Source organism: Gadus morhua, chromosome 13, assembly GCF_902167405.1.
Source record: "Gadus morhua chromosome 13, gadMor3.0, whole genome shotgun sequence".
In the NCBI taxonomy this organism is placed as follows: domain Eukaryota; kingdom Metazoa; phylum Chordata; class Actinopteri; order Gadiformes; family Gadidae; genus Gadus; species Gadus morhua.
The window spans coordinates 27,617,551-27,757,814 of NC_044060.1; the positions used below are offsets into that span (position 1 = coordinate 27,617,551).

Consider the following 140,264-nt stretch of genomic DNA (forward strand, 5'->3'; position numbering starts at 1 on the left):
AAAGATGAGAAAACATCACACAAAAAACAAACCGCTGCAGCTGCAGGAAAGAAGACAACGTTCAGTGTCGAACGAAAGCCCACTTCTAATTCTGTGCAGCACTCCAAGCGCAGCAGGAATGATAGTGTGTCATCCCAAAAAACGCAAGCAAACAAAAATTCCTCCAGCCCCAAGCCCCTGAACCACGAGGATTTTCTCAAGCACCTGGCGCAGATGAAGGCAGACCTGACAAAGTAGGTCAACAAGGATCTGTCCTCCCTGATCCAGACGTCATTCCAGACAATGATGGGGCTCCACCATCAGCAACCATTCAACCTGAACAGGCAGATGTATCACCCGTCTCCAATGCAGTACTACCCAGAGGTTCATCAATCCCTCTATCATCATCCTCCTCCTCCTCCTCCTCTACAGGGTTACGCAGCATAACATCCCCTCCCCTGCCAGACCCCAAAGGGATTGTAGGACGGCCATCTCCTCTCCCAATATCCACCACCTTCCTGCTAAACGTCCAGGGAATGGACCCGGGGATCAAAAACCAACGCTGGAAGATCAAGTCTCTTCAGGAGAACGTTGCATCGAGCACGCTGCATACCCCCTTCTTCATCCTCACAGAGACCCATCTGAAGCCCTACCATCTCGAAGCCGAGACCGGAATCCCTGGTTATACCACGTTCCGGGCTGATCGGGACAAACCTGCCCGAGGTGGAGTAACCATCTATCTTCACAACACCATACCTGCTGACATGGTGAAAGTTTACTCCAACTCCTACTGTGAAATCGCACTGATCTACAACGCGAACTCCAACTTCTTGCTTGTCGGAGTGTACCGTCCCCCACTAGCACCGTTGGACATGTTCGACGACTGCTTGTGCGTTATACAAGACTTCATCAACGGTATAACAGGTGTACCCGAGCTGTACATCGCTGGAGACTTCAATCTCCCATTCATCGACTGGTCGACTAGGTCTATCAAGCCTACCTCCAGTATCCTAGCCTCTGACAGGAACTCTGGTTTAGTAATACTAGAGTTTATGTCCTCCAACTTCCTTGAGCAGCTAGTAGATGAGCCGACCCGGAAGGACCTGAACATCCTTGACCTCATCTTCTCCAACAACACTGACATGATTCATAGCATGTCAGTCTCAAAGACCGAGAAGTCAGATCACGACATCGTGAGCTGTACTCTCCTCCATCCGCAGTTCCTGCTGAAGCAACCAGCCAAACTGCAGTATGCTCCTACTTCAGCTTTTGACGATATCAACTCCAACTCTGCTGACTGGGCCTCCATCAACAATGCACTTCTTGCTGTAGACTGGTCTACAGTCGTAAATCCAACGACACCACAAGATGTTGCTTGGGACATGTTTGAAGGTATCATCGTCCAAGTTTGCAAGAAGCATGCTCCTTCACACAACCACAACCGCCAAGCCGCCGCATCCTCATCCTCTTCAAAGATCCCCAAGTCCCAAAGAGCTCTCCTCCGTAAAAAGAAGCGCCTCAACGCCAGGATCAACTCTATCAAGTACAGATTCGCAGGCCCTGCTCCTCCACGAAACGTCACCAAGCTTCAAAAACTTAATGACGAGAGAGCTGCCATTGAGCTGCTTCTGAAAGCAGACATCAAGCAGCAACGCCTGGGAGACGAATTAGCTGCCATCAGCAAAATAAAGACCAACCCCAAGGCCTTTTACTCCTTTGCAAAGAAGTCAAAGTCTCCTGGCCCCCTACTGGACAGTGACGACCAGCTCCAGTCAGATCCCGTTAGAATGGGCAGTATATTGCAGGAGCAATATGCAAAGGCATTAGGTCGCATTTGATACAGTTGATGGTCAGGACTAGTACGCCTTGCCGGTGAGTGATTATAAACTAGCATGCTAGTAACTGAAATCAAGAATTAATGTCACGGGAATGTTTGTATAATTTCATTGGTTAATTCTGGATTTTGTGTTTGTGTTTTCGTTGCAGGTTTACAACCTATTTATCTGTCTAACTAACAGTTATTTTCAACTTGAGAGGCTAGCGTAACTTGGTAGTCAGGCTACGTAGTGCGTGGGTGCTTATTGTTTGTGTGAGTGCAATAAAAGTCCATAAAGTTACTCGAGTTGTATCCGCCGTACTTATCCTGAAACCCTTCCAGTGGGGAGTTTATTGAGCTATAGTAGGTAGCTTAGTGAAAACTGGACAGTTGTAAACCGTCGTCGGAGCCGTGCCGGAGATTGCACGGGCCCCGAGTGGAGGAGCCATCGTTGATGACCGGCGCCGGGAGCGGAGACCCGGAGTCAGTAACGCCATTATAACGGAGGAGCCGAAGCCAAGAGCTAACGGGGCCGTTAAAGGGCTGAAGAACTTCCACAACCGTGAGTAAGGCTGTGTGGATGATATTAAAGCCGCAGAAGGAATAAAGTGACTTTGTTAACAAGGCCGCTACCAGCCATAGCAACCGGGGAAAGACGCCTGTCGTTCGCGGGAAGACGTCTGTGTCGTTCGCGGACGAGTCGTTCGTTTTGAACGAATCTTTTGGACGAGTCGTTCGTTTCGAACAAATCTTTTGGACGAGTCGTTCGTTTCGAACAAATCTTTTGGACGAGTCGTTCGTTTCGAACTAATCTTCTGGACGAGTCCTTTAAATGAGTCCTTTTGCTAAAAGGTGATTTTAGTGATTCCGTTCACCTAGAGAAGACGAAATGGCGGATGACAAGCCAGATCTAGAGAGCTTAAAGCGGAGGCGCTCACATGCGCAAAGAAACTTTACAACAAGAATAAACCGCCTTGATGTTAGTGCTGGTCGTTTACGTGAAGTTGAGTTGTCAGAAGAGTTGGCGAGATTGAAGGATGATTATGACAAACTCCTCGATGTCGGTAATGAATATATCGACGCACAGAGCCAGATAGACCCTACAGGTGACGACAGTGAGTCGCGGGACGCCCTGGAGAAGAGAGATGCCAGTGAGCAAAGGTTCCTTGAAACTGAGGGCAAGATCATGGAAATGATGTGGTCCAAGTATGCAGCGCCGGACATAGATGCTCTCGTAGCACAGTTCAAGTCTGCCTTTGATCAGGCTGAGGCGCTCGGGAAAAGTATAGTAGTGCCATGGACGCAGCGAGGGGTCTACAATGGTAAATTGGATAGGAAACTCGATGAACTCAGAGAGGCTGTGTACGCTTGGAGAGACTATCGGCCGCATGGAAAGGACAAATGGATGCTCCTTTCATCATTGAGAGAGGACAAGGAGCAACTGATGGATGAGTGGACCTGCCAACGTGACAATGAGGTTATGAAGAGGAACGGTACAGAACAAAATTACGGTGGCGACGGTGACGGAGGTGAGGAGGAAGAGGATGAAGATGTGGCAGGTGATGGTGCGGTCGGTGGGCATGTCGCAACAGCTAGCGACAGCCTTACAGCTGCAGGTAACATCACTTTTACCCAGCAGACATTACAGCCCACTCTGCAGTCGCGACGGTCTGATGGTGGACTTGGTGTCAGTTCCGCCCTACCTCCAACCCTTGCCAGCACGCCACAACTGTTGAGTGTTTGTGCCTCTCCAGCAGTCGATATCAGCATGGGGCAAGATAGTAGCATGCCATATAGTGGCCCTGGTGCGTACGTCGTTGGGAATATCAGCTCTCAATGGGCCCGACCAAACATAAGGCTCACACCCATAAGTTTGCCTAAGTTCTCCAGGGACAGGAGGGACTATTGGCGCTAGAAGGCTGAATGGGAAAGTATCCAGGCGCAAGCGGAGCCTACGGGGTCAAGGGAATGCAAGAAACTTCACTTGCTAGACAGCATAGGTGAGACTGTGAAAAGTGATCTCAGACTATCGCGTTGCAGAGATGCAATCGATATCTTTAGGGAATTAGAGAACCGTTATGGTGATAAAGCACAAACGGCAGAGGAGATAGTTTTGGAGCTACATTCACGTCCTGCTGTAAAGAACCACCAGCCACGAGAGACGTTAGAATTGATCCTAGCAGTGGAGAGGGCAGCATTGGACCTCACAGACCTGGGGTGCGAAGACGCTATACAGAATCAGCTGGTGATTCGGTCTTTAGAGAGCAAACTCCCTGATGTCATGAAAAGAGAGTGGCTCATGTGTGTGAGAAACCCTGTTAACAACGTCCTACCAAGAAACCGTTTCGACAGGCTCTTGATGTTCCTGGAAGACCAAAAGTCGTTGCTCGTGAGGTTGGAACAGTTGCTTCCCAGTAAGCCATGGCCTGCTAATGCTCCTGAGAGACCAAGCTACCGGGAGAAATCAGGTGACAGGTGGAGAGAAAAGAAGTCGTTCACTAAGACTACAGCGAGTGAAGTCAAAAGAGACTCCAAGCAGATACCATGTGCCGTGTGTGGCGATGAAGAACATGGAGGTAAACTGTTTCGTTGTAAAGCTTTCAGGAAGGCCAGTCTGTTGGAGAAGAAAGCTCAGGTGAAGAAGGCAAAAGCGTGTACAAAGTGCCTGGATGTTCACGGGATCGATGGTGACTGCACTCCAAGGTTCCTCTGTCGTAAGGAGGAGTGTAAGATAGGCGACATTCCGGTAGACCACCACTATTTCCTCTGCCCTAAGGCACCAACAATGAAGGATGCTGCTAAGAAGGAAAACAAAGCAGAGGAAAAGAGGGGACCTCGTGGTCCGACAGAGGAGCAAGAGGCTGTGTTCGCCGAGTTGAGACTGACTCCCCGCCAGTTGGAGGCGGTCCGCAGGGCCTGTACTAATAAGGCAACGTCGAGAGCGTGTTCTGGCAAGAATCCGATAGAACAGAGTGGCTTGAAAGAACATCCAGTCCTCATGATGCTTTTACCTGTCACGGCAAAGAGAGGAGACAGCCTCGGAGCCTTGATTGATCTCGCTTCTGACACTAATTACATTACGCACCAAGCTGCTGAAAGACTCGGACTGACCGGTGAACCAATCTCCCTTGTCGTGTATGGTGTTGGCACGATGAAGGTGAGAGTTGATACAAAAAGGTATCTCGTAACAATAAAGGTGTGGACCTCACAAGGAACTTTGAGGTTCCACGAGATGATCTGCTACGGGATGGAAGACATCGCCAAAATGGATCGAGTGGTGAGTTCGGAGCGGCTGGAGCAGTTTTTCCCTGAAGCTGAACCGGGAGAACTGGCCCGCCCAGGGAAGATCGATCTTTTGATCAGTCCTCGAGAAGGCCGATTAGCTCCACAAAGACTGCAACGGGTCGGCGACCTTGTGTTGTGGGACGGTCCTCTAGGCAAGACAGTGAGTGGTGTGCATCCTAACCTCTTCGAAGAAGTGGAGGTGACCACATGGCAGTCGGAGACGCACTTTGCACACTCCATGAGGATGGTAGCTGTCAAAGTTGAAGAACACTTCGTTGGAAGGCCAGGAAGCCATTTGGAACGAGGGTGCAGTATGGAAGTTCGAATGACAGCAGCATGCAATAAAGAGGTCCTTGAGTGGCTAAAATGGGACAGCATCGGTGCTGCCTGTGACCCTACCTGTGGAGGGTGTCGCTGTGGAAAGTGCCCACCGGGAGGAAAGGAGATGACCCTGGTTGACGAGAAAGAGCTGGAGATAATAAGGGCAGGTCTAACCTTCAGAGAGAGTGACATCCACAGCGACCAGCCACACTGGGATGCGAAGTACCCCTGGGAGGAAAACCCAGCCTCTCTTCCCAACAACCGAAGGGCTGTGGAAGCAACGTTCCTGAGGGCTGAGAAGCGGCTGATGAAAGACCCCGTGTGGAAAGAAGCTTACATGAGGCAAGTGCACGAGATGGTAGACAGGGAGCTGCTGTTAAGCTCACTAAGGACGTGATGGACAGCTGGGATGGTGCAGTGTGGTGGGTGAGCCACCTAACCGCACCAAACCCCCACTCAGTGACTACACCGGTACGCCTCGTCTGGAATAGTAGCCAGGAGTTCAGAGGGATGAGCATGAATGGCATTTTGCTCAAAGGCCCAGACGTCCTAAACCCTATCAGAGGGGTGCTCCTCAGATTCCGGGAAGGAGAAGATGCAGCCATCGGAGACATCACCAAGATGTATAATTCGGTATGGCTAGAGGAGCGAGAGGTCCATGTGCATCGGTTCCTATGGAGAGACTCACCGGAAGATGAGATTGAGGATTCTGCTGTCGTGAGGGTGAACATGGGAGATAAACCAGCGGGGTGCATTGCGCAGGTTGCCATGCGAGAGACCACGAAGTTACCCCAGTTTTCTGATATGAAGGAGGAAAAAAGAGTCATTGAGGAAGACTCCTACGTTGATGACCTCCTTACGTCCCACAATGACCCTGACTGTCTAGACAAGATCCTAAAGGGAGTGGAGAAGATACTGAAAGCAGGAGGCTTCTACCTCAAGCCCTGGGTCCGGTCTGGTCAGAGTGGGAGGCGGGACGGGACAGGGTCCAAGCCAGTGACTCTGGTGTTGCCCAACCAGCTAAGGGAGGAAGATAACAAAGCCCTGGGGGTTGGTTACCTAGTGCAAGAGGACAAACTCTTTGTGATGGTCTCCATCAACTTCTCCAGAAGGAAGAAGAAGATGAGAACTGAGGTTGACCTCACTGAAGAAGAAGTGGAAGCAAAGACACCAAACCCACTGACTCGTCGTGTTCTACTGAGCCAGATCGCCGAACTGTATGACCCGATCGGTCTAGCAACACCTGTGAAACAGAAAGGAGTGATTCTTGTGAGAAGAGCCTTCCAGGAAGCTGGCAAGCTTACCAAAGATACCTGGGATGAACCTCTGTCTGAAGAGCTCAGAGGAAAAGCAATTGAACTGTTTAAGGAGTACGCTCGACTGAGTAGCATCAAGTTCCACAGAAGCCTCACGCCCTCCGTCTGGAGGGGTAAACCCTGGGGTATCACGTTTTCTGACGGGAGCTGTGAGTCCTATGGTGCTGTACTGTACTTGCGATGGGAGACGTCCCATGGTGTGGTCACCCGGCTGGTGGAGTCAAAAGCCAAGTTAACCCCCCTCGACCAGAAAGGTGACGCGGTCGAGGCTGAGGTCTGTGGGGCTGTCTATGCCTCACGTCTAAAAACATACGTATCGAAGCATGGACGATTGGATGTGGAGAAGTGGTACCACCTCATTGACAGTCAAACGGTGCTGGGAGCCATCCAGAGAGAGAGCTACGGATTCCAGACGTTCTTCGCGAACCGAGTCGGAGAGATTCAGAAGGCTGGGCCTGTAACTGACTGGTGGTGGATACCAGGTGAGGTTAACATCGCTGATCTAGTCACGAGGGGGTGCTCTCCTGAATTGCTGGATGAGGACTCTGTGTGGCAGAAAGGACCCATGTTCCTGTCTGGCCCAGTGGAGGATTGGCCCATGAAGTCCGCTTCAGAAGTGGCAGCTGATGCTAGGGAGATGGTGAGCAAACTCCAGAGAAAGGCCTTTTCGGCAGTCCTCACCAGAGCTCAAGCCAAGAAGTTGTTGAACCCTGCAAGTCCTGTTGGTGAAGGTCCAATAGTCACAGATGGAGTGAGCGGTGCTCCAGCATCCTCAGAAAATGGGATGAAATTGACCTCAATTGAGACCAAGGAAACGGAGATGCTGTGGGGAGCCAGGCTCATAGACCAAGTGGATCCAAGAAGGTGCAGTTCTCTGACTAAGCTCTGTGGAGTAGTCGGTTATGTCCGCAGAGCTGTGAAGAAGTGGTTGGCCCGTGTAGGCAGGGCCCCTATGCCAGCAAAGTGGGAGGGGGTACTGACAGTAAAGGAACGCAAAGCTGCATTCCAAGACCTGTGCCTAGCCGCCCAGGAGGGAGTTACGTTTCCTGTGACAACGCTAAACAGGCTCGTTGTCAGCAGGGAGGAAGTCTCAGGACTCCTGAAATGCCATGGTAGAGTCCAGGCCATTACCCAGGGAGAGACCGGTGTGCCTCTGGTCCCCTACAATGCGTGGATCAGCACCCTTCTCACACGAGAGGCCCATGAAGCTAACCACGAAGGTGTTGCTGCCACACTCCTCCGGGTGAGGTCTAAAGCATGGGTTGTGCTGGGACCAAGGATTGCCAGAAATGTCATTGACTCCTGTATGCACTGTCGGAAGGCCAAAGCGAGAATGTGCAAACAGGTGATGAGTGAGCTCCCCCTCGAACGAACTGAACCAGCTGCACCCTTCGAATTTACAACGTTGGACCTTTTTGGCCCCTGTGTCATTAAAGATACCATAAGGCGAAGAACAAAGATGAAAGTCTGGGGTGTGGTGTTCAGCTGTATGGCTTCGAGAGCAGTACATGCTGACATTGTGGAAGATCTGTCGACGGAAGGATTCCTGAAAGCATACCAGCGCTTCACGGCTCTCAGGGGTCACCCAAGAAAGCGCTGGTCAGATCAAGGGACCAACTTTGTGGGCGCCAGGCCAGTATTACAGGAGTTGTATGAGTTCCTAAGTAGCATCGACAAAGATCAAGTCCAGAAGAAGGCGGCAGCTGTAGGAACTGACTGGATGTGGGTGCTTCACCCGGCGGACTCTCCCCACCGGAATGGGGCAGCTGAGGCAGCTGTCCGTGTACTCAAGAGAGGGTTAAGCAGTGTTGGCGAGGAAGGTAACCTGACAGCGCTGGAGTTCCAGACCCTCCTGTACCTGGCTGCTAACCTGTTAAATGAGAGACCAATTGGTGCCAGAGCCCAGGTACAAGATGAGGCCGTCAAAGTCATCACTCCCAACTCTCTTCTCCTCGGTCGCGCAGGACCCAGTGGGGACTCCCGAGGCTTTGAGTATCCTACTTACCCCGTCGTGCGTCTGAGAGCAATCCAGATCGAGGTCGACAAGTTGTGGAAGAGGTGGAGCCAGCTGGCAGGTCCGGGCCTCTACATCTGTCAGAATGGCACGCACCTGCTAGAAACGTTGCAGCGGGAGACCTGGTGTGGTTGGCTGACCAGAACGCGCTAAGGGGCCAGTTCAGGCTGGGTCGGGTCGTGGAGGTGTGTCCCGACGTGAAGGGCGTAGTACGAGATGTGAGGGTGAGAACATGTCAAAGCTGTCCAGTTTTCGGTGGACAGCCCAAGAAAAGCCAAGGTGTGCAGAACTATCCCTCCACCATCCTCCACAGGGACGTTAGGAGGTTGGTGGTTCTGCTTCCAGTGGAGGATCAAGACCCCCCCACTACCATCCTCCCGGAGGCTGGTTGTGTGTTTCGGTGAAGGATCAAGACCCCCCCACTACCATCCTCCCGGAGGCTGGTGGTGTGTTTCGGTGAAGGAGGTCATAATGTAATCGAGGACAATGTGATGTTTATGGGCATTGAGACTACCTTGAACCTATGGTTATTCATGTTGTGACATTCGTTCATGGGGAGAACTTAGAAGTTTAACTGTTTTGGTTATGGTGGCCTACTTGAATTCTAGAATCAGTAGGCCAAGTGGGAGGTGTAGAACTTCCCAGTAAGTGTTACTGTTACTTTATTATACATTGGAAGTGATAGATGTCAGGGGTTTTTCTAGAAAAAATTCACAAGGGGGAAAACATCAATGGCGACGGAGCAAAGCGACCGAGCGGGGGTGCGGAGCTCCGCGGTGCGGAGCTTTTGAAAATTTGAGGTAGAAATGGATCATTCTGAGGCTTGTGAAGGACCAGTATGTTGACTCGTATAGTAAGGCCAAATTACTCAAAATGGCTAAGTTACCATAGATGCAGAACATTACATACAGTAATGTATATAGAAAAAAAAACACGTACTTCGGGAACCTGCTGGAAGAACACTTTCTTTATTATTTAAATTAGTATTTTTCTATTCCTCAGCCCCCCCCAACGCTCCACTCTCAGATTCACTGAACTGATAAATTTGGTTCGGGAGAAGAGATAAAAGCCCGCCTACACTGTAAACTGATTGGTTGACTTACCGATCCAGGCCAATCAGGAGGCGCCTGAGTAATTCCCAAGTTTTGAAAAGAAAAAGTATTTGAAGCGAATAACGACTGTTTTTGATTTGTTTATTTGGTTTTTAACAGAAAGTTTTGGATGCATGCATCGGCTTTGAGTTTGTTTGTTTGTTACTTTAAAATTACATTCGCTCGCAACACACACACACATACGTTCATTCACGTTCACCCACTACAACCTGCCGATCTTCAATCAAAACAACATCAAGTAAGCGATGCCGCAGCGCGTTGACAAGTCCGTCTCGAGTCTCGAGGAGCCCATATGCTTTATGGTTTATATGTTTGAAAAAAGCCGTGACACACTCTTTTACCAGTTGGCCTGAAATACCACGCCTCGCAGTCATGGACCTATAAAGAAAGTCGTAGTCGTACCATGCGTGTTTAGCGCAACATTGAAAAGGGTCCCGTCTGAAACAGTGTCGCGCAGCGCTGCGTTCCGAACGTTGTGTAATCAAATACACCGGTATGGCGGTATATAACAAAAGCATTTCCTAACGAAAATACACACCGTTATTCAGTGTGAACCGGTATAGCGCCCAGCACTAACGCAAGTTGACGCCCCAACACCATGGGGGCGGGGCAGGGGGCGTTAAAAAACGCCAGGCACCGTTATGAGGAACCGAAATGTGCGTTCTTATTCGATCTCGTTACAACCGTTTACGTCGGAACCGGTTCCCTACTGGAACCGAGTTTCGGTGCTCAACCCTAGCTGCGCGCTCGCTACACAGATGCGAACGCGGTTAGGAGCACGTCTGTCTCCTGTGCGCGGTCTTGCTCGCTCGCTCTCCATTCCGGGAGATTTTAAGTAATTTAAAATTTTCGACAAGGAGGCGCTGGGTTGAAACAAGGAGGCGCAGCGCCCCTCTTTCCCGGTTTAGATTAACCCCTGGATGTTATAATTACGTTCTAGGGTATTTGAGGAAATAAGTACCAACATTTACCACCTTATTCCAAATGCAGGCATATTTTATGTTGTATTTTATATATGTTATAATTATACCAGGTTACAGGTTTGTTTATTGTCCTTCCTGAGCCCTGTTTTAGGTAGCTGGTTTTGAGGCAACACCGAGTTTATTCGCTCTGAGTTAGTGGAAACTCTGGGTTTTCCGTTTCAGGTAGCAGGTTCAGCGCAACCGAGAGTTAGTTGCTGCGGCAACATACGCCGTGGGTCTAACCTGCTCGGGAGGTGGTTAGACCTACTCTGAGTTTGTTGTCTATAAGGCTGAAGGCAGCTCTCTGACAGAAGGAAGTGTTAGAAATGGCATGTCCTTTTCTACGAGAGCCTGTGGACGTAGAGGCTGCGATCCTCAGAAGGAATCTCCGTGAGGAACGATTATTAAGACCCCGGTTGGATATACTTTAATTTCCTGATAATTTTCTTCACGAGCGCTATCGTTTTTCAGCGCAATCTATCATTTATTTAAACCACCTTCTCAGCCCCCATGTTAACTGTCAAACGCACCGGGGGCATGCTTTAAGTTTAATTTTTTATCGCAATTAACGCATGTGCAGAATGATCCGCCCCGTGCATCCCACCCGCTCTGTACTACAGTCACTTCAACGTTGTGGCTTTCCCATGATCAGAGTAGCTGACTAACCACGGACCTATAACTGCGGCAAGTCAAGAAACTCATTTTAAGAATGCAAGGCAGAAAAGACCCTGGTAGGCCTACTGCTTTTAACGAGATGCTGTTCTTCTCTACATGCACATGCTCAGCATAATCGTCTGCATTGTTCACTGAAGTAAAACCCTTTGAGTAAACTGTTCAACAAAGTAACTTGTCCCACCACAGCCCGTGTTCTAATAAAGACAATCTACTTATTATGAGGATTTTTTTATTTCCTGAAAGCACAAAAAAAAAAAGTAATTTATATTGGGTATGTTTTTAGAGCAGGGAACAGTATCCCAGTTTGCACCTCACCCACCTTTAACTTATGTTCCAAAATGTGGATCAAAGCATCCTTTTGCATCTTTTGAATCGTTACAATTGCATGGAGGTTGGTGAGGGCATCTGGTTCAAGTAGGGCGATGACGCCATCAGTAACTGGAAGATGATTAGACAGTGCAATTATTACTTGAGCCAGAATATTGCCCCATATAATTTGCAACGCGCTGGGTTGCGTGTACATATTTAATTATTTTGAATAACCAACCTCTTATACTGTAAAGGCACTTCTATCCTGGGGGGTGGGGGGGATCAGAGGAGTTCCCCCCAGGGATGCCCTCAGCCACAGGACGCATACTCTGTTGGCTGAGGGCCATCTCCTCAGCCTCTGTGAGGGCTGCAGGTGGTGGACCCCCTCCAGTCTGCCGGGCCTCTGCATTTTTTCGATTTGCTAACATGGAGGAAAATGTTACCCTAATATTCAGTAAGCGCTATTTTGAAGACACAGATATATTTATAATGCATTTTGCCTAGGTGTAGCCTTCTAATATATCTAAATCCTATTAAATATTGGCAGTGTTGGGGTGGCTGGGAAATGTAGGCCGACTACTTACATTTACTGCTTAAATATAGTATACAAATATATAATACATGTTGAACATAGCTGTTAAATTAGGTAGAGCAGGCAAAAGAGCACAATTGATTTGATTTCAATTAAACATTAGTTTACCTGTTTAAACTATATTTTTGTACTTCATTTGCTGCCAAGTCCTCGTGGGGCAACTCAGGGTTGCGTAAATTTACACAAACACACACACACAAACACACACACACACACACACACACACACACACACACACACTTTACATATTGAATAAGTGGAAGATATTAAACTTTCCTCTTATTTTATTTTATTTTACTAATTTATTTGACTCACGCATTGACTTGTTCAGCTATTTCCTGCCAAGCTCTCTCTCGCGCTCTCGCTGCCGCGGCGGTATTGCTTTTTTTTGTTAAATGGGTAACTGCTCGGCATACACGTTCATTAGAATTTCCAATTCCGTGGGGGAAAAGTAAGTGGATCTACGCTTTTGGTCCATGTTTGATCATGTTATCAGAGATCCATTGATGATGGCTCTTCATAGTCAACAGGCACGCCCTCAACCCAGAGTGAACATACTCAGAGTTGATTAACCCAACGCTGATCACCTGAGGGGTATTCCACAAAGCCGGTTTTATCACATAACCGGGTAAGTTAACCCAGGGTTTGCGGTAACCCTAGGTTTTCCGTTCCAAAAGGCTCACGGTATGTTAGTTGCTATAGAAACATATGCTCTGAATCAAACCTGGTCGGAGCAGGTTTTGCGCAGGTTAAGTTTGAAACATAACCCGGTTTTGGGTATTTCAACCGGCGTTCACCGCAGATTTCATGTGTTCACAATGGCCTTTTGATGAGAGAACTGCTGATATCGGAACGCTAATTATACAATCCACCGGGAGCGATTGATAAGACCACGGCTCGACATCTTGGCATATCGGATGACTTTTTGCTGGAGTGGAAGAGATATAGATTCTCGCGAAAATCTTTAATATATTTAAATAGCCTTGCACAGCCAACACTACCAATCGAGGACCTGGCCTCAGTTCACTCCAGACTATTTGCGTAGCCCTCCGTTTTTTTCAAATGGTAGTTTTATCTAGGCTATAATGTTGGAGATGCTGAGCACATCGCAGTCGTTTCAGATGACCCATCCAAGATTTGTATCGGCCTCCTATCATACAAAGAGCAATATTGTCTGAGTACTATGCCGAGAGGCATTTACAACATAAAGTATAAAATAGTCCTAACGGACTTGCATCCACTGGAGAATGTTCGATCGTAGCCGACTGTTTCATTACAAGCACTAATCCATCTTGATCTGTGAAGTTGATGAATTGTCACTTTTAGGTTTTCTACCCAGTTACCAAAAAAAGAAACATTTGGAATAGTATGCGCTGTGGCAAGCACACAGTTTACATGTGTTACTTCGAAGGCATAAAAAAATCTAAAATACAAGAAAACACAAAAACCTACATTCAACCAGTGGGGTATGGCCCCTGACTCTCTGAGGTGGTAGGTACCTCCAGGTGTCATTGTCAAGACAATTTGAGGGCCAGATCCAGTCTGCCGACTGTCGGCCTTTTCACGATTGGCTTAAAAAAATAGCTTATTTAAATTTATACCAATACGATGGTGGGAAAAGCTTACCAGTTTGTATGTACATTTTTATACTTGATCCGCTGACCGCTTGGAAGCAATCGGAGTACATATTTCTTTAGAAGAAAGGGGTTATGTGGTAGGATCTTTAAGAATGCTTAACTGGGATATTTATATATTCATGGCTCAAATATTAAGGATCTTGCTTTTGACGTGTAACTAACGCATTTACGCGGCCAGAGATCCGCTGCAAGGCTTTTGTTCTCCGGGTTGCTGAGGCTTTAGCGTTCCCTTTTCTTGTGATAATGTCCTTCTACTCGTCATAGCTCTCCAGGAGAAGCTGGAGTTCCATTTCATTGAAATAAGCGGCCCGTTTCGCCATATTGATCAGGGTTTCTATGATCCATACATCACGTCTTTTTAGGTTTGGCGTGGACGCGCACAACCCTGTGTTAACCAACCCCAAGTTGATTGAACTAATGCATAACCGCTGCTGTGGAACCGAAAACTCTGGGTTGGTCGGCACAGGGTCAATCAACCTAGAGTTCAGCGTTAACTCAGTGTTTGTTAAACCTCCGTTCGTGGAACACCCCTCTGTTCTGAAACCGAAAACCCAGAGTTGCTTTTCAACCCTGAACTCTGAGTCAACCAACTCAGAGCGCAGAATTAAACTCAGAGTATGTTAAACCAGCTACCTGAAACAGGCCTCAGCTGTTTTTAAACTTTTTCTCTCCGTCTCTCTCTCTCTCTCTCTTAAACTCTGTAGCACGGGGGAGGTGTGAATGGCATCTTCACTGTTTTTAAACATGTTTTAAAAGATTCACGTGCTCCTGTCTGGCTGGTTAGCCGTGATATTCCGCAGCTGTGGCTCATAGGCTAATTGAGCCACACCCATTCTGGTGCTCTTTAAGAGGGCCAGAGTTTTAAACTGGAGGGGCTGGAGTGGTGCAAGTGACTCGACAGTTGTGCTGTGTTTTAAGTAAAGAGATGCTTTTTAACAACAACAACAACAATGTGCGTGAAGAAAGCTCTTTTTCACATTTGGTGGCAGTGGTGGGATATTCCTCTAGCCGAGTGGAGGGGACCCACATTTCGAAAAACATTGTTCGAGGAGCTTCGTGGTTGGAGCGCAGTGAAGAAGAGCAGGTAGATGAAGAGTCCTGCTAGGAGAGGAGATCACTGGGGAAGTTGAACTGCTGTCCTGTGGGGTTGGCCAAAGCCTGAAGGAGGAATAGCTCGGGAACTCCTTGTTGCTGATGTGAGCCATGTGGGGAGCTATTGCCAAGCCTTGGCAGAAAAGCAGTGGCGGAGGACTTACTGCAAAGAGTGCAGTGTTTGGCCAAGAAGGAGGGATCTTTGAATGAAGATTGGTGGTCACCAGAGACTTTTTGAACTGTTTATTTAGCACAAATGACTGTCTTGCACAATATTTTACCTTTTTTATCGAATACGCTTGTAACTGTGTTTACAAGCTTAAAAGAGGGGGAAGGTAATGTGAAGATGTGAATGGCATCTTCACTGTTTTTAAACATGTTTTAAAAGATTCACGTGCTCCTGTCTGGCTGGTTAGCCGTGATAGTCTGCAGCTGTGGCTCATAGGCTAATTGAGCCACACCCATTCTGGTGCTCTTTAAGAGGGCCAGAGTTTTAGACTGGAGAGGCTGGAGTTGTGCAAGTGACTCGACAGTTGTACTCAGTGGCGCGGGAAGGGGGGTGCTGAGGGTGCTGCAGCACCCCCTAGCTGCAGAAAAAAAAAAAAAGTTGTTCTTAATTTTTATATATTAAATATATATATATTAAAACGATATAACAAATAATTAGGCTTTGGGGACGAAAATAGACGTGGGAAATATGTTTTTGCTAGTTTTTAGCTATAACAGGCATGCATGGGGATCTTGCTATATGGGGTTCGCGGGTTCACAGGGTTTGCGGAAGTTGTTAAAGAATAAAGAAGAACGTGAACAAACAGAATGGCGCAAAAGAGAATTTTAGATTTTTTAGACGGAAGTCTACATTTGGAGTCTTCAAATAGATAAGACCATGCATTTTTATTCATTTTTTGGTTATTGCTGCCGCCGTGCAGAATCTGTGTACTAGGCATTGTCATGTTTGTGGTATTAGTTTAGTGAGTGTGGACTGTTTGTGCGCGCTCTCTGCCAGGGAATATTAATTGGGGCAATTGGTCTGGATTTAAGCTGCTTGGAACCGACGTAGGACGCTCGGAATCGGGTGGAAATTAGGCGATTTCATGTATTTGTGACTCTTTTTGTGAGTGTGTGTATCCGGGACGCCGGTTCCCACGGACTGAAGTTGCAGTGACGGGATGGTCTCAATGGCTACCAGAAGGAGGGACGTTAGACCATCGTTTGAACGTGTTTTCATTAACTGTGTGTGGGGGGGGATTTGGGGAGAGAACTGATTAGATTGCGTGTTGGAAATCGTGTGTGGGTTTTGGGGGAATGTTTTAGAAGCGGTTCTCTCCCGGTGTCCCGAATACACACACACAAGGTCACAAATACATGCAATCGCCTATTTCCACCCGATTCCAAGCGTCCCACGTCAGTTCCTAGCAGCCTAAATCTAGTCCATTTGCCCCAATTTATATTCCCCTGTCAGGGAATATTAATTGGGGGCAATTTGTCTTGATTTAAGCTGCTTGGAACTGAAATTAAAAAATTAATGTTTAGCACTGCCAAAAGCAGGACTTGTATTATGAAATGCAATTGAACCGGAAACCTGAAGATTGTACCATGCACGGCATGAGGAATAAAGCATTCAAATTAACTCCGACATTGCGTATACCTGGTGATTTATTATAGTCAAGTACAAGTCAGAATACTTAACGTAGACTTATTTAATACTCTGTGTTAATGACATATTCGGCGATCGGATGTCGTGGAAAAAAAAGTGTTTGTTTGCAACCGATATATAGGCCAATTCGATTTTTTTGTGTGTGAGTGAGCGCTAGTGAGCGAGAGACCGAGAGTGTTCAAGTTTATGTCCAAGTTTTTATTTTCCATATGCAACACGTAGCCTATATATTGTGTATATATATAAGCATATTTTCCCCCCATGTAAATACTGTATCTTATATTATAGACAGTACCGCAGCACCCCCACTCAAAAAACCTTCCTGCGCACCTGGTTGTACTGTGTTTTAATTTAAGAGATGCTTATTAACACAAACAATGTGCGTTAAGAAAGCTCTTTTTCACAAGCACTTTGAGATTTTTGAATGCTCTACAAATAAAATGTATTATTTAGATCCAAATTTTCTTTGTTTATAACATACAAACAACAGCAATATTATTAAAAATTTAGGTTTCATATTGCATTATTTTCTTTCATTTTTCGTTGAATTAGGGTGTTTTGGGGTCTTTTGGTGTGGTGGTCACAATCCGAAATCACTGTGGAACCACACATCAGCATGTCTTTTGTGCAACTTCTTTTGCAAAATGGTCTACCCTTACCCTTCCATCCCCTGCAAGGAGCCGTCCAGTGTTAAGCTCTCTCCTTGCCTTACCCACCCAAACCCCAGTTGGCGGACGGAGTATATTTGTGGTAGTGATAATGACAAAGACCTGTTCAGAATCATCGTAATAGTTTTCTCTTGGATTGTGCTTGAATGTGTACCCTGGAAGTTGCGGTTCCTCGGAACCTGCGTTGAGCCACGTCTGTTAAACACATACAATCAGCTTTGGTGAGTGACTTATGGGCTGCAATATCCTGAATGTGAGCATTTAAACTCTGTACGTGATGAAGAGCTATTGTGCACACAGGATTCACAGACAAAACAGACATTCCATAGCTGAACTTTTGCATGTTTTCAAGAGCTGACTACTTTCTCGTCACAAAATATAACTGACTCTCTGAAGTCCTCAATTATCAGTCCACTGAGAGTTCTCACACGACTCAATGCAACATAAGCTTGACCTGACGCAAATATCTTTTTGAGTGATACAACAGCCCTTTCAACAGTTAAGCCATGGCATTTGTGTACATTTTGCGCCCAAGATAAACCCAAAGGTAGCTGAATTCGAAGTCCTCCGGCAGTGGTCACCTGGTCTTCTTGTTTTTCCACTACTGATGAACGCTCAAAAACCTTCTTTGACTTTGATCTCTGAATCTTACCAACATTAGGATCATCAAAGTCAACGTGGATAGCTGCAGGAATGTCATCGTCCTCTTTACCTCTGATTTCCACAACTGTGCCGCACGCTCCGTTTACAAGGCGGTCAGACACGTCTATGTTCTTCAACATCACTCTTGCTCCGATTCCCAACGAAACACATTTTGGCAAGCAGGAATTTAAGATTTTTGTGTGGAAGCCAACTTTCATTCATTTCATTCCGCTCCATTCTTCCGGTTTTGGGGTTCCGTAAAAAGTCGAGGGCCTGAATGCTGACTGCGTCTGGACATGTGTCTTGCAGTCTCTTCACATTATATTTATCGACCTCTGTGTTTGTAGCATATATGTGAATGTCAGTTGGGTCTTCACCAGTTTCACGCTGCTTCAGTGTGAGTATATCACGGCTGCTGAGAGGTTCCTTCTTTTTACGGACTCTGAGGCGGTTTAGCAATCCAGCAAATTCCGCATTTTCTTGTCTAACGCTAAGGTCTGCTGAGCGACTTCAAAATTGCCTTCCCACAGGTTTCCGCCGTCAGCAAAAAGAGGTTTGCCTTTGACAGGTCTCAACTGGTAAGTCACCCACACAGATCACGGAAACATTTGCAAACAGCGAATAATCACCGGTCTGCTTGATTTGACGTAGTCTACCATGAATGTAGACCAAAAGACGGTGGTCGACAATGGACACTTCATCAATGATCAGGATTTGCAAGTTGCCCATTGTGCTTCGTAGAGAATTCACTTTCTCATCGCCGAGAGGTTGATAAGGCATCTTGACATTTGCACCAATGGAGAAAGTGGTGAATGGTCGCGGCACCAATGTCGTACGCAGCCACGCCTGTAGGTGCCGTTAGAAGAACAGTGAGATCCTCTGGATTTTCAGCAATCTGTGACAACAGCCTAGTGGCTTCGTAATGTATTGCTTTGATCAAATGGCTTTTGCCTGTTCCTGCTCCACCGGTGATGAACAATCGCAAGGGCTCAGGATTCTGTCCCAGAAGTTTCTGCAAGCACCATTGACGGACGGCATAGAATACGGCAGATTGCTGTCCGTTCAACGATCGCAATAAATCCAACGCGTCTTGCCTGGGCATCGTCACATGATTCGTTTCCAAAGTGCACGCAGTGTGTGGGTTAGCTGTCAGGTCAGGCATAAGTTCTGTGCCATCAGCGTCTTCATCATCTACAACTCTGTCTTTCATGAGATCCAAACAACGAAGACGCTCTCTTTCTGTTTCAGGACACAGCTGAGCCCATGCATCTTCTAAATCAATGTTGTCTTCCAGCAACTGCTTAGCTTGGTCAATGGCATCGCTCTCTATTTCAAACACAGCTTTGTTGTCAATGGAATGCACTCGTTGAAAATTACCGCCACATTTAACCGCACCGTTCTTGTAGAAATGCTCGTATGTGTCAAACTGGGACGGTTTGAGGTGATATTCTTGGTAGTGAGGCAAGAAAAGTTGAAGCAACGAATGGAAGTACTTTTCTGGGTCTCTTGTGGGAGAAAATCTGGGATACCTCACGACAGCGGGTTGCGTTCGGGTTCGTCGTTTCACAAAACCGCAGTCGTTGTTGAGCTGTATTATGTCACCTGAACTAGGGCTGCAGGATATATCGGCTATGTACGATATATCGATATAATTTCCAAGGGGATATAAGATTTGACAATATCGTTTATATCGATTTGCGTTGAAATGGTCCGTTTCCCCCTCAAGCGTCTACAGCGCTTGCCTTGGAGACTGAGCGCGACCCCTCCCCCTCCCACTCTGTCTTTCCGAACGTGCCGTGTGCAAAGACGCCTCATTCCCGCCCCCGCCGCCCCCTCACAACACAACAAGCATGGATGATACCCGTAAAGAAAACGAAACTGCGGCGGGAGACGAAATTGTTTCAAAGAGGAGAAACAACGGCTCCATAATGTGGAAATAGTTCGGGTTTAAAAACAACAGATGAGCAGCAGCTGCAGGTCATCTCTAGAGAGTGTAGCAAAATCGTTGCGACTAAAAGTGGAAGCACGACAAATCTTTTCCACCATTTACAGCAGCGGCACAAAGTGATGAGGAATGCGTAAAACTCTGTGGCTGTGCTGCTGCATCACCGGCCGCGACAGTTTCTTCTGCCCCGAAACCAGGGCCGGCGCTCGGCAAATGTGCTGGGGGCGCCCTCTGGTGACGCTCTTAATTAATTAATTGTAATATACGAAACAAGCGAAATGAAACCAAACATGTTCCCAAATGGAACGGAGAAGGGAGGGGGCGGGGGATTAAAGTTACGGTGCACTGAAATCCTCACCATAGTACGCAGGACAATGCGACGAAGCCAATGCTCTTAATGGTAGCTAATGTGTGTAACCTACAGCTTTATATTGTTTTGCATAGATGATTATTTTGTGAAGGTGAAAAACGTCCCTTTTTTTTTTTTAACATGTTCATTAAATTCTGTTGACTTACAAAGAAAACATCTAACCCACTCTATAGAAAATATCGAGATATATATCGTACATCGCCATTCAGCCAAAAAATATCGGGATATCATATTTTGCCCATATCGTGCAGCCCTAACCTGAACCTTTTTCTGTCGAAACCTGCGACGCATAAGTAACTCTGTATTCTGAGCAAAAACTGGCCAAGCACATATCTTGAAATTCTGCTGACTCAGGTCTGTTGTGGTATCTCTCAATTATGTTGGTCATCCAAATGCTGCTGTCGTCTTCACACGTTTGGCGCTTAGCTTTAGCTTGGAGCACACTCAAAGGTAAACTCATCCTGACAGGATTGTCGCCAACGGGAATAAACTGTACATTGCTAGAGCATTCTTTCATGTGCATATGCGTTAAGCGGTACACTGCCTCTGGAGCTGAAACTTCTCTGTTGTGTAGGTACACGCTTCCAAGCTGCTTGAACGCTGCCTTTGCATCGAGATCGCCATTCGTGGCCTCATTTTGTGTGCGTTGTAAGAGCAAACCCATTTTGAGATAGGAAGGTCCTACCGCCCTGAAATTGTAATACCTTATTCTAGGGCCTAACTGGGACCTCCGCACCGAAACTTGGCCCGGTCGGACCCAGAGGGCAGGCCCCCCCTTCCTGCCCTCGGCCCCAAATGAAACTCCATTTGGGAAAACTTTTTTTCTCTAAGGGCTAGAACTCCAAATCTCGGATATGTCGTACACGGGGCCCCGGGAAATGTGTGTAAACATTTTAGCATCCCTAGCTATCTCGAAAAGGTCGGCAAAGGGGCGTGACCTCCAACAGTACAGTAAATGTACATAAGACAGAGGTTAGTTTCTAGTCCCCATTTTTTGTGGGATGGAGGTGTACATTTGTGGCTAAAGGTGTGTAGACACAGCTGGCCTGTGGCCACGTTTTTGAAGTCGGGGGTCAAAAGGTCAAAAGGAGCCGGCACCACGCCGCTTATGAGATAACAAAAAGTTAATGTGTGTTTCTCTCATAACTTTTTGTCATTATTAAAGAGAGGCCTGATTCTCAGATATGCATGTTGGATGGCTAGGGTGTAGGTCTGGGAAGAACTTCAGGCCAAAATCTTGCAAGCGAGCCGCTGGGTGCAGGTGCAACGAGATGGAGCACTTGCTGAGCCTGGACTTTCATAATCTTCGCTCTGTGAATGTAAAGGATGTTTGGTCGGATGTTACGACGAAGAATCATAATGTGAATGGGAATATTCTATAAATCTCTTGATATCATCTTTCGTCTCAACACTTCTGCTGCAGCCACTTAAAGTCTCACTCCGAGAACCTTAAAATATGAATCAATCCATTAGAAGTATGAAAATATCTTCCCGGTGGTGCAACAGAGCAAACAAGGTGTCCTTTGACATCTACGTTTTGAGACGATTGCAACAGTGCCACACATGATCATATTTGAATATGTTTCGGGGTAGTAATTAGCTGTCGATTTTGGAGGCCTTTATCAATAATGACCAGCTATAGATTTGCTTCCCGATGGAGATTTTTGACAAATTACATGTTAATTAGCATCTACACGTTAAGCTGAGTCCAATGAGATCAAGCTCGGCCTCTTGCTACACCGAGATCATGTCCTAGACCTAGGTGTACCATGTAAAATACATGTTACCATTAGCTAGAGTGTCGTTCTTGGTGTCATTGGACTCAGCTCAACGTGTAGATGCTAAATAACATGTAATTTGTGACAAATCTTTATCGGGAAGCAAATCAATAGCTGCTCAGTATTGATTAAGGCCTTCAATTTCGACAGCTAATTACTACCATTAAACATGTTCGAATATGCTCATGTGTGGCACCGTTGCAATCTCCTGGAAGCGTAGATGTTGAAGGACACCTTGTTCGTCCTCTTACGCCACCGGGACGATATTTACATGCTTCTGATTGACTAATGAATTGATTCAGCTATTCCCCCAGAAGTCTGGGGTCAAAAGGTCAAAAGGAGACGGCACCACGCCGGGGTGGATCCAGTTCTCGGGCAACAGCGCAGGGTTGCCAGGTCCTGCAAAAAACGTGCCCCCCACATACCGTTCAAAATCCACCCAAAATGTCCTAGAAGCATCCCAAATAAAAAATGATATTATTGGCCATTTTGGCCAACGTTTTGAAAGTAATAATATTTGAGGGAATATTTTTTTGTTGTTGTTTTAGCAGCGAAATGCACCGTGTGCGTGTGTGCGTGCGTGTGTGTGTGTCTGTGTCTGTGTGTCTGTGCGTGCGTGTGTGTGCTTGTGTGTGTGTGTGTCTGTGCGTGTGCGTGCGTGTGTGTGTATAACACGCTATTTTATGTTGAAATGCGACGTAATCCAGTGTTCACGAAAAGTACACTGTCAACGTATGCTTTTGGCGACTGGGTTGGCTCTCAGATATACGTGTTTCTAACAAGATGATATCATTAAAAGTTACATAAAGTAACAGTTTAATAACACAAACGCAGGAAGCACGTGAGCTGCTAGTTTAGCGAAAGCAACCTGACGTCGTTCAAACATGCGAGCGAGCAGATCAAATCCTAATAACTATAAAACTAAAGATCAGACACAATCACTGACTGAAGATTATGCAAGTAAAAAGTATATTTCTCGCTAGAAATGTTATTAGAAACACGTTTAACGGTGAATCGGTCCTAAAATATTGCATTTCCCATTCAGATAATAAAGATTAATAAAGATCATACACATTCACTGACTGAAGATTATGTAAGGAAAATGTACATTTCTCGCTAGAAAAGTCATTAGAAACGCGTTTAATGGTGTATCTGTCCTAAAATATTGCATTTCCCATTCAGATAATAAAGATTAATAAAGATCATACACATTCACTGACTGAAGATTATGTAAGGAAAATGTACATTTCTCGCTAGAAATGTCATTAGAAACGCGTTTAATGGTGCATCTGTCCTAAAATATTGCATTTCCCATTCAGATAATAAAGATTAATATAAGCTACGCCGTGTTCCGGAGCCGCGTGGGATTCTGGGAATTGGGGTTCTCAGTTGACTAATGGGGCTTTTGTTAACTTGTTTTGTTGTTAGGATTAAGTGGGGTTAATGGGTTCGGGATGTTATGTGGTTGTGTGTTGTTCTATTAACATTGTTCGTGTGTTCATTATTGTCGACACCGTCACCGAGAGTGACGTGACCATCGTTTCGTGCAGCTGTTCCTTGTTGAAGTCTCGTTCAATAAAAAACAACTCTCGTTGTCGAGCGTTCAATAAAACCAACTCTCGTTGTCGAGCGTGCCCCCCCCTACAAACGTGTCTCCCCCCCCCTCAACAAACGTGCCCCCCCCCCCCCCCCCCCCTTCAACTAACGTGTCCCCCCCCCCCCCCCTTCATGGGTCTGATTCGCCGATTTCCCATGCTGATATCCCCGAAGATTCTCGGGCATCTTCGACAATTTGGCTATAGATTGTCTCATTACATGCTAAATAATATAATTATAGCCTTGTAGTGACCGTTACATAATTCACCTACAGTATTTCGATATGTGTTGTTCTTTCAATTGTGTTGTTTACTGCATGTCATTTACGTTCTTGGTGGTTCAGGGATCGCGGTCCCTAAGGATTACGTGCGTCTCATGACGTCACAGACCATGCTGGATTTGTTTACCTTCAGCACGCTTTGTTTTCCGGTTTTATTTTTTACAAAATAAACGAGTCACACGGCTGTGTGCTCAACGTGCGAAGTTGTGTTCTTAACTTATTGCAATTTCCACAGCCTAATTATATATATAGGTTTTGGCATAAACATAACTAGGGTGCACTGTACTATCTGCGCACACCCTTTCTGAAGCCTCTCTCTCGCTCTCCCTCTCTCTCTCTGTCCCTCCCGCTCTCTCTTTCTCTCTCTCTCGTACCGTTTTGTGGAGCACGTTAATTGTCTTAGAACACTCCCATTCAGAATGCATTGGTTTACATTTCGTTTTGTGTAACACGCAAAAAGTCGGACTATCGTGCTCGGGAACACGCTTCAATAGATTAACGTTCGTGCGCAGGGGCACGCAATTGCGTGATACCGGGTTGCACACACACACACACACACACACACACACACACACACACACACACACACACACACACACACACACACACACACACACACACACACGATGATCGTTAAGACTCTCTCTTTTTTTCTTTTTGAGAACCATCAAAGACGACGTCGAAGTAGACCGTACAGAAACAACGCTGCCAAGAAATGGGTCCGAAAAAGGCTTTCACGGCCAAAGAAGCCGAGGAAATAAAAAGGTCTCTCGATTTCCTATCCGGCGAAATAGCCGCGATGAGGAAACAGCAGAGAGACATCCCAGACCTGGCCGGGGAGATAAAAGTGTTGCGGATGCAGAGCGAGGAAAAGGATAAACGAATTATCCATCTGGAAAGCAGAGTGTCTGACCTGGAGCAGTACACTAGGATTAACAACGTCATCGTTACCGGGCTCCACGTTAAACCCCGGTCATACGCTCGGGCGGTGAACGATGACAACGGGGGGGAGCCCGGTGAAATGGATGTCAGCTCCACGGAGCAACAGGTGGCTGCATTCCTGCAATCGAAGGGGATTGACCTGGACTGCAATGCTATCGAGGCATGCCACCCGCTGCCCAGGAGGAAAACCAGCGACAATCCGGTGGTCATCATCAGGTTTGTTAACCGCAAACACAAGATCGCGCTGCTGAGACAGGGGAGGAAGCTGAAGGGAAGTAACGTGTTCCTGAACGACCATCTCACTAAAAACAACGCCGACATAGCCAGAATGGCTCGCAATTTGAAAAAGCAGGGGAAAATTCAGAACACTTGGACTGCAAACTGTAAAATATTCATTAAATTAAATGGTTCTCCCGAGGAGGCTAAAGTCTTGGTCGTCAAGCACATTGAGGAACTGGATAAATACCAGTGAATAAAAAACACCGCTCAACAATGACACAAACTCAAAGTGTTCGCTCTAATGCATCCGTAGACAGTGGCCACATAACTCAGGGGATTATGAATAATGACACTTTGGAACTAAACACATTTGAATATACTGATCATAGTGCACTGGATTTGGAGCACGAAATAGACCCGGACAACAATTTTTTTTCAACCATCAATAACAACTGTCACTATTACACTGGGGAGCAGTTCAACCGGAGCATTAAGACCGTTGGCAAATTATCAATTATTCACTTCAACAGCAGAAGCCTGTATGCAAATTTCACTTCTATCAGGGATTACTTGGATACATTTTCACAACCATTCAATATCATCGCAATATCTGAAACCTGGCTCAATAAGGATAGAGAACTGGACTTTGACATGGATGGTTATGAACTTAGTTATATAAATAGACAAAATAAAGGAGGAGGAGGTGTAGCCATATATGTGGACAAGACATTACATTTCAAGGTGCTGGACAGAATGACAACAGTGGTGGACAATGTTTTGGAATGTATATCAATAGAAATCTGCAAAGAAAAGAGAGAATTTGATCATTAGCTGTTTATATAGGGCACCTGGCTCTAATATTGAGGTGTTCAAAGATTGGATGGAAGACATTTTCTCCAACAAGGGTAACAAAACCATTTTCATCTGTGGAGACTTCAATATTGACCTTCTTAATCCAAATAAACATAAAATGACAGAGGAATTTATAAACACAATGTACAGCATGAGCTACTATCCCATCATTACCAGACCTAGCAGAATCACATCACATTGTGCCACTCTCATAGACAATATATTCACCAATGACATTGAAAACATTACACTAAGCGGACTATTGATAAATGATATAAGCGACCATCTACCAGTTTTTACAGTTTATGACAGGAACTATAAGATCAATAAGCCAGTCAATAATAATGATTACAGACGAGTTAGAACTGAAGAATCGATGATAGCTTTTAAAAATTAACTGCAGGCACAGAATTGGAATGAAATATATGAGAAAATAGACATTAACAGTGCATATGAAGAATTTCTCAGGATATTTAAAACATTATACAATAAAAACTGTCCAATAAGGAAATATACAAGAAAAATTAAATACTCTGATTGTCCATGGATCACGAAGGGCCTACAAAATGCCTGTAAAAAGAAAAATACACTGTACCTGAATTTTATAAGGCTGAAAACTGAAGATGCTGAGAACAGATATAAAACATATAAAAATAAGTTAACTAAAATCATAAGAACTAATAAAAAAGATTACTATAGCAATTTATTGGAAAAAAACAAAAACTATATGAGAGGAATATGGAACATACTGAACAGTGTTATAAAAAATGGTTCTGGACTCAGAAATTATCCTAAGTATTTTTTGGTTGATGATAAGGAGGAGTACAATATGGATGTTGTGGCCAACTGCTTTAATAATTATTTTGTGAATATTGGTTCGGACCTAGCGGAAAAAATTCCAGATCAAGGATCATCTGAGCAAAATATGGAAAAATTAATTAGTAGAAATGAGTTCTCTATGTTTCTCACAGCAGTGGACGAAAGGAAAATTGTTGATATTGTTTTGAATTTTATGGGTAAAAAATCAAATGATTGTGATGAGATAGATATGACTGTGGTAAAAAAAGTGATTGAAGGAATAACAAAACCATTCACATACATCTGTAACCTTTCATTCCAAACGGGTACATTTCCAAACAAAATGAAAATAGCTAAAGTCATACCTTTGTACAAATCTGGAAACAAACACCACTTCACAAATTACAGACCGGTCTCGTTACTGCCACAATTCTCCAAAATTCTTGAAAAACTATTCAATAATCGACTGGACAATTTCATAGATAAACACAAACTGCTCAATGATAATCAATACGGATTCAGAGCAAATAGATCTACATCAATGGCCTTATTAGAATCAGTTGAAGAAATCACAAATTCTATGGACAAAAAACAACAATCAATAGGGATATTCCTAGATCTAAAAAAAGCATTTGACACAATCAATCATGACATATTAATAAAAAAACTGGAACGTTACGGCATCAGGGGTATAGTGGGCAACTGGGTGAGGAGTTATTTGAGTCACAGATATCAATTTGTGACACTTGGTGATTGTTCCTCTGTGTGTTTGGACATTGCTTGCGGTGTCCCACAGGGGTCAGTGTTGGGCCCTAAATTGTTTATTCTTTACATAAATGATATATGTAATGTATCGAATGTGTTGAAGCTTGTTCTGTTTACTGACGATACAAATATTTTTTTTTCAGGTGATGATTTATATCAATTAGTAGAGGCGATTAATTTTGAAATTAGTAAATTAAAATTATGGTTAGATAATAATAAATTATCGTTAAACTTGAGTACAACAAAATTTATGTTATTTGGAAACTGCAGAACAAATGAACACATAAAGATACAGATTAATGGCGTAGACATTGAACAAGTTAGTCAAATAAAATTCCTTGGGGTAACAATTGATGAGAAATTAAACTGGAAAACTGGAAATCTCCCGTAAAACATATACACTCTAAGTTGTCAAGAAGTATTGCAGTATTATATAAAGCTAAACAGGTTCTGGATCATAAGTCGTTACAAATCCTCTATTGTTCACTGGTTTCACCTTATTTAAGTTACTGTGTAGAGGTTTGGGGCAATAATTACAAAAGTACATTACATTAACTTTTCATTCTGCAGAAAAGAGCAATACGGACCATTTTCAATGTTGGGTATAGGGATCATTCAAACTCATTATTCATGCAGTCAAGAATACTCAAATTACCAGATCTGGTTGAATTTCAAACAGCACAGTTAATGTTTAAAGCAAAAAATAACAAACTACCGGCAAATATTCAAAAAATGTTCACACAAATAGAAGGGAGTTATTTTTTACGGGGATTGTTTAATTTTAAAATGAAAAAGGTGCGTACAACCAGAAAAAGTTTTTGTATTTCTGTCTGTGGAGTAAAATTGTGGAATGGGTTAAAAGAAGAGCTCAAACAATGTCCTAACTTAAAACTATTCAAAACAAGGTTAAAGGAAGTGATTCTCACAGGGTACAAGGATGAAGGTGTTTGATTTTCATTGGGTGTTAATTGTTTAGTTATTTATTTAGTTTGTTATTTATTCTTTATTTTTTTGTATTTATTTTCTCTCTGAATGAAAAATATTGTTTGGATACAAAAACTTATCAATAGTGAGATAATATCTATATATTTTCATGAATGTTTTTTTTTTTCCATCAATGTTTTTTTTTTTTTTGTTTATTTTGTCAATTTATTTATTATTATTATTTATTTTTTTGACAAATGTGTAAGAAATTATAGTATATATCTGATATGAACATATAAGTTACACATTTTATTTAAAAAAAAAAAAAAGAAGAAGAAAGATAAAGAGGAAAATAAATAAATAAATAATAATAATATATGTTTGGATACGTTCGTAATAATATACATATATATATATATATATAATATATATATATATACACGTATATATTTATTGATAAATGAAAATGTTAATAGTTATTATGACTAAGGAATGTTAATTTCAATGAATGACGGAGAAGGGATGGGATTAAATAAGTGTAAACTTCTTCCCACCCCTTTTCGAACATGTTACAATTATCAAGTATTTATCATTTATGTATCGAATTATGCTTTCTATTTTGTTTAACATCAATAATTTGTGTATGATATATATTTTTTGTTTTCTTTTACATGTTCGAAATAAATTTCAATCAAATCAAATCAAATCTCTCTCTCGCATTTTCTCTTATTTGGAGAAGCTCCAACACATGAGCACTCTTCCGAAATAAGTGTTTTTTGTGAATGATCGTTAAGACTAACAAAAAGATCTCTCACTTACACAGCACTACAAGGCTACTCTCTGTGATACTTTAACTGGAGCTGGACACTAAAAAAACGTTTGGCAAAAACGTTTTTATTCCCATTCTGAGTCTAAGTCCACAAGGATATACTCAAAAAACTGTTACAATGTTTTTTACTTCTGAAAGTGGTGGTGATTGTACTGATGTCAGCTTTTAGCTTTTAGTCCCTGAACTCAGTGAAGTCCAGCTCCAGCGGTGCCAAGCTGTTCCTCAGCTGCCTGTCATGAGAAGGGGAAGGGGGAGGGGGAGGGGCTGCTGCAGGTAGAGTGGGCTGTGTGTGAGAGACACTTAAGATGTCAAGTGTCAGGTGAGGTGTGAGGTGTCAACATAGAGAGAGACACTTGAGGTGAAATTAAACAAGCCTTTAGTTGAAGAAAAAACATTTATCACATGTACAATACAAAACCAAGTTAATTAGAACAAATCCTCAATTTTAAGCTACACAAGCTTTCCCTGAACAAGCCATCAGCACTAACAAACACACATATGAAACATTTCACCAAACAGGGACATGTCATATGTGTCTCTGAAGGCAGATGCCCTGTAAGCTTTAAGAGTCCATCAAAGAGTTCCTTTGAAACCAAGAGGGAGCAACACCTCTTCATCTGGAGAAATAATCTTGGTTGCAAGAAAAAGAGTCACATGCATTTTCTCTCCATTCAATACCAAAGGGCAATGTTTGGGCGTTACGTTTGAGTTCTTTTCGGAGTATTTGATTAATTTGCCTGGCGGCTGCTTGGTGTGGCAATCACATCTGCTGTCCTCCTTGCCATCACTTACTGTGACAACAGCCGCATGGTAGTCACACACCACTTCACCAACACGAAACTTGCGTTTTGCCATGACGCTTGTGCCCTGCCCTTCAGATTGTTGGGTACGAAGTCCTTTCCATCTCTGATTCTTTTCAAGTTTCTGAATTGCTGTGCAGTCCATGATATTTTCACCAGATCCAGAGGGTATCCACCTGCGGAGAAGTTGCATGGTGTTTGTTGTGCCATTCCATCCCTGATTTTTAATAAACTTTTGGAGAGACTTTGTTGATGGTTGACGCCAAGGGAATTTTGCTGTGAAAAAAAGAAGTTTTGTTAGTCATGAATACAATAATTGACAACTTTGAATTTGTATCTGTTTTTTAATATGGAGCAATATAGAAAGGATATACTCACAGCGAACGTATTCTTGTCGTAGTTTCTGCTGCCTATGCAGCCAATATTTATATGCTTTTCGCCAGCTAACGTCATCCACCTCCAAAAGGGACCGGTGTGGTTTAGGCCCAGCAATTGTTACAGGAAACTTTTTTTGTAGGATGTCAAATGCTGATTCTGACTATAACTTGGCAGCAGTACCAGAACGGGTCTTTCTGTTGGGACTACTGCTACTCGCACTCTCCCTGGAAGAGTCACAGTTGTTTCCCTCGCCTAAGGCAGCAGAGCTGCTTTCCTCTGAAGAAGACGTTGCAGCAGCTAAAGCAATCAAAGTTTTGTTGCCCTCTAAAATATTCCCAGTTGTCTTGTAGCGGTAATGCTGCTCTGCTGTTGCATTGGTTTGAGTAAGGTAACTGGCCACCAATGTTTTTGATGAACTGGGCATGTCCTTTGTTGCAGTCTCATGGATTCTGCGGGCCATCTGGCTGGTCACCGCTGGGACAGCGAACTTTTTTTCCAGCCGGCTCAGGTCAGTTGAGGGGCGGTGAATCTGCCTCCCTGCGCTGGAGAGGAAGAAGAAATCTTTTGGATCCGTCTCATCCTCATCCCTCTTTCGTTTCCTGGCGGCCCTCTGGAAGACTGGCCGCAACCGTTTGTAGTACAAATCAAACCACTGTAGGAGAAAATAAATTATATAGAGGGGAGAAAAAGACATTATGAGATTATGCTCAGCTGTAACAGAAAATATCTTTTGTCTTCTAACATGCCCGGGCAAGAATTGTTGTGAACTTACGTGCTCCTCCTCCTTTGACAGCGCAAATGTCGCCACCTGTTGCGTTGATGTCCTGTGTTCCTTTACTCCGACTACCCAAAGTGGCTCACCTGTCTCTTTTGAGATGGCTTTGTCCCTGGATAACCACTCACTCACAGTCATGTTCTGCACGACACTCGGCCTTTGAACGTGTCCTAGAATCACAACAGCTTCAAGGTAGTACAACACAAGCGTTTCATCTGTAGAATCCAATACGTCAGCATCATCTTTAGACAGTTTATCTATACATGCCAAGAATGGGTCCTTGGCCTGGACCAATACAACCTGACAGTCTTCAGTTGTCAACGCATTTTCGTCCATCAGAAAGGCGTGCCTGTGAGAAAAAAAGAAGAGTGAAGAATGTGATGTGAGACACCAGTATCTTAGTAAATGCACCGGTATTAAATGTGCTCAAATTACAACAAGATGAGATAAGAGGACCAGGCAAAAGATGACCATTTATACAGCTACAATAATCAAACCTTTTTTGGAAGATCTCCTTCTTTGCCTGCTTGCTCAGGAGTCTCAGCGTAGATTTGAGGACACGACTATATTCTGTGCACTCTTCATGGAGGTCTGCATCCATACTATGAAGGTTGGTTCTGTCCGTGTGAAAATTCAAGAATCTTTTCAAGGACTTGAGGTAATTTGACTGTGTTCTCTTAGTCAGGCCAGTGATTTCCTTGAGGAAAACATCCAGTTTCTGTCTCTGATAGACAAACTGCAGGGATGCTTCCTCGTTGTTAACAAAATATAGAAACCGGGAAACATTTTCAACCTGGAAATAAAGACACATGTTCAATTACTCATGAATGTGTAGCTTCATCTTTTGTTAATGTGCATATAGCTGTTTTCATAAAGTGTGAAATATTTAATGGTCCTTACCTCCTGTTTGTAGTTTTGAATGTTTTTTTCTTTGTTCAGGTGCATGGCGAAGGCTTGAAGAAGTGGGTGATCCAGAGAATGTCTATTGTAAAGGCCTTTTTCATACATGGATTGCTTCACAGCTGCAGAATACTTTGCTCCTTTAATGTTTTCTTTAGTTTCATCAGGAGCCTCATCAGCCATGTCATCAGGAAACTCCTGATGACACTCAAGAAGGCTCGTGGTTGGCCTAGTGGATGTGGACCGGTGTGGTTTAGGCCCAGCAATTGTTACAGGAAACTTTTTTTGTAGGATGTCAAATGCTGATTCTGACTTTGACTTGGCAGCAGTACCAGAACGGGTCTTTCTGTTGGGACTACTGCTACTCGCACTCTCCCTGGAAGAGTCACAGTTGTTTCCCTCGCCTAAGGCAGCAGAGCTGCTTTCCTCTGAAGAAGACGTTGCAGCAGCTGATGGTCCTACTTCAGCATCATCATCATTGGGCAGTGTCTGAGCAGCTAACGGCTCGGTGTTGGCTTCTGCCGGGGGGCAGGGTTCTCCAGTCACAACCAAATGGTGACGTTTCAGCTCCTCAACCAGTCTGTCAATAAAGAAAGCAAGAAATCAATAAGAGACTATCTGTATATAAAAAATTGTATCGGAAAAAGAACTCTGATTACACAGCACGTAATGTCGAAACCACCAACCTTTTGAGTGTATTTTCATCTGACGTAATTGCAGTGAGATCTGAATATTTGAAAATTCTGCCTTTCTGTAGGAGCTCAGCTGCATCGTGCTTTGCTTTGTCAACAATGGCATTAACATCTGCATCAGAGCCATCCTTCAAGCATACCCTCCGCAAATGGACAGACAGGTTTGCTTGTGTTTTGAGACAGCGTGGACAGAGCAAGTAGTGCCTGTTTGCTGTTTTACTTGAATTAGAAAAAAAAGGCATTACTTAGCAGGGCATTACATACAAGGCATTACAAAGCATGGAATGTAAAAAGGAGAATGGTACTATATCAAATATTACAAAATACTAAAGTAATACCCCTATACAATTTTCAGTATGTGAAGAGAGAAAATAATTCAGATATTACTTTTTTGTAGATCATGAAGAGCTGAGTGTATTCTATATCTACAGATCATATCAACATATTTTCATGAAAAATAAAAGAAAGGCTTACCTTTGATGCATTTTCAAGATGAGACCAGTGGAAATGGCAACAGCCTTCTTGCTTCAGAAAATCCTGAAAGTAAATTCTTCACCATGAAATTCCAGTATTTATAATGCCTGTTGCATAGAGCTCCTCCCCCCACAAGCTATTGTTGCAAGCTGAAAGGGGCGTGTTCTTACCTGTGTTTTTGAAGATGTGTCTCTCATTTTGGTTAAACTTCAGCAAACTTGCAGACTTTTTCCAAGATTGGCTTTTTCTCCACATTTGATTTATCATTTCAATCACACATTCCCCAAGGTCTGGAAAAGATAATAATTGTGTCTGTACATAAATTGATGCATTTCATTCACACACAGAGCAACTGTGGCACTGCAATGCAGTTTTGCATAATTTCTTCGAGTGAAACCAGCGCTAGCCCTTCCCTGAAAGATGTGAAACCAATTTGAATGGCCCATTGACAATTTCTAAAGCAGCACATGAATAAAGGTGGGGCTTCACTGCACTGGGGCTCTGTTAACCAATGAGCAAAGACTCATCATTGCATCATAAATACTGGACTGATTTTGAAAGAATTCACTCTCAGAAATTTCTGAAGCAAGAAGGTTCCTGCTACTTCCCACAGAAATCTACCAGCTGAAATCTACTGAACTTCCGAAGAGCATATTCCTTGGCCATCCATTGAATCAAAAGCAATTCTAATTGCTACCTTCTACTTCTAAAGCGCTGTTATTCCTTGGCAATAGCCTTTAAAAGCAATTTTAATTGCTATTTCTGATCAAGAAGGGTTTTCTCTTCAAAAAGCCTTTTTAATTTGCTATATTTGATTTGACCATTCTGCCTAGAGAACTACTGATTGCATGAAATACCACTACTATGAATAGTAGTGGTATCACCCTCACCCCTTCTGTAATAATTCAATTTCTCCCATTTTCCTTCAAACTGTTCAACCTGCATTCTAAGGGTATGTGTAAATCTCTCCATGTCATAGATCTCCTCCACAATACTCAGCCACTGTTCTTTAGTAGGGGGGTCTACTTTATACCAGGCCCTTGTAATTGCCTTCCTGCTGGCCAATAATAATACTTTCACCAGGTATTTATCCCCTCCTTGTACCTCCTCTTGTGGAATGTTCCCCAAGTATAATACCAGACAAGTTTTTGGTATCTCATATCCCAATATTTCCCTCAGCACACTCCACACTCCCTCCCAGTATCCTTTAATCTTTTGACATTTCCAAAACACATGTGTATGGTCTGCCTCCATTTGACCACACAACCTCCAACATGGTTTCTGGTCTGGTGCGTATCTCCCCTTAATCTTTGGTGTAATGAAATACCTCAATGTTTTTCCATCCAAATTCTCGCCATATCCTAGAGATGGTGGCTGAGTGTTGGCCCTTGCACACAGTATACCAGTCATCTTCTGTTATTTCTATTCCAATTTCTTTTTCCCATTTTTCTTTAATATAAACAGTTGCATTTCCCCCACTGGACCCTAGAGCTTGGTATAGGGCTGAGATCACTCTACATTTTCTCCCTTCCTATGCATTTATCATTATTGTAATAATCATGTTCTGTTCTTTGGGTTCTTTTAACTTTATTTCCTTTAAATAATAATCCCTCACCTGAAAATACCGAAAGAGGTCATTCGCTTCCAAATCAAGTTTCTCCCTTATAGCCTGAAAACTCTGCAATTTACCCTTCTCTAATAGTGTGCATATTGCTGTAATACCCCTATTTGCCCCTCTCTCAAAGCCCAAATCACTTATTCCTGGTTTGAATCTTTTGTCATGGGTTATCCACCTCAGAGGCCTTATTTCATTCTCTATTCCATACTTTCTCACTACCAAGTGCCAAGTGCACAATGTGAATTTAGTTATCGGGTCTAACAATCTCTCTTCCCTTTTAAACAATTCCCTATCGGTCATTGATATTTGTATGGGGCTAGCCTCAACCTTCATTTCTATATCCTTCCATCTAGCTACATATTCTCTATTACACCAGCATGTTACAGCCCTGAGTTGTGCAGCATAGAAGTAGTCTTGTAGTTTCGGTACAGCCATGCCCCCTTTGTCCTTGTGGAGCTGCATGGTGCTAAATCTAATTCTTGGCCTCCTACCCCCCCATATGAACCTGGATATCCATCTATCCCACTCCATGAACTGTTTCGGTGGTATCATTACTGGCAGAGTTTGGAAGAGGTACAATAGCCTCGGTAATACATTAATCTTAATTATTTCTATCCTTGAACTAAGATCAAATTGTAGTGTTGACCATCTTTCTATATCCCGTCTGAGTTCTTGATTAATCTGAATGTAATTGGCAGTATATAACTTCCATGCTCCCTTCGTGATGTTCACTCCCAGATATCTAATTGTTTCTGAATTCCATTTAATTTTATATTTCTTTTTTAACTCTGGTGTAGGGGTATAGTTTATGGCCAAGATCTGTGTTTTGGTAACATTAAGTTTATATCCTGAGTAATACCCATACTCCTCCAACAGGTTCATCAATGCATGGAAGGATTCACTTGGTCGCTCCAAGTAGGCTACCACATCATCCGCAAATAGCCCTATTTTATGTTCAGTACCATTCACCTTCACCCCTCTGATATCCTGGTTCTGCCTAATCGCCTGTGCCAATGGCTCTATGAATATTGCTAAGAGAGTTGGAGAGAGACAACACCCCTGTCTAGTAGATCTTCCCAGACCAAAAGAGTCTGTGAGACTACCATTCACCTTGATCCTAGCAGTCGGCTCTTGATATAATGTTTTAATACACTTGACAGATTCCTTATTGAGACCAAATCTTTCTAACACCTTATATAGGTAAATCCAGTTGACACTATCAAATGCTTTCTCCGCGTCTACACTAACTAAAATTGCACTATTCTTTGTTCGTTGAGTCTCTTCTACAATGTGTATCATCCTCCTAATATTGTCCTGTGTCTGTCTTCCTGAAATAAAGCCGGACTGGTCTTCGTCTATAATGTCAGTCATGAATGTCTCAAATCTTTTGGAAATAATTGATGTAAACATCTTGTAGTCCACGTTCAGTACTGATATTGGTCTATAACTACTACAGTGCTCTTTATCTTTGCCCTCTTTGGGTATGGTTGTGATAATGGCCTCCTTCCATGAAGGAGGGATTTTCCCTTCCTTAATTGTGTACCTAAATGAGGCCAACAACACCGGGGTCAACTCTTTTCTAAATATACGGTAGAACACTGAAGGAAGCCCGTCACTTCCCAGACTGGTATTGTTCTTCAATCTAGAGATGGCCCTTTCCATCTCCTCCTCTGTGATGTCTGCCGTCAATAATGTATTCTGCTCTTCCCCTATTGACGGTAGATCCAACCTGTCTAGGAAGTTTTCCATATCTTGTTCGTCTGCCGCTGCTGGTTGTGTGTATAAGTTTTGATAATATTCTCTGAATACTCTCTCAATTTCGTCCGGTTCGGTAAGCAAATCATTAGTTTGTGGATCTCTAATTTTGTATATGGTATTCAATGCTTGTTGTTTTCTTATGCGTCTAGCCAATAATCTGCTTGCTTTGGAACCTCCCTCATAATAGGTTTGTTTAACAAATCTAGCTTTCTTTTCCACTTCTGTCAGTAGTATATTATCAATTTTATTCTTTGTTTCTTTCACTTGTCTAAGTATCTCTGGGTCACTTGTGGCATTATGTTTTCTCTCCAAGTCCTTTAAACGTCCAATTAGTGTCTGGTAATTTACTAGTCTGGATTTCTTCAGCAGAGTTGTCTGAGCTATCAAGTTCCCCCTAATGACGGCCTTAAGCGCATCCCAAAGAATGTTTGGATCTACCTCCCCATTATCATTTTCCTCTATATACCTATTTATATTTTTTTTTATTCTTTCTACCGGGTCTTTATCAGAATCAGAATCCCCACATTCATCCTCCACACTGTAGTTCTCCTTCTCTTGTTTAAATGTATTGTCATGTAGACTGCGTTATGGTCTGATAAATCTGCTACCCCAATCCTACATTCCTCAACCCTATGCATGTCTCCTTTTGTCATGAAGAAATAGTCCAACCTTGAATACATTTGGTGTGGGACGGAGTGGTGTGTGTAGTCTCTCTCCAAGGGATGTAGTTCTCTCCAAACGTCTGCTATTCCCAAGTCAACCAGTTGTATATTCATATATCTATTAAGCCATGTCCTATTCTTCTTTGTGCTAGTTGTATCTAGATGGTAGTGTCGTGACAATTTCTCTATTAGATATTGCGTCTGAGACAGATGAGATCTTTAGATGCAAAAAAGCACACGATACTTGTAGACAATTAGTGGTCATATATTTGTAATAAAAATACGAACAAAGATACATCACAACATGCATCAACAAACAACATAACAGGCATACATTACAATAATCTGGGGCCCCAGATGGGAGCTTCTCTTTGCGTGTTACTTCATACTCAAGGTACGCTGGCGAGAAGTCCACTGAGTCTTCTGATCAATGAGTTCTTATTCGTTTGGGTTTATTAGGGGGTGGTCCCCCAATACCAAAAGCCTTTGTGTACCAGATGGTTATCTTTACAACTGCAGCTGTGGGGAATGCCATTGGAGGGGGTAGCGGCCGTGTCATCTAAACCCCCTGGCTTGGTTGGCACTAGCCAGGGGGTCGAGAAAACAGGCCCACACATCAAAGGATTGCATGGAGGGTGATTTACATGACAAGAAACATAGGAAAGGGCAGGCAATAAAAATGTATCACTCTACCCTTGACGGTTTACACTTTAAATGACCCAAAAGGAGCCCAGAAGGCAGACACTATATAAAATTACACAGAATAGCAACAAAACTTAAATTCATATAGACCAAAACAATACAACATGTAGATTTTCCATCACAATCCCCCCTTTGATTATTTTATAATCACAAATTCAAAAATCTATCATGTCCGACCATCAGCACTTCTCCGCTTTTATAGGAGGTTGTTCAGACTATTTATACCACCGTTCGCTTTTACAGAAGGTAGCATAAAATCACCTAACATCACAATCAAGTCATCTGTTTCCATATATTCAAAAGTCATAAAAATAAAAACAGAAAAGAAAACCAAAACAAAGAAACAAGGCTACCTTTTAAAAACATTTCTAAACAAAAATATTCTTATTTGATGTGTCCTTAATGCTGCTTCCGTGATACTAACACATGAGTAGTTGGCAAGCACTTAATGTTTACTACTCTAAACATTAATTGTCAATCCAGTCAGCATTAATAACACAGAGTAAAACCCAACATTTAAACGGTATTCCTCTTCTCTTTCCCATTGTCCTTCATGATGTCTCTGAGGGACCTACATGGGGTTTGTTTAATTTTTTTTTTTTAGTAATTATTTCCTTTGGTTTGCTTTGATACCCAAGGTTGTTGTTGTGGGCTCCCCATCCCCCCTCTTGACGCATGATTCTCCCATGTGTCAATTTACCATAAATAAGGGAAAGCCCAGGCCTGTAAGCATGGCTTGTTGTTGCGAGCGCACCAAAAACCTTCTACTTTAATTCTGAAAAACATTGTAGCATACATCATGGTTATGCTTTCTGGGGTTCAATTTTAACGTTTTGTGCCTTAATGAATTCTACCGCTGTCGTACATTTGAACTCTGTCTAACACATTTCTTTAACCTTCAACTTTTCTACTTGTCTATGTTTCTTCAAACCTTTCAGATGTAAGAAATTATGACACAATTTATACACAGTCCTAGTTACACATTAGATCTTTCTCTTGTAATATGTATGCTGTGTCTAGTGCGATACTTTACATCCGCCTGGACACTGCTCTTCTCCCCATCCGCCTGGACACGCCTCCACCTCTCTCTCTCTGCTTTCTGCCTCTCATTTGCATCACGGGCTGTCCTTTGAAGTGCCTGTTCCCACGTCTCTCCCGTCTCTGAGACCCTCCTTTGTCTCTTTGTTCAGGCCACTTCCTTGTGGCTACACAGCATGGAGGCCACCACTCTGGTGCTGTTGGTCCTGCTGGGCTGTCTCCTTGTGTCGTCCAGCAGACCGTTCCGTAGCTCTTCAGGTGGGCCTCCCATGGTCTGTAACTTCATAAAGTCTGATGCAGAGGAGTTGTGACGTGGGGTATTTGCACTGTATTGGGCCACTGGTCGGGCTGAAAGCAGGAGAAGGAGGAGCGTTGTCCAGGTCCGGATCTATTTGAACAAAACTCGATGCAGATGGGTTATCTCTCTCCCCACCCCTTTCCTTATCTTGTCTTGCCTTACGTTCTCATCTATCTCTTCTCCTTCCATAACACATACTTCTTCCAATCTCTCTCATACGTTCATTAATTCACCTTCTTGCCATTTGGCCATAAAACATTTACAAAATATCATAATATAAAAATCTGCATTTTCAATATTAGGCAATACACTTCTGTTGTCAGTGGGGGGTCAGTCGGGGTTAGTCAGGGTCAGTTGGAGTCATGTCATGGTTGTGTGATATGGTTGACCATTAAACTGGTGGTGATAGATTGTAATAATCGAGTATCCACTGTCTACAATAGCCCTTTGTTTAAAATAACCATATATATCATAACTATATATAATATTACATTTAGCTGATCAGGTCGCGTAATGCGGGTGAGAACCATATAACAATCATTTGGTTGGTTGTGTTATGTGTTATGGTGCTCATACCTGCTCCTTGGACCTGGTCTGCTCCCGCGTCCCGTCAATGCGAATGCCCCCTTCCACCTCTGCCTCTTGGATGATTCACAGTCTCTTCACGGGAAGGTGCGAACTGCCAGCCGGCCCTTCCATTGTCTTTGTCGATTCTTTTGGGAGAATCGTTGAACCAAGGATCCATGACGCCACAACGAAAGCAGGCCTGCCTCTGTGCTTCCCCACTTTCCTGTGGTCGTCCTTGCCGTCCGGCGCTTCCACGAACATTATATCAGCTTGGTCTCTCCCGGGAATGTCGCCTTGAATACGACCCCACCGTAGGCCCAGTTTGACATGGCGTGGTTCGCCGATGGGTGATGGGCCATTTCCAGAATGGCTGTAGCGAGGGATTCCCCTCCCACTGCAGATGGGTCCGGGAGACATTCTGCTATGTCTTTAATGTCACTGGGTCTCCATGCACGGAAAACGTATGCCGGACTGCCATAACCCCTGTTGCGCTGTTAGCGGGTGCCTCCTTTGCCGTGAGGTCTGGATAGAGGTTGAATGATGGGGCGGCGGCCTGGGCGTTGTCGTCATACGGTGGAGGTGAAGGGGGATTCGCACGCGGTCCGCCGGTGCAGTCCAGGTCCGGGTCGACATCTCGGGTGAAATTGAGATAAAAATATTCCTACACTCTCTACGCTCTCTGTCCCTGGCTGATTTTTTTTCTCTATCCTGGCTCTCTCTTTCCCTCAAATGAAATGCACACCAACATAATTAAAACTTCAACAACACCAATATTTTAAACCCTCCAGAGCCGCTTCACCATGCTTCTCCAACATCACCTTCGCAGATCCCGTTATCTCAGTTTTTCCAGATTTGTTCCCCATATTTTAGATCCTTTTACACTAGTTATTATTTAACAAATTATCTAATATCGCCGAAACCTCCTTGTTACTACACACATATACATATGTTTATTAATGAATGCCTATTATTATTATTTATTTATATGACCCCAACAGCGCTTAACGGGTTTCCCTTTACCGTTTTGACAGACCCTCCTGCCCTTTCTGTTACATATATATACCATATATACAGGTGCTGGTCATATTATTAGAATATCATGAAAAAGTTGATTTATTTCATTAATTCCATTTAGAAAGTCAAACCTGTAGAATGTATACATTCATTCCAAACAGACTGATACATTATAAGTGTTTTTTGCCAAAAAGAAGATGATTATAGCTGACAACCAATGAAAACCCTAAATTCAACATCTCAGAAAATTAGAATATGGTGAAAAGGTCAGATATTGAAGACACCTGGTGCCACACTCTAATTAGCTAACTAACTCAAAACACCTGGAAAAGCCTTTAAATGGTCTCTCGTTTTGATTCTGTATGACACACAATCATGGGGAAGACTGCTGACTTGACAACTGTCCAAAAGATGACCATTGATACTTTAAAGAAGGAGGGCAAGACACAAAAGGTCATTGCCAAAGAGGTTGGATGTTCCCAGAGCTCTGTGTCCAAGCACATTAATAGAGAGGCGAAGGGAAGAAAAAGATGTGGTGGAAAAGAGTGTACAAGCAAGAGGGATAAACGCGCCCTGGAGAGGATTGTCAAACAAAACCGATTCAAAAATGTGGGGGAGATCCACTAAGAGTGGACTGTAGCTGGAGTCAGTGCTTCCAGAAGCACCACACACCGACGTATGCAAGATATGGGCTTCAGCTGTCGCATTCCTCGTGTAAAGCCACTCTTGAATAAGAGACAACGTCAAAAGCGTCTCGCCTGGGCTCAAGACAAAAAGGACTGGACTGCTGCTGAGTGGTCCAAAGTTATGTTTTCAGATGAAAGTAAATTTTGTATCTCCTTTGGAAATCAAGGTCCCAGAGTCTGGAGGAAGACAGGAGAGGCACAGAATCCACGTTGCCTGAAGTCCAGTGTAAAATTTCCACAGTCAGTAATGGTCTGGGGTGCCATGTCATCTGCTGCTGTTGGTCCACTGTGTTTCCTGAAGACCAGGGTCAATGCAGCAGTCTACCAGGAAGTTTTAGAACACTTTATGCTGCCTGCCGCGGACCAACTTTATGGAGGTGACGATTTCATTTTCCAACATGACTTGGCACCTGCACACAGTGCCAAATCTACCAGTACCTGGTTTAAGGACCATGGTATCCCTCTTCTTGATTGGCCTGCAAACTCACCTGACCTTAACCCCATAGAAAACCTATGGGGCATTGTGAAGCGGAAGATGCGAGATGCCAGACCCAACAATGCTGAAGAGCTGAAGGCCACTATTAAAGCAACCTGGGCTCTCATAACACCTGAGGAGTGCAACAGACTGGTCGACTCCATGCCACGCCGTATTGCTGCAGCAATTCAGGCAAAAGGAGCTGCAACTAAGTATTGATTGCCATACATGCTGAAACTTTCCATGTTCATACTTTTCAGTTGGCCCACATTTCTAAAAAATCATTTTTTGTACTAGTCGTAACTAATATTCTAATTTTCTGAGATACTGAATTTGGGATTTTCAGTAATTGTCAGTACTAATCATCCAAATTAAAAGAAATAAACATTTCAAATATATCACTCTGTGTGTAATGAATTGATATAATATGTAAGTTTCACGTTCTGAATATAATTACTGAAATAAATCAACTTTTTCATGATATTCTAATAATTTGACCAGCACCTGTATATTGACGGAACTTTACCGGAGTTGCTTTACCGTATGTTCCTATAACAAAGTTCGAATCGTGGCCGATTTGTTCGAATATACGTTCCCAAAACAGTATATACCGTTTTCGTAACGGATTTATTGTAGCTTAAACAAGTATTTTGATCTCACCTGCTCTAATTCTTTTTCCTTTTGAATACCGTACTGAAGAACCACTAGTTTATCCCCCACAGGCACTCTCTCCTCGACCCCATTAGTCTGGTTACAGTCACCTGGAGGCGGGGTAGAGCTTTGGGACCGAGTCCGACTCGGACCTGTTTTGGAGCGATATTTCGTAGAATCTTCAGGTTAGATATCCCGGACGAGCCCCCAACTGTCGTGACAATTTCTCTATTAGATATTGCGTCTGAGACAGATGAGATCTTTAGATGCAAAAAAGCACACGATACTTGTAGACAATTAGTGGTCATATATTTGTAATAAAAATACGAACAACGATACATCACAACATGCATCAACAAACAACATAACAGGCATACATTACAATAATCTGGGGCCCCAGATGGGAGCTTCTCTTTGCGTGTTACTTCATACTCAAGGTACGCTGGCGAGAAGTCCACTGAGTCTTCTGATCAATGAGTTCTTATTCGTTTGGGTTTATTAGGGGGTGGTCCCCCAATACCAAAAGCCTTTGTGTACCAGATGGTTATCTTTACAACTGCAGCTGAGGGGAATGCCATTGGAGGGGGTAGCGGCCGTGTCATCTAAACCCCCTGGCTTGGTTGGCACTAGCCAGGGGGTCGAGAAAACGGGCCCACACATCAAAGGATTGCATGGAGGGTGATTTACATGACAAGAAACATAGGAAAGGGCAGGCAATAAAAATGTATCACTCTACCCTTGACGGTTTACACTTTAAATGACCCAAAAGGAGCCCAGAAGGCAGACACTATATAAAATTACACAGAATAGCAACAAAACTTAAATTCATATAGACCAAAACAATACAACATGTAGATTTTCCATCACAGTAGTTCATCACCATATTGAAGTCCCCTCCACATATTAAGATCCCCTCTAGTTCTTCATTAATGATGTCAAATAATGATTTAAAGAAGGTTTTCTTGCTATCTGGGGGTGCATATACATTGATCAATGTCACTCTTTGTCCCTCTAATTTACCCTTTATCATTATATATCTTCCCTCCTTGTCACATATTTCTTTTCCAAGTTCAAATTTGGTACAATTTGTTATTAATATGGCTACCCCTCTCCTATTGTTTTGTTTGTGGAAAGTGCTATAAAACGTATTGTTGTACCCAAACCTCTTTAGTTTCTCATGTTCCTCTGTAGACAAATGTGTCTCTTGTAGAAACACCACTTGTAATTTTTCTTTTTTGAATTTGGCCATAAACTTTGCCCTTTTAATTGGACTACTCAGCCCATTCACATTCACTGATACCACTTTAACACCTTCATGCTGCATTATACATCAGTTCCCCAGTGCACTTTCATTACCCATAAGCTAAACATGGACACATAAAAAACCTCAGCAACAGCTATTCTAACTAAACAGTAAAGAAAAAAGTGATCTCCCATGGTAGACTGGGGTTCATTATCTCTCCCCATTTCCCCTGTTGGTGGAGAGAGGGGAAATCCTCTCGTAAGAGGGCCCCCCTTAGCGAAGAAGAACTCTCCCAGCCGAAATCCTCCGTTCACGCTAAACATGTCCAACATATTCCAACCGTCACTCCTGGCATTGACCTTGCAATTCTTATAAAGCCAACCAAACGCAAGGCATATAGGAAAGTATATGCCTACAGGCTACTTACGTAACTTTGAGAACCAACGAGTAAAAAAAAATAAAAAAAATTAGGAAATGCGAAAGTTCGTGCCTGTTCCATGTTAACGGCTACAAGGATAATTTATTCTCGTCTACTCCTTCCGAGAAAACCGCATCAGCTCCTTCCTTGCTCTCCCAGCGACGTCGGTCTCCTGGTCCCCAACTCTGCGCCATTTATAAGCGGCTTCAAGCTGCTGCTCCAGCGGCGGTTGTTCCTTCTCGACCAGACCTTCCACCTTCATTCCCCTCTCCTCCATCGCCCGTGCAGCTTCTTGTGGACTGCCGTAGGTCTGAACGCCTCCTTGCCAGTGGACTCTCAATGATGTTAGAGGTGACAGGAACTTAATCCCTTTTCCCTTCAGAGCTCTCTTCAGACCCGCATAGCCACGGCGCTTTGCAGCCACCTCCGCTGGGTAATCGTGGTCGAACGTCACCATCTTTTCTCCAATCGCAATTTTTGTCTGCCAGGCCTTTCTGAGGATGTCATCCTTCATTTGGTACTGCAGGAAGTTGACAATGATAGCTCTGGGATTCTTATTCGAGGCAGGTTTCGGTGCCAACGCTCTGTGAGCACGTTGTATTTGTAGGTCGGGATCTTCCCCGAACTTACGTTTCTCGCGTATCAACTTCTCTATAAACTTGGGTACCGAATCCTTCTCTGTGCCCTCTGGTACTCCCCGAACTCGAATATTATTTCTTCTTGATCTCCCTTCTAAGTCTGTTACTTTTTCCTGTAGTCTCCTTTGCTGCTTGAGCGAAGAGGCGAGAATCCCCTTCAGCTCTGCGTTCCATTCCTCGTTCTCCACGACGCGCTCTTGAATGTCTATGATATCTCTGCCCTGCGCTTCACTTCCCCTGTCGAAGGCCTCGAATCTGTTGTTCATCTCCACCTTAAAAGTGGCTAGTTCTAGACTCAGCATACTTCCCAAATTCTGGATACTCTCTCGAATGTCCTTCATTTCTTTGCTGTTTTCCTCGCTATTGGACCCAATCTGCCTAGTCACGTTGTCAAAGCCAGCCTTGTTAGCCAGCATGTCTTCGTTAGCAGCTTCAGACTTATCATCTCCCTTCCTATCTCCCATTTTCTCTCGCTCTTTTTGCTTCTTTTCCGTTTTATTTTTGATGGATTCCCCTTTAGTAGTCATCCCCTCTCTGTTTGCGCATTTGAATTTTGGCTTTTCAATGTTTAAGACTTCATCTGCCGGGAGCTCCTGATTTTACGTCTATCCACTCATTTGCCAAACCGGAAGCCTTGATTAATCATTTCAATCACACATTCCCCAAGGTCTGGAAAAGATAATAATTGTGTCTGTACATAAATGGATGGTGTGTGGATTCACACACAGAGCAACTGTCGAACTGCAATGCATTTTTGCATAATTTCTTCGAGTGAAACCAGCCCTAGCCCTTCCCCAAAGATGAGAAACCAATTTGAATGGTCCATTGACAATTTCTAAAGCAGCTCATGAATAAAGGTGGGGCTTCACTGCGCAGGGAGTGTGAGTGACCTAAGGCCAAGTCAATTTGTAATATAATGGGTGGATATTGGACATGTCTGCAGGTTTGTAAGACATGGCTCTAAATAGTTTACACAACAAAGAAGTCAGTCGATTGGCCTGGTCACAAAACCAGATTTACTGGCTCCAGTGGGAACTTGAATACGAATTAACTTAACCTCTCTCAGTTAAGAGGGGAGGGATTTGTTTTTAAGATACAGGGAGAATGAATACAGTTCCTTCTAATGTAATAATTATATAAACAAGGTTAATATAATTTGTATGATTGTATATTTATCGTTATGATTGATATTTCCACGACAGTGTCCTATTCTCGAATAGATGTACATTGAGAGTGTGTGTGTGTGTGTGTGTGTGTGTGTGTGTGTGTGTGTGTGTGTGTGTGTGTGTGTGTGTGTGTGTGTGTGTGTGTGTGTGTGTGTGTGTGTGTGTGTGTGTGCCTGGCCCCGGTCCGGGAGGGCCAGGACCTCGTCAGGGGGGCTCCGGTTGATGTCAGGGGTGGCATGGGACGGTGTGTGTGTGTGTGTGTGTGTGTGTGTGTGTGTGCGTGTGTGCGTGTGTGCGTGCGTGCGTGCGTGCGTGCGTGCGTGCGTGCGTGCGCGCGTGCGCGCGTGTGTGTGTGTACAACACGCTATTTTATGTTGAAATGCGACGTAATCCAGTGTTCACGAAAAGTACACTGTCAACATATGCTTTTGGCGACTGGGTTGGCTCTCAGATATACGTGTTTCTAACAAGATGATATCATTAAAAGTTACATAAAGTAACAGTTTAATAACACAAACGCAGGAAGCACGTGAGCTGCTAGTTTAGCGAAAGCAACCTGACGTCGTTGAAACATGCGAGCGAGCCGATCAAATCCTAATAACTATAAAACTAAAGATCAGACACAATCACTGACTAAAGATTATGCAAGTAAAAAGTATATTTCTCGCTAGAAATGTTATTAGAAACACGTTTAACGGTGAATCGGTCCTAAAATATTGCATTTCCCATTCAGATAATAAAGATTAATAAAGATCATACACATTCACTGACTGAAGATTATGTAAGGAAAATGTACATTTCTCGCTAGAAAAGTCATTAGAAACGCGTTTAATGGTGTATCTGTCCTAAAATATTGCATTTCCCATTCAGATAATAAAGATTAATAAAGATCATACACATTCACTGACTGAAGATTATGTAAGGAAAATGTACATTTCTCGCTAGAAATGTCATTAGAAACGCGTTTAATGGTGTATCTGTCCTAAAATATTGCATTTCCCATTCAGATAATAAAGATTAATATAAGCTACGCCGTGTTCCGGAGCCGCGGGGGATTCTGGGAATTGGGGTTCTCAGTTGACAAATGGGGCTTTTGTTAACTTGTTTTGTTGTTAGGATACAAACGTGTCCCCCCCCCCTCAACAAACGTGTCCCCCCCCCCCCCCCCTTCAACTAACGTGTGTCCCCCCCCCCCTACAATCGTGTGTCGTCGTCCCCCTCAACAAACGTGTCTTCCCCCCCCCCCCCCCTCCCCGGTCAACAACAGTCTCCCCCCCCCCCCCCTAAACAATCGTGTCCCAAACCCCGAAACCCGCCTCCACAGCGGCACACGTGGATACTATAGGTATAACACGCTATTTTTTACGTTGAAATGCTACGTATCCAGTGTTCATGGAAACGTGCACCGTCAACGTTTTTTCTTGGCGACTGGGTTGCTGGGTTGGTGTGTCCCCCCCCCCCCCCCCCTACAATCGTGTGTCCCCCCCCCCCCTCAACAAACGTGTCTCCCCCCCCCCCCCGGTCAACAACAGTCTCCCCCCCCCCCCTAAACAATCGTGTCCCAAACCCCGAAACCCGCCTCCACAGCGGCACACGTGGATACTGTAGGTATAACACGCTATTTTTTACGTTGAAATGCTACGTATCCAGTGTTCATGGAAACGTGCACTGTCAACGTTTTTTCTTGGCGACTGGGTTGCTGGGTTGGTGACACAAACCAGCACCGCAAACTTTCTCTCCCGCTTGAGATGACGTGTTTCTTTATAGTGTAACGACCTCGCCGGTGACATAATCATGTCGAGTCATTAGTTGAAGGTAGTTTTAATGGACCAAAAACCAGGTCACTGAAACCCGTAACATTGTAACAACATTGAAACCAACAGCTGAAAACCGGACCCAAACAAACCCCGGTTACCCCGGCAACACGGTCTCACTCGCGTGCAGGCCCCCACCCTCCTGTTCTTCCAAGGCCCTCCCCCAGCTGATCTAATGATTCGCCCCACACGCTGTTTGACAAGAATAACATTACAATACATGCACATAGAACAACTGGCATAACGGACAACGAAATATAATGTAACACATAACACACAAACTATTTAACTGTCCCAGGGTCGCTACAATAGATTCATGGGTCTGATTCGCCGATTTCCCATGCTGATAGCCCGAAAGATTCTCGGGCATCTTCGACAATTTGGCTATAGATTGTCTCATTACACGCTAAATAATATAATTATAGCCTAATTATATATATAGGTTTTGGCATAAACATAACTAGGGTGCACTGTACTATCTGCGCACACCCTTTCTGAAGCCTCTCTCTCTCTCTCTGTCCCTCCCGCTCTCTCTTTCTCTCTCTCTCGTAGCGTTTTGTGGAGAACGTTAATTGTCTTAGAACACTCCCATTCAGAATGCATTGGTTTACATTTCGTTTTGTGTAACACGCAAAAAGTCGGACTATCGTGCTCGGGAACACGCTTCAATAGATTAACGTTCGTGCGCAGGAGCACGCAATGGCGTGATACCGGGTGTTCCCGAGCACGATAGTCCGACTTTTTGCGTGTTACACAAAACGAAATGTAAACCAATGCATTCTGAATGGGAGTGTTCTAAGACAATTAACGTTCTCCACAAAACGCTACGAGAGAGAGAGAAAGAGAGAGCGGGAGGGACAGAGAGAGAGAGAGAGAGCGAGAGAGAGGCTTCAGAAAGGGTGTGCGCAGATAGTACAGTGCACCCTAGTTATGTTTATGCCAAAACCTATATATATAATTAGGCTATAATTATATTATTTAGCGTGTAATGAGACAATCTATAGCCAAATTGTCGAAGATGCCCGAGAATCTTTCGGGATATCAGCATGGGAAATCGGCGAATCAGACCCATGAATCTATTGTAGCGACCCTGGGACAGTTAAATAGTTTGTGTGTTATGTGTTACATTATATTTCGTTGTCCGTTATGCCAGTTGTTCTATGTGCATGTATTGTAATGTTATTCTTGTCAAACAGCGTGTGGGGCGAATCATTAGATCAGCTGGGGGAGGGCCTTGGAAGAACAGGAGGGTGGGGGCCTGCACGCGAGTGAGACCGTGTTGCCGGGGTAACCGGGGTTTGTTTGGGTCCGGTTTTCAGCTGTTGGTTTCAATGTTGTTACAATGTTACGGGTTTCAGTGACCTGGTTTTTGGTCCATTAAAACTACCTTCAACTAATGACTCGACATGATTATGTCACCGGCGAGGTCGTTACACTATAAAGAAACACGTCATCTCAAGCGGGAGAGAAAGTTTGCGGTGCTGGTTTGTGTCACCAACCCAGCAACCCAGTCGCCAAGAAAAAACGTTGACAGTGCACGTTTCCATGAACACTGGATACGTAGCATTTCAACGTAAAAAATAGCGTGTTATACCTACAGTATCCACGTGTGCCGCTGTGGAGGCGGGTTTCGGGGTTTGGGACACGATTGTTTAGGGGGGGGGGGGAGACTGTTGTTGACCGGGGAGGGGGGGGGGGGGGAGACACGTTTGTTGAGGGGGGGGGGACACACGATTGTAGGGGGGGGGGACACACGTTAGTTGAAGGGGGGGGGGGGGGGGACACGTTTGTTGAGGGGGGGGAGACACGTTTGTATCCTAACAACAAAACAAGTTAACAAAAGCCCCATTTGTCAACTGAGAACCCCAATTCCCAGAATCCCCCGCGGCTCCGGAACACGGCGTAGCTTATATTAATCTTTATTATCTGAATGGGAAATGCAATATTTTAGGACAGATACACCATTAAACGCGTTTCTAATGACATTTCTAGCGAGAAATGTACATTTTCCTTACATAATCTTCAGTCAGTGAATGTGTATGATCTTTATTAATCTTTATTATCTGAATGGGAAATGCAATATTTTAGGACAGATACACCATTAAACGCGTTTCTAATGACTTTTCTAGCGAGAAATGTACATTTTCCTTACATAATCTTCACTCAGTGAATGTGTATGATCTTTATTAATCTTTATTATCTGAATGGGAAATGCAATATTTTAGGACCGATTCACCGTTAAACGTGTTTCTAATAACATTTCTAGCGAGAAATATACTTTTTACTTGCATAATCTTTAGTCAGTGATTGTGTCTGATCTTTAGTTTTATAGTTATTAGGATTTGATCGGCTCGCTCGCATGTTTCAACGACGTCAGGTTGCTTTCGCTAAACTAGCAGCTCACGTGCTTCCTGCGTTTGTGTTATTAAACTGTTACTTTATGTAACTTTTAATGATATCATCTTGTTAGAAACACGTATATCTGAGAGCCAACCCAGTCGCCAAAAGCATACGTTGACAGTGTACTTTTCGTGAACACTGGATTACGTCGCATTTCAACATAAAATAGCGTGTTATACACACACACACACACGCACGCACACGCACAGACACACACACACACACACGCACACACACGCACACACGCGCGCGCGCACGCACGCACGCACACACACACACGCACACGGTCGTGCGCAGGAGCACGCAATCGCGTGACACCGGGTTGAAAGAAAGACGTCAACTCTGGAGTGACCGAAAATTTGCGGTGCTGGTTTGTGTGACGTAAGTTCAACTATGATTGACTGCTATTTAAAAACGGTTGAATGCTTGAAATACTAAGATTATGGAGTTGATAGTGCAAATAATTATATTGCCGTTGTCAAAGAATATTAACAGGTATTAACAGCTAATAACAGATAACAAAAGCGTTGCTTCATAGGCTAATGTAGGCCTACGTCGCCACCTGTCCCTCGGGTAGGCTAGCTAGTTCGTTAGTAATTGAAATTGAACAATGAGAAAGGCTTAGATAAGTACCATACACAGCATCATGTTAGAAGGTAATTTACACAATGTAGTCGGCTGTTTGTAAAAAATAGTTTGTTTTTAGTGATTTACTTTTTTCTCCCTGCAGCTTCAAATAAGCATCATACATCTTAACTATCTCTCTGCCAATGCTAATATTTTATATCTATAATCTTTCTTATCTATCTACTATCTGTGTATCTAATCTGTTTTGTTTATCCGTCTATTCGGTTTGTCTGTGTCTTTGTAAATTAGGTAATCTTTCAATATGCCAGGCAGCACATGTAAAACATGCCCCTCCTGCAAAACCATTCTGCCTTGCGCTAAAAAGGTTTGCAGCCACTGCAAAATGGTCCAGCCTGTAAAGGAACGCCTCAAAATTGCCTTGAGAAAATTTGAGGCTAAGCGGGAAGAGTGGGCGTCTTCCCGCAAGAAGAACCACAACATGGCTGTTGTCAAGCAGGAAATGTTCCTCCTGGTATGTAAACAATTCAGATTAATTATGTTCTACCTTTAACTGTCTGAATCACTATTGCTTTGAATAGTAGGTCTTTTTTGATTACTACAGGCAAAACATTAACATGCTGTGATTTCCTTACAGCTCGAAAAGCTTCAAGCAGCAGGATATAAACCTGTCCTGCTGCTTGGAAAAGCCACTAAAAAGAGCCATGTGGTCAAGGTGTTCACACCTCGTTGCACCTTGGCCACATTTGCGGAGGAGTCCCTCAAAAAAATGGGCTCCATCCATGAGTACATTTGTCAAGGTATGATTCTTTATTTTTATAAATTCCACACACCCTCTGCTTTGTTTACCAAAATACTAACTGCATCTTGTTATTTGTCCACCACATTCATTTTTATCATGGAACTATTGCTAAAAAATTTTTGGTTGCCATTTGCAATTTAATAACCCTTTGCAACACTTTTCAAACTTGCACAGGATGGACCCCTTTTGCAAGTGGGACTGCAGAGGGGCCAGAAGAGGGCAGGGGGACCACTCAGGTGAAGACATACAGGAATATCTATGACAATTAAAGAGGCTAATCCTATATATTGTTATATACTGCATATATACTCCAATATATTATGCTACAAATTACAATATACTAAGTCAGCTGTATAAGTGCTAACCTCTTTTCATGTTTGTTTATGGTTATTTATGTGTATGGATGTGTATAGATCTGTATGGTCTTAATTTCATATTTTTTAAAACTGAATTTACACTTGCACTGTTGAAGTTCCACTGTTGGACTTTGAGTGAGTTTTATCTTATGTCATCTTAGATGGACATGGACATGGGAGAGGTGGAGGACAGGGCCGTGCAGGTGGAGGAGGGGGAGGAGGTGGCCCTGCAGGTGGAGGAGGGGGAGGAGGTGGCCCTGCAGTTGGAGGAGGTGGCCCTGCAGGTGGAGGAGGGGGAGGAGGTGGCCCTGCAGTTGGAGGAGGTGGCCCTGCAGGTGGAGGAGGGGGCCCTGCAGGTGGAGGAGGGGGCCCTGCAGGTGGAGGAGGGGGCCCTGCAGGTGGAGGAGGGGGCCCTGCAGGTAGAGGAGGTGGCCCACCCGGACACGGAAGGACCAGGTATGGATTTTTCAATTAAAGCATGCATGAGAAGGTACTAAGTGTCATACAAATAAACATCATTGCCTGAATGAGTAATATTTTATTTTCCATTCCAACAGCGGTCTCTACTGTGCAGAGGAAGCGGAGGAGAAAAGGTATGTTCAGAATGTCTGTACAGATCGAATTGCTAATTGACTACTATTCTTTTCACCATAGCATTACATTTATTGTAGTTATTTTGGAAAAAGGACTGTAATAAGAATGTTGGTTATGACCATTTGAGTCTTTGTTTGAATACCTCAACATTTCTTTCCTACAGAGCATCACAGCCAGAAGGGGCTTGAAAAAAGGAACAAAACTTTACCGAAGAGTAAGATGAAATAGTTTGTAACGATCAGAGCACTGACAAACCCTTTACACAATTTATAATTATGGAATTGTAAATTATTCTCCTGTGTATTCATAGCAGCGATTACAGTATTAATACAGTATTAATAATTACTGTTATTGATTTTATATTTGCGGTATTTTATATTTGCCAGTGGATAAGCATAGATGGTTTTGTTGTGAAAAACATGTTTTTTATATTTTCAGATTGCCCCTACCATATTGGTCGTGACTCCTTCGAAATAAGGAGTTACGGGAAGGAGAGGATGAGAAAGGTTTGACAGACCCATAAAGACCCAGCAAAAACACATGCGTGATTAACTGTAGGAATGACATTCTCGCTGATTGATCATGAGCATGCATATTAAGTGCATACTGTAAATGTAATTTACTCATGTATACAAGTAATTTGCATAAATATTTTGGAATAGTACCGTCAATGCATTTTGTCTATCAAACTCATAGGCTAACACTGAATTTATTATCTTACTAATGAATTTATGGTTCCTTTCCTTGATAGGGCATTAAAGAAGTCCTTGTTGATTGGCAGCCTTGCCCAGTTTGGTATGTATTTAATTTGGTTTCTTTCTGTTTCACTGGGTTTTTTTAAACCACTTCATTGCTTTTCCGAGTATTCTATATTATACCATATTATTTTGCACCATCTTGGTGCAAAATAGCTGCTGCTATTTTAACGTTTAACAGTAGTTCTTCCACCAAACACACTTGCCAACCAGATTTCCTATCAAGTGGTTTCATCATTCCCTTTCTTATGTGTCATACACTATTACATTATTAGATCTTGAATTATTAGAAAATGACTTGAAAGTGTGGTATTGCTCAAGAACAAAAATGTGCAAAGATTGGGCTTGATTTGTAATTGCCTTTATAGATGAGAATCAATATAAAGTAGGTATATACTGTGTGTTATGTAAGTGGAGTTCGACCAATCATCACAAAACGGTTCATTGATATATTATTTGTTCTCTTTTCAGTGGGTAGGAGTGGGCCAGGTCCTGGCAGCCAAAAGATTTGAATTAGTCCCCCTGCCCTCTTCAAATAAAAACATATTTTCAGTCTTTCTAGAATGTGGTGCTACTCCTGATCCATGATTGCCCTGCCATTCAAATGTGGTCACTAAGAGCTTAATGACACACACACACACATATATATATATATATATATATATATATATATATATATATATATATATATATATATATATATGTATGGACACAACAGTTAATATAAATATGAATTCCAGTCTGTAGGCAGTACATGGTGGGTAAAGTTAAAGTAACTCAAAAGTTGTGGGCTGAAGGGTCTCTAGCTAATAGAGTAGTAGCAGCAATTAATTGAGTATTTAATCCATTCAATGTATTTAAGATATGCATCCAGGTATAATTGCAAATGGCTATATTGTATAGAAAATATTGATTTTAAACATACAAGTGCAAGCAGGGCCTACTGAATGTCAATTTAGTCACAACAGATTATTAAAATATTGTGCTGATAGATCTTTATTCAACACCAAAACACCAGATTCTCTTGGATGATTAAGTTAGCTGCTACGTCAAACCAACCATGGTGTGGTGGTGGTTTCATATATGTGAAAGGGCATTCAAATATAGCCTACTACAATAATAATAATAATACATTTTATTTGTAAATCACTTTTCATAAAAATAATCTCAAAGTGCTACAACAAAACACGAAGGGCAATAACACAATAAAATAAATAATAATCTAAGGACCATAGGTGTTATAGGGTGTACCGATGAGAAGGCTGTTACAGTAATCAAGCCTGGAGGGGATTAAGGCGTGGACGAGTTTCTCTGCGTCAGAGAAGGTGAGGATTGGGCAGAGTTTTGATCAATGATCAATTAGGAGGCCGGAGCCCTAAAGGACAACCCTGTCTCATGAAAATTACGTTCCCAGAGAACTACGTTTGTCTGAAAACGTATTTTGTCTCGACAGAAAAACATGGTGGCTAAGCCTATGATGGTTGCTATGGACGCTGAAACTAGCAGCCCGAATGCCGTTTAAAGCATGGAAATAAAACCATTGTCTTTGCTGATTATGTTATTTTATGGAACCGTGTAATGATGTTATTTTTCCACACATAAACACAGAACAGTCTGTTCAACCCGGTATCACGCCAAGGCGTGAAATAGATACATTGGTCCACCTCGCAAGGAGTGTTCAGTGTCACGCTATGCCTGACCAAAGCGTGAAGAGATACACGTTTCTTCCGCCCATCTAAATGAATGGAGGAATAGCACCAATAGGGGTCGATACGTTCTCCCAGCATTTGGGGGAAATGGTTACGTATATATATATATATATATATATATATATTAGATTAGATTAGAAAACTTTATTTATCCCAAAATGGGCAATTTCGTTCACAGTTTCCAGTCTCACATAATAGATTACTTAATAAATACAATAAATAGCAATAGGAGGTAGACAAAAACATATATCAAAGGCAGTCCAACACACACATTTAACTCACAATTCATTTCAGCCCGTCAGTAACAACCACCCTGCCCCCGGAAACACCCAGCAACACTGGTGTGCTCTCCACCTACTCCTTACTTTTGTCATCATTTAGTAACCTGATGGTTGCAGGGATAAAAGAGTGGGAGTACCTCATTGTTCTTGTCCTGATTGAACAGTAGCGCCGCCCTGAAGGCATTAGGCATATATATATATATATATATATATATATATATATATATATATATATATATATATATATATATATCCAATATTTTAGGACAGATTGACCATTAAACGTGTTTCTAATAACATTTCTAGCGAGAAATATACTTTTTACTTGCATAATCTTCAGTCAGTGAATGTGTCTGATCTTTTGTTCGATAGTTAGTTTTATGGTCTCCCTAGCATGTTTCAAAGACGTCAGGTTGCTAGGGACGCGACGATCTAGTTGTGGGCCAGCAGAGGGTAACATTTATACCGAATTTGGCCTGTAACCAAATGTATGATATGCTATACGTATAGCCTAGTTTATATGTTATAAATATTTGTTATATGGTCTGGTTATACCTGAACTTGGTTAAAGATGTTCAATGGTCAGATACAGATCATGTTATAACGATAATTGAATAAAAGTTATGGTCTACTTATAGATAGAATATTACACGACGTAATAATTGTATACATATAATAGCCTATATTTTAATATTAAATTAATTAATTACAATAACGGCTTTAAACATGTGACATGCCTACGTTTTTTGGGCCTTTTCTTTTCAATGGGCCTGCGTCAACGTCACGTGACTCTCGGCAAACCACGTTGGTTAAAGACGGCAATGGAGCTTGGTTAGGAAATAGAAAGATATACCATGAAAATATCTTCCCGTAACGGGGCAAACAAGGTGTCATTTGTCATCTACGTTTCGAGGCGATTGCAACGGTGCCATGCATGACCATATTTGACTATGTTTCAGGGTAGTAATTAGCTGTCGATTTTGGAGGCCTTTATAGATAATAACCAGCTATAGATTTGCTACCCGATGGAGTTTTCTGACAAATTACATGTTATTTAGCATCTACATTAGCAGCTGAGTCCAATGAGATCAAGCTCGACCTTGTGCCACACAGAGATCATGCCCTAGACCATAGGTGTACCATGTAAAATACAGGGGCCATGTAGTGTAGGGGGCCGTGTAGGGCCGTGGAGTGTCATGCTTTGTGTCATTGGACTCAGCTCAATGTGTAGATGCTAAATAACATGTCATTTGTCACAAACTTTTATCGGGAAGCAAATCAATAGCTGGTCATTATTGATTAAGGCCTCCAATTTCGACAGCTAATTACTACCATTAAACATGTTTGAATGTGTTCATGTGTGGCACCGTTGCAATCGCCTGGAAGCGTAGATATTGAAGGACATCTTGTTTGCCCTCTTACGCACCGGCCCTACAAGAAATTACTCAGCAAGTGCTCCATCTTGTTGCACCTCACCCAGCGGCTCGCTTACAAGATTTTGGTCTGAAGTTCTACCCAAACCTACACCCTAGCCATCCAACATGCATATCTGAGAATCAGGCCTCTCTTTAATAATGACAAAAAGTTATGAGAGAAACACACATTAACTTTTTGTTATCTCATAAGTGGCGTGGTGCCGGCTCCTTTTGACCTTTTGACCCCCGACTTCAAAAACGTGGCCACAGGCCAGCTGTGTCTACACACCTTTAGCCACAAATGTACACCTCCATCCCACAAAAAATGGGGACTAGAAACTAACCTCTGTCTTATGTACATTTACTGTACTGTTGGAGGTCACGCCCCTTTGCCGACCTTTTCGAGATAGCTAGGGATGCTAAAATGTTTACACACATTTCCCGGGGCCCCGTGTACGACATATCCGAGATTTGGAGTTCTAGCCCTTAGAGAAAAAAAGTTTTCCCAAATGGAGTGTCATTTGGACAAAGCCCCTCAGAAGTGTAGCCTGCAAGACCTAATGGTTCAGAATGTGGTGGAAAAACAGTTTTTGAGATAGGAAGGTCCTACCGCCCTGAAATTTTAATACCTTGTTCTAGGGCCTAACTGGGACCTCCGCACCGAAACTTGGCCCGGTCGGACCCCGAGGGCAGGAAGGGGGGGCCCTTCCTGTACGAGACTTGGCCCGGTCAGACCCCGAGGGCAGGCCCCCCCTTCCTGCCCTCGGGGTCCGACCGGGCCAAGTTTCGGTGCGGAGGTCCCAGTTAGGCCCTAGAATAAGGTATTAAAATTTCAGGGCGGTAGGACCTTCCTATCTCAAAAACTTTTTCCACCACATTCTGAACCATTAGGTCTTGCAGGCTACACTTCTGAGGGGCTTTGTCCAAATGACACTCCATTTGGGAAAACTTTTTTTCTCTAAGGGCTAGAACTCCAAATCTCGGATATGTCGTACACGGGGCCCCGGGAAATGTGTGTAAACATTTTAGCATCTCTAGCTATCTCGAAAAGGTGGAAAAAGGGGCGTGACCTCCAACAGTAGAGTAAATGTATATGACAGAGGTTATGTTTCTAGTCCCCATTTACTGTGGGATGTAGGTGTACATTTGTGGCTTAAGGTGGGTAGACACAGCTGGCCTGTGGACACGTTTTTGAAGTCTGGGGTCAAAAGGTCAAAAGGAGCCGGCACCACACCGCTTATGAGATAACAAAAAGTTAATGTGCATTTCTCTCATAACTTGTCCTTAAAGTGACTGTCAACGTATGCTTTTGGCGACTGGGTTGCCATACCACAAAGGTTCAAAATAGTTTTTCATCAACCCCCAAACCTTGACATTCTTTCTCATTATAACAAGATATTTCTCGAATCTCATCCACTTCTAAAATTGTATATATGAATGAAATTCATAGTATCCGCGTTTACATGGCACATCTGATCCGCATAGATTTCTATGCGTCATAGATCTCTTCCTAAAATGTGATCCGAATGTACTGTATACATGGCAGTAACAAAAGTGTCCGTTAAGTCTCGTGCATAGAAATCTATGCGGAACAGATGTGTCCATGTCAATAAGGCTAGTGAGGTTATAGCACTATTTATTCTCACCCACCCCATCTTGAATTGAAGAGATAGATTTTTTTATTTTTTTATTTTAAACATAGCAATAACAATGATCATTTGTGTACATCAAGCGAGGCACGAAACCACACCATCAACTAAGTTGCTTGTTCTCTTGCATCTTCCTCATCCTCGCTGGTGTCTGGACTGACCAGGCCCATCGGATCACATTCCTCTTCCTCACAAACATCAAGGAGGACAGAGGCCAATGGACCTAGAGCAGTCTTATACCGCTGCAGGACCATTTGATGTCGTTCTTCCACTTCCGCAAGTCTTCTTGCCAAGAGACAGTGAAGTCCATTTTCATCTTCTACAAGTAGAGGACAGAAAACCCAACGACGTTAATATATATTGAAACATCCCCCACTAATTGAATACATTAAATGGGATCCCCAAAACTTGTCTTTAACTTACCGTATCTTGCAAGCTCCGTCTTGAGGGCCACTCCCAGGTTCTGCAACCACGTACAGTGCTGGGCCATCTCCAACACCAGGATAGGGAACTCCTCTTCCAGCCGTGTTTTCAGCTTTTCCTGGTCGTGCAGTCGTTTCTTGACCCCGATTGTTACTAATGATCCAAAATATTAAGATCAATACATGAGTATCTGGCATAACATTTAGCAATGCAACCATAATGGAAACAGAATTTAGAAATGATGTTTCTTTCCCAAAATCGTTTTATATATTACAAAACCACCATTATATTTAATATATCATTTCAGGATAGTTCACTATTCCGATATACTGCATGACATTTTAAAAGCATTGAAAAATGCATACCACTGCCATAGTCCTCCCATGGCCATATTGCGCCAGTGCTCTGTCCAGCCAAAGAGTGGTCAACCAAGGCCACATCAATCCTTTTGGAGAGGTCTGCAACAAGACTGTTGTATTTATCAATCTCCTGGAGAAGGCGCTTTTTGTCTTCCGTCAACTTTCTTCGGAGACGATGGCGAAGCTTGTTGCTGTCTAGATTGTTTAGGAGAAACGTAATATGCAGACACAAAAACCTTGTATAGGTTATATTAAAAACAATATAGATACATTGTTAGGTATACCGGATAACTCAAGAAAAAGCCTACATACCATTCTGACGGTAGAGGGTTTGTTTCTGTTGCTTTAGACCCAGATGGAGACCCTCAATGGACTGCTGGAGAACGTGCAGACCCGTTACTGGGGTCTCTGTAGATATCCGTTAGGGTGAAATTAAGCTCAGTGTACTGTATTCTATACAATGCAACCGAGTTTTCTAGATTTTTGCAGCACTAATGCTTCACTGATTGTGTATTATTTTGATTACCGTTTGAACACAAATGTCTGTAAGGAAACTGCAAAAAGGCATGTATATTGTTCTGTCCTCACCGCTCTCTGCCCATTCCTTGACTTCAGCAATCCACTGTACAGCCATTGCATTTGAGCACTGCAGGTCCTTCTGCAGTTGTGACAGCCTCTCTGCCTCTTCTTCTGCCCTTTTAGATGTCTAAAATATTTACAATAATTACAATAGGAACTCAGTCTGCCTAACAACTGGCACAAAAACATACATGAATATGAAACATACCTTCACATATCTTGTGGAGAGGGCCTTGTGTAGCGTCTCTGCTTTGTGATGGTTCCAACCCATTGCATGCACAGTGAGCATGTCCACACGTGCTGGTATAAGGAGAATTACATTATGTTCTGCAATCTATGAGCAATATTAGATGATAGCATAAACTCAGACCAAAGTGACTTACCTGCTTTTGACATGTACTTTGTTGTCAGGGCACAACGGGAGAGGTAGCTGTTTATTTGCTCCACCTCCTCACCGGCAGTTGTGCCTGCTCCCTTCTGATTCCGACCACTCCATTTTATCTGTTGCAAGGATGGGTGGATTTGGGGTTCATTAGAGCCAATGAAGCAGTTGGAAAACGTGGACAAATATTATGGAAAAGGAATTCAGCTTAAAGCTGTCCATTCCTATAGTAACACATGGCGTATTCATTTGAAAATAACAGATAACAGACATACCTCACACTTGGTAGCATGAACTCTTGCATGCATGATGCTCAGGAAGGGCTTCATTTCTGTGAGGCTCTTGAGAGCTGGAATGACCGAAGCAACTTTTTGTAGGTATGGCCAGTATTTGCATGCCACATCCATAGCAAAAAACTGTGCCTTGCTTGGGAGAAGCTCCCTTTGGAGATACATAGGATACGCAAATATCTCTCCTCGGTACATGTTAAGGGCTTTTAAAAGGAAGCCATGCCGACACACCGCAACCTCAACGCCTTCCTCATCCAGTTTAGAGGCCCGCCTAGAGGTCTCCCTTGCTGCTGCCCATTGAGAGTCTCCACATGTGCCTCTCCCCTTTATCTGTGAATATAGTGCATACACATATTGTTAATGTAATTCACGACAAAAGAGTAGGGAGTATGGAATACTTCTAGAAGTCCAGGAAATGCAATGATTCCTTTAGTAACAGAACTATTTGAGTGTTTAAACTTAGCTTAAACTTACATTCTTCACCGCCATCTGTATTGTGTTGACAAAATCAGACACCTCACTGTCTTTGGCTAGAAATAGCCCATCAAAAAAGGGAGTGTCATTAGATCTAGGGGAAAAATATATAACATCCATTACCTACTCTTGTTGTCACTTACAGTCACGACTCAATTACCAAAGAGAACTTAAAGTGCACCTTCCAGTATGGCCAAAGCGATAAAGCTTCCTGTTGCCATCTGCTGACACTGCTACCATTTCAGGTGTGCAGGCAGGGCAGGTGAAAGGGGTATCACAGCAGAGCTGGTCTTTCTCAAAGGAGGCGTATGCAAACTCAAGAAAGCTCCTCTGCAGGGCATCCCCGTTGATCTGTCCAGACTAGAAAGTATATCAGAATATGGAAAACATTTTTGAGATAGTCAAAAAAAAAATAAAAAAATTGCTGACAATATTGGTGAGCATAATAAATAGTATTGCTGATGTCACTTACTCTTCCTGCACACAGTGTGCGATGTTCCAGCATTTTTGCAAGGGCTTGCCTGGAGAATCCAGGTGAGATCAACTTCAGCTCCTGAAAGGTGTTGAGGAGGTCCACCGTGTAGATTGTGGAAGCATTTGCAGAAGCTGGCCAATATCCACTCCTGACTAGGTCTCTCACATCAGGGGCCCACTGCTGCAGGCATGTTTGGCACACATAACGTGGCAAATGCAAATCATAACGCCCTAACGAAAAAAACAACATTAGTCATAATCATTGACACATATTGTATATTAGACTAACAGAAGTCTAAATAGAGAACTGGTTTCTACCATTGATGGTAATCAAGATGACTGGTTTCCCAGCTTCCACTGTGAAGCTAGGGACCTGGCAGGTGCAGTGCTGTGCTGGCATTGTGGGTAAAATGCGATCTGTCGAAAAGAAAAGTGAACATTCTGTATATGGCAGCAGACTGAATAAACAAGATAAGGATCAGGAAGTCTAGACAGGTAGATTTGTCAGACCTTACCTTGCTCATGTGTGGCATATATTCCAGTCTCTCCTCTTGAGATACATGTGGATGGGGGAATGGCTTTAAAGAAGCCATCCACCACGCTGTCCCTGTTGTGGAGTGGCCGTTTGCTGTGGTTATGCATGTCGCAGGCCCCACAAAACCACTGCTCCGGAAGGCACTCTCTGCACCTAAGCAGACAAAACACTCAAGTCAAGTCACTCAATTTATATGATATACTTTTTTTAGTGTACATAGATACATTCTATTATTTGATTGATGAACATCCAACCTTATAACAGCCGGCTTGTGGCAGAAGCAACACAATGGCTTGCCAACAGCCTCAGATTCCAAAAGGCATCTGAGGTGGTACGGCCGTGCTTCCTCCCAACGGTCAGAGGCTTTCTGCTGCCTAACAGACCACGATGATGCTGCGCTTCTCTCAGGCTCAGCAGGACAGGGGCTTGAATCCAGTAGGGCAGAAAGCCTCTCCATGTTTTGTTCTGCAAATAAAATATAACCAAATGATCTACATTCTATATACAGTATTTGGATTTCAGAATTAAACACTGTATATTTACCAAACATCTCTTGAGGATTTTGCTGTGCTCTGGGTAAGGGCAAGGAATCCTCTGAAGGAAGTGCCAACACCTCAGCGTCCATGCCTGTTAAACAGTACATGACAGATTAATATATCTCTACGGCAGACACTCAAGTGCTTGCACTGCTGCAAGAAACTCATTTGACAGTAAGTACGTCAATCAAACGGTCGTACGGCACTCCCTCTCCCCCGCTCCCATGTACTTGTACTTGGAATGGGTAGAGTCAGCGTTGAAGGAGAGGGGGTAGGACCATTTGAGTTGTGTATTTTCAAAATCTGCTGGCGTTTCGCAAATCCCATACCCAACCTTTAACGGTCCAAATGTTACAAATCGACTTTGACCCACGGGAACGAAAAATCGAATAATAGAAAATTCTGACCCATCCCTAATTGCCATGGGTAATTGTTTGTCACCAAATTAAACTAATCTGAATTTGCACATAAACAAACCTGTAGTTAGGCCACTCCATCGGTCTGCACGGCCTGTATGGCCCGCACGGCCTCCACGTCTCCCTCTGGCCTTGCCGCGTCCGCTCCGTTTGGTTGAGCTCCGTGGTGAATCCCCTCCAGATCTTGCCCGATTGACATTCTCCGCAGCCTCCTGTGTGTTTAAGTCCAACATCTTGTTAGACTGAGTTTCTGAGGTACTGAAACATTCATTTCATGTACAAGTTCAAGTTCAGTTAATGTACAAAAGGTTGTTACCATGGCTTCTGCAAGGAATTGGTCATGCATCAACCCAACGGCAAGGTGTCTTCCTTCTGTGCGGGGGTCACGGAGATCCAGGTCAAACAACTTGTCCATAGCAACACGAGAGAAAAGTTACAGCGATAGAATGAATAGAACTACTGCCGACAATCGATCTTGAGAATGCTTGTAAGATTAGCAGTCCTATCTATATGTCGCTCGAGAGCAGCGTCATAGAGCTCGTAAGTTCGCCCCTTCCGGTAGGCCCCTCATGGGACCTCTGAGATCAAAAAATATGAATGGGTTTCAATGGAGAGAAAGTAATTATTTTCTGGTCCCCGTCTTTATATGTGCTGGATTACACATATGTATACGTAGCGGAAGAGTCGGAGCCAGGCTGAGCCAAAGTCGGCGCATTTTCCACATAGCCTGCATTAATAGAGTCATTTTTTAGTTTTTATAGTTTTTTATAGCTGCTGGGCGTAAAGAGTTCACCTTTCAAAGCGGGATGTTTATTGCGGGGGAGGAGCCACGGCGGCAGTCGTGATCGTAATTTCCGGTTAGTGCACCACGGAGTACTCGATTTGGAACAGCACTCACATCTGAAAAATGAACGTAGTAGATAGTACGGATAGTATACTTCCTTTAAGTATACTCATGGAAGTACAGGTATTGGAACACGGCAGCCTTAACAGCATAGCCTATTTGTATAATAAGGGAAATAATTACTTTTCCAAAGCCAAAACTTACTTTATTTTTCAAGTTTTACAAAGAAGAAATCTAAAAATCATTGTACAAGATACTGTGTGTGTGTGTGTGTGTGTGTGTATGTGTGTGTGTGTGTGTGTGTGTGTGTGTGTGTGTGTGTGTGTGTGTGTGTGTGTGTGTGTGTGTGTGCGTGCGTGCGCGCGCGCGCGTGTGTCTGTGCGTGTGCGTGCGTGTGTGTGTGTGTGTGTATAACACGCTATTTTATGTTGAAATGCAACGTAATCCAGTGTTCACGAAAAGTACACTGTCAACGTATGCTTTTGGCGACTGGGTTGGCTCTCAGATATACGTGTTTCTAACAAGATGATATCATTAAAAGTTACATAAAGTAACAGTTTAATAACACAAACGCAGGAAGCACGTGAGCTGCTAGTTTAGCGAAAGCAACCTGACGTCGTTGAAACATGCGAGCGAGCCGATCAAATCCTAATAACTATAAAACTAAAGATCAGACACAATCACTGACTAAAGATTATGCAAGTAAAAAGTATATTTCTCGCTAGAAATGTTATTAGAAACACGTTTAACGGTGAATCGGTCCTAAAATATTGCATTTCCCATTCAGATAATAAAGATTAATAAAGATCATACACATTCACTGACTGAAGATTATGTAAGGAAAATGTACATTTCTCGCTAGAAAAGTCATTAGAAACGCGTTTAATGGTGTATCTGTCCTAAAATATTGCATTTCCCATTCAGATAATAAAGATTAATAAAGATCATACACATTCACTGACTGAAGATTATGTAAGGAAAATGTACATTTCTCGCTAGAAATGTCATTAGAAACGCGTTTAATGGTGTATCTGTCCTAAAATATTGCATTTCCCATTCAGATAATAAAGATTAATATAAGCTACGCCGTGTTCCGGAGCCGCGGGGGATTCTGGGAATTGGGGTTCTCAGTTGACAAATGGGGCTTTTGTTAACTTGTTTTGTTGTTAGGATACAAACGTGTCTCCCCCCCCTCAACAAACGTGTCCCCCCCCCCCCCCCTTCAACTAACGTGTGTCCCCCCCCCCTACAATCGTGTGTCGTCGTCCCCCTCAACAAACGTGTCTCCCCCCCCCCCCCCCCTCCCCGGTCAACAACAGTCTCCCCCCCCCCCCCCCTAAACAATCGTGTCCCAAACCCCGAAACCCGCCTCCACAGCGGCACACGTGGATACTGTAGGTATAACACGCTATTTTTTACGTTGAAATGCTACGTATCCAGTGTTCATGGAAACGTGCACCGTCAACGTTTTTTCTTGGCGACTGGGTTGCTGGGTTGGTGTGTCCCCCCCCCCCCCCCCCCCCCCCCCTACAATCGTGTGTCCCCCCCCCTCCTCAACAAACGTGTCTCCCCTCCCCCCCCCCCTCCCCGGTCAACAACAGTCTCCCCCCCCCCCCTAAACAATCGTGTCCCAAACCCCGAAACCCGCCTCCACAGCGGCACACGTGGATACTGTAGTGTTACACCTTTCCTGCTTCTTGGCTCTCAGACCGTAGTCCAGGAGCACAGGGGAGACGTTCCCTCCAGGGCCGATGTCCTTTCGGGGGTAACACCCTTCGCTATAACCGGCAGTGGGTCTGTTTAGTGGTCGGAAGACACGGGCACGGATTCTCGGCGTTTGGTACTTTATTCAGTTATTTATAACAGTACACGTAACTCGGAAAACACAACCGGACTCGTTTCATTCCTCCTAGACTGACACTCGCTCAATCGCTCGTTCACTCATTCGTCGACTCATTCGCTGACGTCACTCACACACACACACACACACAGACATTCTCGCGCACACACATACGCCACTCTCGTAACAGTAGGTATAACACGCTATTTTTTACGTTGAAATGCTACGTATCCAGTGTTCATGGAAACGTGCACTGTCAACGTTTTTTCTTGGCGACTGGGTTGCTGGGTTGGTGACACAAACCAGCACCGCAAACTTTCTCTCCCGCTTGAGATTACGTGTTTCTTTATAGTGTAACGACCTCGCCGGTGAGGTCGTTACACGCTAAATAATATAATTATAGCCTAATTATATATATAGGTTTTGGCATAAACATAACTAGGGTGCACTGTACTATCTGCGCACACCCTTTCTGAAGCCTCTCTCTCGCTCTCTCTCTCTCTCTCTGTCCCTCCCGCTCTCTCTTTCTCTCTCTCTCGTAGCGTTTTGTGGAGAACGTTAATTGTCTTAGAACACTCCCATTCAGAATGCATTGGTTTACATTTCGTTTTGTGTAACACGCAAAAAGTCGGACTATCGTGCTCGGGAACACGCTTCAATAGATTAACGTTCGTGCGCAGGAGCACGCAATGGCGTGATACCGGGTTGAGGACTGAGTGCATATTTGTGCTATACTATCTTGAGGCAATTGTCATACTAAGACACTGCCAACGGCCATGTGTGGTGCAGAGCATGAAGGTGAGTGTTACTGCTCTATTGTGCTCTTATGTGCTCTATTGATAAATTTACCCTGACATTTTAGCCTTACATTTCCTAATCAATGGCATATCCTCTTTTTGTTACAGGTCAAGGAATGGCTTGAACGGAAACACGCAGATGATGATTCAATCGTTTTTGTAAAGGACCACAAGACGGCTGCACATTTCTCAATTGTCCTGTCCAAGAAGGAGGAGGCGTGGTTTGAGAAATATTACAACAAAGTGCGGCCACAGCTCCTTGCTGGCGAAAGGAAACGTAAGCGAGATGAGCAGGATGAAAAGGATGGAGATGATTTTTTCTTTGTGTCCTCCCGCGGTAAGCCAATTAACAATGCAGCTGGTGATCTGATAAAGCTCCAGCAAAAGTGCAACGTCCCCCAGGTGAGCAGCCAGGTTGTACGGAGGGTATTTCAGACAGCAGCTAACCTCCTGGATGACCCTCAGAAGAAAGCAGTTTTTGACTACCTGGGATGAGGACTCCAAAATCGTACCATGACCCGTTTGGTGAGATGTTTCATATGTTTTTTAGTGGATCAATTCTTGGCATGTATGGATAAACTTTCTGAATATGATGCGTGGCCTTTGACCTTTGGGGGGTGGTGGGGCGGCGGGTGACTCCTAAAGCTTACAGGGCATCTGCCTTCAGAGACACATATGACATGTCCCTGTTTGGTGAAATGTTTCATCTGTGTGTTTGTTTGTGCTGATGGCTCTTTAAAGGATAGGGATGAGGACTCCAAAAGCGTGAAATGACCCATTTTGGTGAAATGTTTCATATGTGTTTTTTAGTGCTGATTTTTGTTTTTGTTGTGTAGCTGTTTTGCAACTTGTTCTAGCTTGTGTAACTTAAATTGAGGTTCTGTGGTGATATCCTGTTTCTTATCTTTAGAGATATATCAATTAAAAATCTTATTCATTCTAGAGGACTGCTGAGGTTTCTCTCATTTTGGTAAACTTCAACACACTTGCAGACTTTTTCCAAGATTGGCTTTTTTTCCAAAGACAGAGATACACTTTCAAGATATTTTATTAACATTTGCACTTCACATTTTGATTCATCATTTCAATCACACATTCCCCAAGGTCTGGAAAATAAATAATTGTGTCTGTACATAAATGGATGCATTTCATTCACACACAGAGCAACTGTGGAACTGCAATGCATTTTTGGATAATTTCTTCAAGTGAAACCAGTTTGACTGGTCCTTCCACAAAAGATGTGAAACCAATTTGAATGGCCCATTTACAATTTCTGAAGCAGCACATGACTAAAGGGGTGGGGCTTAGTGTATTCTCCAACCGCACCACTCAGTCGGATTAGGGCACCCGTTTCGGCCTCAGACGCGACGTTGTCCCGCTGCTCTGGAGCTCCGGGAAGACTTCCAGACCGTTGGCGACCAACCGCACCACTCAGTCCGATTAGGGGACCCATTTCGGAATTTGAGTTGATCTGAAATACGAGGGGTGGGGATGAAACTGAGGCCCCTCTCCAGCAGCTGAGTTTCCGTTTCTGACAGATGGAAGATGGTGGATAGGTTCAGAATGTTAGATTCCTGGGGACGGGGGTGTCCCTGTTGGGACTTAGTCCCCGCCCGAAGTTTAACTGATCCAGCCTGTGAAGATGTGAATGGCACCTTCATTGTTTTAAACCATGTTTTAAAAGATGCACATATTCCTGTCTGGCTGTTAGCCGTAATAGTCTGCAGCTGTGGCTCATAGGCTAATTGAGCCACACCCATTCTGGTGCTCCTTAAGAAGGCCAGGGTTTTAGACTGGAGGGAGGCTTGAGTTGTGCAAGTGACTCGACGGTTGTGCTATGTGTTTAAAGTAAAAATATGCTTTTTAACAACAACCTTGTGCGTCGAGAAAACTCTTTTTCACATTTGGTGGCAGTGGTGGGATGATTCCTCTAGCTGAGTGGAGGGGACCCACATTTCGGAAAATATTGTTTGAGGAGCTTCATGGTGGAAGCCGCAGGGAAGGGTGAGCAGGTAGACGAAGAGACCTGCTGGGAGGGGAGATCACTGGTGGAGTTGAACTGCTGTCCTTTGGGGTTGGCCAATGCCTGAAGGAGGAATAGCTCGGGAACTCCTTGTTGCTGACGTGAGCCATGTGGGGAGCTATTGCCAAGCCTTAACAGAACAGCAGTGGCGGAGGACAGTAATGGCTGAGGACTTCCTGATGACATCCCGTGGAGGACCAGTCTGCAGCCCAGGGAAAGTGCTCAGAGGCCAAGTTATTTGCTGGAACTGCAGAGGCCTGAGCGGATTTTGCAGGTGGTCTGGAGGTCTGGATGGAGGAAGTCTCAGAGCTGGGCCTGTGTACTGTGAAGAGTGCAGTGTTTGGCCAAGAAGGAGTGATCTTGGAATGAAGATTGGCGGTCACCAGAGAGACTCTTTGAACTGTTTATTTAACACTTATTACTTGCACAATATTTTACCTTTTTTTATCTACTGCGCTTGGAACCGTGTTTGCAAGCTTAAAAGAGGGGGAAGGAGATGTGAATGGCATCTTCAGTGTTTTAAACCATGTTTTAAAAGATGCACATATTCCTGTCTGGCTGTTAGCCATAATAGTCTAATAGGCTAATTGAGCCACACCCATTCTGGTGCTCCTTAAGAAGGCCAGAGTTTTAGGCCCCGTTTACACAAGGACGCTTGCGGGTGAAAACGACAAAATTTTTATCGGAAGTGCCTTTCGTTTAGACGGTGACAGCGTTTTTGGGGCATGAAAACGCATAAATCTGAAACCACCCTCCAGGGTGGAAAAGTTGAATACGCTCCGCCTTAGCGTTTCCGTCTAAACGGCCAAGACGCAAAACACTGCTCAGATCTGCTCACGTTGCGTACGCGTTTACGTCACATACATGTGCCAGTACAACAAACATGTCAGATTATTTCAATGCATCGGACCTTCAAGCTGCTCTGGCAGCTCTAACAAGTATACAGGAGTTTTTCCACGAAATGTACAGGATATTTACAGATAGTATTACTGAACAGAGAAGGATCTTTTTGGTTTTTGGCGACACGGATAAGAGAAGGAAGATTCTACGCATGCGTTCAGACATGGCTCAGACACTTTTGCGTCACCGTATGCACGCAGATTTCCTCTCCTCTAAACGCGGAATAAAAAGTGAAGACTCAACGCCACTTTTGCGTCTTCTGTTCAGACAGTCATCGTGTAAACGTAGCCTTAGAATTGAGGGAGGCTTGAGTTGTGCAAGTGACTCGACGGTTGTGCTGTGTTAAGTAAAAATATGCTTTTTAACAACAACCATGTGCGTCGAGGAAACTCTTTTTCCCACAGCCAATGTTGAAGTGCGTGTGATGCAGTGTCTGCTGTCCAATGTATGTCGTCATGAGTTGTGTGAAATTCAGAATGGTGTATTTCGAAAAGTGTGTATTTTATAGTGATGAATGAATTAAGGCGTGTTAATAGGGTCTGATGTGGTGCAGATAAATTACGTGAGAAATTAATGAGGGTTGTTTATGCCAACCGATAAAACAATGAGTTTGGTGTCCGGTCTTACTTTTGGGATACGGGCTGAATTCGAATCGCCCATGATGTTTATGGATTTTCTAATCGGGAGGGACCACATAGTGGCTTTGCGATTCGTGTAGGGGTGTATGCGGGGCTGGTGATAAGAAGAACTGAGTAGTGAGTGATCCGGAATTCTGTCTGGGTGATCCGGATACGACTGGTCCTCTCCAACCCACGTCACCTTCCTGTTGTCCTCAGACAGAGAGAGGAGTCTGCCGGCCGTGTTGGGGTCCAGTGTGAGGTCACAGGCATCTGAGGGAGAACCAGACATGATGAGGAATTTCAAAGAGATGATGGAGTGATTTGACTCAGAAGTGACATCAGGCATTGGCAGCGCGAGATGTGCAGAACAAGTTAAACTTCTAGCTCAGTAACATCAACACCTAAGAAAGAAGGTAAGAAAGATAGTCGGAAAACTTTGATTTGCAAGGCAAGCAGGCAAGTGTTGGGCTTGTTACAGTAGCCTATATAGCCTTCAATGCGGTGAAATTTCGGAATTAATAGGCTCGATCTTTCATTTTGCAAAAAAAAAAAAACACAGTAGGCTATATTACCATATTAAAATGGTGTACCAAATTGCGTTTTATTACAATGATAAAAAAGTGTAGGCCTACTAGCCTATGGTAAGGTCAGGTTTGCCGATGTGCTTGGCTATTTTAAAGTTTCTCCCTGTGCATCGATCGGAGACAGACGTCACTTCACTGATAATATTCTGGGGATAGGCTACAACATAGCCAATAGGCTTTCATACTAGGGACTTTATCCTTTAAATATCTTTGCGGCATTGGATCAGTCTCCTTTCAAGAACAGGCAAGAACTTTCTAGCCTCGCGTCAGCAGCGCATATACCTAAAAACAACAGGCGGATGGCGGGCGGGTGCGGTTTTGAAAATGGTTTTGGATGGCGGGCAGATCAAGCGTTTTGTGATGCGGTTGCGGATGAAATAATAGCCCATCCGCGCATCTCTAGAGCTTACCTCTCCCGAAATAAGTGTTTTTTGTGAATGACAGGGTCGTTAAGACTGACAAAAAGATCTCTCACTTACACAGCACTACAAAGCTACTCTCTGCGATACTTTAACTGGAGCTGGACACTAAAAAAATGGGCAAAAACGTTTTTATTCCCATTCTGAGTCTAAGTCCACAAGGATACTCTCAAAAAACAGTTACAATGTTTTTATTCTGCTTCTGAGACAAGTCCAAATGGGCTTAGTAAAAAAAACGGCCAAAAACGTTTTTATTTCCATTCTGTGCCTAAATGTGGATGGACTTAGTCTCAAAAACGGTGAAAATGTTTTTATTCTTCTTCTAGGCCCTTGTTTCCATCCTCCAGAGTGGGCAGGATGTCCTCAGAAGGTGTCCGAAAATAGTGCATGGTCGTCGGACTGACCGTCGGGGATCGGGAGGGTATGTCATGGAGGACTTTCGCACATATGCTGACGCATCAGCACCTGTGGTGAACACCTAAAAATAATGTTTAAAAATAGAAAAAAACATCAGAGATTGTGAGGCTGGGTTCCTAACATCTCCCCAAATAGTTTTCATGCAGATTCATATGATATATTTCACAATTTAAGCAAAATCAAAAATTGGTCTGCATCGTGCTTTGCTTTGTCAACAATGGCATTAACATCGGCATCAGAGCCATCCTTCAAGCATACCCTCCGCAAATGGACAGACAGGCTTGCTTGTGTTTTGAGACAGCGTGGACAGAGCAAGTAGTGCCTGTTTGCTGTTTTACTTGAATTAGAAAAAAAAGGCATTACTTAGCAGGGCATTACATACAAGGCATTACAAAGCATGGAATGTAAAAAGGAGAATGGTACTATATCAAATATTACAAAATAATAGTAAGTAATACCCCTATACAATTTTCAGTATGTGAAGAGAGAAAATAATTCAGATATTACTTTTTTGTAGATCATGAAGAGCTGAGTGTATTTTATATCTACAGATCATATCAACATATTTTGATAAAAAATAAAAGAAAGGCTTACCTTTGATGCATTTAAGATTCTTCACCATGAAATTCCAGTATTTATAATGCCTGTTGCATAAAGCTCCTCCCCCCACAAGCTATTGTTGCAAGCTGAAAGGGGCGTGTTCTTACCTGTGTTTTTGAAGATGTGTATCTCATTTTGGTTAAACTTCAGCAAACTTGCAGACTTTTTCCAAGATTGGCTTTTTCTCCACATTTGATTCATCATTTCAATCACACATTCCCCAAGGTCTGGAAAATAAATAATTGTGTCTGTACATAAATGGATGCATTTCATTCACACACAGAGCAACTGTGGAACTGCAATGCATTTTTGGATAATTTCTTCAAGTGAAACCAGTTTGACTGGTCCTTCCACAAAAGATGTGAAACCAATTTGAATGGCCCATTTACAATTTCTGAAGCAGCACATGACTAAAGGGGTGGGGCTTAGTGTATTCTCCAACCGCACCACTCAGTCCGATTAGGGCACCCGTTTCGGCCTCAGACGCGACGTTGTCCCGCTGCTCTGGAGCTCCGGGAAGACTTCCAGACCGTTGGCGACCAACCGCACCACTCAGTCCGATTAGGGGACCCATTTCGGAATTTGAGTTGATCTGAAATACGAGGGGTGGGGATGAAACTGAGGCCCCTCTCCAGCAGCTGAGTTTCCGTTTCTGACAGATGGAAGATGGTGGATAGGTTCAGAATGTTAGATTCCTGGGGACGGGGGTGTCCCTGTTGGGACTTAGTCCCCGCCCGAAGTTTAACTGATCCAGCCTGTGAAGATGTGAATGGCACCTTCATTGTTTTAAACCATGTTTTAAAAGATGCACATATTCCTGTCTGGCTGTTAGCCGTAATAGTCTGCAGCTGTGGCTCATAGGCTAATTGAGCCACACCCATTCTGGTGCTCCTTAAGAAGGCCAGGGTTTTAGACTGGAGGGAGGCTTGAGTTGTGCAAGTGACTCGACGGTTGTGCTATGTGTTTAAAGTAAAAATATGCTTTTTAACAACAACCTTGTGCGTCGAGAAAACTCTTTTTCACATTTGGTGGCAGTGGTGGGATGATTCCTCTAGCTGAGTGGAGGGGACCCACATTTCGGAAAATATTGTTTGAGGAGCTTCATGGTGGAAGCCGCAGGGAAGGGTGAGCAGGTAGACGAAGAGACCTGCTGGGAGGGGAGATCACTGGTGGAGTTGAACTGCTGTCCTTTGGGGTTGGCCAATGCCTGAAGGAGGAATAGCTCGGGAACTCCTTGTTGCTGACGTGAGCCATGTGGGGAGCTATTGCCAAGCCTTAACAGAACAGCAGTGGCGGAGGACAGTAATGGCTGAGGACTTCCTGATGACATCCCGTGGAGGACCAGTCTGCAGCCCAGGGAAAGTGCTCAGAGGCCAAGTTATTTGCTGGAACTGCAGAGGCCTGAGCGGATTTTGCAGGTGGTCTGGAGGTCTGGATGGAGGAAGTCTCAGAGCTGGGCCTGTGTACTGTGAAGAGTGCAGTGTTTGGCCAAGAAGGAGTGATCTTGGAATGAAGATTGGCGGTCACCAGAGAGACTCTTTGAACTGTTTATTTAACACTTATTACTTGCACAATATTTTACCTTTTTTTATCTACTGCGCTTGGAACCGTGTTTGCAAGCTTAAAAGAGGGGGAAGGAGATGTGAATGGCATCTTCAGTGTTTTAAACCATGTTTTAAAAGATGCACATATTCCTGTCTGGCTGTTAGCCATAATAGTCTAATAGGCTAATTGAGCCACACCCATTCTGGTGCTCCTTAAGAAGGCCAGAGTTTTAGGCCCCGTTTACACAAGGACGCTTGCGGGTGAAAACGACAAAATTTTTATCGGAAGTGCCTTTCGTTTAGACGGTGACAGCGTTTTTGGGGCATGAAAACGCATAAATCTGAAACCACCCTCCAGGGTGGAAAAGTTGAATACGCTCCGCCTTAGCGTTTCCGTCTAAACGGCCAAGACGCAAAACACTGCTCAGATCTGCTCACGTTGCGTACGCGTTTACGTCACATACATGTGCCAGTACAACAAACATGTCAGATTATTTCAATGCATCGGACCTTCAAGCTGCTCTGGCAGCTCTAACAAGTATACAGGAGTTTTTCCACGAAATGTACAGGATATTTACAGATAGTATTACTGAACAGAGAAGGATCTTTTTGGTTTTTGGCGACACGGATAAGAGAAGGAAGATTCTACGCATGCGTTCAGACATGGCTCAGACACTTTTGCGTCACCGTATGCACGCAGATTTCCTCTCCTCTAAACGCGGAATAAAAAGTGAAGACTCAACGCCACTTTTGCGTCTTCTGTTCAGACAGTCATCGTGTAAACGTAGCCTTAGAATTGAGGGAGGCTTGAGTTGTGCAAGTGACTCGACGGTTGTGCTGTGTTAAGTAAAAATATGCTTTTTAACAACAACCATGTGCGTCGAGGAAACTCTTTTTCCCACAGCCAATGTTGAAGTGCGTGTGATGCAGTGTCTGCTGTCCAATGTATGTCGTCATGAGTTGTGTGAAATTCAGAATGGTGTATTTCGAAAAGTGTGTATTTTATAGTGATGAATGAATTAAGGCGTGTTAATAGGGTCTGATGTGGTGCAGATAAATTACGTGAGAAATTAATGAGGGTTGTTTATGCCAACCGATAAAACAATGAGTTTGGTGTCCGGTCTTACTTTTGGGATACGGGCTGAATTCGAATCGCCCATGATGTTTATGGATTTTCTAATCGGGAGGGACCACATAGTGGCTTTGCGATTCGTGTAGGGGTGTATGCGGGGCTGGTGATAAGAAGAACTGAGTAGTGAGTGATCCGGAATTCTGTCTGGGTGATCCGGATACGACTGGTCCTCTCCAACCCACGTCACCTTCCTGTTGTCCTCAGACAGAGAGAGGAGTCTGCCGGCCGTGTTGGGGTCCAGTGTGAGGTCACAGGCATCTGAGGGAGAACCAGACATGATGAGGAATTTCAAAGAGATGATGGAGTGATTTGACTCAGAAGTGACATCAGGCATTGGCAGCGCGAGATGTGCAGAACAAGTTAAACTTCTAGCTCAGTAACATCAACACCTAAGAAAGAAGGTAAGAAAGATAGTCGGAAAACTTTGATTTGCAAGGCAAGCAGGCAAGTGTTGGGCTTGTTACAGTAGCCTATATAGCCTTCAATGCGGTGAAATTTCGGAATTAATAGGCTCGATCTTTCATTTTGCAAAAAAAAAAAAACACAGTAGGCTATATTACCATATTAAAATGGTGTACCAAATTGCGTTTTATTACAATGATAAAAAAGTGTAGGCCTACTAGCCTATGGTAAGGTCAGGTTTGCCGATGTGCTTGGCTATTTTAAAGTTTCTCCCTGTGCATCGATCGGAGACAGACGTCACTTCACTGATAATATTCTGGGGATAGGCTACAACATAGCCAATAGGCTTTCATACTAGGGACTTTATCCTTTAAATATCTTTGCGGCATTGGATCAGTCTCCTTTCAAGAACAGGCAAGAACTTTCTAGCCTCGCGTCAGCAGCGCATATACCTAAAAACAACAGGCGGATGGCGGGCGGGTGCGGTTTTGAAAATGGTTTTGGATGGCGGGCAGATCAAGCGTTTTGTGATGCGGTTGCGGATGAAATAATAGCCCATCCGCGCATCTCTAGAGCTTACCTCTCCCGAAATAAGTGTTTTTTGTGAATGACAGGGTCGTTAAGACTGACAAAAAGATCTCTCACTTACACAGCACTACAAAGCTACTCTCTGCGATACTTTAACTGGAGCTGGACACTAAAAAAATGGGCAAAAACGTTTTTATTCCCATTCTGAGTCTAAGTCCACAAGGATACTCTCAAAAAACAGTTACAATGTTTTTATTCTGCTTCTGAGACAAGTCCAAATGGGCTTAGTAAAAAAAACGGCCAAAAACGTTTTTATTTCCATTCTGTGCCTAAATGTGGATGGACTTAGTCTCAAAAACGGTGAAAATGTTTTTATTCTTCTTCTAGGCCCTTGTTTCCATCCTCCAGAGTGGGCAGGATGTCCTCAGAAGGTGTCCGAAAATAGTGCATGGTCGTCGGACTGACCGTCGGGGATCGGGAGGGTATGTCATGGAGGACTTTCGCACATATGCTGACGCATCAGCACCTGTGGTGAACACCTAAAAATAATGTTTAAAAATAGAAAAAAACATCAGAGATTGTGAGGCTGGGTTCCTAACATCTCCCCAAATAGTTTTCATGCAGATTCATATGATATATTTCACAATTTAAGCAAAATCAAAAATTGGTCTGCATCGTGCTTTGCTTTGTCAACAATGGCATTAACATCGGCATCAGAGCCATCCTTCAAGCATACCCTCCGCAAATGGACAGACAGGCTTGCTTGTGTTTTGAGACAGCGTGGACAGAGCAAGTAGTGCCTGTTTGCTGTTTTACTTGAATTAGAAAAAAAAGGCATTACTTAGCAGGGCATTACATACAAGGCATTACAAAGCATGGAATGTAAAAAGGAGAATGGTACTATATCAAATATTACAAAATAATAGTAAGTAATACCCCTATACAATTTTCAGTATGTGAAGAGAGAAAATAATTCAGATATTACTTTTTTGTAGATCATGAAGAGCTGAGTGTATTTTATATCTACAGATCATATCAACATATTTTGATAAAAAATAAAAGAAAGGCTTACCTTTGATGCATTTAAGATTCTTCACCATGAAATTCCAGTATTTATAATGCCTGTTGCATAAAGCTCCTCCCCCCACAAGCTATTGTTGCAAGCTGAAAGGGGCGTGTTCTTACCTGTGTTTTTGAAGATGTGTATCTCATTTTGGTTAAACTTCAGCAAACTTGCAGACTTTTTCCAAGATTGGCTTTTTCTCCACATTTGATTCATCATTTCAATCACACATTCCCCAATGTCTGGAAAAGATAATAATTGTGTCTGTACATAAATGGATGCATTTCATTCACACACAGAGCAACTGTGGAACTGCAATGCAGTTTTGCATAATTTCTTCAAGTGAAACCAGTTTGAATGGCCCTTCCCCAAAAGATGTGAAACCAATTTGAATGGGCCATTTACAATTTCTAAAGCAGCACATGAATAAAGGGGTGGGGCTTCACTGCACTGGGGCTCTGTTAACCAATGAGCAAAGACTTTGGCATTATAAATACTGGACTGATTTTGAAAGAATTCACTCTCAGAAATTTCTGAAGCAAGAAGGTTCCTGCCACTTCCCACAGAAATCTACCAGCTGAAATCTACTGAACTTCCGAAGAGCATATTCCTTGGCCATCCATTGAATCAAAAGCAATTCTAATTGCTGCCTTCTACTTCTAAAGCGCTGTTATTCCTTGGCAATAGCCTTTAAAAGCAATTTTAATTGCTATTTCTGATCAAGAAGGGTTTTCTCTTCAAAAAGCCTTTTTAATTTGCTATATTTGATTTGACAATTCTGCCTAGAGAACTAAAGCTTACATTCTTAATTTGCTAAATTTGATTTGACCATTCTGCCTAGAGAGCTAAAGCTTACATTCTTAAAGGTTATTGTTCTAATTTGTCTTTCTTCTGAACAGCCGTAATTCTTCCAGAGATTCATCTTCACTCACTGTCTCATCTTAAGAAATGGCTGGGGAAAAGTAAGTAATATTTAATGCCTCTGTTTATATATATATATATATATATATATATATATATATATATATATATATATATATATATATATATAGTGTAATTGCTCATGAAGTATTACCATGTTTTAAATGTTTTGTTGTGACGACTTCTGAATGAACGTATTTCTTTTCTATTACCAGGAAATCTGCAGCTGCACATAGACACTATCTACTCTGTCCAGTTTGTTTGAGGACCCAAGACTCTCTATCCTGTCACCTGCGCAGAGTCTGCATGAAGGATAAGACACCACCAGTGATCCTAGAGGTGGTTGAAAAGGCCAAGAAAGATGTGTGTGACCTCCTGAAGAATGGACGGGCTTTTAGTTATGCAGTCCTGAAGCAAATCGTCTCATCACCAAATCCAATCGAAGGATTGATTGAGGAGCTGAAATACCATCACTTGTTTGTGACAGGAGTCCCTCCTCCTCTGCCCATTGGTAATCCAAGGTTGGTCACCGAAACCCTTTCTGAATGCCCTGGGGAGGCACCCGGAGAGACAGAGCCATCTGATGTGGAATCTTGCGGCAGCAATGAGCTTTTTCAATGTAGACAAGAGAAAACGTATACCAAAGACAAAATGGTGAAAGCGAAGGATTTAGGCATTTTGAAAAAGCATTCAGCAGATCATCCATTGCTCAAGCGCTTTGCAGACTACCTAAAGAATGATTACGAAAATGCAAAGTACCAACAGGAGGTTGACACTGTTTCCCGGTACCTGTATTTTGCTGATCCTACGGAACCATCTTTGAAGTTTGTCAATGACAGAGAGAAGCTCAGAGACTTCCTGGGTCAACAGGCTAAGGCAGGGTATAAGGCACAAACATCAGGAAATTACATCAAGTGCTTGAAAAGGTTCTTGGAGTTCCACTTGACAAGGACCGGCTTGAGACAGGATGACAGGGAGCTCTACAAGCAGTGCACGTTATATTTGAGTTTTTTAACTTCTTCACAGAGTGTCCTCTCTAAGCAAGCGAGCAAAGAAATTGTGCAAAAGAGGCATGCCTTGTTGTTTGACAAAAGTCAACCCACACCTCGTGAATGCTTGGCTGTTCTTGATAAAGGTGAAGGTGACTTAGTGAAAATCATGAATCAACTTGATGACAGTTCTTCTTCCTCCCTGAGTAGGACTGAGTGCATATTTGTGCTATACTATCTTGAGGCAATTGTCATACTAAGACACTGCCAACGGCCATGTGTGGTGCAGAGCATGAAGGTGAGTGTTACTGCTCTATTGTGCTCTTATGTGCTCTATTGATAAATTTACCCTGACATTTTAGCCTTACATTTCCTAATCAATGGCATATCCTCTTTTTGTTACAGGTCAAGGAATGGCTTGAACGGAAACACGCAGATGATGATTCAATCGTTTTTGTAAAGGACCACAAGACGGCTGCACATTTCTCAATTGTCCTGTCCAAGAAGGAGGAGGCGTGGTTTGAGAAATATTACAACAAAGTGCGGCCACAGCTCCTTGCTGGCGAAAGGAAACGTAAGCGAGATGAGCAGGATGAAAAGGATGGAGATGATTTTTTCTTTGTGTCCTCCCGCGGTAAGCCAATTAACAATGCAGCTGGTGATCTGATAAAGCTCCAGCAAAAGTGCAACGTCCCCCAGGTGAGCAGCCAGGTTGTACGGAGGGTATTTCAGACAGCAGCTAACCGCCTGGATGACCCTCAGAAGAAAGCAGTTTTTGACTACCTGGGATGAGGACTCCAAAATCGTACCATGACCCGTTTGGTGAGATGTTTCATATGTTTTTTAGTGGATCAATTCTTGGCATGTATGGATAAACTCTGAATATGATGCGTGGCCTTTGACCTTTGGGGGGTGGTGGGGCGGCGGGTGACTCCTAAAGCTTACAGGGCATCTGCCTTCAGAGACACATATGACATGTCCCTGTTTGGTGAAATGTTTCATCTGTGTGTTTGTTTGTGCTGATGGCTCTTTAAAGGATAGGGATGAGGACTCCAAAAGCGTGAAATGACCCATTTTGGTGAAATGTTTCATATGTGTTTTTTAGTGCTGATTTTTGTTTTTGTTGTGTAGCTGTTTTGCAACTTGTTCTAGCTTGTGTAACTTAAATTGAGGTTCTGTGGTGATATCCTGTTTCTTATCTTTAGAGATATATCAATTAAAAATCTTATTCATTCTAGAGGACTGCTGAGGTTTCTCTCATTTTGGTAAACTTCAACACACTTGCAGACTTTTTCCAAGATTGGCTTTTTTTCCAAAGACAGAGATACACTTTCAAGATATTTTATTAACATTTGCACTTCACATTTTGATTCATCATTTCAATCACACATTCCCCAAGGTCTGGAAAATAAATAATTGTGTCTGTACATAAATGGATGCATTTCATTCACACACAGAGCAACTGTGGAACTGCAATGCATTTTTGGATAATTTCTTCAAGTGAAACCAGTTTGACTGGTCCTTCCACAAAAGATGTGAAACCAATTTGAATGGCCCATTTACAATTTCTGAAGCAGCACATGACTAAAGGGGTGGGGCTTAGTGTATTCTCCAACCGCACCACTCAGTCCGATTAGGGCACCCGTTTCGGCCTCAGACGCGACGTTGTCCCGCTGCTCTGGAGCTCCGGGAAGACTTCCAGACCGTTGGCGACCAACCGCACCACTCAGTCCGATTAGGGGACCCATTTCGGAATTTGAGTTGATCTGAAATACGAGGGGTGGGGATGAAACTGAGGCCCCTCTCCAGCAGCTGAGTTTCCGTTTCTGACAGATGGAAGATGGTGGATAGGTTCAGAATGTTAGATTCCTGGGGACGGGGGTGTCCCTGTTGGGACTTAGTCCCCGCCCGAAGTTTAACTGATCCAGCCTGTGAAGATGTGAATGGCACCTTCATTGTTTTAAACCATGTTTTAAAAGATGCACATATTCCTGTCTGGCTGTTAGCCGTAATAGTCTGCAGCTGTGGCTCATAGGCTAATTGAGCCACACCCATTCTGGTGCTCCTTAAGAAGGCCAGGGTTTTAGACTGGAGGGAGGCTTGAGTTGTGCAAGTGACTCGACGGTTGTGCTATGTGTTTAAAGTAAAAATATGCTTTTTAACAACAACCTTGTGCGTCGAGAAAACTCTTTTTCACATTTGGAGGCAGTGGTGGGATGATTCCTCTAGCTGAGTGGAGGGGACCCACATTTCGGAAAATATTGTTTGAGGAGCTTCATGGTGGAAGCCGCAGGGAAGGGTGAGCAGGTAGACGAAGAGACCTGCTGGGAGGGGAGATCACTGGTGGAGTTGAACTGCTGTCCTTTGGGGTTGGCCAATGCCTGAAGGAGGAATAGCTCGGGAACTCCTTGTTGCTGACGTGAGCCATGTGGGGAGCTATTGCCAAGCCTTAACAGAACAGCAGTGGCGGAGGACAGTAATGGCTGAGGACTTCCTGATGACATCCCGTGGAGGACCAGTCTGCAGCCCAGGGAAAGTGCTCAGAGGCCAAGTTATTTGCTGGAACTGCAGAGGCCTGAGCGGATTTTGCAGGTGGTCTGGAGGTCTGGATGGAGGAAGTCTCAGAGCTGGGCCTGTGTACTGTGAAGAGTGCAGTGTTTGGCCAAGAAGGAGTGATCTTGGAATGAAGATTGGCGGTCACCAGAGAGACTCTTTGAACTGTTTATTTAATACTTATTACTTGCACAATATTTTACCTTTTTTTATCTACTGCGCTTGGAACCGTGTTTGCAAGCTTAAAAGAGGGGGAAGGAGATGTGAATGGCATCTTCAGTGTTTTAAACCATGTTTTAAAAGATGCACATATTCCTGTCTGGCTGTTAGCCATAATAGTCTAATAGGCTAATTGAGCCACACCCATTCTGGTGCTCCTTAAGAAGGCCAGAGTTTTAGGCCCCGTTTACACAAGGACGCTTGCGGGTGAAAACGACAAAATTTTTATCGGAAGTGCCTTTCGTTTAGACGGTGACAGCGTTTTTGGGGCATGAAAACGCATAAATCTGAAACCACCCTCCAGGGTGGAAAAGTTGAATACGCTCCGCCTTAGCGTTTCCGTCTAAACGGCCAAGACGCAAAACACTGCTCAGATCTGCTCACGTTGCGTACGCGTTTACGTCACATACATGTGCCAGTACAACAAACATGTCAGATTATTTCAATGCATCGGACCTTCAAGCTGCTCTGGCAGCTCTAACAAGTATACAGGAGTTTTTCCACGAAATGTACAGGATATTTACAGATAGTATTACTGAACAGAGAAGGATCTTTTTGGTTTTTGGCGACACGGATAAGAGAAGGAAGATTCTACGCATGCGTTCAGACATGGCTCAGACACTTTTGCGTCACCGTATGCACGCAGATTTCCTCTCCTCTAAACGCGGAATAAAAAGTGAAGACTCAACGCCACTTTTGCGTCTTCTGTTCAGACAGTCATCGTGTAAACGTAGCCTTAGAATTGAGGGAGGCTTGAGTTGTGCAAGTGACTCGACGGTTGTGCTGTGTTAAGTAAAAATATGCTTTTTAACAACAACCATGTGCGTCGAGGAAACTCTTTTTCCCACAGCCAATGTTGAAGTGCGTGTGATGCAGTGTCTGCTGTCCAATGTATGTCGTCATGAGTTGTGTGAAATTCAGAATGGTGTATTTCGAAAAGTGTGTATTTTATAGTGATGAATGAATTAAGGCGTGTTAATAGGGTCTGATGTGGTGCAGATAAATTACGTGAGAAATTAATGAGGGTTGTTTATGCCAACCGATAAAACAATGAGTTTGGTGTCCGGTCTTACTTTTGGGATACGGGCTGAATTCGAATCGCCCATGATGTTTATGGATTTTCTAATCGGGAGGGACCACATAGTGGCTTTGCGATTCGTGTAGGGGTGTATGCGGGGCTGGTGATAAGAAGAACTGAGTAGTGAGTGATCCGGAATTCTGTCTGGGTGATCCGGATACGACTGGTCCTCTCCAACCCACGTCACCTTCCTGTTGTCCTCAGACAGAGAGAGGAGTCTGCCGGCCGTGTTGGGGTCCAGTGTGAGGTCACAGGCATCTGAGGGAGAACCAGACATGATGAGGAATTTCAAAGAGATGATGGAGTGATTTGACTCAGAAGTGACATCAGGCATTGGCAGCGCGAGATGTGCAGAACAAGTTAAACTTCTAGCTCAGTAACATCAACACCTAAGAAAGAAGGTAAGAAAGATAGTCGGAAAACTTTGATTTGCAAGGCAAGCAGGCAAGTGTTGGGCTTGTTACAGTAGCCTATATAGCCTTCAATGCGGTGAAATTTCGGAATTAATAGGCTCGATCTTTCATTTTGCAAAAAAAAAAAAACACAGTAGGCTATATTACCATATTAAAATGGTGTACCAAATTGCGTTTTATTACAATGATAAAAAAGTGTAGGCCTACTAGCCTATGGTAAGGTCAGGTTTGCCGATGTGCTTGGCTATTTTAAAGTTTCTCCCTGTGCATCGATCGGAGACAGACGTCACTTCACTGATAATATTCTGGGGATAGGCTACAACATAGCCAATAGGCTTTCATACTAGGGACTTTATCCTTTAAATATCTTTGCGGCATTGGATCAGTCTCCTTTCAAGAACAGGCAAGAACTTTCTAGCCTCGCGTCAGCAGCGCATATACCTAAAAACAACAGGCGGATGGCGGGCGGGTGCGGTTTTGAAAATGGTTTTGGATGGCGGGCAGATCAAGCGTTTTGTGATGCGGTTGCGGATGAAATAATAGCCCATCCGCGCATCTCTAGAGCTTACCTCTCCCGAAATAAGTGTTTTTTGTGAATGACAGGGTCGTTAAGACTGACAAAAAGATCTCTCACTTACACAGCACTACAAAGCTACTCTCTGTGATACTTTAACTGGAGCTGGACACTAAAAAAATGGGCAAAAACGTTTTTATTCCCATTCTGAGTCTAAGTCCACAAGGATACTCTCAAAAAACAGTTACAATGTTTTTATTCTGCTTCTGAGACAAGTCCAAATGGGCTTAGTAAAAAAAACGGCCAAAAACGTTTTTATTTCCATTCTGTGCCTAAATGTGGATGGACTTAGTCTCAAAAACGGTGAAAATGTTTTTATTCTTCTTCTAGGCCCTTGTTTCCATCCTCCAGAGTGGGCAGGATGTCCTCAGAAGGTGTCCGAAAATAGTGCATGGTCGTCGGACTGACCGTCGGTTTCATATGTTTTTTAGTGGATCAATTCTTGGCATGTATGGATAAACTCTGAATATGATGCGTGGCCTTTGACCTTTGGGGGGTGGTGGGGCGGCGGGTGACTCCTAAAGCTTACAGGGCATCTGCCTTCAGAGACACATATGACATGTCCCTGTTTGGTGAAATGTTTCATCTGTGTGTTTGTTTGTGCTGATGGCTCTTTAAAGGATAGGGATGAGGACTCCAAAAGCGTGAAATGACCCATTTTGGTGAAATGTTTCATATGTGTTTTTTAGTGCTGATTTTTGTTTTTGTTGTGTAGCTGTTTTGCAACTTGTTCTAGCTTGTGTAACTTAAATTGAGGTTCTGTGGTGATATCCTGTTTCTTATCTTTAGAGATATATCAATTAAAAATCTTATTCATTCTAGAGGACTGCTGAGGTTTCTCTCATTTTGGTAAACTTCAACACACTTGCAGACTTTTTCCAAGATTGGCTTTTTTTCCAAAGACAGAGATACACTTTCAAGATATTTTATTAACATTTGCACTTCACATTTTGATTCATCATTTCAATCACACATTCCCCAAGGTCTGGAAAATAAATAATTGTGTCTGTACATAAATGGATGCATTTCATTCACACACAGAGCAACTGTGGAACTGCAATGCATTTTTGGATAATTTCTTCAAGTGAAACCAGTTTGACTGGTCCTTCCACAAAAGATGTGAAACCAATTTGAATGGCCCATTTACAATTTCTGAAGCAGCACATGACTAAAGGGGTGGGGCTTAGTGTATTCTCCAACCGCACCACTCAGTCCGATTAGGGCACCCGTTTCGGCCTCAGACGCGACGTTGTCCCGCTGCTCTGGAGCTCCGGGAAGACTTCCAGACCGTTGGCGACCAACCGCACCACTCAGTCCGATTAGGGGACCCATTTCGGAATTTGAGTTGATCTGAAATACGAGGGGTGGGGATGAAACTGAGGCCCCTCTCCAGCAGCTGAGTTTCCGTTTCTGACAGATGGAAGATGGTGGATAGGTTCAGAATGTTAGATTCCTGGGGACGGGGGTGTCCCTGTTGGGACTTAGTCCCCGCCCGAAGTTTAACTGATCCAGCCTGTGAAGATGTGAATGGCACCTTCATTGTTTTAAACCATGTTTTAAAAGATGCACATATTCCTGTCTGGCTGTTAGCCGTAATAGTCTGCAGCTGTGGCTCATAGGCTAATTGAGCCACACCCATTCTGGTGCTCCTTAAGAAGGCCAGGGTTTTAGACTGGAGGGAGGCTTGAGTTGTGCAAGTGACTCGACGGTTGTGCTATGTGTTTAAAGTAAAAATATGCTTTTTAACAACAACCTTGTGCGTCGAGAAAACTCTTTTTCACATTTGGTGGCAGTGGTGGGATGATTCCTCTAGCTGAGTGGAGGGGACCCACATTTCGGAAAATATTGTTTGAGGAGCTTCATGGTGGAAGCCGCAGGGAAGGGTGAGCAGGTAGACGAAGAGACCTGCTGGGAGGGGAGATCACTGGTGGAGTTGAACTGCTGTCCTTTGGGGTTGGCCAATGCCTGAAGGAGGAATAGCTCGGGAACTCCTTGTTGCTGACGTGAGCCATGTGGGGAGCTATTGCCAAGCCTTAACAGAACAGCAGTGGCGGAGGACAGTAATGGCTGAGGACTTCCTGATGACATCCCGTGGAGGACCAGTCTGCAGCCCAGGGAAAGTGCTCAGAGGCCAAGTTATTTGCTGGAACTGCAGAGGCCTGAGCGGATTTTGCAGGTGGTCTGGAGGTCTGGATGGAGGAAGTCTCAGAGCTGGGCCTGTGTACTGTGAAGAGTGCAGTGTTTGGCCAAGAAGGAGTGATCTTGGAATGAAGATTGGCGGTCACCAGAGAGACTCTTTGAACTGTTTATTTAATACTTATTACTTGCACAATATTTTACCTTTTTTTATCTACTGCGCTTGGAACCGTGTTTGCAAGCTTAAAAGAGGGGGAAGGAGATGTGAATGGCATCTTCAGTGTTTTAAACCATGTTTTAAAAGATGCACATATTCCTGTCTGGCTGTTAGCCATAATAGTCTAATAGGCTAATTGAGCCACACCCATTCTGGTGCTCCTTAAGAAGGCCAGAGTTTTAGGCCCCGTTTACACAAGGACGCTTGCGGGTGAAAACGACAAAATTTTTATCGGAAGTGCCTTTCGTTTAGACGGTGACAGCGTTTTTGGGGCATGAAAACGCATAAATCTGAAACCACCCTCCAGGGTGGAAAAGTTGAATACGCTCCGCCTTAGCGTTTCCGTCTAAACGGCCAAGACGCAAAACACTGCTCAGATCTGCTCACGTTGCGTACGCGTTTACGTCACATACATGTGCCAGTACAACAAACATGTCAGATTATTTCAATGCATCGGACCTTCAAGCTGCTCTGGCAGCTCTAACAAGTATACAGGAGTTTTTCCACGAAATGTACAGGATATTTACAGATAGTATTACTGAACAGAGAAGGATCTTTTTGGTTTTTGGCGACACGGATAAGAGAAGGAAGATTCTACGCATGCGTTCAGACATGGCTCAGACACTTTTGCGTCACCGTATGCACGCAGATTTCCTCTCCTCTAAACGCGGAATAAAAAGTGAAGACTCAACGCCACTTTTGCGTCTTCTGTTCAGACAGTCATCGTGTAAACGTAGCCTTAGAATTGAGGGAGGCTTGAGTTGTGCAAGTGACTCGACGGTTGTGCTGTGTTAAGTAAAAATATGCTTTTTAACAACAACCATGTGCGTCGAGGAAACTCTTTTTCCCACAGCCAATGTTGAAGTGCGTGTGATGCAGTGTCTGCTGTCCAATGTATGTCGTCATGAGTTGTGTGAAATTCAGAATGGTGTATTTCGAAAAGTGTGTATTTTATAGTGATGAATGAATTAAGGCGTGTTAATAGGGTCTGATGTGGTGCAGATAAATTACGTGAGAAATTAATGAGGGTTGTTTATGCCAACCGATAAAACAATGAGTTTGGTGTCCGGTCTTACTTTTGGGATACGGGCTGAATTCGAATCGCCCATGATGTTTATGGATTTTCTAATCGGGAGGGACCACATAGTGGCTTTGCGATTCGTGTAGGGGTGTATGCGGGGCTGGTGATAAGAAGAACTGAGTAGTGAGTGATCCGGAATTCTGTCTGGGTGATCCGGATACGACTGGTCCTCTCCAACCCACGTCACCTTCCTGTTGTCCTCAGACAGAGAGAGGAGTCTGCCGGCCGTGTTGGGGTCCAGTGTGAGGTCACAGGCATCTGAGGGAGAACCAGACATGATGAGGAATTTCAAAGAGATGATGGAGTGATTTGACTCAGAAGTGACATCAGGCATTGGCAGCGCGAGATGTGCAGAACAAGTTAAACTTCTAGCTCAGTAACATCAACACCTAAGAAAGAAGGTAAGAAAGATAGTCGGAAAACTTTGATTTGCAAGGCAAGCAGGCAAGTGTTGGGCTTGTTACAGTAGCCTATATAGCCTTCAATGCGGTGAAATTTCGGAATTAATAGGCTCGATCTTTCATTTTGCAAAAAAAAAAAAACACAGTAGGCTATATTACCATATTAAAATGGTGTACCAAATTGCGTTTTATTACAATGATAAAAAAGTGTAGGCCTACTAGCCTATGGTAAGGTCAGGTTTGCCGATGTGCTTGGCTATTTTAAAGTTTCTCCCTGTGCATCGATCGGAGACAGACGTCACTTCACTGATAATATTCTGGGGATAGGCTACAACATAGCCAATAGGCTTTCATACTAGGGACTTTATCCTTTAAATATCTTTGCGGCATTGGATCAGTCTCCTTTCAAGAACAGGCAAGAACTTTCTAGCCTCGCGTCAGCAGCGCATATACCTAAAAACAACAGGCGGATGGCGGGCGGGTGCGGTTTTGAAAATGGTTTTGGATGGCGGGCAGATCAAGCGTTTTGTGATGCGGTTGCGGATGAAATAATAGCCCATCCGCGCATCTCTAGAGCTTACCTCTCCCGAAATAAGTGTTTTTTGTGAATGACAGGGTCGTTAAGACTGACAAAAAGATCTCTCACTTACACAGCACTACAAAGCTACTCTCTGTGATACTTTAACTGGAGCTGGACACTAAAAAAATGGGCAAAAACGTTTTTATTCCCATTCTGAGTCTAAGTCCACAAGGATACTCTCAAAAAACAGTTACAATGTTTTTATTCTGCTTCTGAGACAAGTCCAAATGGGCTTAGTAAAAAAAACGGCCAAAAACGTTTTTATTTCCATTCTGTGCCTAAATGTGGATGGACTTAGTCTCAAAAACGGTGAAAATGTTTTTATTCTTCTTCTAGGCCCTTGTTTCCATCCTCCAGAGTGGGCAGGATGTCCTCAGAAGGTGTCCGAAAATAGTGCATGGTCGTCGGACTGACCGTCGGGGATCGGGAGGGTATGTCATGGAGGACTTTCGCACATATGCTGACGCATCAGCACCTGTGGTGAACACCTAAAAATAATGTTTAAAAATAGAAAAAAACATCAGAGATTGTGAGGCTTGGTTCCTAACATCTCCCCAAATAGTTTTCATGCAGATTCATATGATATATTTCACAATTTAAGCAAAATCAAAAATTGGTCTGCATCGTGCTTTGCTTTGTCAACAATGGCATTAACATCGGCATCAGAGCCATCCTTCAAGCATACCCTCCGCAAATGGACAGACAGGCTTGCTTGTGTTTTGAGACAGCGTGGACAGAGCAAGTAGTGCCTGTTTGCTGTTTTACTTGAATTAGAAAAAAAAGGCATTACTTAGCAGGGCATTACATACAAGGCATTACAAAGCATGGAATGTAAAAAGGAGAATGGTACTATATCAAATATTACAAAATAATAGTAAGTAATACCCCTATACAATTTTCAGTATGTGAAGAGAGAAAATAATTCAGATATTACTTTTTTGTAGATCATGAAGAGCTGAGTGTATTTTATATCTACAGATCATATCAACATATTTTGATAAAAAATAAAAGAAAGGCTTACCTTTGATGCATTTAAGATTCTTCACCATGAAATTCCAGTATTTATAATGCCTGTTGCATAAAGCTCCTCCCCCCACAAGCTATTGTTGCAAGCTGAAAGGGGCGTGTTCTTACCTGTGTTTTTGAAGATGTGTATCTCATTTTGGTTAAACTTCAGCAAACTTGCAGACTTTTTCCAAGATTGGCTTTTTCTCCACATTTGATTCATCATTTCAATCACACATTCCCCAATGTCTGGAAAAGATAATAATTGTGTCTGTACATAAATGGATGCATTTCATTCACACACAGAGCAACTGTGGAACTGCAATGCAGTTTTGCATAATTTCTTCAAGTGAAACCAGTTTGAATGGCCCTTCCCCAAAAGATGTGAAACCAATTTGAATGGGCTATTTACAATTTCTAAAGCAGCACATGAATAAAGGGGTGGGGCTTCACTGCACTGGGGCTCTGTTAACCAATGAGCAAAGACTTTGGCATTATAAATACTGGACTGATTTTGAAAGAATTCACTCTCAGAAATTTCTGAAGCAAGAAGGTTCCTGCCACTTCCCACATAAATCTACCAGCTGAAATCTACTGAACTTCCGAAGAGCATATTCCTTGGCCATCCATTGAATCAAAAGCAATTCTAATTGCTGCCTTCTACTTCTAAAGCGCTGTTATTCCTTGGCAATAGCCTTTAAAAGCAATTTTAATTGCTATTTCTGATCAAGAAGGGTTTTCTCTTCAAAAAGCCTTTTTAATTTGCTATATTTGATTTGACAATTCTGCCTAGAGAACTAAAGCTTACATTCTTAATTTGCTAAATTTGATTTGACCATTCTGCCTAGAGAGCTAAAGCTTACATTCTTAAAGGTTATTGTTCTAATTTGTCTTTCTTCTGAACAGCCGTAATTCTTCCAGAGATTCATCTTCACTCACTGTCTCATCTTAAGAAATGGCTGGGGAAAAGTAAGTAATATTTAATGCCTCTGTTTATATATATATATATATATATATATATATATATATATATATATATATATATATATATATAGTGTAATTGCTCATGAAGTATTACCATGTTTTAAATGTTTTGTTGTGACGACTTCTGAATGAACGTATTTCTTTTCTATTACCAGGAAATCTGCAGCTGCACATAGACACTATCTACTCTGTCCAGTTTGTTTGAGGACCCAAGACTCTCTATCCTGTCACCTGCGCAGAGTCTGCATGAAGGATAAGACACCACCAGTGATCCTAGAGGTGGTTGAAAAGGCCAAGAAAGATGTGTGTGACCTCCTGAAGAATGGACGGGCTTTTAGTTATGCAGTCCTGAAGCAAATCGTCTCATCACCAAATCCAATCGAAGGATTGATTGAGGAGCTGAAATACCATCACTTGTTTGTGACAGGAGTCCCTCCTCCTCTGCCCATTGGTAATCCAAGGTTGGTCACCGAAACCCTTTCTGAATGCCCTGGGGAGGCACCCGGAGAGACAGAGCCATCTGATGTGGAATCTTGCGGCAGCAATGAGCTTTTTCAATGTAGACAAGAGAAAACGTATACCAAAGACAAAATGGTGAAAGCGAAGGATTTAGGCATTTTGAAAAAGCATTCAGCAGATCATCCATTGCTCAAGCGCTTTGCAGACTACCTAAAGAATGATTACGAAAATGCAAAGTACCAACAGGAGGTTGACACTGTTTCCCGGTACCTGTATTTTGCTGATCCTACGGAACCATCTTTGAAGTTTGTCAATGACAGAGAGAAGCTCAGAGACTTCCTGGGTCAACAGGCTAAGGCAGGGTATAAGGCACAAACATCAGGAAATTACATCAAGTGCTTGAAAAGGTTCTTGGAGTTCCACTTGACAAGGACCGGCTTGAGACAGGATGACAGGGAGCTCTACAAGCAGTGCACGTTATATTTGAGTTTTTTAACTTCTTCACAGAGTGTCCTCTCTAAGCAAGCGAGCAAAGAAATTGTGCAAAAGAGGCATGCCTTGTTGTTTGACAAAAGTCAACCCACACCTCGTGAATGCTTGGCTGTTCTTGATAAAGGTGAAGGTGACTTAGTGAAAATCATGAATCAACTTGATGACAGTTCTTCTTCCTCCCTGAGTAGGACTGAGTGCATATTTGTGCTATACTATCTTGAGGCAATTGTCATACTAAGACACTGCCAACGGCCATGTGTGGTGCAGAGCATGAAGGTGAGTGTTACTGCTCTATTGTGCTCTTATGTGCTCTATTGATAAATTTACCCTGACATTTTAGCCTTACATTTCCTAATCAATGGCATATCCTCTTTTTGTTACAGGTCAAGGAATGGCTTGAACGGAAACACGCAGATGATGATTCAATCGTTTTTGTAAAGGACCACAAGACGGCTGCACATTTCTCAATTGTCCTGTCCAAGAAGGAGGAGGCGTGGTTTGAGAAATATTACAACAAAGTGCGGCCACAGCTCCTTGCTGGCGAAAGGAAACGTAAGCGAGATGAGCAGGATGAAAAGGATGGAGATGATTTTTTCTTTGTGTCCTCCCGCGGTAAGCCAATTAACAATGCAGCTGGTGATCTGATAAAGCTCCAGCAAAAGTGCAACGTCCCCCAGGTGAGCAGCCAGGTTGTACGGAGGGTATTTCAGACAGCAGCTAACCGCCTGGATGACCCTCAGAAGAAAGCAGTTTTTGACTACCTGGGATGAGGACTCCAAAATCGTACCATGACCCGTTTGGTGAGATGTTTCATATGTTTTTTAGTGGATCAATTCTTGGCATGTATGGATAAACTCTGAATATGATGCGTGGCCTTTGACCTTTGGGGGGTGGTGGGGCGGCGGGTGACTCCTAAAGCTTACAGGGCATCTGCCTTCAGAGACACATATGACATGTCCCTGTTTGGTGAAATGTTTCATCTGTGTGTTTGTTTGTGCTGATGGCTCTTTAAAGGATAGGGATGAGGACTCCAAAAGCGTGAAATGACCCATTTTGGTGAAATGTTTCATATGTGTTTTTTAGTGCTGATTTTTGTTTTTGTTGTGTAGCTGTTTTGCAACTTGTTCTAGCTTGTGTAACTTAAATTGAGGTTCTGTGGTGATATCCTGTTTCTTATCTTTAGAGATATATCAATTAAAAATCTTATTCATTCTAGAGGACTGCTGAGGTTTCTCTCATTTTGGTAAACTTCAACACACTTGCAGACTTTTTCCAAGATTGGCTTTTTTTCCAAAGACAGAGATACACTTTCAAGATATTTTATTAACATTTGCACTTCACATTTTGATTCATCATTTCAATCACACATTCCCCAAGGTCTGGAAAATAAATAATTGTGTCTGTACATAAATGGATGCATTTCATTCACACACAGAGCAACTGTGGAACTGCAATGCATTTTTGGATAATTTCTTCAAGTGAAACCAGTTTGACTGGTCCTTCCACAAAAGATGTGAAACCAATTTGAATGGCCCATTTACAATTTCTGAAGCAGCACATGACTAAAGGGGTGGGGCTTAGTGTATTCTCCAACCGCACCACTCAGTCCGATTAGGGCACCCGTTTCGGCCTCAGACGCGACGTTGTCCCGCTGCTCTGGAGCTCCGGGAAGACTTCCAGACCGTTGGCGACCAACCGCACCACTCAGTCCGATTAGGGGACCCATTTCGGAATTTGAGTTGATCTGAAATACGAGGGGTGGGGATGAAACTGAGGCCCCTCTCCAGCAGCTGAGTTTCCGTTTCTGACAGATGGAAGATGGTGGATAGGTTCAGAATGTTAGATTCCTGGGGACGGGGGTGTCCCTGTTGGGACTTAGTCCCCGCCCGAAGTTTAACTGATCCAGCCTGTGAAGATGTGAATGGCACCTTCATTGTTTTAAACCATGTTTTAAAAGATGCACATATTCCTGTCTGGCTGTTAGCCGTAATAGTCTGCAGCTGTGGCTCATAGGCTAATTGAGCCACACCCATTCTGGTGCTCCTTAAGAAGGCCAGGGTTTTAGACTGGAGGGAGGCTTGAGTTGTGCAAGTGACTCGACGGTTGTGCTATGTGTTTAAAGTAAAAATATGCTTTTTAACAACAACCTTGTGCGTCGAGAAAACTCTTTTTCACATTTGGAGGCAGTGGTGGGATGATTCCTCTAGCTGAGTGGAGGGGACCCACATTTCGGAAAATATTGTTTGAGGAGCTTCATGGTGGAAGCCGCAGGGAAGGGTGAGCAGGTAGACGAAGAGACCTGCTGGGAGGGGAGATCACTGGTGGAGTTGAACTGCTGTCCTTTGGGGTTGGCCAATGCCTGAAGGAGGAATAGCTCGGGAACTCCTTGTTGCTGACGTGAGCCATGTGGGGAGCTATTGCCAAGCCTTAACAGAACAGCAGTGGCGGAGGACAGTAATGGCTGAGGACTTCCTGATGACATCCCGTGGAGGACCAGTCTGCAGCCCAGGGAAAGTGCTCAGAGGCCAAGTTATTTGCTGGAACTGCAGAGGCCTGAGCGGATTTTGCAGGTGGTCTGGAGGTCTGGATGGAGGAAGTCTCAGAGCTGGGCCTGTGTACTGTGAAGAGTGCAGTGTTTGGCCAAGAAGGAGTGATCTTGGAATGAAGATTGGCGGTCACCAGAGAGACTCTTTGAACTGTTTATTTAATACTTATTACTTGCACAATATTTTACCTTTTTTTATCTACTGCGCTTGGAACCGTGTTTGCAAGCTTAAAAGAGGGGGAAGGAGATGTGAATGGCATCTTCAGTGTTTTAAACCATGTTTTAAAAGATGCACATATTCCTGTCTGGCTGTTAGCCATAATAGTCTAATAGGCTAATTGAGCCACACCCATTCTGGTGCTCCTTAAGAAGGCCAGAGTTTTAGGCCCCGTTTACACAAGGACGCTTGCGGGTGAAAACGACAAAATTTTTATCGGAAGTGCCTTTCGTTTAGGCGGTGACAGCGTTTTTGGGGCATGAAAACGCATAAATCTGAAACCACCCTCCAGGGTGGAAAAGTTGAATACGCTCCGCCTTAGCGTTTCCGTCTAAACGGCCAAGACGCAAAACACTGCTCAGATCTGCTCACGTTGCGTACGCGTTTACGTCACATACATGTGCCAGTACAACAAACATGTCAGATTATTTCAATGCATCGGACCTTCAAGCTGCTCTGGCAGCTCTAACAAGTATACAGGAGTTTTTCCACGAAATGTACAGGATATTTACAGATAGTATTACTGAACAGAGAAGGATCTTTTTGGTTTTTGGCGACACGGATAAGAGAAGGAAGATTCTACGCATGCGTTCAGACATGGCTCAGACACTTTTGCGTCACCGTATGCACGCAGATTTCCTCTCCTCTAAACGCGGAATAAAAAGTGAAGACTCAACGCCACTTTTGCGTCTTCTGTTCAGACAGTCATCGTGTAAACGTAGCCTTAGAATTGAGGGAGGCTTGAGTTGTGCAAGTGACTCGACGGTTGTGCTGTGTTAAGTAAAAATATGCTTTTTAACAACAACCATGTGCGTCGAGGAAACTCTTTTTCCCACAGCCAATGTTGAAGTGCGTGTGATGCAGTGTCTGCTGTCCAATGTATGTCGTCATGAGTTGTGTGAAATTCAGAATGGTGTATTTCGAAAAGTGTGTATTTTATAGTGATGAATGAATTAAGGCGTGTTAATAGGGTCTGATGTGGTGCAGATAAATTACGTGAGAAATTAATGAGGGTTGTTTATGCCAACCGATAAAACAATGAGTTTGGTGTCCGGTCTTACTTTTGGGATACGGGCTGAATTCGAATCGCCCATGATGTTTATGGATTTTCTAATCGGGAGGGACCACATAGTGGCTTTGCGATTCGTGTAGGGGTGTATGCGGGGCTGGTGATAAGAAGAACTGAGTAGTGAGTGATCCGGAATTCTGTCTGGGTGATCCGGATACGACTGGTCCTCTCCAACCCACGTCACCTTCCTGTTGTCCTCAGACAGAGAGAGGAGTCTGCCGGCCGTGTTGGGGTCCAGTGTGAGGTCACAGGCATCTGAGGGAGAACCAGACATGATGAGGAATTTCAAAGAGATGATGGAGTGATTTGACTCAGAAGTGACATCAGGCATTGGCAGCGCGAGATGTGCAGAACAAGTTAAACTTCTAGCTCAGTAACATCAACACCTAAGAAAGAAGGTAAGAAAGATAGTCGGAAAACTTTGATTTGCAAGGCAAGCAGGCAAGTGTTGGGCTTGTTACAGTAGCCTATATAGCCTTCAATGCGGTGAAATTTCGGAATTAATAGGCTCGATCTTTCATTTTGCAAAAAAAAAAAAACACAGTAGGCTATATTACCATATTAAAATGGTGTACCAAATTGCGTTTTATTACAATGATAAAAAAGTGTAGGCCTACTAGCCTATGGTAAGGTCAGGTTTGCCGATGTGCTTGGCTATTTTAAAGTTTCTCCCTGTGCATCGATCGGAGACAGACGTCACTTCACTGATAATATTCTGGGGATAGGCTACAACATAGCCAATAGGCTTTCATACTAGGGACTTTATCCTTTAAATATCTTTGCGGCATTGGATCAGTCTCCTTTCAAGAACAGGCAAGAACTTTCTAGCCTCGCGTCAGCAGCGCATATACCTAAAAACAACAGGCGGATGGCGGGCGGGTGCGGTTTTGAAAATGGTTTTGGATGGCGGGCAGATCAAGCGTTTTGTGATGCGGTTGCGGATGAAATAATAGCCCATCCGCGCATCTCTAGAGCTTACCTCTCCCGAAATAAGTGTTTTTTGTGAATGACAGGGTCGTTAAGACTGACAAAAAGATCTCTCACTTACACAGCACTACAAAGCTACTCTCTGTGATACTTTAACTGGAGCTGGACACTAAAAAAATGGGCAAAAACGTTTTTATTCCCATTCTGAGTCTAAGTCCACAAGGATACTCTCAAAAAACAGTTACAATGTTTTTATTCTGCTTCTGAGACAAGTCCAAATGGGCTTAGTAAAAAAAAACGGCCAAAAACGTTTTTATTTCCATTCTGTGCCTAAATGTGGATGGACTTAGTCTCAAAAACGGTGAAAATGTTTTTATTCTTCTTCTAGGCCCTTGTTTCCATCCTCCAGAGTGGGCAGGATGTCCTCAGAAGGTGTCCGAAAATAGTGCATGGTCGTCGGACTGACCGTCGGGGATCGGGAGGGTATGTCATGGAGGACTTTCGCACATATGCTGACGCATCAGCACCTGTGGTGAACACCTAAAAATAATGTTTAAAAATAGAAAAAAACATCAGAGATTGTGAGGCTTGGTTCCTAACATCTCCCCAAATAGTTTTCATGCAGATTCATATGATATATTTCACAATTTAAGCAAAATCAAAAATTGGTCTGCATCGTGCTTTGCTTTGTCAACAATGGCATTAACATCGGCATCAGAGCCATCCTTCAAGCATACCCTCCGCAAATGGACAGACAGGCTTGCTTGTGTTTTGAGACAGCGTGGACAGAGCAAGTAGTGCCTGTTTGCTGTTTTACTTGAATTAGAAAAAAAAGGCATTACTTAGCAGGGCATTACATACAAGGCATTACAAAGCATGGAATGTAAAAAGGAGAATGGTACTATATCAAATATTACAAAATAATAGTAAGTAATACCCCTATACAATTTTCAGTATGTGAAGAGAGAAAATAATTCAGATATTACTTTTTTGTAGATCATGAAGAGCTGAGTGTATTTTATATCTACAGATCATATCAACATATTTTGATAAAAAATAAAAGAAAGGCTTACCTTTGATGCATTTAAGATTCTTCACCATGAAATTCCAGTATTTATAATGCCTGTTGCATAAAGCTCCTCCCCCCACAAGCTATTGTTGCAAGCTGAAAGGGGCGTGTTCTTACCTGTGTTTTTGAAGATGTGTATCTCATTTTGGTTAAACTTCAGCAAACTTGCAGACTTTTTCCAAGATTGGCTTTTTCTCCACATTTGATTCATCATTTCAATCACACATTCCCCAATGTCTGGAAAAGATAATAATTGTGTCTGTACATAAATGGATGCATTTCATTCACACACAGAGCAACTGTGGAACTGCAATGCAGTTTTGCATAATTTCTTCAAGTGAAACCAGTTTGAATGGCCCTTCCCCAAAAGATGTGAAACCAATTTGAATGGGCCATTTACAATTTCTAAAGCAGCACATGAATAAAGGGGTGGGGCTTCACTGCACTGGGGCTCTGTTAACCAATGAGCAAAGACTTTGGCATTATAAATACTGGACTGATTTTGAAAGAATTCACTCTCAGAAATTTCTGAAGCAAGAAGGTTCCTGCCACTTCCCACAGAAATCTACCAGCTGAAATCTACTGAACTTCCGAAGAGCATATTCCTTGGCCATCCATTGAATCAAAAGCAATTCTAATTGCTGCCTTCTACTTCTAAAGCGCTGTTATTCCTTGGCAATAGCCTTTAAAAGCAATTTTAATTGCTATTTCTGATCAAGAAGGGTTTTCTCTTCAAAAAGCCTTTTTAATTTGCTATATTTGATTTGACAATTCTGCCTAGAGAACTAAAGCTTACATTCTTAATTTGCTAAATTTGATTTGACCATTCTGCCTAGAGAGCTAAAGCTTACATTCTTAAAGGTTATTGTTCTAATTTGTCTTTCTTCTGAACAGCCGTAATTCTTCCAGAGATTCATCTTCACTCACTGTCTCATCTTAAGAAATGGCTGGGGAAAAGTAAGTAATATTTAATGCCTCTGTTTATATATATATATATATATATATATATATACATATATATATATATATATATATATATATATATATATATATAGTGTAATTGCTCATGAAGTATTACCATGTTTTAAATGTTTTGTTGTGACGACTTCTGAATGAAGGTATTTCTTTTCTATTACCAGGAAATCTGCAGCTGCACATAGACACTATCTACTCTGTCCAGTTTGTTTGAGGACCCAAGACTCTCTATCCTGTCACCTGCGCAGAGTCTGCATGAAGGATAAGACACCACCAGTGATCCTAGAGGTGGTTGAAAAGGCCAAGAAAGATGTGTGTGACCTCCTGAAGAATGGACGGGCTTTTAGTTATGCAGTCCTGAAGCAAATCGTCTCATCACCAAATCCAATCGAAGGATTGATTGAGGAGCTGAAATACCATCACTTGTTTGTGACAGGAGTCCCTCCTCCTCTGCCCATTGGTAATCCAAGGTTGGTCACCGAAACCCTTTCTGAATGCCCTGGGGAGGCACCCGGAGAGACAGAGCCATCTGATGTGGAATCTTGCGGCAGCAATGAGCTTTTTCAATGTAGACAAGAGAAAACGTATACCAAAGACAAAATGGTGAAAGCGAAGGATTTAGGCATTTTGAAAAAGCATTCAGCAGATCATCCATTGCTCAAGCGCTTTGCAGACTACCTAAAGAATGATTACGAAAATGCAAAGTACCAACAGGAGGTTGACACTGTTTCCCGGTACCTGTATTTTGCTGATCCTACGGAACCATCTTTGAAGTTTGTCAATGACAGAGAGAAGCTCAGAGACTTCCTGGGTCAACAGGCTAAGGCAGGGTATAAGGCACAAACATCAGGAAATTACATCAAGTGCTTGAAAAGGTTCTTGGAGTTCCACTTGACAAGGACCGGCTTGAGACAGGATGACAGGGAGCTCTACAAGCAGTGCACGTTATATTTGAGTTTTTTAACTTCTTCACAGAGTGTCCTCTCTAAGCAAGCGAGCAAAGAAATTGTGCAAAAGAGGCATGCCTTGTTGTTTGACAAAAGTCAACCCACACCTCGTGAATGCTTGGCTGTTCTTGATAAAGGTGAAGGTGACTTAGTGAAAATCATGAATCAACTTGATGACAGTTCTTCTTCCTCCCTGAGTAGGACTGAGTGCATATTTGTGCTATACTATCTTGAGGCAATTGTCATACTAAGACACTGCCAACGGCCATGTGTGGTGCAGAGCATGAAGGTGAGTGTTACTGCTCTATTGTGCTCTTATGTGCTCTATTGATAAATTTACCCTGACATTTTAGCCTTACATTTCCTAATCAATGGCATATCCTCTTTTTGTTACAGGTCAAGGAATGGCTTGAACGGAAACACGCAGATGATGATTCAATCGTTTTTGTAAAGGACCACAAGACGGCTGCACATTTCTCAATTGTCCTGTCCAAGAAGGAGGAGGCGTGGTTTGAGAAATATTACAACAAAGTGCGGCCACAGCTCCTTGCTGGCGAAAGGAAACGTAAGCGAGATGAGCAGGATGAAAAGGATGGAGATGATTTTTTCTTTGTGTCCTCCCGCGGTAAGCCAATTAACAATGCAGCTGGTGATCTGATAAAGCTCCAGCAAAAGTGCAACGTCCCCCAGGTGAGCAGCCAGGTTGTACGGAGGGTATTTCAGACAGCAGCTAACCGCCTGGATGACCCTCAGAAGAAAGCAGTTTTTGACTACCTGGGATGAGGACTCCAAAATCGTACCATGACCCGTTTGGTGAGATGTTTCATATGTTTTTTAGTGGATCAATTCTTGGCATGTATGGATAAACTCTGAATATGATGCGTGGCCTTTGACCTTTGGGGGGTGGTGGGGCGGCGGGTGACTCCTAAAGCTTACAGGGCATCTGCCTTCAGAGACACATATGACATGTCCCTGTTTGGTGAAATGTTTCATCTGTGTGTTTGTTTGTGCTGATGGCTCTTTAAAGGATAGGGATGAGGACTCCAAAAGCGTGAAATGACCCATTTTGGTGAAATGTTTCATATGTGTTTTTTAGTGCTGATTTTTGTTTTTGTTGTGTAGCTGTTTTGCAACTTGTTCTAGCTTGTGTAACTTAAATTGAGGTTCTGTGGTGATATCCTGTTTCTTATCTTTAGAGATATATCAATTAAAAATCTTATTCATTCTAGAGGACTGCTGAGGTTTCTCTCATTTTGGTAAACTTCAACACACTTGCAGACTTTTTCCAAGATTGGCTTTTTTTCCAAAGACAGAGATACACTTTCAAGATATTTTATTAACATTTGCACTTCACATTTTGATTCATCATTTCAATCACACATTCCCCAAGGTCTGGAAAATAAATAATTGTGTCTGTACATAAATGGATGCATTTCATTCACACACAGAGCAACTGTGGAACTGCAATGCATTTTTGGATAATTTCTTCAAGTGAAACCAGTTTGACTGGTCCTTCCACAAAAGATGTGAAACCAATTTGAATGGCCCATTTACAATTTCTGAAGCAGCACATGACTAAAGGGGTGGGGCTTAGTGTATTCTCCAACCGCACCACTCAGTCCGATTAGGGCACCCGTTTCGGCCTCAGACGCGACGTTGTCCCGCTGCTCTGGAGCTCCGGGAAGACTTCCAGACCGTTGGCGACCAACCGCACCACTCAGTCCGATTAGGGGACCCATTTCGGAATTTGAGTTGATCTGAAATACGAGGGGTGGGGATGAAACTGAGGCCCCTCTCCAGCAGCTGAGTTTCCGTTTCTGACAGATGGAAGATGGTGGATAGGTTCAGAATGTTAGATTCCTGGGGACGGGGGTGTCCCTGTTGGGACTTAGTCCCCGCCCGAAGTTTAACTGATCCAGCCTGTGAAGATGTGAATGGCACCTTCATTGTTTTAAACCATGTTTTAAAAGATGCACATATTCCTGTCTGGCTGTTAGCCGTAATAGTCTGCAGCTGTGGCTCATAGGCTAATTGAGCCACACCCATTCTGGTGCTCCTTAAGAAGGCCAGGGTTTTAGACTGGAGGGAGGCTTGAGTTGTGCAAGTGACTCGACGGTTGTGCTATGTGTTTAAAGTAAAAATATGCTTTTTAACAACAACCTTGTGCGTCGAGAAAACTCTTTTTCACATTTGGTGGCAGTGGTGGGATGATTCCTCTAGCTGAGTGGAGGGGACCCACATTTCGGAAAATATTGTTTGAGGAGCTTCATGGTGGAAGCCGCAGGGAAGGGTGAGCAGGTAGACGAAGAGACCTGCTGGGAGGGGAGATCACTGGTGGAGTTGAACTGCTGTCCTTTGGGGTTGGCCAATGCCTGAAGGAGGAATAGCTCGGGAACTCCTTGTTGCTGACGTGAGCCATGTGGGGAGCTATTGCCAAGCCTTAACAGAACAGCAGTGGCGGAGGACAGTAATGGCTGAGGACTTCCTGATGACATCCCGTGGAGGACCAGTCTGCAGCCCAGGGAAAGTGCTCAGAGGCCAAGTTATTTGCTGGAACTGCAGAGGCCTGAGCGGATTTTGCAGGTGGTCTGGAGGTCTGGATGGAGGAAGTCTCAGAGCTGGGCCTGTGTACTGTGAAGAGTGCAGTGTTTGGCCAAGAAGGAGTGATCTTGGAATGAAGATTGGCGGTCACCAGAGAGACTCTTTGAACTGTTTATTTAATACTTATTACTTGCACAATATTTTACCTTTTTTTATCTACTGCGCTTGGAACCGTGTTTGCAAGCTTAAAAGAGGGGGAAGGAGATGTGAATGGCATCTTCAGTGTTTTAAACCATGTTTTAAAAGATGCACATATTCCTGTCTGGCTGTTAGCCATAATAGTCTAATAGGCTAATTGAGCCACACCCATTCTGGTGCTCCTTAAGAAGGCCAGAGTTTTAGGCCCCGTTTACACAAGGACGCTTGCGGGTGAAAACGACAAAATTTTTATCGGAAGTGCCTTTCGTTTAGGCGGTGACAGCGTTTTTGGGGCATGAAAACGCATAAATCTGAAACCACCCTCCAGGGTGGAAAAGTTGAATACGCTCCGCCTTAGCGTTTCCGTCTAAACGGCCAAGACGCAAAACACTGCTCAGATCTGCTCACGTTGCGTACGCGTTTACGTCACATACATGTGCCAGTACAACAAACATGTCAGATTATTTCAATGCATCGGACCTTCAAGCTGCTCTGGCAGCTCTAACAAGTATACAGGAGTTTTTCCACGAAATGTACAGGATATTTACAGATAGTATTACTGAACAGAGAAGGATCTTTTTGGTTTTTGGCGACACGGATAAGAGAAGGAAGATTCTACGCATGCGTTCAGACATGGCTCAGACACTTTTGCGTCACCGTATGCACGCAGATTTCCTCTCCTCTAAACGCGGAATAAAAAGTGAAGACTCAACGCCACTTTTGCGTCTTCTGTTCAGACAGTCATCGTGTAAACGTAGCCTTAGAATTGAGGGAGGCTTGAGTTGTGCAAGTGACTCGACGGTTGTGCTGTGTTAAGTAAAAATATGCTTTTTAACAACAACCATGTGCGTCGAGGAAACTCTTTTTCCCACAGCCAATGTTGAAGTGCGTGTGATGCAGTGTCTGCTGTCCAATGTATGTCGTCATGAGTTGTGTGAAATTCAGAATGGTGTATTTCGAAAAGTGTGTATTTTATAGTGATGAATGAATTAAGGCGTGTTAATAGGGTCTGATGTGGTGCAGATAAATTACGTGAGAAATTAATGAGGGTTGTTTATGCCAACCGATAAAACAATGAGTTTGGTGTCCGGTCTTACTTTTGGGATACGGGCTGAATTCGAATCGCCCATGATGTTTATGGATTTTCTAATCGGGAGGGACCACATAGTGGCTTTGCGATTCGTGTAGGGGTGTATGCGGGGCTGGTGATAAGAAGAACTGAGTAGTGAGTGATCCGGAATTCTGTCTGGGTGATCCGGATACGACTGGTCCTCTCCAACCCACGTCACCTTCCTGTTGTCCTCAGACAGAGAGAGGAGTCTGCCGGCCGTGTTGGGGTCCAGTGTGAGGTCACAGGCATCTGAGGGAGAACCAGACATGATGAGGAATTTCAAAGAGATGATGGAGTGATTTGACTCAGAAGTGACATCAGGCATTGGCAGCGCGAGATGTGCAGAACAAGTTAAACTTCTAGCTCAGTAACATCAACACCTAAGAAAGAAGGTAAGAAAGATAGTCGGAAAACTTTGATTTGCAAGGCAAGCAGGCAAGTGTTGGGCTTGTTACAGTAGCCTATATAGCCTTCAATGCGGTGAAATTTCGGAATTAATAGGCTCGATCTTTCATTTTGCAAAAAAAAAAAAAACACAGTAGGCTATATTACCATATTAAAATGGTGTACCAAATTGCGTTTTATTACAATGATAAAAAAGTGTAGGCCTACTAGCCTATGGTAAGGTCAGGTTTGCCGATGTGCTTGGCTATTTTAAAGTTTCTCCCTGTGCATCGATCGGAGACAGACGTCACTTCACTGATAATATTCTGGGGATAGGCTACAACATAGCCAATAGGCTTTCATACTAGGGACTTTATCCTTTAAATATCTTTGCGGCATTGGATCAGTCTCCTTTCAAGAACAGGCAAGAACTTTCTAGCCTCGCGTCAGCAGCGCATATACCTAAAAACAACAGGCGGATGGCGGGCGGGTGCGGTTTTGAAAATGGTTTTGGATGGCGGGCAGATCAAGCGTTTTGTGATGCGGTTGCGGATGAAATAATAGCCCATCCGCGCATCTCTAGAGCTTACCTCTCCCGAAATAAGTGTTTTTTGTGAATGACAGGGTCGTTAAGACTGACAAAAAGATCTCTCACTTACACAGCACTACAAAGCTACTCTCTGTGATACTTTAACTGGAGCTGGACACTAAAAAAATGGGCAAAAACGTTTTTATTCCCATTCTGAGTCTAAGTCCACAAGGATACTCTCAAAAAACAGTTACAATGTTTTTATTCTGCTTCTGAGACAAGTCCAAATGGGCTTAGTAAAAAAAACGGCCAAAAACGTTTTTATTTCCATTCTGTGCCTAAATGTGGATGGACTTAGTCTCAAAAACGGTGAAAATGTTTTTATTCTTCTTCTAGGCCCTTGTTTCCATCCTCCAGAGTGGGCAGGATGTCCTCAGAAGGTGTCCGAAAATAGTGCATGGTCGTCGGACTGACCGTCGGGGATCGGGAGGGTATGTCATGGAGGACTTTCGCACATATGCTGACGCATCAGCACCTGTGGTGAACACCTAAAAATAATGTTTAAAAATAGAAAAAAACATCAGAGATTGTGAGGCTTGGTTCCTAACATCTCCCCAAATAGTTTTCATGCAGATTCATATGATATATTTCACAATTTAAGCAAAATCAAAAATTGGTCTGCATCGTGCTTTGCTTTGTCAACAATGGCATTAACATCGGCATCAGAGCCATCCTTCAAGCATACCCTCCGCAAATGGACAGACAGGCTTGCTTGTGTTTTGAGACAGCGTGGACAGAGCAAGTAGTGCCTGTTTGCTGTTTTACTTGAATTAGAAAAAAAAGGCATTACTTAGCAGGGCATTACATACAAGGCATTACAAAGCATGGAATGTAAAAAGGAGAATGGTACTATATCAAATATTACAAAATAATAGTAAGTAATACCCCTATACAATTTTCAGTATGTGAAGAGAGAAAATAATTCAGATATTACTTTTTTGTAGATCATGAAGAGCTGAGTGTATTTTATATCTACAGATCATATCAACATATTTTGATAAAAAATAAAAGAAAGGCTTACCTTTGATGCATTTAAGATTCTTCACCATGAAATTCCAGTATTTATAATGCCTGTTGCATAAAGCTCCTCCCCCCACAAGCTATTGTTGCAAGCTGAAAGGGGCGTGTTCTTACCTGTGTTTTTGAAGATGTGTATCTCATTTTGGTTAAACTTCAGCAAACTTGCAGACTTTTTCCAAGATTGGCTTTTTCTCCACATTTGATTCATCATTTCAATCACACATTCCCCAATGTCTGGAAAAGATAATAATTGTGTCTGTACATAAATGGATGCATTTCATTCACACACAGAGCAACTGTGGAACTGCAATGCAGTTTTGCATAATTTCTTCAAGTGAAACCAGTTTGAATGGCCCTTCCCCAAAAGATGTGAAACCAATTTGAATGGGCTATTTACAATTTCTAAAGCAGCACATGAATAAAGGGGTGGGGCTTCACTGCACTGGGGCTCTGTTAACCAATGAGCAAAGACTTTGGCATTATAAATACTGGACTGATTTTGAAAGAATTCACTCTCAGAAATTTCTGAAGCAAGAAGGTTCCTGCCACTTCCCACATAAATCTACCAGCTGAAATCTACTGAACTTCCGAAGAGCATATTCCTTGGCCATCCATTGAATCAAAAGCAATTCTAATTGCTGCCTTCTACTTCTAAAGCGCTGTTATTCCTTGGCAATAGCCTTTAAAAGCAATTTTAATTGCTATTTCTGATCAAGAAGGGTTTTCTCTTCAAAAAGCCTTTTTAATTTGCTATATTTGATTTGACAATTCTGCCTAGAGAACTAAAGCTTACATTCTTAATTTGCTAAATTTGATTTGACCATTCTGCCTAGAGAGCTAAAGCTTACATTCTTAAAGGTTATTGTTCTAATTTGTCTTTCTTCTGAACAGCCGTAATTCTTCCAGAGATTCATCTTCACTCACTGTCTCATCTTAAGAAATGGCTGGGGAAAAGTAAGTAATATTTAATGCCTCTGTTTATATATATATATATATATATATATATATATATATATATATATATATAGTGTAATTGCTCATGAAGTATTACCATGTTTTAAATGTTTTGTTGTGACGACTTCTGAATGAAGGTATTTCTTTTCTATTACCAGGAAATCTGCAGCTGCACATAGACACTATCTACTCTGTCCAGTTTGTTTGAGGACCCAAGACTCTCTATCCTGTCACCTGCGCAGAGTCTGCATGAAGGATAAGACACCACCAGTGATCCTAGAGGTGGTTGAAAAGGCCAAGAAAGATGTGTGTGACCTCCTGAAGAATGGACGGGCTTTTAGTTATGCAGTCCTGAAGCAAATCGTCTCATCACCAAATCCAATCGAAGGATTGATTGAGGAGCTGAAATACCATCACTTGTTTGTGACAGGAGTCCCTCCTCCTCTGCCCATTGGTAATCCAAGGTTGGTCACCGAAACCCTTTCTGAATGCCCTGGGGAGGCACCCGGAGAGACAGAGCCATCTGATGTGGAATCTTGCGGCAGCAATGAGCTTTTTCAATGTAGACAAGAGAAAACGTATACCAAAGACAAAATGGTGAAAGCGAAGGATTTAGGCATTTTGAAAAAGCATTCAGCAGATCATCCATTGCTCAAGCGCTTTGCAGACTACCTAAAGAATGATTACGAAAATGCAAAGTACCAACAGGAGGTTGACACTGTTTCCCGGTACCTGTATTTTGCTGATCCTACGGAACCATCTTTGAAGTTTGTCAATGACAGAGAGAAGCTCAGAGACTTCCTGGGTCAACAGGCTAAGGCAGGGTATAAGGCACAAACATCAGGAAATTACATCAAGTGCTTGAAAAGGTTCTTGGAGTTCCACTTGACAAGGACCGGCTTGAGACAGGATGACAGGGAGCTCTACAAGCAGTGCACGTTATATTTGAGTTTTTTAACTTCTTCACAGAGTGTCCTCTCTAAGCAAGCGAGCAAAGAAATTGTGCAAAAGAGGCATGCCTTGTTGTTTGACAAAAGTCAACCCACACCTCGTGAATGCTTGGCTGTTCTTGATAAAGGTGAAGGTGACTTAGTGAAAATCATGAATCAACTTGATGACAGTTCTTCTTCCTCCCTGAGTAGGACTGAGTGCATATTTGTGCTATACTATCTTGAGGCAATTGTCATACTAAGACACTGCCAACGGCCATGTGTGGTGCAGAGCATGAAGGTGAGTGTTACTGCTCTATTGTGCTCTTATGTGCTCTATTGATAAATTTACCCTGACATTTTAGCCTTACATTTCCTAATCAATGGCATATCCTCTTTTTGTTACAGGTCAAGGAATGGCTTGAACGGAAACACGCAGATGATGATTCAATCGTTTTTGTAAAGGACCACAAGACGGCTGCACATTTCTCAATTGTCCTGTCCAAGAAGGAGGAGGCGTGGTTTGAGAAATATTACAACAAAGTGCGGCCACAGCTCCTTGCTGGCGAAAGGAAACGTAAGCGAGATGAGCAGGATGAAAAGGATGGAGATGATTTTTTCTTTGTGTCCTCCCGCGGTAAGCCAATTAACAATGCAGCTGGTGATCTGATAAAGCTCCAGCAAAAGTGCAACGTCCCCCAGGTGAGCAGCCAGGTTGTACGGAGGGTATTTCAGACAGCAGCTAACCGCCTGGATGACCCTCAGAAGAAAGCAGTTTTTGACTACCTGGGATGAGGACTCCAAAATCGTACCATGACCCGTTTGGTGAGATGTTTCATATGTTTTTTAGTGGATCAATTCTTGGCATGTATGGATAAACTCTGAATATGATGCGTGGCCTTTGACCTTTGGGGGGTGGTGGGGCGGCGGGTGACTCCTAAAGCTTACAGGGCATCTGCCTTCAGAGACACATATGACATGTCCCTGTTTGGTGAAATGTTTCATCTGTGTGTTTGTTTGTGCTGATGGCTCTTTAAAGGATAGGGATGAGGACTCCAAAAGCGTGAAATGACCCATTTTGGTGAAATGTTTCATATGTGTTTTTTAGTGCTGATTTTTGTTTTTGTTGTGTAGCTGTTTTGCAACTTGTTCTAGCTTGTGTAACTTAAATTGAGGTTCTGTGGTGATATCCTGTTTCTTATCTTTAGAGATATATCAATTAAAAATCTTATTCATTCTAGAGGACTGCTGAGGTTTCTCTCATTTTGGTAAACTTCAACACACTTGCAGACTTTTTCCAAGATTGGCTTTTTTTCCAAAGACAGAGATACACTTTCAAGATATTTTATTAACATTTGCACTTCACATTTTGATTCATCATTTCAATCACACATTCCCCAAGGTCTGGAAAATAAATAATTGTGTCTGTACATAAATGGATGCATTTCATTCACACACAGAGCAACTGTGGAACTGCAATGCATTTTTGGATAATTTCTTCAAGTGAAACCAGTTTGACTGGTCCTTCCACAAAAGATGTGAAACCAATTTGAATGGCCCATTTACAATTTCTGAAGCAGCACATGACTAAAGGGGTGGGGCTTAGTGTATTCTCCAACCGCACCACTCAGTCCGATTAGGGCACCCGTTTCGGCCTCAGACGCGACGTTGTCCCGCTGCTCTGGAGCTCCGGGAAGACTTCCAGACCGTTGGCGACCAACCGCACCACTCAGTCCGATTAGGGGACCCATTTCGGAATTTGAGTTGATCTGAAATACGAGGGGTGGGGATGAAACTGAGGCCCCTCTCCAGCAGCTGAGTTTCCGTTTCTGACAGATGGAAGATGGTGGATAGGTTCAGAATGTTAGATTCCTGGGGACGGGGGTGTCCCTGTTGGGACTTAGTCCCCGCCCGAAGTTTAACTGATCCAGCCTGTGAAGATGTGAATGGCACCTTCATTGTTTTAAACCATGTTTTAAAAGATGCACATATTCCTGTCTGGCTGTTAGCCGTAATAGTCTGCAGCTGTGGCTCATAGGCTAATTGAGCCACACCCATTCTGGTGCTCCTTAAGAAGGCCAGGGTTTTAGACTGGAGGGAGGCTTGAGTTGTGCAAGTGACTCGACGGTTGTGCTATGTGTTTAAAGTAAAAATATGCTTTTTAACAACAACCTTGTGCGTCGAGAAAACTCTTTTTCACATTTGGTGGCAGTGGTGGGATGATTCCTCTAGCTGAGTGGAGGGGACCCACATTTCGGAAAATATTGTTTGAGGAGCTTCATGGTGGAAGCCGCAGGGAAGGGTGAGCAGGTAGACGAAGAGACCTGCTGGGAGGGGAGATCACTGGTGGAGTTGAACTGCTGTCCTTTGGGGTTGGCCAATGCCTGAAGGAGGAATAGCTCGGGAACTCCTTGTTGCTGACGTGAGCCATGTGGGGAGCTATTGCCAAGCCTTAACAGAACAGCAGTGGCGGAGGACAGTAATGGCTGAGGACTTCCTGATGACATCCCGTGGAGGACCAGTCTGCAGCCCAGGGAAAGTGCTCAGAGGCCAAGTTATTTGCTGGAACTGCAGAGGCCTGAGCGGATTTTGCAGGTGGTCTGGAGGTCTGGATGGAGGAAGTCTCAGAGCTGGGCCTGTGTACTGTGAAGAGTGCAGTGTTTGGCCAAGAAGGAGTGATCTTGGAATGAAGATTGGCGGTCACCAGAGAGACTCTTTGAACTGTTTATTTAATACTTATTACTTGCACAATATTTTACCTTTTTTTATCTACTGCGCTTGGAACCGTGTTTGCAAGCTTAAAAGAGGGGGAAGGAGATGTGAATGGCATCTTCAGTGTTTTAAACCATGTTTTAAAAGATGCACATATTCCTGTCTGGCTGTTAGCCATAATAGTCTAATAGGCTAATTGAGCCACACCCATTCTGGTGCTCCTTAAGAAGGCCAGAGTTTTAGGCCCCGTTTACACAAGGACGCTTGCGGGTGAAAACGACAAAATTTTTATCGGAAGTGCCTTTCGTTTAGACGGTGACAGCGTTTTTGGGGCATGAAAACGCATAAATCTGAAACCACCCTCCAGGGTGGAAAAGTTGAATACGCTCCGCCTTAGCGTTTCCGTCTAAACGGCCAAGACGCAAAACACTGCTCAGATCTGCTCACGTTGCGTACGCGTTTACGTCACATACATGTGCCAGTACAACAAACATGTCAGATTATTTCAATGCATCGGACCTTCAAGCTGCTCTGGCAGCTCTAACAAGTATACAGGAGTTTTTCCACGAAATGTACAGGATATTTACAGATAGTATTACTGAACAGAGAAGGATCTTTTTGGTTTTTGGCGACACGGATAAGAGAAGGAAGATTCTACGCATGCGTTCAGACATGGCTCAGACACTTTTGCGTCACCGTATGCACGCAGATTTCCTCTCCTCTAAACGCGGAATAAAAAGTGAAGACTCAACGCCACTTTTGCGTCTTCTGTTCAGACAGTCATCGTGTAAACGTAGCCTTAGAATTGAGGGAGGCTTGAGTTGTGCAAGTGACTCGACGGTTGTGCTGTGTTAAGTAAAAATATGCTTTTTAACAACAACCATGTGCGTCGAGGAAACTCTTTTTCCCACAGCCAATGTTGAAGTGCGTGTGATGCAGTGTCTGCTGTCCAATGTATGTCGTCATGAGTTGTGTGAAATTCAGAATGGTGTATTTCGAAAAGTGTGTATTTTATAGTGATGAATGAATTAAGGCGTGTTAATAGGGTCTGATGTGGTGCAGATAAATTACGTGAGAAATTAATGAGGGTTGTTTATGCCAACCGATAAAACAATGAGTTTGGTGTCCGGTCTTACTTTTGGGATACGGGCTGAATTCGAATCGCCCATGATGTTTATGGATTTTCTAATCGGGAGGGACCACATAGTGGCTTTGCGATTCGTGTAGGGGTGTATGCGGGGCTGGTGATAAGAAGAACTGAGTAGTGAGTGATCCGGAATTCTGTCTGGGTGATCCGGATACGACTGGTCCTCTCCAACCCACGTCACCTTCCTGTTGTCCTCAGACAGAGAGAGGAGTCTGCCGGCCGTGTTGGGGTCCAGTGTGAGGTCACAGGCATCTGAGGGAGAACCAGACATGATGAGGAATTTCAAAGAGATGATGGAGTGATTTGACTCAGAAGTGACATCAGGCATTGGCAGCGCGAGATGTGCAGAACAAGTTAAACTTCTAGCTCAGTAACATCAACACCTAAGAAAGAAGGTAAGAAAGATAGTCGGAAAACTTTGATTTGCAAGGCAAGCAGGCAAGTGTTGGGCTTGTTACAGTAGCCTATATAGCCTTCAATGCGGTGAAATTTCGGAATTAATAGGCTCGATCTTTCATTTTGCAAAAAAAAAAAAACACAGTAGGCTATATTACCATATTAAAATGGTGTACCAAATTGCGTTTTATTACAATGATAAAAAAGTGTAGGCCTACTAGCCTATGGTAAGGTCAGGTTTGCCGATGTGCTTGGCTATTTTAAAGTTTCTCCCTGTGCATCGATCGGAGACAGACGTCACTTCACTGATAATATTCTGGGGATAGGCTACAACATAGCCAATAGGCTTTCATACTAGGGACTTTATCCTTTAAATATCTTTGCGGCATTGGATCAGTCTCCTTTCAAGAACAGGCAAGAACTTTCTAGCCTCGCGTCAGCAGCGCATATACCTAAAAACAACAGGCGGATGGCGGGCGGGTGCGGTTTTGAAAATGGTTTTGGATGGCGGGCAGATCAAGCGTTTTGTGATGCGGTTGCGGATGAAATAATAGCCCATCCGCGCATCTCTAGAGCTTACCTCTCCCGAAATAAGTGTTTTTTGTGAATGACAGGGTCGTTAAGACTGACAAAAAGATCTCTCACTTACACAGCACTACAAAGCTACTCTCTGCGATACTTTAACTGGAGCTGGACACTAAAAAAATGGGCAAAAACGTTTTTATTCCCATTCTGAGTCTAAGTCCACAAGGATACTCTCAAAAAACAGTTACAATGTTTTTATTCTGCTTCTGAGACAAGTCCAAATGGGCTTAGTAAAAAAAACGGCCAAAAACGTTTTTATTTCCATTCTGTGCCTAAATGTGGATGGACTTAGTCTCAAAAACGGTGAAAATGTTTTTATTCTTCTTCTAGGCCCTTGTTTCCATCCTCCAGAGTGGGCAGGATGTCCTCAGAAGGTGTCCGAAAATAGTGCATGGTCGTCGGACTGACCGTCGGGGATCGGGAGGGTATGTCATGGAGGACTTTCGCACATATGCTGACGCATCAGCACCTGTGGTGAACACCTAAAAATAATGTTTAAAAATAGAAAAAAACATCAGAGATTGTGAGGCTGGGTTCCTAACATCTCCCCAAATAGTTTTCATGCAGATTCATATGATATATTTCACAATTTAAGCAAAATCAAAAATTGGTCTGCATCGTGCTTTGCTTTGTCAACAATGGCATTAACATCGGCATCAGAGCCATCCTTCAAGCATACCCTCCGCAAATGGACAGACAGGCTTGCTTGTGTTTTGAGACAGCGTGGACAGAGCAAGTAGTGCCTGTTTGCTGTTTTACTTGAATTAGAAAAAAAAGGCATTACTTAGCAGGGCATTACATACAAGGCATTACAAAGCATGGAATGTAAAAAGGAGAATGGTACTATATCAAATATTACAAAATAATAGTAAGTAATACCCCTATACAATTTTCAGTATGTGAAGAGAGAAAATAATTCAGATATTACTTTTTTGTAGATCATGAAGAGCTGAGTGTATTTTATATCTACAGATCATATCAACATATTTTGATAAAAAATAAAAGAAAGGCTTACCTTTGATGCATTTAAGATTCTTCACCATGAAATTCCAGTATTTATAATGCCTGTTGCATAAAGCTCCTCCCCCCACAAGCTATTGTTGCAAGCTGAAAGGGGCGTGTTCTTACCTGTGTTTTTGAAGATGTGTATCTCATTTTGGTTAAACTTCAGCAAACTTGCAGACTTTTTCCAAGATTGGCTTTTTCTCCACATTTGATTCATCATTTCAATCACACATTCCCCAATGTCTGGAAAAGATAATAATTGTGTCTGTACATAAATGGATGCATTTCATTCACACACAGAGCAACTGTGGAACTGCAATGCAGTTTTGCATAATTTCTTCAAGTGAAACCAGTTTGAATGGCCCTTCCCCAAAAGATGTGAAACCAATTTGAATGGGCCATTTACAATTTCTAAAGCAGCACATGAATAAAGGGGTGGGGCTTCACTGCACTGGGGCTCTGTTAACCAATGAGCAAAGACTTTGGCATTATAAATACTGGACTGATTTTGAAAGAATTCACTCTCAGAAATTTCTGAAGCAAGAAGGTTCCTGCCACTACCCACAGAAATCTACCAGCTGAAATCTACTGAACTTCCGAAGAGCATATTCCTTGGCCATCCATTGAATCAAAAGCAATTCTAATTGCTGCCTTCTACTTCTAAAGCGCTGTTATTCCTTGGCAATAGCCTTTAAAAGCAATTTTAATTGCTATTTCTGATCAAGAAGGGTTTTCTCTTCAAAAAGCCTTTTTAATTTGCTATATTTGATTTGACAATTCTGCCTAGAGAACTAAAGCTTACATTCTTAATTTGCTAAATTTGATTTGACCATTCTGCCTAGAGAGCTAAAGCTTACATTCTTAAAGGTTATTGTTCTAATTTGTCTTTCTTCTGAACAGCCGTAATTCTTCCAGAGATTCATCTTCACTCACTGTCTCATCTTAAGAAATGGCTGGGGAAAAGTAAGTAATATTTAATGCCTCTGTTTATATATATATATATATATATATATATATATATATATATATATATATATATATATATATATATATATATATATAGTGTAATTGCTCATGAAGTATTACCATGTTTTAAATGTTTTGTTGTGACGACTTCTGAATGAACGTATTTCTTTTCTATTACCAGGAAATCTGCAGCTGCACATAGACACTATCTACTCTGTCCAGTTTGTTTGAGGACCCAAGACTCTCTATCCTGTCACCTGCGCAGAGTCTGCATGAAGGATAAGACACCACCAGTGATCCTAGAGGTGGTTGAAAAGGCCAAGAAAGATGTGTGTGACCTCCTGAAGAATGGACGGGCTTTTAGTTATGCAGTCCTGAAGCAAATCGTCTCATCACCAAATCCAATCGAAGGATTGATTGAGGAGCTGAAATACCATCACTTGTTTGTGACAGGAGTCCCTCCTCCTCTGCCCATTGGTAATCCAAGGTTGGTCACCGAAACCCTTTCTGAATGCCCTGGGGAGGCACCCGGAGAGACAGAGCCATCTGATGTGGAATCTTGCGGCAGCAATGAGCTTTTTCAATGTAGACAAGAGAAAACGTATTGTACTGAAGGAAGTACCGGAGCCTATAAAGGACTGTATAATCACCAAAGGGATGTAATCTGAATAAAGGAATCTATAAACAATTAATATAATAAACCTGTACGTATTTAGTTAAGAGTGAGAGGAGACCAAAGCTACGTTTAACAGTTTAATACAGACAATAAACTACCCTAGATATACACATTAAACACATTGACATATAAACACTTCAATACACACTCACACTCTATCTCCCCAATGCTGTACCCTCCCTTTAACCCAATCACACAGCACACACACACGCAGACAGTCCGACCTGAGGTCCCTCGGTGGGCCTAACGTATGTCCTCGTGCTCGTAGTGCGGCGCCGCTGGGTCGTTGGTGCACTTGGAGTGGGGGAGGGGAGAGGGGGTGAGTCGAAACTGCCGGATACAAAGGGGGGCGTTGGAGAGGGGGGACACCTCCCTTGGTGTTGGGGTGAAGATCGGCGGTGCTGCCTGGTAGGGGGCTTGAACCCGCCTCACGAACCTCGTCTGGATCGAGGGAGACCAGCCTCTTCCTGGGTCCCTCTGGCGACTAGGCCGCGAGCACGTGCTCCTGGATCGCTAGCTCTTCGCTTAGCCCTCCGCTAGCTCTTCTCCCCGAGAAACGCTAGCGGGCGGACGGACGGCAAACGCACCTGGTGTCTACCGATACACCGTGCTGCCGACAGCACGAAACTCACGAATATCCTAATTCGTTATATTTCTCGACTTACGTCCGCACCGTGCGGTTTCCAACGGCCGGTTGTAATACGACGAACCCTTCCCTCGTGGCCGACTACGCGAGACTGAATTAATTAACTGCGCGAGTGACCGTATCCCCAGTGGACCAAATCACTCCGCGCAGATAGGTCTCATTACAAACTAATAACACCAAACTGACATAATAAAAGGGCAAACAAATAAATGAGTAATACAATACCCCATTAACATGAACTATAAGTATGAACTATAATTGTCCTTACATGCAATTAAAGGGACAACAATATGAAAATATGCAAACCTTCAGAACAGCCGCCCCCTGATTTACAGGAAGGAAATCAGTAATATTAAAATGAAGGTTGCTACATAAACTAATCAGGGGGGCTCAGGTCAGGGTGTGGGGGGAGCTCGATAAGACGAGCCACGGGTCGATGGTAGGTTCTTCGGCCTGTGTCCACTATCGCCGAGCGGACCCTTCCATCCTTCCCTTTGACGACAGTCTTCACCCGCCCCAGGAGCCAATGCGCTCTGGGTAACGCCGGATCTACAAGCATGACGGGAGTGCCAACTTCCAAGTTACTGCGCTCTCTGTGCCACTTGCGACGGCCTTGCATATTGGGAAGATATTCTGAAGTGTACCTCCTCCAGAACTGGTCAGCTACAGCCTGACTGTACTTCCAGGTACGATCACTGACGTCATCAGTTGAGGCATAGGCGGCGAGTGGGAGGGCTGTGTCTGGCCGCCCCATGAGGAGAGAGTTGGGCGTGATGGGATCGAGGTCAGCAAGGTCGCTACTCGTGTATCCCAACGGCTTAGAGTTGAGGATGGCCTCCACTTCAACCAACACTGTGGCGAAGACCTCTGCTTTGGGGACCTGTCCTCCAAGGGCGAAGTTGAGAGCCGCTTTCACTGACCTGACTTCCCTCTCCCACACTCCTCCGAAATGAGGGGCGCTAGGTGGGTTGTACTGGAAGTCGACTTGGAGGGGGGCTAGTTCTTTCTTCAACTCCTCTGTCATGTCTCTGTAGTTCCTCTTCAGCTCAGCTTCCCCACCGTGGAAGTTGGTCCCATTGTCGGAGAGGAGGACACCGGGACGCCCTCTCCTCCCGGTGAAACGACGGAAGGACATGAGGAAGCTGGCTGCTGACAGGTCTGCCAACACCTCTAGATGGATGGCGTTTGAGGTTAGGCATTTGAAGACGATGCCCCATCGCTTGGCTGTTGTTCGTCCGACCTCGGCCCGGACAGAGAAGGGCCCAAAGCAATCCATCCCAGTTTGATGGAAGGGCGCTTTGTTGATCTGGAGACGGGCTGCCGGGAGGTCAGACATCATCGGTATGACTGGCCTGGCTCTTAACTTGCGGCACTCTGTGCACCTGCTCTGGTAGCGGCGCACCGCCTCCCGGCCACGGAGTATCCAGTACCGCCTTCTCAGTTCAGCGAAGAGTCTCTCCGATCCAGGGTGATGCAATCTGGTGTCATGCTGACGGATGACCAGGTCAGTCACTGCGTGTTTCTGTGGCAGCAAGATGGGGTGCTTAGTATCCTCGGTTAGACCCTGGGCCCTTCTCAGACGACCTCCGACCCGTAGAATGCCTTTGTCGTCCAATTCAGGAGCCAGCTGTCTCAACCGGCTGTCATTGGATAGCTCCACCTTCCGCTCCAGACATGCCATCTCTGTGGGAAAGACCTCTCGCTGCACCCTTTGCAGCACCATAACCTCTGCGGCAGCGTAGTCACCCGCAGTAAGGGGAGTCTTATCTTCCTTGTGGGAACTCTGATGGCGGAATGTCTGCTCTTGGAGCTCCTCAATTGTTTTGCAATCCTCAACGACTAGCCCGTCAGTAACTGCTGGGTCTTGGAGGCCCGTGAGGCGACAGAAGATGGACTTTCTGAGTTCCGCCCCCACCTCCGTGGGCTCTGGTTTAGGAGGACAGGGCCATTGTGACTCGGGCTTGGTGAGATACTCGGGTCCCTTGTGGTAGAGATTGGGAAGAGCCAGCTGCTTAAGGGTCGCGCCCCTGGTGATAATGTCAGCTGGGTTGACATCCGTCGCCACATACCGCCAGCAGGCAGGCCCAACAAGGTCCTGGATCTCTGTGATCCGAGTTCCCACAAAGACTTTGTACTTGCATGAGGTCGATTGGATCCACTGTAGGACTGTGGTCGAGTCAGACCACATCGACACATCGTGCTGCTCCAGCCGTAGCTCCTCCTGTAGCAGGTGGCCCATCTGGGCTCCACTGACTGCGGCGCAGAGCTCAAGACGGGGTATCGACTGTAGCTTCTTCGGTGCGACTCTGCTTCTAGCGAGGGCATAGGACACATGGATAGTGCCGTCGGGCTCTACGGCCCGCAGGTATGCCACTGCACCGTAGGCCAGCTCGGATGCGTCGCAGAAGACATGTAGTGAGACTCGGCTGTGTGTCCAACTCACACCAGGAGGGAAGTAGCTCCTGGGGAGATCGATCTCTTGGAGAGTGGGGAGCTCCTCTTCCCACTCGGACCACCTAGTCGCGAGTGACTCCGGGAGGGGGTCGTCCCACCCCCTCTTTTCGGTCCACAACTCCCTTACGAGCACCTTGGCGCGGGTTGTGTATGGATTGATATATCCCAGGGGGTCGTACTGTCTGGCTAGTGTCCGGTAGATCGCCCGCATTGTGATGTATTTGCGGGGCTCTATCTCCTTATGCCGGTAACACAGTCTGTCCGTTTTGAAACTCCAGAGGAGGCCCAGCGTCATTTCATGCGCGTCGTCACTCGACTGAGTGACCCAGGTTTCGCTGCTGTCGGACTTTGCCTCGGCTGGGAGGTCCCTCAAGACCTCAGGGTCATTGCTTGCCCACTGGCGGACGTCGAAGCCAGCAGTAGCCAGGTGGGAACGCAGGTCGCGAACCAAGCGACATGCCTCCTCCGGCGTCTCAGTGCTGTGGAGGCAGTTATCCACATAGAAACTGTGCAGGACTACATCAGCTACCCCCTCGGGTACGGTTCCTTCCATCACATGGGCCTGCATGGCGTAGGTTGCGCAGCACGGGCTGCAGGTGGTGCCAAACGGGAGCACCTCCCACTGGTAGGTAGAGGGGGGGTCGCTGGGGTTCTCACGCCACACGAATCTCATAAGGGGCTTGTCCTCGTCCAACAGCAGGACCTGGTGGAACATGCGGCGTATATCTCCGCTGATTGCAGTCTGCTGCCGACGAAAGCGCACCATGACTCCGAGTAAGGAGGGGGTCAGAGTCGGGCCTGGGAGAAGGTGCTTATTCAGGTTCTGCTCGCGGACTTGGAAGCTGCAGTTGAATACGACCCGATTCTTTCCATTGTGCTTCACATTATGGTGTGGGAGGTACCATGACTCTGCGCTAGCTTCCTCCTCCGTGGGTTCCAATTTCCGGACAAGTCCTGACTCGACTAGCTTTGTCATCTCTTCAGCGTAAGCAGCTGCAGTCTCCGGGTCCCTACCCAGTCTCTTCTCCGTGCTTCGCAGGCAGGGCATGGCTACTTCACGTGACACGCGGAAGGTTGGCATAGGTTCCTTTCGCAGTAGTGGTGTGGCATAACGTAGGACACCACGCGTCTCCACTCTGCGGGTCTTCTCCTTTAGAAGTGCCATGGCCATTTGATCTTCCTTAGAGCGCATGTACTGTTTTCCGGTCTGAAATGGGGTGATGTCCAGTTGCCATAGCTTACGGACGTTCTCCATAAGTATCCCATCCTCGGCCTCGGCTCTGAGGTAGTGGGTTCGGGTCTGGCTGGGCTTAGTACTCTTCAGGTTGATGGGGCCTTGGAGGGTCCAGCCCAGTGGAGTATCTAGGGCAACGGGACAGCCTCTCGGGCCCGGCAGGATGCGTCTTGGGAGGGTGAGCCTGGCGTAGTCCGACCCAAGCAGGATGGTCGGCACCACTTCCTCTTCTTGGTCAAGCTCCAACTCAGACAGATGGGGGTACTTAGCCTCAAGGGCCTTTATCGGGTATCCGTACTTAGAAAGGCTCAAATCGGCTGCCGTGAACACGTCACACAGAGGATGCACCTCTCCTGGTCGTCCCCGCGCCATGATCTCCAGGGACACTATCTCACCTGCGACCTTGGTGGGCTCTGGCCTGATGGTGAGGATGTTCATCTGGTGGGGTCGACCCTTGAGTCCCAGGGCGTTGGCTGCTTCCTTCAGCAGGAGGGTGCGTTCTGCGCCGTCGTCAATGATTGCGTAGGTCGACATCTCTTTACCATCATGGCGTAGGACGACCGGCACCATCTTGAGTAGCACCCGGGAGTTGTAACCACGCACTGGGCCTACGTAGTAGGTGCGACCCTCCTCTGTCTCAGCGGATGGGTCCTGGGTGGTCTCCCTGGTCTCTGGTTTATCCCTTCTGTCATTGAGATCATGGAGGACTGTGAGGTGCGTCCTGCCACACTCCTTAATGCGACAGGGCCTCTTTAGGGTGCATTGCTTGGCCATGTGCTCGCGGGCGCACCTCCAACACCGTTTGTTGTCCTTGATCCACTGCTTCCTCTCTTCGGTGTTCTTCTTCTCGAACTCAGGACAGCGTTCGAGCCAGTGTGGCTCCGTGCAATATGGGCAAGGCGGTGGAGGTGTCCTATCGCCCTTCTTCTTCTCACCATTCTTAGGGCCGCCCCGTTCACCATGGGGGGCAGCCTTCCCTTCTGAGATGGTCGTCATCACCCGAACGGATCCTTCCCTCCTCCAGGAGGCTCGATCGGACCGTTCATGGCTGCCACACTTCGACTCAGCTTTCTTTGGGAGGCGGATGTGCTTCACCTCCCCTCTTAGGAACTCGGACAGCTCCTCTAGGCTGGCCGCCGGCTGGTCGGGATACAGCTGGTCGTGACGCCGCCGGAATCTCTCCTCTCTGTGTCTGGGTAGCTTCCTTATGAAGCGCTCTACCGTGGAGCCTGTGTTCAGCTCTCTGGTTCCAGTCGGTCCCTGTAGTTTCAGCATCGTAACCAGGGAACGGACGCGGAGGGTGTAGTCATCGAGAGCTGCATCGCTTCTGATATCTGGCAACTCCCCGAGGGCTTCAACCTCGTCGAGGATGTGGTCCCATGGACATCCCCAGCGGCGATCCAGTTCCGCGATGCTATCAGTGTAGGGGGTGTGGGACTGGGCATGGGAGAAGCACAACCTCTTAGCTATCGGTAGCTTGCAGTGGAGATGTAGTGTGAGCCACTTCTGTTGTTCACTGTGGTATGCCTGCGGTTCTCCTAACAGGTAGTCCAGGCTCAGTCGCATCTCCCGATAGTTCTCCCTGCGGTCTTCGGTGAAGAAGGGAACAATGGAACCAGGCGGGTGGTTAGGGAGTGGGTCGTAAGGTCCCGTGTAATGGCGTACTGGTTTCGATGGTGAGGAGAGAGGGAGGGGGTGTGGGCTTTGCCGGTGACGGTCCAGCAGGGAGTCCAGTCGTTCATTGAGCTCTAGTTCCTCATCCACAGGTGTACTTTGTGGTCTCGGGCTCAGAACTTGAGGCGCCTCTCCATCCCTCCTGCTTGGATTAGGGGGGCTAGCATTGGTGGGTGTTCGTGATATCGGGCCGGTGATAGTGCACTCTGGTTGGCGAGAGAGAGCTAGCTTAGCGAGTTCTAGGTTCTCTGTGGCCGCCCGTTGTAGTGCCTCTGCGGTAGCCTGGGCTTGACGCTCCCAACGCTCTTTGTCACCACGGGCTTCTTGTTGCAGGTGCTCTTCTCTGGCGAGAGCGTCCTGGCGCTGGTGCTCTTCTCTGGCGAGAGCGTCCTGGCGCTGGTGCTCCTCTCTGGCGAGAGCGTCCTGGCGCTGGTGCTCCTGGCTATCAACCAACTGCTGGATTAGCCTCTCGGAGAGTGCACTCCCAACGCTCGATCGTTCTGAGTAGCCGCTACGCTGACTACCTGTCCGGCTGCCGTGGACGCTGCCCCGCCGGCTACGGGATAGACGAGACCTCTGGTCACGGGGCCTGCCTTGGAGAGGGGGGTCGATGAAGAACTCACCCGGTTGGAAGGCCTGGGGGTCTGTCCTGTTCAGTGGGACCTCCGACTCGCCTTGGCTGTAGGTTTCTGATAGCGGCGGCTTGGCTGCTATCAGCCGCGGGCTCACTACTTTCACCGTCTCTTCTGAGGCTTTTAGTAGCGGGGAAGGGGGGTGTAAACTAGGTCGCGTGACCAACTCTGACTCTGGCGTGGCAGTAGCGTCCTCTACTGCCTGGGGTTGGTTGTCATCCATACTAGTGGGGCTATCAAGCTCTGGCGTGCCCAGGTGATAGTCATGTAGTTTCGCGGGTGGCCTGCGTTCTCTAACAGAACGTGGTGTAAGTGATTCTAGGGAGGGGGTGGGGGCGGGGCCTACATCTAGGGTGGGGCTTACGTCGTCTCCCTCACTCATTTGAGACATTATGCCTGATTACATACAAGACTCCGGTTCGAAGGACCATTAAATGTACTGAAGGAAGTACCGGAGCCTATAAAGGACTGTATAATCACCAAAGGGATGTAATCTGAATAAAGGAATCTATAAACAATTAATATAATAAACCTGTACGTATTTAGTTAAGAGTGAGAGGAGACCAAAGCTACGTTTAACAGTTTAATACAGACAATAAACTACCCTAGATATACACATTAAACACATTGACATATAAACACTTCAATACACACTCACACTCTACCTCCCCAATGCTGTACCCTCCCTTTAACCCAATCACACAGCACACACACACGCAGACAGTCCGACCTGAGGTCCCTCGGTGGGCCTAACGTATGTCCTCGTGCTCGTAGTGCGGCGCCGCTGGGTCGTTGGTGCACTTGGAGTGGGGGAGGGGAGAGGGGGTGAGTCGAAACTGCCGGATACAAAGGGGGGCGTTGGAGAGGGGGGACACCTCCCTTGGTGTTGGGGTGAAGATCGGCGGTGCTGCCTGGTAGGGGGCTTGAACCCGCCTCACGAACCTCGTCTGGATCGAGGGAGACCAGCCTCTTCCTGGGTCCCTCTGGCGACTAGGCCGCGAGCACGTGCTCCTGGATCGCTAGCTCTTCGCTTAGCCCTCCGCTAGCTCTTCTCCCCGAGAAACGCTAGCGGGCGGACGGACGGCAAACGCACCTGGTGTCTACCGATACACCGTGCTGCCGACAGCACGAAACTCACGAATATCCTAATTCGTTATATTTCTCGACTTACGTCCGCACCGTGCGGTTTCCAACGGCCGGTTGTAATACGACGAACCCTTCCCTCGTGGCCGACTACGCGAGACTGAATTAATTAACTGCGCGAGTGACCGTATCCCCAGTGGACCAAATCACTCCGCGCAGATAGGTCTCATTACAAACTAATAACACCAAACTGACATAATAAAAGGGCAAACAAATAAATGAGTAATACAATACCCCATTAACATGAACTATAAGTATGAACTATAATTGTCCTTACATGCAATTAAAGGGACAACAATATGAAAATATGCAAACCTTCAGAACACGTATACCAAAGACAAAATGGTGAAAGCGAAGGATTTAGGCATTTTGAAAAAGCATTCAGCAGATCATCCATTGCTCAAGCGCTTTGCAGACTACCTAAAGAATGATTACGAAAATGCAAAGTACCAACAGGAGGTTGACACTGTTTCCCGGTACCTGTATTTTGCTGATCCTACGGAACCATCTTTGAAGTTTGTCAATGACAGAGAGAAGCTCAGAGACTTCCTGGGTCAACAGGCAGGGTATAAGGCACAAACATCAGGAAATTACATCAAGTGCTTGAAAAGGTTCTTGGAGTTCCACTTGACAAGGACCGGCTTGAGACAGGATGACAGGGAGCTCTACAAGCAGTGCACGTTATATTTGAGTTTTTTAACTTCTTCACAGAGTGTCCTCTCTAAGCAAGCGAGCAAAGAAATTGTGCAAAAGAGGCATGCCTTGTTGTTTGACAAAAGTCAACCCACACCTCGTGAATGCTTGGCTGTTCTTGATAAAGGTGAAGGTGACTTAGTGAAAATCATGAATCAACTTGATGACAGTTCTTCTTCCTCCCTGAGTAGGACTGAGTGCATATTTGTGCTATACTATCTTGAGGCAATTGTCATACTAAGACACTGCCAACGGCCATGTGTGGTGCAGAGCATGAAGGTGAGTGTTACTGCTCTATTGTGCTCTTATGTGCTCTATTGATAAATTTACCCTGACATTTTAGCCTTACATTTCCTAATCAATGGCATATCCTCTTTTTGTTACAGGTCAAGGAATGGCTTGAACGGAAACACGCAGATGATGATTCAATCGTTTTTGTAAAGGACCACAAGACGGCTGCACATTTCTCAATTGTCCTGTCCAAGAAGGAGGAGGCGTGGTTTGAGAAATATTACAACAAAGTGCGGCCACAGCTCCTTGCTGGCGAAAGGAAACGTAAGCGAGATGAGCAGGATGAAAAGGATGGAGATGATTTTTTCTTTGTGTCCTCCCGCGGTAAGCCAATTAACAATGCAGCTGGTGATCTGATAAAGCTCCAGCAAAAGTGCAACGTCCCCCAGGTGAGCAGCCAGGTTGTACGGAGGGTATTTCAGACAGCAGCTAACCGCCTGGATGACCCTCAGAAGAAAGCAGTTTTTGACTACCTGGGATGAGGACTCCAAAATCGTACCATGACCCGTTTGGTGAGATGTTTCATATGTTTTTTAGTGGATCAATTCTTGGCATGTATGGATAAACTCTGAATATGATGCGTGGCCTTTGACCTTTGGGGGGTGGTGGGGCGGCGGGTGACTCCTAAAGCTTACAGGGCATCTGCCTTCAGAGACACATATGACATGTCCCTGTTTGGTGAAATGTTTCATCTGTGTGTTTGTTTGTGCTGATGGCTCTTTAAAGGATAGGGATGAGGACTCCAAAAGTGTGAAATGACCCATTTTGGTGAAATGTTTCATATGTGTTTTTTAGTGCTGATTTTTGTTTTTGTTGTGTAGCTGTTTTGCAACTTGTTCTAGCTTGTGTAACTTAAATTGAGGTTCTGTGGTGATATCCTGTTTCTTATCTTTAGAGATATATCAATTAAAAATCTTATTCATTCTAGAGGACTGCTGAGGTTTCTCTCATTTTGGTAAACTTCAACACACTTGCAGACTTTTTCCAAGATTGGCTTTTTTTCCAAAGACAGAGATACACTTTCAAGATATTTTATTAACATTTGCACTTCACATTTTGATTCATCATTTCAATCACACATTCCCCAAGGTCTGGAAAATAAATAATTGTGTCTGTACATAAATGGATGCATTTCATTCACACACAGAGCAACTGTGGAACTGCAATGCATTTTTGCATAATTTCTTCGAGTGAAACCAGCCCTAGCCCTTCCCCAAAGATCAGAAACCAATTTGAATGGCCCATTGACAATTTCTAAAGCAGCTCATGAATAAAGGTGGGGCTTCACTGCACAGGGAGTGTGAGTGACCTAAGGCCAAGTCAATTTGTAATACAATGGGTGGATATTGGACATGACTGCAGGTTTGTAAGACATGGCTCTAAATAGTTTACACAACAAAGAAGTCAGTCGATTGGCCTGGTCACAAAACCAGATTTACTGGCTCCAGTGGGAACTTGAATACGAATTAACTTAACCTCTCTCAGTTAAGAGGGGAGGGATTTGTTTTTAAGATACAGGGAGAATGAATACAGTTCCTTCTAATGTAATAATTATATAAACAAGGTTAATATAATTTGTATGTGATTGTATATTTATAGTTATGATTGATATTTCCACGACAGTGTCCTATTCTCGAATAGATGTATATTGAGTGAGTGTGTGTGTGTGTGTGTGTGTGTGTGTGTGTGTGTGTGCCTGTGTGCCTGGCCCCGGTCCGGGAGGGCCAGGACCTCGTCAGGGGGGCTCCGGTTGATGTCTGGGGTGGCATGGGACCTGTTGTGGCTCGGCTCCCGTCACCCAAAGCATTGTGCGGGGGAGCTGGGCCCTGTACCAGAAGGGTCACTGTAAAACAGACAGAAAGAAAGAGAAAAGGCTGAAACAATCACCAGAAAACGAAATTAATGAAAGAAAGGCCTAAAACAATCGCCAGAAAACGAAATAAATGAAGGAAAGCTCTAAAACAATCATCAGAAAATGAATTAAATGGAAGAAATGAGATAGAATAGGCTAAAAACTACAATGAAAAATAACCGAAAACAAGGAAAATAGCAGGCCGCTCACTGTAAAACTCGAAAAGCGAAATCCCTGGTATTCTATTTTATTTTTAGACTACCAGGGATTGACTTTTTCCAGAGGAGCAGGCCCGGTTCCAGAACAGAATGCCTTGGGGTGCATCTGAGATTACAGGGGGTGCACCAGTACTATGCTAAAACCAGCTACCCAGCTTCAGTTCAGACTTCGCTTTTTTACACACAGGCCTTTCCTACCATAGACAAGGACTTCTGCGTAGTTCTACTGACATGTTGGGACAACAAACAATTACTGTGCTTAAAAGATGGTATCATATCATGTCTTGTGATGTGGAGAACATTTCAGCTGCAACATTAGCTTATTGATATCTTAGATAGCTTTGAATATGAGATAGGTTTTTGATATGTGTGAGGTGTAAAAAAGAACAGAATTCTACACTAAAAAAAAAACATGTGACTGCAATTCAAAAATAACGTTTATTTTTTATAAATTGTGGCAGGATATTTGACGTAACAAATAATTGTACATTGCCACTTAAAAATAAAACAGATTTTAGCTGAACAAGGAAAGAAACCTTTCAGACTTTGAACTTTGAACAAAAAGTTATCAGTATAATACTAAAGTAAACACGATTGTAAATAAATACAATAAAAATAAATATGGGTTCTTATGAACATAAAACATTTAATACATGTATTGGATAACCAACGGATATCCAACGGATATATAACTGTTGCTGCCGAAGAAGTTCAACGTCACTACCGTGCGCACCATAGATATACTATATGGGTGCGTGCATTTTGCACACGACGCAGGCATGACACACGATGCCGGCCGGCGGCCAATCACAGCAGCGCTGATATAGAGCGACAACATTGAAACCTCGAGTGTGATATTGCTTTATACAACAGTTGTACTAGTAAAATGTACTGTTAATAATAATAATTGACAATAGATTGTGATTTGTTTGTTTATTTAATCATAGAAACGAATGAAATTGCTTCCGGCAACAAAAATGTCCCCACTGAGCGGACTGTTGCCAAGCAACATATAAACAAAACACCATACATAAATGCGGAGTGAGTTTGGTGAACAGTCAGAGTGATGTTGGATGCTCATATCTCAACGGTATTTAATGGAAATTGTCACAAGTTTCATTACAATTTGTTTTGTGAGCAAGTATTTTATTATTTTTATCATATTTATAAAAAGAAAAAATCTTTTTTATTATTTTTTTTTTTTTTCAATTGAGGGTGCAAACATTTTTTTTGGGGGTGCAATGCATGCTTATGCACCCCCGTAGAACCGGGCCTGCAGAGGAGGCTAACTTTGTGAGTGAGTCCGCGACGGTGCGCCATGTCGGACTGAGTGTTGCCGCGAGTCGGTGTGCGCCTGGATGAATCAAAAACAGAGCGTTTTTTTTTCAGTCTTTTTTTCGCCAACTGTCTGGAAGTCTTCCCAGAGCTCCAGAGCAGCGGGACAACGTGGCGTCTGACTCCGAAACGGGTCCCCTAATCGGACTGAGTGGTGCGGTTGGTCGCCAACGGTCTGGAAGTCTCCCCAGGGCTCCAGAGCAGCGGGACAACGTCGCGTCTGAGGCCGAAACGGGTGCCCTAATCGGACTGAGTGGTGCGGTTGGTCGCCAACGGTCTGGAAGTATCCCCAGGGCTCCAGAGCAGCGGGACAACGTCGCGTCTGACTGCGAAACGGGTCCCCTAATCGGACTGAGTGGTGCGGTTGGTCGCCAACGGTCTGGAAGTCTTCCCAGGGCTCCAGAGTGTTTCATATGTGTTTCATATGTGTTTTTTAGTGCTGATTTTTGTTTTTGTTGTGTAGCTGTTTTGCAACTTGTTCTAGCTTGTGTAACTTAAATTGAGGTTCTGTGGTGATATCCTGTTTCTTATCTTTAGAGATATATCAATTAGAAATCTTATTCATTCTAGAGGACTGCTGAGGTTTCTCTCATTTTGGTAAACTTCAACACACTTGCAGACTTTTTCCCTTTTTTTCCAAAGACAGAGATACACTTTCAAGGTATTTTATTAACATTTGCACTTCACATTTTGATTCATCATTTCAATCACACATTCCCCAAGGTCTGGAAAAGATAATAATTGTGTCTGTACATAAATGGATGCATTTCATTCACACACAGAGCAACTTTAGGACTGCAATGCAGTTTTGCATAATTTCTTCGAGTGAAACCAGCCCTGCCCTTCTAAAGCAGCTCATGAATAAAGGTGGGGCTTCACTGCACTGGGGCTCTGTTAACCAATGAGCAAAGACTTTGGCATCATAAATACTGGACTGATTTTGAAAGAATTCACTCTCATATTTCTGAAGCAAGAAGGTTTAGTTTAGTTTAGTTTTTATTTGTGCAAATAAACAAGATTAAAAAAGGCAAGAAGATTTGCATAGACATACATAGATGCACGGGTGGGACAAAAGAAACCCCGAAGGGCTTATTAAGGATGTCCACCTGACATTAAAATACAATAAGGTAAAGAAAATAAAGTAAAAGAAAAAAAAAAGACAAAAGTAAAATTATAGAGATAAAACAACTACAAAGTCATTTTACAAAAATGAGAATACATTTGAGTAAAAGTAAAAAAGCAAAGTAAAGATATAACTAACAAGCAAAAAGACAATACAGCATACATTCAGTTTACCATATTATCATAGGCTTTTAAAATTAGGTACGTTTTAAGATATTTTTTGAAAGTAGCTAAAGATGAGTGTTTACGTAGAGTAGCTGGAAAACTGTTCCAAACGACTGGACCTCTGTTCCTAATAGAAAACTGTCCCAGATTTGTTCTGAAAAATTGCCGGTGAAGGAGATCTACGGATCTGGTCTGATGACTATGGATCTGTGACCTGGTTATAAAAAAACTGTTAAAAGAAGAAGGAAGTAAATTATTGAAAAACTGGAAAACAAAAGTGCCGATCTGAAGAGTATTCACATCATATATGCTTAGCAACTCCAGATTCCGAAATAATGGAGCACTATGAGCGTCCCAACTGGAGTTGGTTACAGATCTAACGAATTTTTTCTGTAACAGAAAAATCGAATTTACACTGGTTTTGTATGTACTAGCCCATACTATATTACCATAGGATATAAAGGGATAAATAAGGCAGTAATATAAATCCATACACATTTTCCTTGACAGCACGTGTCTTACTCGTCTAATAACCCCAATGTTTCTAGCCAATTTATTGGACACCTGCAGTGTTGGGAACGTTACTTTAAAAAAGTAATTAGTTATAGTTACTCACTACTTGTTCCAAAAAGTAACTGAGTTAGTAACTGAATTACTCTATAATAAAAGTAACTAGTTACCAGGGAAAGTAACTATTTGCGTTACTTTAAAAAAAAGAAGGTTCCTATATGTGAAAGATTTGGATTTTTCTGAGCAGTTTTCACTTGGCCTGAATGTGTTAAATGGTTGAACTGCCCATTCAAGGCCCTGATATGCTTCCAACTGAGGCCCAGTCCACACTAACTCGGGTAAATCTACAAATGCATCAATATGCGTCCGTTTAGTCCTTCCGTCTAAACTAAAACAGAGAATTCCGACGCTGAAAACGATGCTTTTCGAAAACGATCGCTGAGGTGGATAAATGTGAAACCGATGGGTTCGGGTTGTAGTGTGGACAGACGGAGGCTTTCAGAAACGATGACGTTCGATTGCCATGACACTGCCATGACACTGCCACAAGCTTGCGCTATAGACCGAGAAGCTCATCAAAAGAATGGCAGGTGAAATGCAAATGAGGATCTCTCTGTACATTGTACTAATTTATCTCCAGAAACAACTCGACATATTGAGTCAAACATAATCGTTGCTCCAACGCCGGAGGCGAGCGCTGTACTTAATGTTCTTAAGTGATGGTATAAAAAGACGAAAGACGACAGTTCAAACCGTCGCCTACTTGGAGCGGCGTTTCTGGACAAGACCGGGTCGAAAATGATTAACCAGCTGATCAACTGTGAATATCATCTGATCGTGCGCCTGTAATCTTAACAGAGAGGGGTGGTGGAGTAACGTAACCATGACAACAACTGTTTATCAAAATGATTTCTGTGTGGAACGTGGATGCAAAACATTGTGAAAACGATATGAAAACGATAGTGTGGACGGTGATCTTTTTCATTGTGGATGGGCGTTTTTACATTTACCCGGGTTAGTGTGGATGGGGCCTGGATTTCAATTTGCTTGGTTGCAAAGGCTGTGGAACATCTGCCAGATAATACAGAAAATTCCAACTTTTCATCTGATTGCTCCGTACTCGCCATTTCTGCTGCTTCATCGATTCGGTTTGGTGTGTGCGTTTGCGTGTGTGTGGCGCGCGTGTCCTGGCTTGTGTGTAAAAACACTGGCTCCGATTGGCCACCATGAAACATGACTCTGCCTTAGCCAATCATAATCGCTTATCTCGTTGTTAAACCACCCGGTCTCCTCACTAGCAGTTTGTGTTTGGAGCCAGGGATGCGTTCGGATTACGCAGTTTATTCAATCAATTCATAGTAACGCACTGCATTTTTCGTACAGTAACGGTAACGGCGTTGTAACGACGGAAATAGTAATTAGTTAGAATACCCCGTTACTGAAATAATAACGGCATTACGTAACGCCGTTCTTTTAAACGGTGCTATTCCCAACACTGGACACTTGTGATATGTGTTTTTTCCAATTGAGCTTATGGTCAATAAAAACCCCAAGGAACTTAACATTGGAAACATTAGCAAGTGCATTGTTCGCCATAAAAATTGGCTGGATAGGATCGGATAGAATAATATTTTTAGGCTTAAATATCATATAAGCTCACTTCTCTACATTAAGGGATAATTTGTTGAATTTGAACCAGTTATCCAGCCGATCGAGTACGCTATTCATTCGATCTATCAACTTGTGTTCATCTTTATCGGTAATGAAAATATTTGTGTCATCGGCATACAAAATAAAAAGAGCTTCATCAGATATTAAATGCAAATCATTAATATAAATAAGGAATAAAAGAGGTCCAAGTATGGAACCTTGAGGAACTCCACATTGTAGATGACTGTAAGTCGAGTTAGCTCCATTCCATACTACATACTGTTTCCTGTTGAACAGATAACTTTTAAACAAATTAAGCTCAGTCCCAGAAACCCCATGAGCCTGTAGCTAAGTTAATAATATATTCGGATCAACGGTATCAAAAGCCTTGGATAAATCAATGAACACTCCAACTGTGAGTTCCTTGTTGTCCAAAGCTGTAGATATTCTGATATTCTGGAAGGTTCCTTCCACTTCCCACAGAAATCTACCAGCTGAAATCTACTGAACTTCTGAAGAGCATATTCCTTGGCCATCCATTGAATCAAAAGCAATTCTAATTGCTACCTTCTACTTCTAAAGCGCTGTTATTCCTTGGCAATAGCCTGCAAAAGCAATTTTAATTGCTATTTCTGATCAAGAAGGAAACAAGAATCTTCAAAACAAGGATATCAAGAAGGAAAAACAATCTTCATAAAAATACTTTTTGATATACCTTGCATTTTTCAAAGAACACAAAAAGACATGGCAGAGCAGAAGGAAGTGACTAGAAGTCTTGCCAAGACATTTAAAAGGTATATCAAGGTAAGTCAGCACCTAGGTTATTGCTTGAAATTCAAAACGTTGGAAAAAAAAGACATTAAACAAGCTTACAAGCGCCTTAGGTTGGCTGTGCAAACCAAACCAACAGATGGGAAGGTTCACACCCAAGTTAATGCAGCTTGTAGTGAATGGACTGAGGATACCATTGAAGTTATTGCTAGACATTTTGAAGTTGTATTGGCAGATTTCAAATTCAGTGGCGATACCAAAAACTGGGAGGAGGCTTGGACTATGGCAGTGAAGTGGGTGAGTCAAGAGTTGGTTGAACTGGATATTGATGCGGCAGACAGAGCTAAAGTGATGATTCAGGAGAAATTTGAGAAATTGTATAGAGATAAAGCCTTGTTTACAAGACATGAGCATTTCAATGACAAATTTGGAAATTGGAAGCTAAGCATCCAGAGACTGTGATGGAAAATCTACATGTTGTATTGTTTTGGTCTATATGAATTTAAGTTTTGTTGCTATTCTGTGTAATTTTATATAGTGTCTGCCTTCTGGGCTCCTTTTGGGTCATTTAAAGTGTGAACGTTCGAGAGTCGTGTGAAGCATTTTATTGCCTGCCTGTACCTATCTTCGTGTGTTGTAAATCAGCCAATCGTAATGCTTTGATGTCCTCAACCCCCTGGCTAACGTCAACGAGACCAGAAGGTCACTCACGGCCGCCGACCCCTCAAATGACATCGGGGGGGGCTTCAATAGAAAAGATTACCATCTGGTAAACAAAGGCTGTTGGTTTTATGGGGGGGACACCCCCTCCAGATGCCAACCCCAGTGAATAAGAACTCATTACTTTCAAACACTCAGTGGACTTCTCCCCAGCGTACCTTCAGAGAGTGAAGTAACACGCAAAGAGAAGCTCTCATCTGAGGCCTCAGATTATTATTATTGTATGCCTGTTTTTTATTGTTTGTTGATGCATATTGAGATGTATCTTTGTTAGTACTTTTTAATACAAATATATGCGACCAGCAATTGCCTACAAGTATTGTGTGCTTTTTTGCATCTAAAGATCTCATCTGTCTCAGACGCAATATCTAATAGAGAAATTGCCACGACAATTTGGGGGCTCGTCCGGGATATCTAACCTGAAGATTCCACGAAATATCGCTCCAAAACAGGTCCGAGTCGGTCCCAAAGCTCTACCCCGCCTCCAGGTGACTGTAACCAGACTAATGGGGTCGAGGAGAGAGTGCCTGTGGGGGATAAACTAAGGCTTCTTCAGTACGGTATCCAGAAGGAAACAAAAGAATTCGAGCAGGTGAGATCTCAATACTTCTGTAGCTTGAAAATACTTTTAAGCTACATAAAATCCGTTATAAAAACGGTATATACTGTTTTGAAAACGTATATTCGAACAAATCGGCCACGTTCGAACTTTGTTATAGGAACATACGGTAAAGCAACTCCGGTAAAGTTCCGTCAATATATGAACTATATGTTATATATGTAACAGAAAAGGCAGGAGGGTCTGTCAAAACGGTAAAGGGAAACCCGTTATGCGCTGTTGGGGTCACATTTATATATAGATAATAATAATAGGTATACATTCGTTAATAAATATTTATATGTGTTATAGTAACAAGGAGGTTACGGGTATATTATATAATTCGTTCAATAATAACTAATAGTGTGAAAGGATCTAAAACATGGGTAACAAATCTGGAAAAACGGAGATAACGGGACCTGCGAAGGTGATGTTGGAGAAGCATGGTGAAGCGGCTCTGGAGGGTTTAAAATATTGGTGCAAACTGGGTTTTCCTGAGATGGGGAGTTTTAGCTTAAAACGGTTGTTGAAGTTTTAATTATGTTGGTGTGCATTTCATTTGAGGGAAAGAGAGAGAAAAAAAAATCAGCCAGGGACAGAGAGCGTAGAGAGTGTAGGAATATTTTTATCTCAATTTCACCCGAGATGTAGACCCGGACCTGGACTGCACCGGCGGACCGCGTGCGAATCCCCCTTCACCTCCACCGTATGACGACAACGCCCAGCTAGGCCGCCGCTCCATCATTCAACCTCTATCCAGACCTCACGGCAAAGGAGGCACCCGCTAACAGCGCAACAGGGGTTATGGCAGTCCGGCATACGTTTTCCGTGCATGGAGACCCAGTGACATTAAGGACATAGCAGAATGTCTCCCGGACCCATCTGCAGTGGGAGGGGAATCCCTTGCTACAGCCAGTCTGGAAATGGCCCATCACCCATCGGCGAACCACGCCAAGTCAAACTGGGCCTACGGTGGGGTCGTATTCAAGGCGACATTCCCGGGAGAGACCAAGCTGATATAATGTTCGTGGAGGCGCCGGACGGCAAGGACGACCACAGGAAAGTGGGGAAGCACAGAGGCAGGCCTGCTTTCGTTGTGGCGTCATGGATCCTTGGTTCAACGATTCTCCCAAAAGAATCGACAAAGACAATGGAAGGGCCGGCTGGCAGTTCGCACCTTCCCGTGAAGTGACTGTGAATCATCCAAGAGGCAGAGGTGGAAGGGGGCTTTCGCATTGACGGGACGCGGGAGCAGACCAGGTCCAAGGAGCAGGTATGAGCACCATAACACATAACACAACCAACCAAATGATTGTTTTATGGTTCTCACCAGCATTACGCGACCTAATCAGCTAAATTTAATATTAGATATGGTTATTTTAAACAACGGGCTATTGTAGACAGCGGATACTCGATTATTACAATCTATCACAACCAGTTTAATGGTCAACCATATCACACAACCATGACATGACTCCAACTGACCCAGACTAACCCCGACTGACCCCCGACTGACAACAGAAGTGTATTGCCTAATATTGAAAATGCAGATTTTTATATTATGATATTTTGTTAATGTTTTATGGCCAAATGGCAACAAGGTGAATTAATGAACGTATGAGAGAGATTGGAAGAAGTATGTGTTATGGAAGGAGAAGAGATAGATGAGAACGTAAGGCAAGACAAGATAAGGAAAGGGGTGGGGAGAGAGATAACCCATCTGCATCGAGTTTTGTTCAAATAGATCCGGACCTGGACAACGCTCCTCCCCCTCCTGCTTTCAGCCCGACCAGTGGCCCAATACAGTGCAAATACCCCACGTCACAACTCCTCTGCATCAGACTTTATGAAGTTACAGACCATGGGAGGCCCACCTGAAGAGCTACGGAACGGTCTGCTGGACGACACAAGGAGACAGTCCAGCAGGACCAAAGCACCAGAGTGGTGGCCTCCATGGTGCCTGTGTAGCCACATTGAAGTGGCCTGAACAAAGAGACAAAGGAGGGTCTCAGAGACGGGAGAGACGTGGGGACAGGCACTTCAAAGGACAGCCCGTGATGCAAATGAGAGGCAGAAAGCAAAGAGAGAGAGGTGGAGGCGTGTCCAGGCAGATGGAGAGAAGAGCAGTGTCCAGGCGGATGTAAAGTATCGCACTAGACACAGCATACATATTACAAGAGAAAGATCTAATGTGTAACTAGGACTGTGTATAAATTGTGTGATAATTTCTTACATCTGAAAGGTTTGAAAGTCATCAGGAAAAGTGGTTTGAAGAAACATAGACAAGTAGAAAAGTTGAAGGTTAAAGAAATGTGTTAGACAGAGTTCAAATGTACGACAGCGGTAGAATTCATTAAGGCACAAAACGTTAAAATTGAACCCCAAAAAGCATAACCATGATGTATGCTACAATGTTTTTCAGAATTAAAGTAGAAGGTTTTTGGTGCGCTCGCAACAGCAAGCCATGCTTACAGGTCTGGGCTTTCCCTTATTTATGGTAAATTGACACATGGGAGAATCATGCGTCAAGAGGGGGGATGGGGAGCCCACAACAACAACCTTGGGTATACCAAAGCAAACCAAAGGAAATAATTACTAAAAAAAAAAAAATTAAACAAACCCCATGTAGGTCCCTCAGAGACATCATGAAGGACAATGGGAAAGAGAAGAGGAATACCGTTTAAATGTTGGGTTATACTGTGTGTTATTAATGCTGACTGGATTGACAATTAATGTTTAGAGTAGTAAACATTAAGTGCTTGCCAACTACTCATGTGTTAGTATCACGGAAGCAGCATTAAGGACACATCAAATAAGAATATTTTTGTTTAGAATGTTTTAAAAGGTAGCCTTGTTTCTTTGTTTTTAGTTTTCTTTTCTGTTTTTATTTTTATGACTTTTGAATATATGGAAACAGATGACTTGATTGTGATGTTAGGTGATTTTATGCTACCTTCTGTAAAAGCGAACGGTGGTATAAATAGTCTGAACAACCTCCTATAAAAGCGAAGAAGTGCTGATGGTCGGACATGATAGATTTTTGAATTTGTGATTATAAAATAATCAAAGGGGGGATTGTGATGGAAAATCTACATGTTGTATTGTTTTGGTCTATATGAATTTAAGTTTTGTTGCTATTCTGTGTAATTTTATATAGTGTCTGCCTTCTGGGCTCCTTTTGGGTCATTTAAAGTGTGAACGTTCGAGAGTCGTGTGAAGCATTTTATTGCCTGCCTGTACCTATCTTCGTGTGTTGTAAATCAGCCAATCGTAATGCTTTGATGTCCTCAACCCCCTGGCTAACGTCAACGAGACCAGAAGGTCACTCACGGCCGCCGACCCCTCAAATGACATCGGGGGGGGCTTCAATAGAAAAGATTACCATCTGGTAAACAAAGGCTGTTGGTTTTATGGGGGGGACACCCCCTCCAGATGCCAACCCCAGTGAATAAGAACTCATTACTTTCAAACACTCAGTGGACTTCTCCCCAGCGTACCTTCAGAGAGTGAAGTAACACGCAAAGAGAAGCTCTCATCTGAGGCCTCAGATTATTATTATTGTATGCCTGTTTTTTATTGTTTGTTGATGCATATTGAGATGTATCTTTGTTAGTACTTTTTAATACAAATATATGCGACCAGCAATTGCCTACAAGTATTGTGTGCTTTTTTGCATCTAAAGATCTCATCTGTCTCAGACGCAATATCTAATAGAGAAATTGCCACGACAAGACCAGTATTGATCATTGGAGATTCAAATATGTCAAAGCTACCAAAATGTAATGATGAGAGAGTACAGATAGATTCTTATCCAGGTGCCAAATTTAGCCATGCCTTGCACATGTTGAAGAAAACAGAGAAAACAGATACTGTCCTGAAAGTAATTCTTTCATTTGGAATTAATCATGCAGACGGCTACAAATTAGAGCAGGTAAAGAAAGATTTGGAAAACATTTTTAAAGTTGCACAAGAAAGATTTCCAAAGGCTGTCGTAGTTATGCCGTTGATCTCTTTCTCAAAACATCTTCCCAGCCATAAGAAACGAGTGCTCTCTTGTATTAACTCATGGATTGAGCAGTATCCACATCTTTCTAACATACCTGAGGAAATGTTTAAAACTAGCGTGAATGATCATATACATTGGTCTCCACAAACAGCAAAACACATCCTCTCTGACTGGAGAACACAGTTTAACTTTTAATTATCAGTGCTAGAATATATACTGGTCCAGGCCAAGGATCAATTCTTGGCATGTATGGATAAACTGTCTGAATATGATGCTGATAAAATTCTTGTGTTGTACTACCTTGAAGCTATTGTGATTCTAGGACACGTTCAAAGGCCGAGCGTGGTGCAGACATGACTGAGGACAGCAGATGTGATTGCCACACCAAACAGCCGCCGGGCAAGTTGATCAAGTACTCCAAAAATAACTCAAACGTAAAGCCCAAACATTGCAGTTTGGTATTGAATGGAGAAATAGGCATGTGACTCTTTTTCTTGCAACCAGGACTATATCTCCAGATGAAGAGGTGTTGCTCTCTCTTAGTGTCAAATTAACTCTTTGAAGGACTCCTAAAGCTTACAGGGCATCTGCCTTCAGAGACACATATGACGTGTCCCTGTTTGGTGAAATGTTTCATCTGTGTGTTTGTTTGTGCTGATGGCTCTTTAAAGTATAGGGATGAGGACTCCAAAAGCGTAAAATGACCCATTTTGGTGAAATGTTTCATATGTGTTTTTTAGTGCTGATTTTTGTTTTTGTTGTGTAGCTGTTTTGCAACTTTTTCTAGCTTGTGTAACTTAAATTGAGGTTCTGTGGTGATTTACATGGTTTTAAATTGTACAATTGTGATAAATGTGTTTTCTTCAGATAAAAGCAGATTTTATGGTGTATTTTCACCAAGTGTGTGTTTGAGTGGTAATCTGGGGACAAAACCATGTTAAAAGAGACAGCTGACCAATATTGGGTCGTCACATGAAGGGAAATCTGAGTGTAACTACTTTTTAAGTAGAGAGATATATGAAATAATTATTTAATCTACTTGTATTTCAAATTCGAGAGAGAGAGATTACATTTTTAAAGTCGCACAAGCAAGTGTTTGCCATTCTTAAAATGACCAATTCCAACAGCATATGCTGGTTGAAATGTTTAAGGGAACACTTGATTAGGTTTAACTGGAGTCTTGGGGGGGGGAGGGGTAATTGTCATGTATTAAGATGTTGGTTGGTTAGAAAATAATTCAGAGAAATACAGAGATAAACAGAAGAGGCATGCGAGCATGAGGTTGGCGGTCATATACGCACCATCTCCAAGCCGAAAATAATTCTTCTATGGGGTTTAGAAATGATGTGTAAGGGGGCAAGTATAGGACTTCAAATTGATGATGGTTGGTGAACTAGTTGTGTACCAGAGCAGCCCAATGGAAACTAACATTATCCCAGACAACAACAAACCTGGGCTGCTCTGGTCTGTCCTGTACAGCTGCATCGTGAAGTGCATCCAGAAATTGTATTATATGTTCGGTATTGAAGGGACCTAGTTTTGTTTGATGGTGCAGTAGCCCTTGAAGGCTTATGGCAGCACACAATGAGATATTTCCCCCGCGCTACCCCGGGACTTGCACAATTGCCCTTTGGCCAATTATGTTACGACCCCGTCGTCTTGTTTTGCTGAGGTTGAATCCAGCCTCATCAATGTAAATCAATTCATGAGGCTGTGCAGCTCCATCCATCTCCAAGATGCGCTGTAACTAGGGCTGCACGATATGAGCAAAAAATGATATCCCGATATTTTTTGGCTGAATGGCGATATACGATATATATCTCGATATTTTCTATAGAGTGGGTTAGATGTTTTTTTTCTAAGTCAAAAGCCACATGTGAGATGTTGCAAGCACTTTTATTAAAACATAGGTCAGTATGACTGCAACATGTGATTTTGTATCGTTATTTTCAACAGAATTGAATGAACATGTTAAAAAAAAGGGACGTTTTTCACCTTCTTCACAAAATAATCACCTATGCAAAACATTATAAAGCTGTAGGTTACACACATTAGCTACCAATAAGAGCATTGGCTTCGTCGCATTGTCCTGTGTACTACGGTGAGGGTTTCAGTGCGCCGTAACTTTAATCCCCCGCCCCCTCCCTTCTCCGTTCCATTTGGGAACATGTTTGGTTTCATTTCGCTTGTTTCGTATATTTTAATTAATTAATTAAGAGCGTCACCAGAGGGCGCCCCCAACACATATGCCGAGCGCCGGCCCTGGTTTCGGGGCAGAAGAAACTATCGCGGCCGGTGATGCAGCAGCAAAGCCACGGAGTTTTACGCATTCCTTATACTGCACTTTGTACCGCTGCTGTAAATGGTGGAACAGATTTGTCGTGCTTCCACTTTTAGTCGCAACGGTTTTGCTACACTCTCTACAGATGACCTGCAGCTGCTGCTCATCTGTTTTTTTTTTAAACCCGAACTATTTCCACATTATGGAGCCGTTGTTTCTCCTCTTTGAAACAATTTCGTCTACCGCCGCCGTCTCGTTTTCTTTACGGGTATCATCCATGCTTATTGTGTTGTGAGGGGGCGGCGGGGGCGGGAATGAGGCGTCTTTGCACACGCACGTTCGGAAAGACAGAGTGGGAGGGGGAGGGGTCGCGCTCACAGTCTCCAAGGCAAGCGCTGTAGACGCTTGAGGGGGAAACTGACCATTTTAACGCATATCGATATAAACGATATTGTCAAATCTTGTATCCCCGTGGAAATTATATCGATATATCGTACATAGCCGATATATCCTGCATCCCTAGCTGTAACAAAACAAAATACATGCAATACATAGTTTAGATGGCATTACTCAAAACACTCAACTATAGTACTACACATACAGAACCCCCACCCAATCGAACAGGTACCTGGTACCTCTCTGAATGTATCTATGTGGTACTGATACAATGGCACATATTCAGCTGTAACTGGATGACTCCAATACTGTATTGTAAATGTAAAGGACTGTAACACTTACCTGTACATATTCACGTCGAAGTCCTTTGACCCTGACACTGTTTCTCTCAAATGGGACCCTGTACAATTGCTTCATGGTAATTTGGTGCTTTACCAAGATGCGTCTGATAGTGGAAATGCTCACTCGCTCTATGTTATTGAATACTTCTCTATCTGCAAGTATATGCTGCTGTAGCTTGTTGAGACGGATTGCATTGTTTGCTCGGACCAGGTCCACAATGGCAAGTTCCTGCTGTTGGGTGAACAGGCGTTGGTCTCCGCCCCCAGAAGGTCTTCTAGTCATTCTATAGAAAAAAGCAATCACGAAATGTTACTGTATTGGGTGCTGTTTTGTGTAGCCTGAATGTAATCTTGTCTATTTATTTGTCTTAATTTTGCTTTAGTAAGTGGGTTCTGTTGGTGTGTGCAATTTCTGCACGCTAATAAATGTTCTAAACAAAAACCTATTGCGCCCCCATTTTTTTTCCTGTGCTCCTAACTCCTAACTTTTTAAACTTAGGGGCACGAGTGCTCCTGAAAAAAAAAGTTAGCGTAGAGCCCTGCATGTGTTTAAGGTATAGAAACAAAAACTTCAAGTTGTGTTGCTTTGGTCTAAGCATAGAAAAAAAAAAAAAAAGCAAGAAAAAAACTGTAATTGAGGCACCGGTGGGAGCGCTTTGATTGGAAGCATGACCGGCTCATTCGGGTTACGACACACCACAACAAAAAGCCTCGGGGGGGGTTTGTATATTGTGCAAAGTTTAAATGGAAGTACACCGCAGTGCTGGCACTACTCACCAGCAACACTGTGTGTGTGTGTGTGTGTGTGTGTGTGTGTGTGTGTGTGTGTGTGTGTGTGTGTGTGTGTGTGTGTGTGTGTGTGTGTGTGTGTGTGTGTGTGTGTGTGTGTGTGTGTGTGCCCAACCCCCCACACAGGCTGTCCCTCTCAGAAAAGGTGGACCTGAAGAAGTCACGCTTCTTCACGGTCCCTCACGATGGAGGCTCTGTCGTGACCTCGCCCGTCAGCTCCTCCACGTCCAGAGACAGGTGTGTGTGTGTGTGTGTGTGTGTGTGTGTGTGTGTGTGTGTGTGTGTGTGTGTGTGTGTGTGTGTGTGTGTGTGTGTGTGTGTGTGTGTGTGTGTGTGTGTGTTTGGAGTCGTCAGGCGGCCCCTGCCTGGGAAGTATCACTTAAGAGGCCATAAAAGTATTGGGGAAAGGCTCCTAATTCTCTCTCTCTCTCTCTCTCTCTCTCTCTCTCTCTCTCTCTCTCTCTCTCTCTCTCTCTGTGTGTCACACACACACACACACACACACACACACACACACACACACACACACACACACACACACACACACACACACATGAAGGGTGGGCTGGGAGGGTGAGGGGGGGTGACGAGGGGGGGTGAGGGTGATGGGGTGGGGGTGTGATGGAGGGAGGGTGAGGGGGGGGTGATGAGGGGGGGCGAGGGTGATGGGGTGGGGGTGCGGGGGGGAAGGGTGAAGGAGGGGGCTGATGGGGGGGTGTCATGGAGGGAGGGTGACTAATGCCGCGTTTCCACTGCAGGGTGCGGTACGGATCGGATCGCCTCAGTCCGGTAGGGAGGGGGCGGTATAGC

General features: G+C 43.8%; 6 protein-coding genes and 3 long non-coding RNA genes across 9 annotated transcripts; 6 read left to right on the forward strand and 3 right to left on the reverse strand.

Annotated features, from left to right (window-relative positions):
* Nucleotides 1-31,346: 31,346 nt before the first annotated feature.
* LOC115556666 (uncharacterized) lies at nucleotides 31,347-33,131 on the reverse strand. Its single transcript, XR_003979105.1, has 4 exons — nucleotides 32,915-33,131; nucleotides 32,229-32,808; nucleotides 31,826-32,121; nucleotides 31,347-31,677 (listed from the first exon to the last, which is right to left on the reverse strand). It is a non-coding gene; the product is annotated as an uncharacterized LOC115556666 (long non-coding RNA).
* An 18,287-nt stretch (nucleotides 33,132-51,418) lies between these two features.
* LOC115556669 (uncharacterized) lies at nucleotides 51,419-52,232 on the forward strand. The gene is made up of 3 exons (XR_003979108.1): nucleotides 51,419-51,641; nucleotides 51,765-51,927; nucleotides 52,104-52,232. It is a non-coding gene; the product is annotated as an uncharacterized LOC115556669 (long non-coding RNA).
* Nucleotides 52,233-52,625: 393 nt separating this feature from the next.
* On the forward strand, nucleotides 52,626-53,092 carry LOC115556671 (uncharacterized). Its single transcript, XR_003979110.1, has 3 exons — nucleotides 52,626-52,741; nucleotides 52,843-52,878; nucleotides 53,043-53,092. It is a non-coding gene; the product is annotated as an uncharacterized LOC115556671 (long non-coding RNA).
* Nucleotides 53,093-58,715: 5,623 nt separating this feature from the next.
* LOC115556654 (uncharacterized) lies at nucleotides 58,716-60,546 on the reverse strand. The gene is made up of 7 exons (XM_030373825.1): nucleotides 60,433-60,546; nucleotides 60,258-60,349; nucleotides 60,059-60,176; nucleotides 59,783-59,878; nucleotides 59,477-59,665; nucleotides 59,112-59,264; nucleotides 58,716-59,007 (listed from the first exon to the last, which is right to left on the reverse strand). Exons 1-7 carry the CDS (start codon nucleotides 60,443-60,445, stop codon nucleotides 58,796-58,798), a joined length of 873 nt encoding a protein of 290 aa, XP_030229685.1. The 5' UTR covers nucleotides 60,446-60,546; the 3' UTR covers nucleotides 58,716-58,795.
* Nucleotides 60,501-62,829, reverse strand: LOC115557792 (uncharacterized). Its single transcript, XM_030375893.1, has 9 exons — nucleotides 62,748-62,829; nucleotides 62,459-62,669; nucleotides 62,185-62,357; nucleotides 61,988-62,086; nucleotides 61,668-61,900; nucleotides 61,377-61,555; nucleotides 61,196-61,289; nucleotides 60,712-61,051; nucleotides 60,501-60,550 (listed from the first exon to the last, which is right to left on the reverse strand). Exons 1-9 carry the CDS (start codon nucleotides 62,827-62,829, stop codon nucleotides 60,501-60,503), a joined length of 1,461 nt encoding a protein of 486 aa, XP_030231753.1.
* A 15,182-nt stretch (nucleotides 62,830-78,011) lies between these two features.
* On the forward strand, nucleotides 78,012-79,634 carry LOC115556646 (uncharacterized). Its single transcript, XM_030373819.1, has 2 exons — nucleotides 78,012-79,077; nucleotides 79,185-79,634. The coding sequence occupies exons 1-2, from the start codon at nucleotides 78,097-78,099 to the stop codon at nucleotides 79,569-79,571; spliced, it is 1,368 nt and encodes a 455-aa protein (XP_030229679.1). The 5' UTR covers nucleotides 78,012-78,096; the 3' UTR covers nucleotides 79,572-79,634.
* A 10,547-nt stretch (nucleotides 79,635-90,181) lies between these two features.
* On the forward strand, nucleotides 90,182-91,804 carry LOC115556647 (uncharacterized). The gene is made up of 2 exons (XM_030373820.1): nucleotides 90,182-91,247; nucleotides 91,355-91,804. Exons 1-2 carry the CDS (start codon nucleotides 90,267-90,269, stop codon nucleotides 91,739-91,741), a joined length of 1,368 nt encoding a protein of 455 aa, XP_030229680.1. The 5' UTR covers nucleotides 90,182-90,266; the 3' UTR covers nucleotides 91,742-91,804.
* Nucleotides 91,805-97,943: 6,139 nt separating this feature from the next.
* LOC115556648 (uncharacterized) lies at nucleotides 97,944-99,566 on the forward strand. The gene is made up of 2 exons (XM_030373821.1): nucleotides 97,944-99,009; nucleotides 99,117-99,566. The coding sequence occupies exons 1-2, from the start codon at nucleotides 98,029-98,031 to the stop codon at nucleotides 99,501-99,503; spliced, it is 1,368 nt and encodes a 455-aa protein (XP_030229681.1). The 5' UTR covers nucleotides 97,944-98,028; the 3' UTR covers nucleotides 99,504-99,566.
* A 6,115-nt stretch (nucleotides 99,567-105,681) lies between these two features.
* LOC115556649 (uncharacterized) lies at nucleotides 105,682-107,304 on the forward strand. Its single transcript, XM_030373822.1, has 2 exons — nucleotides 105,682-106,747; nucleotides 106,855-107,304. Exons 1-2 carry the CDS (start codon nucleotides 105,767-105,769, stop codon nucleotides 107,239-107,241), a joined length of 1,368 nt encoding a protein of 455 aa, XP_030229682.1. The 5' UTR covers nucleotides 105,682-105,766; the 3' UTR covers nucleotides 107,242-107,304.
* The last annotated feature ends 32,960 nt before the right edge of the window (nucleotides 107,305-140,264 follow it).

Bases quoted from the DNA above. Each gene is read 5' to 3' on its own strand.
- LOC115556648 (XM_030373821.1), top strand. From the start codon at position 98,029: ATGAAGGATAAGACACCACCAGTGATCCTAGAGGTGGTTGAAAAGGCC. The intron at 99,010-99,116 runs GTGAGTGTTACT...TTTTTGTTACAG, and splicing joins GTGTGGTGCAGAGCATGAAG to GTCAAGGAATGGCTTGAACG.
- LOC115556647 (XM_030373820.1), top strand. From the start codon at position 90,267: ATGAAGGATAAGACACCACCAGTGATCCTAGAGGTGGTTGAAAAGGCC. The intron at 91,248-91,354 runs GTGAGTGTTACT...TTTTTGTTACAG, and splicing joins GTGTGGTGCAGAGCATGAAG to GTCAAGGAATGGCTTGAACG.
- LOC115556649 (XM_030373822.1), top strand. From the start codon at position 105,767: ATGAAGGATAAGACACCACCAGTGATCCTAGAGGTGGTTGAAAAGGCC. The intron at 106,748-106,854 runs GTGAGTGTTACT...TTTTTGTTACAG, and splicing joins GTGTGGTGCAGAGCATGAAG to GTCAAGGAATGGCTTGAACG.
- LOC115556654 (XM_030373825.1), bottom strand. The intron at 59,879-60,058 runs GTGAGGACAGAA...GGATATCTACAG, and splicing joins CAAGGAATGGGCAGAGAGCG to AGACCCCAGTAACGGGTCTG. The intron at 59,265-59,476 runs GTATGCATTTTT...TTGGATCATTAG, and splicing joins ATGGGAGGACTATGGCAGTG to TAACAATCGGGGTCAAGAAA.
- LOC115556646 (XM_030373819.1), top strand. From the start codon at position 78,097: ATGAAGGATAAGACACCACCAGTGATCCTAGAGGTGGTTGAAAAGGCC. The intron at 79,078-79,184 runs GTGAGTGTTACT...TTTTTGTTACAG, and splicing joins GTGTGGTGCAGAGCATGAAG to GTCAAGGAATGGCTTGAACG.
- LOC115557792 (XM_030375893.1), bottom strand. From the start codon at position 62,829: ATGGACGCTGAGGTGTTGGCACTTCCTTCAGAGGATTCCTTGCCCTTA. The intron at 61,290-61,376 runs GTGCACTTTAAG...TTTTTCCCCTAG, and splicing joins CGCTTTGGCCATACTGGAAG to ATCTAATGACACTCCCTTTT. The intron at 60,551-60,711 runs GTGAGGTATGTC...TCCTTGCAACAG, and splicing joins AAGAGTTCATGCTACCAAGT to ATAAAATGGAGTGGTCGGAA.